The sequence below is a fragment of a genome, unplaced genomic scaffold (genome assembly GCF_019419815.1).
Source record: "Pyrus x bretschneideri cultivar Hongxiangsu unplaced genomic scaffold, Pyrus_bretschneideri_v1 Contig2, whole genome shotgun sequence".
Classification (NCBI taxonomy): Eukaryota; Viridiplantae; Streptophyta; class Magnoliopsida; order Rosales; family Rosaceae; genus Pyrus; species Pyrus x bretschneideri.
The window spans coordinates 3477032-3621210 of NW_025999501.1; the positions used below are offsets into that span (position 1 = coordinate 3477032).

The window sequence follows — 144179 nt, forward strand, 5'->3', positions numbered from 1 at the left end:
GCAATATTAAGCATAATACCTGGACATCCACAGAAAAAGTCGTCTTGGCATACAATAAGGTTCTCATTTTTAGCTAACATTTCCATCGTGTTATTTTTAGTTTACTGCTGATACAATTTTCCTTTACGTTTTCAGGAATGCGAGAAATAATTTCATAATATTTTCTTAGTTTGATTTGATATGTTGATGTATGTTGGGTGACCAATTCGGACTCAAGTTTGTAATCTCATTGTGATCTTTCTTATAGAGGGTTAGTTTTCTCTATGTATATCGAGGCTGTCTTTTTGTGCAGTTTATTTACTGAGTTTGATGACAATTTAAATGATGTATTCACATATGAATTTGTCTGCTATCATTTGGGCATAAAGTTCCACTTTTTTTGTGGCATTTGTGATATAGGAGATCGATCAGGAACATCATAATCAGTACACTGCAATATTCACCACATTGATTCTTGTTTTGTTAGTGAAATGAATAAGTCAAACAAAAACATTAGAGTTGGAAGTCCATACTCACTCCGAAACCCACTAATTGACCTTACGAATATGAAATGTTGGCTAATTCTACAGATTTCCAATATGCCTTTGGGCTTGTTGACTTCTGAGGATGTTAATCCACACATATGTTAGAAATCCACCATTTATGATAAACAAATACATGGATATCTGAAAAACTCCGAAGGAACAAACATAGATTCAACAAGTGAGCACTAATTGAAGAAGAAATTGATCCAGTTAGAGAGAATCACCATTCTTCAACCGAATTGCGGATGTCTACTCTGCTTTTTCTTCGTACTCTTTGTTTGGTTCTTAATGCAATGGCAACTTAAAAGATTATAAGGGTCAATTTGGTTACCTCTAAAGTCTTGGAAAATTTGAACGTAAACTCATTATTTCCGTAACATCACAACCATAGAAATTGAAGAGAACTACACAACCATTGGCAATATAAAGCTTTAAACTTTCTCCAACGAATGAAATCACAGGACTCGAATTTAAAGCATGGAGCTAAGGCTAAACGTACCAAAATACCCATGATCTTTCATAACACACTGCCCCTCGCCATCGACCTTCACTAACTCATCTCTCTAAAACTCCTCAAGTCCTTCCCACTGCCAAGAACCAAAGTAAATCCTTCCTCTGTCGCAACCAGCAACTTCACTTCGTCATTCCAGAACGCTGACTTCGCCCAGCAAAACCTCGCCACACCTTCACAGAACCACATCAGTAGAAGATAAGAGAACAAATAAATAAAAATCACAAACCTATAATTTAGAGCATTGAATTAGAGAAAAAGATATGAATGACATCACTTTTCGTTTTGAGCGTATGGGAGAAAAGGATGAGATTTAGGCCGAGGAGGTCAACTGATCTTTTTGATTCAAACGTGCAATTGTAGTGAGTATGAAACTGATCTCTTTTTTAGGGAAGAAACGGTTAATTAAGAGAGGTTACTGAGAAAGTGGGGGAATCATACGGTTGAAAACGAAACACCACCTTTATTTTTTTTCACTCACGTCTTTTTTTTTTTTTTTTTTTTTGGCTTTTTAAATATTTTTTTTATTTCCGATTTTTCTATTTTTTATGACAAAATTACCCTTGCAAATTTATTTCTATTATTTTCAGCTAGTTGGGAGAAAAGGATGAGATTTAGGCCGAAATGTGATAGTGTATAAAAAGTGAATAAATTTGAATCTAAAAGTGTCTAAGTACCAGAGTGCGCTACGAGTGGGAGCGAACCCATTTCACACGCGATGTCAGAGCATAAGTAAGGTACAGTAATGTGGATAAGAATCATACCCTCAAAAATATCCATCAATACTAAGATTCGCCACAGATTCTTGTCGATACAAACTCAGCAGCTAAAACCTGGAGGGCACCAAACAGAAGGTGTGAGTAAGCAATAAAACCAAGCTTCCCAAAGTTACTACCTCTCTAAAAGTAATGCCCCTAAATGTAAAACCCGTATCGTTTTCCATAAGACAGTACCACATATATACATATATTCAAACCATACTCAGAAATGACCAAAACCACGGTTTGCCATCAACTCCACCATACATTAATAAGTAGGCCAAATGAACTAAATCAATACAAAGTGATATATTAGTCAGAGTCATCTAAAATGACATGTACAACTTATCCATATCTCATCAATCATGACTAGCATATAAGTCGGAGTCACCTATAGTCACCTGTACGACTTATCCATATCTCATCAATCCTGGCTAGCATATAAGTCGGAGTCACCTATAGTGACCTGTACGACTTATCCATATCTCATTAATCCTGGCTAGCATATAGCTCAATAAGTATACCTGCACACGAGTCGGAACCACCTAAAGTGGTCTGTACGACAGGACTGGGTGTAAATAAATACGCTCGAGTGCTACGATCACGTGAAGACTGGGCGAATAATCGCGGGTCACCTACGAGTCGGAACCACCTAAAATGGTCTGTACGACAGGACTGTGCACCTACCTTGGATCCAAGGTGAGCGTAAGGTGCGGGCGGTGAACATCACGTGAAGGACTGTGCCCTGGCCACGGGCGGGAGCACTAACACCGGGGTGCAGGTTTATGAGCTATACTATATCTCAACATAACATATGCAACTCATGGCAACCAGTACGACAGTATCGAAGTTGCCTAACTCATAACTGTAGTCATGCTATAACTCAATCGATTCAATTAATACCATAAACTCACCTGAACTTACCTGGGTGTCCTGCGTTCACCTTTGCACTTGAAAGCATTCCCAATATTTATATGCAAGTAATATACATATGGATATACCATGATGCAATCTAATACTCAACGATGTCGTAGCATTTTCAATTATAAACAATACGATGTGAAGTGTACAATCAATAACGCCCTACTCCCAAACTACTTATTTTCAGGGATAATTATCCATGACAACCCAATTAACACTAATTTAACTAACTAATTCACAAAACTAAAACTTGTCTTTACCAATTTCCTTCACATTACTCAATTTCCCAAGCAAGGTTTTTGTCTCAAATATTTTATGGCTGCATCTAACGTCTCGTTAAACTGCCTACGTACCCTAAATAGGGATCAAGCCATCCGTAGTTCATATAGGTACTTCAAGCATTCACAATAATTATATGAATGTAATATACCTAATCAATTTAAAAGTGTCGATAGAACTCTCAATAATATGCACAATAAAAAGGAAAAGATCCACTCACCTGGAGTCCACGCTATACTTCTCTAGCACACGCATCGAGGCGTCCTGAATGATCGGTCTTTGTGGCCAATTATCAAATCACATCTCAAAACTCTTATATGTAGAATACGCAATTCACATAAAACACAACCTCAACGACATTCTAAAATAGTTTGATACCCATTGACCACAAGTCAACCGTCGATCAAAGATCGACGGTAGGGTTTACAACTCTGTATAACTTGACTCGGAAGATCCGCATATCATATTTTCAATCCGCAACTCCCAACGATCCACAATATGTTTCTAGAATAACATATTAAAATTTCATTACGATCCAACGGTCAGATCTCCGCCAATTGCCTAAAACAAGTGGCCGTGAACATTTATTTTACTAACTTACAAATCCAATTCAGGAAGATCCGTAAGTCGGATTCCCGATCCGTAAATTCCTATGATCTTTAAATATTACGTATTATAATGTATCCAATTTTTGTGACGATCCAACGGTCGGATCATCGATTCACATTTTTATCAAGTAACGTATCGTAACGAATTTAGGTTCCAACTATCAACCTACGTCATTCAAATGACAAAACTGAATTCAAGACATTTGACATAGCCTAAAAATAGCATTGGTGGCTCACTGGCCATGCGCCGCCGCGGGTGGCGGTCGGCCGCCCCGACTTGCCGGAAAATCCAACTATTTCCAAAAATTCTCAAACTTCACAGAAATGAAGATCTCAGTGAGTGGAGCAACTTTCATACCTGCCACGAAGTCCAAAAGTGGACGGAAGATGGTCAATTTTGCCCACGAAGCCGGCGGATGCCTAAAACTTCCCGACGTCGATTCGTCGTCTACGGTGGTCCAATGGGGTCAAGGTTGGTTGGGTTTTGCTCCTGGGATGATGGGCTACAAAGCCCAGGTGGTGGCATAGGCCATCACTTTGCCGATTTGCCGGAAAATCGAAAAGGGTGGTCGGAGCACCATTGATTTTCGTCAACTTTCGTGGCCTCAAACCGCCCCATACCATGGTTAATCAAGGTGGTTCTTGGGTGGGTTTTGTAGAGGGGAATGAGAGCTTCAAGATGGTGGTGGTGGCATCCAAAAACTCCACCGGAGTTGGCCGGAATCGGCCTTGGAAGATGGACCCTCGGTGGGTGCGGGTGGACGGAAACCACCTCCTTTTCTTCTTTCTTTTTTTTTTTTTTTTATTTCTTTCTTTCCTCCCTCCATTTCTGATTTTCGGCCTCCCCCACAAAGTGGGGATTTAATTTAAATAAACACTAAACCTTGAATAACCAATTTCGAACGTCTGTAACCATACCGTTATAATCCGGACTTGCAAACGGCTTTCGCCTATACGTTCGTACCAAAGAGTACTACGAGGATATGTTTAAAGAATAAATCCCACATCTCCCAAGTCGATGGTCAACGGAAGTCAAAGTCCTTGCCTTTAGGGCAATTTCGTAAATTCACGTTTTAAAATAAAATAAAAACGTAAAATTTTGAACGGGCGTTCGAAATTGGACGTTCGAACGGTATAGTTACGGACGTTCGAAATTGGTTATTCAAGGTTTAGTGTTAATTAAATTAAATCCTCACTTTGTGGGGTGAAGCCCAACCAGATCCTGTCTCGCCATTACCGGGTTTAGTGTTAATTAAATCAAAACCAGATCCTGTCTCGCCATTACCGGGTTTGTGGAATGGGTGTGGATTTAAGGAGTGGGGGGTGTAGAGAAGGGAAGAGGGTTGGTGCGGAGGGAAGGGAAGGTCGAGGGTTGGGGGGGGGGGGAGAAAAAGAAAAGGAAATGAAGAAGGTTCAAGTATGGGCGGGTTAGGGGAAGGTCGCGGGTTGGATGGGTGTTATTTTGGTTAAGGTTTAGGTATGGGGTTTTGAGGGGGGATAGGAAGATGGGGATGGGGTTTTCGGTGCCCAGGGGGGGGGGGCGGCGGGGTTAGGGGAAGGTCGCAGGTTGGGCAGGTGTTATTTTGGTTAAAGGTTTAGGTATGGGGTTTTGAGGGGGGATGGGAAGATGGGGATGGGGTTTCCGCGCCGGGGGGTGGGTGGGGGGGGGGGGGTGTGGTGGTGGTGGTGGGATTTGGGTTTTGTAATATTTTTTTTTTCCCCTCTTCTTCTTGTTGTTGCAGGATGTGGGTCGATGTTGGGGTTGGGGGTGGGGGGGGGCGGGAAACTGGGTTTAGGCTTTTTTTTTTTTTTTTTAATTTATTTATTCAGTTTTTTTTTTAAATTATTTTTTTTGCCACGTGGTAGACATTTGGCAGCCAACTGGCATATATATGGCAGCCACGTCAGAATTTAACGGATCAATGGATGAAAAATGTAACGGAGGTATTATTTTGAAATAAAATAGTACTTAAGGTATGAAAGTGAAATGTTTTAAAGATATTGTAAGGAATTGAAATAGATCCCAAACCTGAGATATGAAAATATAATTTACCCTATTATTTATATACATGTGCGCAGTATACATATTATCTCCTTGGTCAAATCTGATACTTAATTTTGCCTTAAACACAATTTTTTTTAGCATATTTCAATGGATTTTGGGTATTTTATGGGTATGTGGTAATCAGGCGCAAAATTGGATGGAGTTATTCGAAATAAGGGTAACGTGCATACGTTTGAATGTCAATAACTTTAGGGGTATAGTCAAATTAAGACTTAAAAGAGGAATTTGGAATCAGTGTAGTCAATTAGAACTTTTATAGAGAATTTTAAAAGATTTTAAAATTATGTTGTAGTTAAACTAAGATTTTAAAAGATTTTGAAATTAGAATTTTAATGGGTAAAAGATTTGATAGATTTGAGGGAGGGTGGTATAAATACCAAAGGCATAAGAAATCTATCCGTCCCCTTATAATTTCTTTTCACATAGGAGGAATAGTTCATACGCATAGAAGAGGAATGGTTCATATGCACAAAAGAGGAACAGTCTTCTTCCATCTGCACAAAAGAACAGAACACTTGTTCATGTTTGTAGGAACGTGTCGAGATTCAAGCTTCCGCACAAAGGTAGGTACGTTCTTCCAACATATCCAAATAGAATGCGGTTGCACCCAATCTCACGTTTTCTCTGACTGCTTTAATAAAAATGTCATGCTCCCCACACTGCACAAGCATAAATTCTCTCTTAGATCTCAACCAAGGACGCGTAACTGTGGTGCAATAATCTCGCGTCCACTCTTTCTTATAAAAAATTTCAACATCCACGCCTCAATGTTGATGTTCTCACCATGAGATGAAGTATCAACGACGGTTCATAGAGAGAGAATATGTGCCAGAGTTGTCCTGAGAAACACGAACAATTTTGTAAGTGGTGATTGTATTATCGATCGAATCTCATTCCATCCCATTATCCAATATCTCGAGAGTAGAATCTCTACCATACAAGTGACTGTTTGGGTGCGACTAATTAAAACTTGTGCACTAAGATAAGGATTGATTAACAACGTCCATGATCCATTCTAATGTTTCAAGCAAAACAACATTGAGATAACCAAACTGTATCTCATAAAATATGTTCGAACCCATAATCTTGTGTGGACAAGGTGTCCGAAAAACTAAGAACATGGATGTTGGTCTTAACTGAAGGCGCGTTTGCCCTCATTGTGTTTGATTACTTGCAACGCCATGCTTTCTAGAGGTTCAACAACACTTGATCGAGCAAAAAGCATAAGTTGAGGTCCAGCATGATGATCTGTTGTACTGTTGGCGATCTGTTGTACCGTTGGCTCTTGAGAGTTGGAGACACTTTGATCGAACAGAGTAATTTTTGCGGGAGTCTGAGAAAGATGTTTGACGAGGATATCAGTTGAACATGGTAGATCCATCAACTTTGTTTCTAACTTTCGTTTGAGTGTAAAGGAATTTCTTATCTTGAAATCATCTTTGATCCTAAGTACTAAATCAAATTATGAGCTTTTTTCACTTGGAAGCCCGTATAACATTTATACTTAAAAAGGGTATTCTCAATGTGGTTATGCTAGTTGGCGAACTCGAACCAAATAATTTTGCCCACATCAGTTTCAGCTTCAAAGGGGAGGTTTAGACTTTTCAATCTTGTGCCGTGTCTCCCAAGGTAAAAAATAGAGCTTAAGATAAAAACACAGATTCCTAATATATTGTAAGTACGAAAAATAAACAGTGCCAAAGAACAATGGAAGTAAGAACTAGGAAGCTAGACCAAATCAAGTTGCAAATAGGAAAGGACATAGGACTTGGTAATTCTTTCCTAACTGAAATTCTAAAAGAAAATAAAGAATTTTACACAATCCAAAACCTAATCGGACTAAAAATAGGTTTCCTGATCCTAGTCTGATTTTAACTAAACATACTGGTAGACGCCCTCTATATATACTCCTCAAGAGTTTGTCTCGATACAGTTAAGATTAATCTTTCTGCGGTCGAAAAAATAAATCGACATGCCGCCTTCAATTGAAGCTCTTGCAATGGCTGGTGCTGATTACCTCAAATGTGGCATTACTTTGAAGGAGCTGGACAGAAACGACTCAGAATCACCACCTAGTCATTTACTGGTCGATGCATACCAGAGCGATATGGATTTCTTTAATTTCCTAAGCCAGTCTCCATCCAATTCCCTCAGTCAGAGAGGGTGCAATGTTGAGTACTATAACGAAGAACGCAAGGATGGCGGACACCAGTTGAAGAGATTTGAAGAAGTTAAGTCAAACCATGAAAAAAGGGACGTGGATACGAGGAAAATCTAAGTGGTGTGAAAACTGACATGGTTAACATACGTAATTTAGAGTAGGTTTGTACAGTGGCCAGTCACACATGCATATAACATGTTCAAACTTCAAAGGTTCCTCGCTGAAACGATTTTCTATTGTATTTGAATGAACTTGTTTGCGTTATAAACTTTTTTTTGGTATTTATTTGCAGGATATCTGGATAACTAAAAAACTTTTAACCCAACCACCACGGGGTGATCCAGTGGTTAAGGATGAATTCAAGGCTTGGATTTCACACAGTATGTTCTATTCCTAATGTTAGTGAATCACATGATGATAGCTAGGGGAAGCTGAAATGTTTCTATGAGTCTTCTCAACCTCCGAAAAAGTAGACGTGAAAACACCACAAATTGGTCCCCTACTTAAAAAATAAAAAAAGAACGAAAAAAAAAACTATTAACCCTACCATGCAAAAGATTTTTTATTCGCTTCGTGACACATATAATACCTTTTTCGTTATTTTTAATTTAATTTTATGATACAATACAAATTCCTCATCTAGCTTTCACTACTGAAAGAGGAAAAAGAATAATTACAGGATTGATGCCGGAACACATATGCAAGAAACAAATATTTTTGAAAGTTGATCTACAATGATCAAGCCAATTTAAACCACACTCGTTCCGAAAGAAGTTCTGAATTTGAATCTCTCACGTCCTATTCAGATAGCATGGGGCTAAATGAAAAAAGAAAATTGTTGTAAAATGTTGGTGATTAGTAATATTTTTCTTACATATTAAGAGAATGTAGATAGAATGTTGTGTTCCTTTTATATGCAGATGAACTACCAAGACGCTTACATAAGTGCATGAGAGAATATGTGCCTTCTTCAATGAGCTCCAATGATATGCTTTATGGAGAAATATGGGTAAATTCTACTGATACCATTCACATTCATATCATATCATGTGTTTACTGATTAAAATGAGGTATAGGGCAACCAGGGAGAGATATTTCAATGTGACCATCACACGAGATGATATATCCACTTGTCAATATATAAATAATAGGATATGTGTGTTAAAAAGTTAATAACTTAAAAAATAAAATTTCACACTACTTGCATAAAAACACGTGATGTATCATATATGTTTCCGTCATAATGAAAAATTTTTCGCAATGAGAAGGTTATTTATCTCTCTTTTTTTCTTAAAGGAAAACGATAATGTCATTAACTTAGAAAAGGATTACAATGAGTCTTAGAGGAGGGCATCCGGGACCTCACTCCAAACCATATTACAAACCAATAGACAAAGCACACTTTTTACGTTTTTGGTTTTTACGTTTGCATTCAAATTGATCAATTCAAATTTTGCGAAAATTTGAGCCGTATTCATTTGTTCTCTACGAGCATTTAAACAAATGCAGATTTTTGCATAATATTTAAAGATACTGCGTTCGTTTTTTCTTACATCGGGGAGACTTTGTTAAGATTTTTAAATGGGTAATCTTTGTACCATAGTTCTACCCAGTCGGAGGTATTTCAAGCGGGGAAGAACTACATTGCATTTGCGGAGGAACTTGGATGTAACATCCCACATCGTCCAGGGAAGTGGATCATGTAAACCTTATATGTATATTTTCATCTCTACCTAACATGAGGCTTTCTGAAAACTCACACGAGAACTTCCTAGTGGGTCACCCATCCTGAGAATGGTCGTGCTATGGTGGAGTCGAGCCCGGGATATGATGGGGGCCCGGGCCGGGATGTGACATTGGAGATCCTCCAACCAGTTCAAGGCGGTTTTTTTTACCTTCTTTTTTGACAAGATGTTTTTGTATCTTCAACTAGCGACTTGTATTTGAATATGAGAGCATTTCATTTTAGCTTGTATTTTTGTTTAGGCAAATTCCTCGTATACACAACAAGTGTTTGTAAAATGTTTGCATAAGGTTTTTTTTTTTTCCCTTTTATGAGCCTTAAGAGGCCAGGCGTGGGTACAATCTTATTGCATGGGGTACAGTTTTCTGTTAGCATATATGGAGACTTCACATCAGCTTTTCAATGACAGACTTCATGAATAACTTGAATTGGGGGACTGAAATTTGGGAATTTCAGTTACAATGCTCTCCCATTGTTTTGCTGTGATAATCAGTGATATGAAGTATAATTTTTAAATTAAAAATTTTAATAAATAAAATAAAAAGCTGACATAGAAATATGTGAATAATAAAATGCTGATATATACAAAGCATAGAGATCTTGATTAAGAAAATGAAATTCAATAAGGTTTCGATCAAATAATTATACCAACTAAGGACCGGATACAAAGTGTCTCTTAAAAATATCTACTTAATGTATTTTTGCCCCTTGACGTTAGTTCTGTAGCATCTTTAGTTCGTAACAGATGTTCTTCAGTTCGTGAATTTGATTTTCCTAACATTATCTATTTTCGCTCCATCTCAACAACCTTGTTCTATTAGGAGATACCATCTTTGCATATTGAATTATGAAGCATTGGTTCTCTTCTTCAACTTACCTTGCCATCCAATATTACTATTGTTTCTAAATAATTTTCATCCTACGCTATTGTATTTGATCCCCAAAAGCCTCTCATTCCTCCTCCTTGGCTACTTTTCAACCTATGCATAAGTTCTCCAGCACCCATTTCTTTACACGTAACATCACATCCAAATGAAAATTGCAACCCTATCCAACCCACCAATCGGCATCACCCCCTCAAACCGACCCAAAATATATCACCCGGTCCTCAATTTAGTCACTACACAGTTCCAAAGCTAACCCAAAATGCCATGCTTCAGCATCACCCAGTCCAAAAACTCATGCCACCGGTTCACCTTTGCCCGAGCCGGCCTCCGGTCTGCAATCACCGACCTCAAAGACGGCGCCACCACCATACACTGCTGGGTCCCGCAATCCCCGAACCCTTCCAAGCCCAACCTCCTCCTCATCCACGGCTTCGGCGTCAACGCAATGTGGCAGTTCGTTGACCTCCTCCGCCATGTCACCCCTCACTACAACGTCTACGTGCCGGATCTCGTCTTCTTCGGCGACTCCTACACGACCCGGCCCGACCGGTCCGAGTGGTTCCAGGCCGAGTGCGTGATGCAGGCGATGGAGGCGCACTCGGTGCGGAGGCTGAGCCTGGTGGGGCTGAGCTACGGCGGGTTTGTGGGCTACAGCTTGGCTGCCATGTACAAGGAGGCGGTGGAGAGGGTTGTGATATGCTGCGCCGCCGTGTGCCTGGAGGAGAAGGACCTCTGGGAAGGTGCGTTTGGGATCTCGGATTTGGATGAGGCGGCCGGGATTTTGACGCCGCAGACGCCTGAGAAGCTGAAGGAGTTGGTTAGGTACACGTTTTTCAAGCCACCTCCGGTTGGGTTGCTGCCCTCTTGCTTGCTCATGGATTTCATTCAGGTAAATTGAACTTACTGATATCTTGATTTCAGTTTAATTGTTGTAAGCTTCGTTTATTAGGGAGAATTAGATTAAAATTATGGATTAACATAATAAATATTTACTCAATCAAAGCCCTCAAATGATAGTTTAAGAGGAAGAAATTAGCAGTCTAATCCTTTCAACATGAAAATCATTGTCTCCATTAATTGTCCGATATTAATGTAGGGGCAAATAAGGAAGTTAACTACCGTGACTAATTTCGCTTGTATTTAAAAAGGTAACTATATTACATGTAATAGGAACAATTGTCTTGTGATTTTTCTCTGATGGTTTGTTTGTTTGTTGTTTTTTTTTTTTTTTTTTTTGAAAAGTACGATATTATTGGAAAAGAAAAAATCGTACAAAGTATGGAGAACACAAACATTGTCGAAAATTTTAACTCAAACGAAAGGAAAAAAAGTGTAACGATTCTTGTTTCTAAAATATTTATAATACAAATAAAATAAAATAAATGGAAACTGTAAAAAGATTATTTTGCACCTTTGTTAAGTATATTTTTTTTAAAGTTAAAATGTGGAATGCAAAAGGATTTTTTTAAAGTGCTAACGAAATCTACCAAAACAAATACTTATTTTTAGGATTTGGATAGAATATAATATGGTATTCCAAATGCTGCGAAGAGTTTTCACCGTTAATTAAAAATAAAGTGATAACTTATGTTCTGGAAGTATCTAATCAACAGCTAGTTGACACGTCAAAATTTAGTCTATTAAAAAATAAATCATATCTTAAGTTCTTGGTGGGGAATGATTAGTCATATAATCCCTTGTCTTATTGAATCATTAGTCATGTGCATGACAATTGACAAATCAACAAACAACATGGTTTGGTTTGGTATAAAAAAACTCTTAAAACAATTACAAATTATTCATGCAAGTAATTGTTGCGATTACGTTTATACGAAGAGTAGTACTGCACTTATTATTCATATACATTTTTCATACCACATTTAGAGGTAGGGCCCACTAATACATGTCGATCTTTTCTCTGTCAAAAATACAATACAAATGTGGTATGAAAGATCTGATGCGTAAAATTTTTGTATTTATATACCGATAGATAAAAGCAAAAGTTCCATGATACTCTGAAGTACAAGATACTCCGAGCTTCTTAGCAAATTAAATTTTGGTTTTTGTATTTTGAGACTAAGATTTAACGATTAAAATACTCTAGAAAATTGTGGAAAATCCCTAGAAAAAGTTCTCAGTTTAAATAGGACTAAAATTTTGGTGGAATGAGCAGGCAATGTACTCCGAATTTGTGCAAGAGAAGAAAGAGTTGATCCACGCCATCCCCAAAAACCGAAAGCTTTCAGACCTCCCCAAGATTCCTCAGGTTCAAATGTTCAATCTTCTTAATTAAGAAATGTTTAAGTCAGTTCCTCAAACGCACCAGTGATTTTCAACTATTAATGCATGCAATGCCAACGGTTGAAAATCTCCCGGGCGTGTGAGCATGATTATCTTTAGCAAATCCTTTATTAAATAATACATTTCAAATTTCATTTCGTAGCCAACCCTTATAGTTTGGGGAGAACATGATCAAGTATTTCCAGTTGAATTTGCTCACAAATTAAAGAGGTCAGTTTTCTGATGCTCGAGTATTGACCAAATGCATTTGTTTACGGGCAGTTTTTAGTTTCTACTTTTCAGTTTGGTTTGGTTACTACAACAAAAAACTGAAAATCAAATTTTGGAAACTGAAAAAAAATAGTTTTTAGTTTTCGTTTTTCGTTGTTATTTTTTGAAAGGTGAAAACTGAAAAAGAAATGATTATCAAACTCACTCACTCATTCGGAATTTTGAATTCTTTGAAAAAACATAGGCACTTGGGAGAAAATGCTCAGCTTGTAGTAATCAAGGATGCAGGGCATGCATTGAACGCAGAAAAGACCAAGGAGTACCACAAGCACATCAAGTCCTTCTTACTCGATTCACTGCCCCCTCCGACAAGTTCATCTGCTAAACATCAAAACCAGCCAGACTAATTAATCATTGTAAAGAAAAATCGCGCACGTGGACGACTCTCAACTGTTGACTCTCTCATGCATCAGCGGCCTGGAGTTGCCCACTCACGCGTGGCTGATTGACGCAAGCACATTGCCGGCACATGCTTCATCCAAGCACAAGCTTGTGTTCTACCGAAGATGGAAAAGGAGATTCATTTGAAGGGTCCTAGTGAATGTAACTTTCATAGCATAAGGGGCAAATAATATGCCTACCCTGTAAACTAATTTATTCAATGAGAGATGTGTATCAAATAGATAGATTGCATGTTATAGTTAACGAACAAGCCAAAGTAGCCAAGGGTTCGATTCCCTCCAATGCACGTATACAACAAGGAACATGGGCCGAAAATCAATAGCCATGTCTCGTTCATGAAGAAAGAAACAAATCTGATAGGGAGAGCATATGTAAGTGTTCAACATTTTGGCATACAAATTCCCTCAGGATCACAAATTTAGAGTATGATTATGTTAATAGACAATACATACACTGATACAAGCCAATAGCAGTACTCACTTTCCCTGCACTACAAACTTAGTAATCTGTTGAGTCACACGGCTTATGTTGCTCCATCGCTGAAAGCCAGTCCCAAATAATTAGTCTCTCCAATCCCCATTTAGTTCTGCACATTGATTACTAATTAGGGATTGAAGGAAGCAAGCCAATGTAACAAACAAACCAGAAAAACTATGTCCGAAAATAAACGGCTCACAGTGGAAATGAACTTTTGCGAAATCAAAGTGCATTTTTTTCTGTCATAGTATTACCCGCCTTACCTCTGGATGGGGTTCTTCAACTTTAAATTGCTCACCTGACAATTCAATGAAAAAAATTCAGTAATTATGAATTAAGTGCATAAACTCAGAACAACTAACTTGATTTACTTTTCATTAATTACACAAGCAGCAACAACAAAAGATTGTTAAGACGGAGAAGAAGATCAGACGGGGAAGTATTTCTTGATGCAAACAACAAAAAAGAACGTAAAAGCAAACATTTTCATTGAGCAAAAGATAACTAACCACTACGCTATCGAAAGAATGAGAAAGAATAATGAATTTATGAAGATCTTGCCCTGTAACCCGACGACTCCAATTAAGAGGGATTATCAGGACTTGTAGAAATCATAGTGACATGACTTGAAGATAATTTGGAAAGTTGGACAAAAGATTCAAAACAATGCAGAAAGAAAGAAAATGACTCATAAAATTACCTCCCTCTGGCAGATCCGAGGTCCACACTGTGAGATTATCTTTGAGAAGCTGCATAATGAGGCTACTGTCCTTGTAGGATTCTTCGTTGAGGCTGTCAAGTTCAGCAATAGCCTCATCGAATGCCTTCTTAGCTAGATGACACGCTCTGCATGGTGCAATTTGCAAATGGAACACAAAAGTAAACACTACGTAAAATAACCAGAAGGAGGCAGCCAAGGGGGAAGAGAGAAAGGAAGATTAGGGAAACCTCTCAGGGGAGTTTAGAATTTCGTAGTAGAAAACAGAAAAGTTTAGAGCCAGGCCAAGCCTGATTGGGTGTGTTGGGGGCAACTCAGAGGCAGCAGTATCAATGGCATTCTGCAGCACATATGTAAATTTCGTTAGGATCTAGTTATTGGTACGTGAATATAACAAGACGGTGAAAAGAAAGTGAAAACATGACAGGGAAGAGGACATCCAGCAAGAAAGCAGATCAAAGCTTAACACATTGTTGAGATTTTGTGGCATCCTCCTCTAAATAATTGGTTTAAAGTTAAAATTGGTGGTGCTGCTCGTGGTTGTCCTGGTTTTGCGGGTTTTGGGGGTATTTTTCAAAATTCTGTTGGCTTTACTTTGGGTTGTTTTGCCTGGTCTTTACAATCAGCTTTTGCTTTAGAAGCTGAACTCTTTGGTGGGGTTGAAGCGGCAACTCACGCTTGGTCTTAAGGTTGATTTTATTTATGGATTGAATGTGACTCGTCATTGGATGTTCACTTTTCTTTAATTTCATTGGGGCCATGGTGTCTTAGGGTTCATTTGTTAGACTGTTCGGCTCTCTTAACTAAAGTGCGTTCTCGTTTTTGTCATATTTTAGAGGGCAATCAGGTTGCTAATTCCTTAGCTAATTATGTGGTTGATCACGTTGGCTCTCACTGGTGGGATCCTGTCCCATATTTTGCGATCCCAGTGAGATCCTGTCCCATATTTTGCGATCGCAGCTTATTCTGGGGATTTTTCAGGATTCCCTAGCTATCGTTTTTCTTGATTTGTTGGCATGGTTTCTTTTTCAGGGTTTGGTTCTTTGTCCCTCCCCTCTTTGTACCTACTTTTTGCTTCTTTAATAGTTTAATAAGCGGAGGGGGTTGATCCCCTTTATTAAAAAAAAAAAAAAAAAAAACAAAAAACAAAAGAATCAAAGCATACCACATAGGCTTTGAGCGACTGATCAGCAGCTTCTTTACGAGCATCACCTGCTTTGAATTCAGCTAGATATCGATAGTAATCTCCTTTCCTGTCACACGAAACAACAAGGATCACAACTCAAATCTCTCTCTCTCTCTCTCTCTCACATTCACTTGCCAAAGAAAAGCGAAACATGAACTTGTATTGTGACAAAGTCTGTCAAAAGGAATAGGCATTGGGGTGAAGATCCTTCGTAATCTAAATCTAATACGCACAAAAAGTCAACAAAAGTAAGAAATTCAAAACCAAATTGTAGCTCACATCTTCTGGTAAAAAACAGTGGATTCCCCTGTGGACGCAGATGGGAGGAGGTGATTATCAACAACTGTTAGTATATCATGGCAAATTTTCGCAAGCTCGTCTTCAACCCTCTTCCTGTACTCCTTTATTCTCTTCTCATTTTGTTCACTTCCCTTTGCCTCCTCCTTCTGTTCAATTGAAGACAGTATCCGCCATGACGCCCTTCTTGCCCCGATCACATTCTTATACCCAACTGACACCAAATGTCGCTCCTCCACGCTCAGTTCCACATCCAACTCGGCAACTTTCTTCATTTCTTCAACCATCTCTGAATCAAGAAAAATGAACTGTAATTAATATGTAATATGCAAGTCTAGAAAATACCCATCAACACAAAAATTATTTGCACTACTGCCACCACAGATGATTTCAAAACTCAAATCAGCAACGTTCGGGAAACACTGCTGCACAAAAGACAAGACTAATACCATATCAAAACTAACAAACAAAATTAAACAATTTCCATCAACTTTACATTCCACATACAAACCAAATAAATGGTCCCCAACTGAGTCGGAGAACGAACAGGTGATCGAGGATGGGGTATGACATGTTTCACAATCAAATAGTGTTTAACAAAACCAGTTTTGCTTGTAAACAACTGGGAATTTTGTGTCTGCTTTGGAAAACCTAATGTATAGGTATCACTTCTCCATTTGCTATCCTTTTGGGATCGAAAAACCAGGCTAAGCGATCAAGGATCAAACCGAAAACTTGAGATAATCATTACTTTAGGATGAACATGCAGTAATTAACTTGGTCTAATTAACTTAGACGAACTAGATGCTTGTTGAGTGAACTCATTTAGTATTCTTCCAAAGCCAAGAAAATATAACAAAATATAACACCACCAATCCCAAAAGTAAGAAAATGAAATGAAAAATAACATCACCACAGTACACTTGCTCAAATTTAATTATATTATATCATCTACAAAATAGATGAGACTGAGTACCAAAAATACGTCAGAAATAAGGAAATAGTAAAAAAGAAAACGAAGCGTCCATGCAAGAAGAAGAACATATACATACGTACCATCGTATCTTTCGGCTTGCTCAGCAAGCTTTGCCTGGTAAGCGTGCTTCTCTCTCTCTATCTCCATAGCCTCTCTCTCTCTCTCTCTCTCTCTCTCTCTAGAAACTCTGGTTCTGGCAACCTTGGAAAGCTACAACTATATAATATGCTCTTCTTATATATCTCTTGTCGCAACCTTCCGTCTATCTCTTTTTATCACATGACTAGTCAATAGTGCAACTGACAGACGGTTGGATCTGGTTAGCGGACAGGTTGTAGGATCAATGGTCTGAGTGAGATAGGTCTGGATTTTGTGAACCCTTCCCTTGGATCCTTGGACGGTGAGATACGGGCGGGTGGATGGAATTGGATCCGAAACGAGGATCACATGGAGCGATATGGTTGGATGCTTTATTGATCGGGACAACCACTGATATTGGAAAGGGTGAGTGGTGCACTGCAAGTGGTCTCCATTTTGAGCGACATGTTATGTCAACTCCTTTTTGTTTTCACCGAGAGAGATCTTCGAGAGTGAGGCTGCCCCACGAAGAAAATGACTTATTTTTATAATTATATGTGTTATATTATTGTGACCGTATCCTAAATTAATTATTATCATATAAAAATAGATCATTGAGTGAACTGGTGAGAACAAGTATCCCCCCCTCTTTCTCTATTGGATTGATATGGGAATTGGGTGCTTCGAAGAGAATGCTGGAAGAGGAAACATATTTGCAGATCGCGGTTGCTAAATCGTGGTTGGAGAAGGAGGCTGGGCTATGTGGTTTGCTTTGGATCTGCAGATCGCTAGGAGAAAACAGGTCTGCAACTATTTGTTTTCATAATTGCGATGATGGGATTAGCAAGGCTATGGCAGATGAAGAGAGATGAAGAGAGATGGAGAGGCGTGAAGAAGGGAAATTGATGAACTTAAGTTTTTTTTGTTTTTTTGTAATATATTAGAATTACCATGTTTATCTTGAAGTTCATCAATTTATAAAGTAAAAGATAAAAGAATTTGAAGGAGATCTAAATTTAATTATTTAGATCAGAATGTGAAATTTAGTTTTTATAATTAAATTTAAAAAAAATAAAATTTAGTCATAATCTGACACTGCACCAAACGCTTCATAATTTTAGCCAATCTAGTTTAGTCCATGAAGCTATTCCAATCTGAGCTAGTTCGGTGCAACAAATGCATCTTAATATACTTTAAAATCCGATGTAGTCAATTAGGCTTTAAAAGGGGATTTTAAAAGATTTTGAAGTCATGATACAGTCAACTTAAGATCTAAAAGTATTTTGAAGAATACATTCAAATTCAACAGTAATAAATTAAAATTTTAAAAAATCCATTTAAATCTGTAGGTATTCAAAATCTCATAGAATTTGAGAGATTTTCATTTTTATATTGGTCAAAATGCGAATTTTATTATCAATAACCAACTAAACACAGAGGTCCAAACAAGTGACACACAACAAAAACAAAAGGAACCCAAAGTTCCACAACACAGAGCCCAAAACACTAGTTGGAGCCCAAAAACTAAAACACCACAAACAAAACACGCTAGCCTTCTGCACACGCCTCCAGCGCTTACACAAAGCATCCCCGTTAGCGTAAACCAACGACCCGGACCGCCGTCAAGCATGCACCTCCCAGAAAAGAGAAGATGGTGACTCCTACATCCTGCAACAACCACTGTGCTGAACGCAACCAGAATACAAAAGAAGCTGGGGGAGAACCCACCGACGACAGTGACAAATAAGGCAAGCAAGTGGAAGGTAATGGTGTGTACACCCGAGTAAAAACTCTACACATCTTCCAAGAGAACCACAGCCAAGTACTGTGAAGAAAGGAGATTGCAGATCGGAAAAGGAGGAAGCAACGAGGAAGGATGGAGATTGCAGATCGGAAAAGGAGGAAGCAACGAGGAAGGATGGAGGCAAGTGGAAGAAATGGGAGAAACAGAGTGAGAGAGGCGGATAGGAAAGGTAGGCAGTGGAAAATTGAAGCAGAAGGAAACGAAAAGAAAGAACAAGGAAGTAAAGCAGAGGACTAACCACCGACCCTTGCCGGAGCTAGGGCCGGCGGCTGTGGAGAAAAAGCAAAGATGGAAAAACTCACACAGAGAGATGAGAAAGGCTCGGAGACAGAGAGAGCACAGATTTTCCCTCCAGAAAATCGCCCAAGAAAAGAGAACTAGGGTTTCATATTGAAGGCAAATATCCCAAATTCCCTCCATCATGTCCCAAACAGTTGTAGATCTCTCTCAATTCGACATCTCCAAAGAGCTAAGAACGCACTCACACACTCTCACTCTCGGTTTTCGCATCAATTCCGCAAATTTCAGATTTTTCGTTTTGGGTTTCTGTTTTTTTCTCAGGAAAAGGACAAGCTTGTTGCAGTAGTAATTCGATACGTGCTGTTCAAGACGCACCACATCTCGGGGTGTCCGATAAAGAGACCAATAACTATCGCCAGCGTAACCTTCCTACGTTCATCATTAATGAGGCTATACAGAAGCTCTCCGCCATTTTTGGGTACGAAATGCAGGAGCTTCAGAGGTCTCGTCCTTCTTCCGCTAATCAGGGACGCCTTTCTCAACAGAGTAATATTCTTTACTTTGGAAATTTTGATATTGAGTTGCTAATTAAGCTCAAGGTTGTAAATTTGTTTGAATTGTAGTTTTGTTGCGATTTGTTTTGGTCTGAGTATGGTAGGATCCATTTGATAACCATATGAGCTGGAATTGGCCAAACCATATATAATGGAGATTGAGATTCCTAAGTTGCAGGAAATGTAGTGTTTTTTCTTTTCAATTAAAGGTTATATGTTCCCTTTTGGAAAATGTTCAATTGTGATTTTGCACAGTGCATATCATTCATTAGAAATTTTGAGGATTTGGGTTTTGACGGTAGTTTATGAACACATTATTCAGGTGCTGTGGAGGCAAAATCCTATATCATCACGAGTAAGCTTCCTTCTGATGTGTATAAGAAGTATGTCTTGAATGACAATGATAGTACGGTTCCTCTCAATGGTTTCACTTTTGTCCTACTGAGTCTTGTACATATATCCGGCGGTAAAATGACTGAACGTATGGCTGCCTTTTGGTTTTATTTATAATTTTATGTCTACAAGCTAATCATTGTGAAAGGGAAGATGCCAGGATAGCTGGCAGAACAATTTGGGTAGGAAATAGCTTATATGTAACCCAAATTCATTGATGAATACTTTTATACACATTCGGTGATCTGCTTGCTTAATGGGCTCTTCCACATCTGGTATAATGAGATTGTGTTGCAAAGTGTATAGATCAGACATCATCACATATTGTCTTAAAAATAGCCAAAAACCAATGCAGGCAAGCATTTATTTTCTGTTACCTTGTGTCGTGTTGTGTTGTGAGAGAACCAACTCTTGCTGTCCTGGTGGAACTGCAGCGGATCTTTGGCTTAATTTGAGATGAATGGGATTGGACGAAAGCAATGAAAACCATCCAGTTCTAGGAAACATAAAGCAAGCACTGGACACACTTGTCCAGCAAAGGTTTGGCTTGTTATGGATTGTTTATTTGCAGTTCTTTTTTATCGTCATGATTGTATGTTATTGACCATCCATAGGTATCTATCTCAAGTATTGTTCTTCGTTTCAGATATTTGCAGAAAGACAAAGTAAGTGGACCTGAAGGCAATACTTTGTTTTATGAGCTTGGGGAGAGAGCTTTAGATGCACCATTTAGTGAGAGCACTAAAGCACACATATCAGAGGTATGATTTAGAGATTAATCACGTAATGATAATATAATTTATTCATGATTAGGTATTTTGAAGAGCTATAAGTTCGTCCTGTTTGGAGTGTGTATTATCCCCCCTCAACAACAAAAAAAGTATCTTTGGAAAATTACTCATGTCAAGTTGCATGGTTTTCATTCATAAGGTTGTTAGAGGTTCAAGTTTTTCATGTCTCCACTATTTAATTGGAAGTAGCTCTACACAGAAACAAAACCTGAAAGTTTGTGCAAGGTAGTGCTGTAGACAGAATAACGCAATGAACAGTGTAGACAGTTAATGCAGATTGCAAAGAAAACAACACATTAAGCTCACATTTAAGGAAGGTAGAGGAAGTACACATTGGTTTTCTATCCAGATTAAAGATAGGCTTTACTAGAGTTGACAGCGGGAAGACTAGCTGAGCCTGTGTTATAAAGGAGGAGGGGCCCTGCAGTTTAGAAGGGAGAGGAAAATTAGGAAGAAAGAGCGGGAATTGGGGAGTGGAGAAGGGAGAACTTGGATGGGGAGAGAGGGGCCCTGAACCATCCAAGTCCTTAGGTGGCTCCGCCGTTGGCACCCGTTACCAAGGCAAATGAAGAGGAAAAACAGGTTAAGGCAGGAGTAAAAGAAAAGATGCACATGATAATTTTATTGGCTTAGCTACTTAATTTCTAGCCAGTTACTGAGAACAGTAGCAAACCAAAAATTAAATGGGATTAGTGTAAATACGGATAGAGGTGAAGAGTCTAAGAATAGGTGTGAGCTAAAGAATCTAAGAATAGGTATGAGCTATACAAGCAATTCTGTTTAGGACAATGAGGAAATACTACTCTGTTTTTGGGAGTACAGAACAACAAGAAAATAAGGAACCATAAGAGGTTGCAAGAAAATGGTAGAAACTACCACCATCAAACTAGTTGGATACTATAATTACTCCTAAAACCCTAGAGACAAAGAAGCATATGTAGCTGAAACATTCTCTAAATTCATTCATGTCCTGAAAGAAAATAGTAAAAGACTAAAAGAACAAAAGACGATAAAAGCTAAAAGATATTAAAGACCATTGAAAGAATATTCTCCCGAGGGTGCTGCCACTTATTTACAACTCTTAAATTGCTTTGCTAAATTAACACGGGAGAAGCCTTGTTCAGCGGTTTTGTTGCTTTGTTGCAGAAAAGATTGCAGTTATGTTATTTGTTTTTCTTTTAGCTTTGTATAAAAGCTCAGGGTTTAGGGTTTAGGGACCTCAAGTCACGAATCCCATTAGTTTTCAACCTTCCCAAACAGAAACCCTGGCACTGTAAAAGTCTTAGTCACCGGTCCTTGCTTTGGCTTGGGGCTGTCGTCAGTCTCTCCCCCCTCCTTCTAGCGCCTCCCCCCTTCTCCTAACCTCTCCGCGTCCCTAGCCTCTCCACTCCCTGCCTCCCATCCCCCTCCTTTTCCCCCAACCACTCCTCCGCGACCCTCCCTGTCTTTTCCCCTTTCTATCTAGTCCTTGGTTCTGGGCAGCCCCTATTCTCCCCAACATTTTGTGGGCAACCAATCTTCACGGCTTTGATGCAGCGTCCACCCCAAAAATCGAGATCCACTGGCTGAGAAGGCCTATTCCCTTGATTTAGCGCAAGATCCGCGGGTTTGGGTGGGTTATTGGTTGTTGGTGGGTTGGATCTTCCCTTTGTGGCTTGATTTTCAGGGTCATGTCTAATCCGTGGCGGCACTGCCTTCCCTGACCAGATCTGTGGCGGCCTTGCCTTGCTTGGCTCACAGTTGTGGCGGATCTCACTAGAAGTGGTAAAGTTGCAGGTGGAGATGAGCCAATCATCGAAGAAGAGCCAACCGGAGGATTTCGTTTCTCGGATTATTGTAGGTTCGGTGTACGTTTGTACTGCATCTAGTGGGTGATGTCTCGCCTAGTGAGTGACGCGGCCCGCATGTGAGATGGTTTTGATGTGGCCTCGCTTGTTAGCATGGTTTGATGTTGTCTCGCTTGTGTCGCGGAGACATTTTGTGTGTTCTGTTATAAGTCTGTTCCATCTGCCGTCTTTGTGGCAGATTTGTACCAATTGTGCTTGTGCTAGTGTGTGGGCGTTTGTGGTAGCCAATTAGGGGATTGTCATTATTGCTTGTTTGTGCGAAGTGTCTCCAGATCAAATATATGGTCACTGCCCATGTGGCAACCTTTGCAACTGTTATCGTTTAGTAATGGAAAATCGGTATTGTTTCTTGTAAAAAAAAAAAAAAAAGACTCAAAAGTTTTCCCTGTTCAATCGAATTTCTTATGCTATGTTATGTACTTGTATGAATCCATTCTTGTAGATTAGATTGTCTCCGTGGATGTCGACGACTAGCGGCGGGCTGCCAACTTGGATCTGACTGTATCAAAGTTGTAGTTTGATGGTTCCATCTTGTTGCCTTATGACTTTGTCTCTAGTTATAAACTTATAAGGAAGCTTATCATGTCAATAGATGTCTTCCAATTTTTGGTCTTGCACTGTAAAAGTAAAACCTAATTTGGGTTAATGTCAACTCCCAACTATTCGCTTTATTTATAAGAGTATGGCGGCACTCATCCTTTTTTTTTTGTGTTTTTCCGTTGGTTGAAAAACAGGGGTAAAAGCAAGAGCCCAAACAAACCTACTCAATAATAAATCTAGACCGCGACATTCCAAGTCGATCTTCACGAATGAAACTAAAGACACTCGTCCTTGAAGTTGAAGGCTTGAAACCTTCATCCTCGACTCATTAAACACACATATTAGAGGTATCATTTTAGAAATCAATTACGTATGGTTTTACAATTTGTTCATGATTATTTTTTATAATTTCTTCGTGCTAACGTGCATGTTTTGTTAACGAGAAAGGCTAATAATCTTCTCAACTTCTTATGACACTTGTACTCTACTAGCACTCAAAACTAAAATTTTAAAATTTTAAAATTTCATTATTTTACTTCTTCTGTTACGTGATATGAGTAAAAACGAGAATGTCTAAATGAGAAGATAAGTCACAGTGAGATTCAAAAAGTTCTTAGATATTCATCGTTTTGTTGTCTCCACTCAATCAAGGAGACACGAATAAAGTATAATTATGTCTCTTTAGTAAACAAAGAGAGTCAAATGAGTCTTCAAACACAAATTTATTAAAAATTAAATAATTAATGTCCAACTCACAATAATAATAATAAAAGACGTTTTAAATTTATTTCCTAGCAAAAAGAAATAATAATAAAAGAAGCTTTAAGTTCGAACCTCGCTTTAAAACCAAATCTAATTCCACTAGGTAAGCAAGCAAGCAAAAAACGAACCATAATAAAAGAACACCCTCACATTCTAAAGAAATTACTTAAAACATCTACGATCCAAGGTAGTTCTCTGTTTCCAAATGCTCTCTGATTTCCACACTAGCGCGTGTTACTTGGTGCTCGCGATTGTTGACCCTTGCCGCATCTTCTTCAGCCATGGTTGCCACAAAATTGTAGTACGAAGTGTTCTTCACCTTCATGTTGGCCCTTCCCTTCTCTTCTTCAGCGTTGGTTGGCATGAAATTGTAGTAGGGAGTGTTCTTATTAGCCATGAGAGTTTAAGAGTTCTTAATCCTTCTTTCCTTGTGGATGATCGAAGCTTTGATGGTTGAAACATTAAGGTTGTGTTTCCGATTTTATAATGATCTATGCACGGTATGTAAAAATATGTGACCGTTTAGGGTAGTGGTGCGGGGTTTATATAATGATATGTACATGTTGTGTAATAAAAAAATAAAAATATATACCCGGTTGTCGTAAAACGTCATCTACAAAGAATTACTATCTGGTTAAACAGTTATTTATTTATTTATAAACATGAGTATATGTAATAATAATAAAACGTGTTTAATATGTGTAATAATAAATACAAAATAATTTACCCACAAAGAAATTTCCTTTCATACGGAAGATGCCTATGATTTTTTTTGAAAAAAAAAAATGCATGTTATTCAAAATAATGAGCTCCTCCCTTAATTTTTTTTTTATATATGATATTAATATTTATGATACTAGAAATGTAAAATTTCTATATGGAGCTCATTGCTCATCATAATTAGGGTGAGTAATAACATTATTGACATAATTAAGGTTTCAACTCGTGTCATAGGTTGTAAAATATTGTCATAATTGGTCACATATCTATCTACGTGACAGTCTATTTGAAATTAGAATTTTATTTGAATGTCTAAGATTAGGTAAGTATTTGTTTAGAAAATAGGAGTCTCAAGGTCCTATTTGTAATGAACCCTAAAAAATCTTTTTTTTATTTTTTATTTTAATACAAGTGATATTATTTTATTTTATTTACAATAGAGGGAATAAAAGAGCTTAAATCTAAAACATAGTGGGTTGAAGAGGAAGAACTCAACCACCAGAGAAGTCCACCACTTGCAAAAGGGAACTTCGTATTATAAAATAATATATATATATATATATATATATATATTATGACGTTGATTCTTAATGATCGTTCTAGATCTCACACGTCAATAACCTTTTGAATTGGCCACCTTATGTGCCTCGATAATCAATTAGTAAGTTAATATTATGCTAATTGTATATATGGGACTAAATTTGTAATCCACAATATTTAATACAACTTCAGATTTGAATGAATTTTTACAATGATTTGGGAATGAGAACCTAAAAAATAAATGGTATAGATCATGAGATTATTTTTTGAAGAGAGTACAGACAAGTAGTTAACATGTATTAAGTTACTAATTATTTAGCTCTTCAACACTCATATAAGATGAGAGTTTCTTATGGAAGTTTTAAAATAATAATATTTTACGGTACTTTTATTTGCACTCAAAAAATCTATGAACTCCAAACTTTCTATATTTAAAAAAAAAAAAAAAAAAAAAACTTAGTAATGCACAATGAAGTTTTTGAAATGTTAGTAAGAGCACCCATATTTCAAACAAAGGAGCAATATTTTAACTAAACCAATAGGTACGTCGTACTAATATGATATCAAATCAAACTCATCATCCACAAAAATCTAACACAAGACCTCATAAGTGAAGAATATTATCAGACCGTAGTAATATGCTAAAAAGAACAAAGTAGTCGCCATAATAAGCCTACCATCAAGTAACCGTACAACGTCGGAGGGAGAAGGAAATGATGAATGCAATTGTGCTCCTGCTAATTGTGGAACCTGGATTCACAGATCGCATGTGCTTTCTGAATCATTCGATGCCTTTACCAACTTATGCTGTGCAATAACTATAATTTACTACAAATCTAAAACAAAAGTTGGTCGAAAATTAACAAAATACATGTGAGGTTGGTGCCAACTTCCATCAATCTCAACACATTCATTCAAGGCCAATCCATTAGGAATGATAAGAAATTTCTAAGCTACACGATACAACGAACCCCTCTCACTACTTTTGGACAAACATCAAACGCAAGCGAGTGGCACATGAAAGGGTTACTAGTTATTCAACCTAATCAAAAATTGGATTACAAATTCATCGGTCCGAATGACAAACATATTGTACCCTGTAAAGCATATAGACAACAACAACAACAACGGAATGATGTGCTACAGCGACAAGATACGACGACATATTTTACCTCCGTTGCAAGAAAACCCTCATCAAGGGTGAGATGATTACCAAACGCTTCTAGGACAATACATTTTCTGCAGCCTCACCCTTTGTCATGGGAGCATCAAAGCCTGTTCAGATAAACTGTCTACAGCATTCAGTCACTGCTATAACCCCTGCTGGTGCTTGCATCCCCGATAGAAACTGTGGCCAGTGACTTGGAAGCCCACACCCTGGCGTTCATTGCTCCTTCCTGCAAATTACTCCTCTTGCAAGGCTCTTTTAGAGAATTAAACAACTGTACTGCCCGCTTTAGAAAGCCAAGGGTGCTCCAACAAGCTTCCCAGTCTCATGTTTTGAATATGCTGTCTCCATGCAGATTGAACAAACGAAAGCAGAGCAGGATAAAAGGAGTAGAGCAATCTCAGAAGCACAAAAGCAGAAGCCAGAGCTAAATATGTTTCTTGCCGAAGCAAATTCTCTGGAGATCTAGCCCACGAAAACGGGCAGCTTTCCTGCTCAGTGCTATCATGCTTCTCATGATTTAGTGGGTATCCAATTTTTTCCAATGACAATTGATCCAGTGATACAGTCTTGATGCCTGCACCCATTCACCACAGTCAATAACTACCCCACAGGGTTATAAGATAAATACAACAACAGTGAGAGACTAAAGAATGGCAAATCTGATATAAGAAAAACATGATTCTGGATGGTGATGCAGAATATCAGAAAAAAAGAACAAGTTGTCCTGTAGGACTAAATAGAATCGGTGGGTCACAGATAACCTTAAAACAGTTATTTCAAATAAAAAACCACTTCTCTTTAGTATACATCACTAGATAAAAGGTTTTTCTTTACTGATTCCTATTCATCATACCAAATATAAAAAATAACACATAAAGTTCAAAATATAAGCCTACAATAGGAACAAAAAGACATACCAGTAACATGACTATAGAAAGCAATAAGAGAACCAGGAGTGCGGGCGCCTTGATATCGAATGCGTGTGGTAGAATTCAAAATGAAAAGAGTAGGAAATCCATGAACTCCATATTTAGAGAGTATACTGCAAACAGTTAATCAGTTAAGTTCCAATTTCTAATAACAAAGCGTTTAGAATATGATCAATATCTGCAGATATTTACAAACCTTGGCCTGATGGCTGATTCTTCAAATGCAAAATGTGGGATTGAAGGATACAAAGAAGCCAGGATGGAAAATGTTGGTTTAAACATCCTTGAGAAAGGGCACCATGATGCATAGAAGAGCACCGCCGCATAATCATGAGTATTCTTGTGAACCATATTTAATGCCCTTTGTAAAGAAACCTCATCCCCCTTCAAAGCAGCAATACAAACAAATTAGAATAACAAATATGTAAGAGAAAAGAAATTCAACTTTCAACGCATACGTAAAAATAAAAAACATTTTTTGTCATCCCAGCACTAGTGTAATCCACGGAATTGTGATAAAAGCTGAATGTTATTGTTATCTCAATTGTGCATTGCAGATTCATCTTCAGTGCCATCTATTCCCTCTACTTTCGGAAGAAAAACGCTTCCATTACCTCACCCCTAAAAAGAGTTTTTAGGCACTAAACTAAACTGCATGTGATATTTACAGCATTCAAAGGAGAAACTGGTTGCAGGATTCTAGTCTTCAAGTGACTGCTTGAGACAAGTATTGTTCTTGTTTATCCAAACATATAAATTCGGAAAAGGGTTCGCTATCAGAGGTCACCAAAGCACTCAAAATACAAATGTAGCAAAACTCAAAAACCTAAACTGATCCTCTTGGAAAAGCTCTATGAATGAAACAATTTTGGATAGAGGCCGGCAGCTACTTTGAACATCATTGGGAAAATGGGCATTGCCCAACTAGGTCTTTCACAAGAACAATACAAATTCCTAACCTAATTGCAAGGTCAATGCATATACCGAAAACCGAATTTTTAATAAACACATAAACAAATAAAAACAGCATCTCCCTAATCTGTACCTCCAACCCAGATACTGAGATACACCACCAATGATATAATTCTAAATAAAACATAATTTCCCCGAAATAAAAATTAATAGCAATACACTAAATAGATAAACAATTGTGTACCACGATAACACCCATGGATTCAACGGATCTGGAAGCGCCGTTGACGGGGCAATTGGAATACCGGAAGCCGAAGATCGCATCGGCTGCGGACTCCGCGGGGCAAGAGGTGGGTTCGGCGGCGGAAATTAGCCGGACCCATAAAACCAATATCACGATCCCACTTTCCCAAACCCTAATCCCCATTTAAGAATCAAAACCTCTCCAAACACCAAATTAACCGAAATAAAAAAAAAAAACGAAAAACTAAAATGGGGAGCTGCTCGGCAACAGCGCGACGGCGGATGAGGAGCAAGAAGGAGGGGGCGCAGGGGAGAAAGCCTGGCGCATTTCAGCGTCGAGGCTTGTTGGTTGGGGAAGTAGATTGGATTGGATTGGATTATTAATGGTAAATTTGGGAGAAAATCGGTTGGTTTATTTGGAATTATTGCGGGGAAAGGAAGGGGAAAAAAAGGGTGGTTTTGGTTTTGGTTATGGTTATGGTTTGGGTAGTTTGGTTATGGGGTGGAGAGGAGAGGAAAAGCCGAGACGTGGAGATATCGGTGAGTTCTTTGTTTGAGTCACGCTCGTGTGCTTCTCTGTAATTGCCAACTCCTTTCTCCACTTTCTCAGGTGGATTTTTTAATTTTTTTTTTTTAAACAAACGATATTATTTACATTTAAAAAAATAAGAAAGTGGATTAAATTTCATAATGGATTAGCAATAATATAATTCGGTGTTTATTAAAAACCTCTCGATTCCTTTATTAATTTATTTACATAATGGTGTTTTAATTTAGCTTTTAGGAATAAAAAATAAAAAATGCTACTTTTTTCTGTGATGATAATGAAATGGTGTTTTAAATCTCCCTTTTTATAATTTAAAACAAAAAAGTTATTTGGTGGGTTGTTTGGGTCTGCGGGTGTATTAAGGACCATAGGTGCTCAACTTGACTCAAATAATATTATTCGTGCTTAATCTCAAAAAATACATTAACCCATGCTCAAGCTTAGCTTAAATTATTCTTTTAAGTTCGATTTTGACTCAGCTCGTTTGTAAATCAAAACTCAAAATTTCGAGTGGCTGGTCGAGCTTGTTTTCTTAAATGAGCTCGAGCTTACGTTTGTTTAATTTAATAAAAAATAGAAATTAACAAAATTAAACATGATAACAAGTCGTTGATGTTAATAATAACAAGCCTAATATGTTGTTACAATTCAACTAATTTTATTTACCAACCGAGCCAAAACAAAATAAAAAGGAGCTAAATATGAGTCGAACTCAAAGCATTCGAGCCGATTTACAGTCCTATCTAGAAGTATCTAAACTTGTTATTTGAGAACTTAAGTAAAAGGGCTTATACAGGTGCCGAGAAATATTGTGCGTTTTTACCAAGAAAAGCTATCTGATAGTTATGGAAAGATAATATTTATAGGCTTTTAACGAAATTTCTAAGCAATTTAAACAAAATAGTTTCTCCAACAAATGGAAAAAAAAAAAAAATGGTTGCTATCAAATCACTTCCCGCGGCAACATCGTTGATACCAATGTGGGTGATAATGTAGTTTCTGTTACTCTGTTCAGTGGGCTCATTACACTGGTTTATAATTGTGTGAATACAATAACAATGAGCAAGTGCTTTTAAATTATCACGTCAGCTTTTAATTGACTTCGTTTGAAAGTACTTTTCAAATAAGTAAAAGCTCTATTGGTCAAAATGTTTTGGATTCCAACAGAACTTGAAGTCCATTCTAAAAGAAGCACTTCAAGTGCTTATCCCTGATTCACTTGCAATTTAACTAAAGATTGATTACATAGCACTTTCAGTTATTTTAAAAACACTCCAAACGTATAACATCGGTTTTCTCCTAATAACATAGTCGAATACGAGGGCATGGCCGCATTGACTACTGACTAGTGCCCACCCGCTTTCCAACGCGCCCGAGTTTAAATATCTCCAGTCGTAATTTAGATTCAACTAGAGAAGAATATCGTCTCATAACAAGACCTCCATGGCATCCCATCCACCCAGAAGAATGGGCGCCACTGGAGCACTGAATTTTACAGCCACCAGGATGTACGCATGGCAGCCAACACACCAGATCCCATGAACAGGAAGACAGAAGCAAAACACAAATCTGAATATTCTTTATGGCAGGCATCCCATACCCCATATCATTTCCAACACCAGTTTTACCTTGTCAGAAAAGTTAACAGGGGTTGGAAAGTTTCAACGGTGGACGCTAAGACGAGGCTTGTTATTAACACTCTAAAAATGTCATCTTGCAATATCAACATAAACGAGAAACAACTCGATTACGGTTTTGAAAACAATTGCAATAACACGCCACAGCTTTACATAGCTTACTGCGCAGATGGCTAACAAAGGTAAACCTTTGCTAAGAGGAAAGAGAACACTTCACTGCTGCGAATGTTTTCATAATACATCCTCTAATCCATATCCCTCCATCACATGAGATTGGGGAAATAGAAAAGTAAAAGTAAAAATCCAGTAAGAGCTTAACAATGAAGAGATAAAATGTAAGGAGGGGGAAGGGAGAGATGGTGATAGCGGAAACTAGCAAACGATCACTTGTTTAATGCAAGTGATTTCCGCATTTTTTCTCCTCCTACATACCTCTCTTTACTTGTGTCCGTTGATTCTCCTTTGCTTTATTCATTCCAAAGGCCTGAAAAAGGAAAGTGTGCAGAAGGAACAAAAAAAGGGCCGAACGAAAATCATTTCGCTTGTTTAGAACCCCCCATTATACATTTCCCCCAAGTTGTACTATGAGAACAAAGTAGATCTCGAGCCTCTTTGACAAAATAGTCATGTTCTTACCAGCATAAGAATTCTTATATCTTCATTAACAAAATAAATGTTTTGTTTGCGAGGCTAATATTCGGAGCAGAAAATGTTATCCGAGTTGTTATGCACAAGTTAGTCCAAAAACCTAATTGGACATTCAGTTTCTCTCTCGTGCGGAGAATATGAAAAAAATCCTCCGCTGGAAAGGAAAGAGAGAAGGCCTAAATCAATCAGAAATATGAAACAATCATTTAGACCTAAAGGGAAGCCAAGGAAAAAAAAAAAAAAAAGTAAATGTGCTGCAGCAAGTAACCTCTGGCAAGAAATGGACATATAGCTCCATACCAGAACCAGAAATATCAGCCTCTTGCATAGGAACAATAGATCTATCAACGAGCAAAAGTGATCTTCAAAACAGTTCCAACAAAGCCTGCACGTAACTTAACACATCAGAACAATCCACAATCATTCACGACGACATTATCTTCAGTAAAAGCATAATAGTAAACAGAAGATAAATCATTCTTCAATGAAAATAGAACATATTGGGGCTTAATTCGGCATTGCAAACACATAAGACTTGAATCTGCATTGCAAACGCATAGACTTGAATCTTGAATGCCAAAACAGACAACTAAAAATAAAAGAAATTTAACCCACAAGATCGGAAATAGGACCAAATTTGTATCCTCTCTCTCCCCATTGATAAAAAAAAAAAAAAAAAAACAGAAGAAAGGGCCAAAGCAACCGTTCTGTTGTTAGATACGATAATTACCTCAACCAAGAATTCTTCTTCTTGCAAGGAGGATGAATATATAACAAGAAAACCATCACTGGGTGCAGCACTACGAATGAATAACTACAAAAAATCGCCTGAGAAATTGACCTGGCAGGTCGCACACATCAAACCAACAGAACCAGGTGGTGTTCGTTCATAGACCTCATGATGAAACTCATTTCTGCACCAGACACAGGTGTTAATCTCATGCCTGCTTGTGATATTTGGCATTGAGGGCAAAGATTCCTTTTCAAGCCAATCAGATGAACTGAAACCTTGTTCCAGCTCTCCATCATATGACAACACTTTTGATTCCTTTGTATGTGAGGTTGCTTGCACTGTCGGGATATTATAATCAAACTGACCCGGTCCCAATCCTTCCAAACCTGACATGTTGTCAAACTTTTCATTTACACTTAAAGCTCCGTTTGCACCCTGTTCATTGAAGCAAAATTTGATATAAAGTCATTTCTACTGAAAATACAACATATCAGATTCTTTGCAAAGTTTAGTAGTAAAGAAAAAGTTGAACTCATTCACTGGAGGAAGACGGATAGACTACCAAAGAAACTCACTGTATGTTATGTTTCAAAACATGTCTAAAACTGTGCTCTAAGAAAGAAAGAAAAAGTGAAACTATGCAGGCAGTGGCGCATTTAGGATTTGAATCTTGGACGGTCCCAGTGTTAAAGGTCCAAGTTTTTTAAATAGAAACAGAGCGCAAAGCACGCAAAAAAAGTTTCAGTTTATTCACTGAGGCATTTCGTCAAACATTTGATGAGCGATATCGAGAAAATTTATCGAGTGTTGTCTACGCAACCTGTCGAGTGTAGCCCGCACAACCTATTGAGATATGCCGAGCAGGTATTACATCAAACACTTGGTAGGTACAAAAGGACCCGTACAAAACATTCGGAGGGTCCTTGGAAGACCTTAACATGTATATTTTCTGAACTCAGGGTGGTCCTGGGACCACCTAGGTCCCAATGTGCATCCGCCTTTGTATGCAGGTAAAACAAAAGCTGAAAAGTATACTGCAGTCTCAAATAAATGTCCTCTACATACATCACAGTCCCTAATACATATAATCTCTATAGACAGCATACCTTATCAGACAACATATCAAAGTTCGGATAGTATCCAGATGACTGCATGAGTTCAGATGATGCATCAGCCAATCCACTCTGCTGAACATTATGCTCATCAGTTCTCCACATAAATTCAGCCATGACATCCCCAGAAGGTTGGGAATGATTTAGAAAACCCGTCATGGGCTCATTGTTCCTGGATTTTTCGGCACTCTCAGTATTAGGCTGCTCCCACACTATGCTGCTATAAACCCTGTTTAGATTATTTTCAAACCCAGAGGTTTGTTCATTACCATTTCGATGTATTAAACCATCAACAGAACCTCTAATCTGCTTATCATCCAACACTGAGCTACTGAAAATGCCAGTTACTTTATTTCCAGTGAAAAATGTTTGGCTATTCTCTGAATGAACAATGGAAGGTCCTCCTGAACTTCTTTCATGCACAGTGTTTGTTATAGAATTGGAAATTGGTCCAGCACAACTGCTGCCAAAAGAAAGCATTACCTCGTTATTCCAAGAACTTTTTGCCTCCTCCTTTTTTGATTCTTCCATTGAGCTTGAGTATGTGCTATTCACACTCTGTGCATAGCCAGAGGAGTAAATCATACCAGTTTCAGAAGAATCCCTGCCCTGTTTAACAAATGGAACAGATACATTAATTTGAAAACTCTTTTCCTGCCAGAGTTCCTCCTCTATGTAACTAGGATTCTTTGCATTACCTAAATTGATACAACTTTGTCCATCCAGACCTGGAACGCTTGAAGAGCTCCCAGTACTTATAACATGCTCATTGATTTCCATCGCAACCACATTCAGCATACCATGCTCGCTGCTTAAACTGATTGCCTTGTCCTCATTCCCAGATAGATCAGTATTATCAAACTTGGGCCTATAAGATGTGCAGAGTGACTCACTATTGTTAACATCCCTGACATCACATGTTTTCTCATCAGTAGTACTACATAAACCTCTTTCAGAGCCTCTTTTCTGCTGAGACTGTATGATAGTTGAAGGAAGAAGCGAGCAGGCTTCAGAAGTGCTTTGCTGCAAGAAATTAGTACAAACATTCTCGGGTCCAATGCAACTCACACTAATACCAGATATTGACCTGCCATTCCCACAATCATCCACATCATCAAATTTTGTATTTTCTTCTGTGCTAGTTAATTGGTTGTCATCAAAATTCTCAGACCTCCGTTCTTTTTGCATACCATTTAAAGCAGTACCAGTGTCCACTTTGGGCACATCAACTGTACTCACAGAAGCCTTATAACCATCATTTATTCCATCATTGAAGCAGTCCAAAGTATTTGTTTCACCAAAGCTGAGACCAGGACCAGTAGGCTTATCCACCAACTTATCATTTGTCAAATTAACTGCACTACCCTGCTCAGAAAATCCCAAATCCTTACCAAGTTTATTATTCTTCAAGGCTTGATCCTCACAAGACAATGAATTAAATTCATGGTTGTTTGTTCCAAAACAATTTGTTATATCATTATTCACTTTACCACAAGGAAAACCAGCACTCAATTCACATTTGGCTACCGCATCAGAAGATAGTTCCCCGTCTATTTGACCCGACTCATGAATCTTCAAAGATGTTTGCAGAATACCAGTCTTTATGGGGTCAACTTTCTTACACATACCCATTTCTTCTCCTGCTTGAAATTCCTGTGAATTTTCTGTATGAAATAAGTTTTCTTGCTTCTCATGACCAGGTGATACAAAAGTAATAGGCATTAGAGAGCGGCTAGCAAGCTCATTAGCTTTGATCTCATCTTCAAAGGTATTAGTATCCTGTTGCATACCCTGAATATATAACATGAATGAAAATAACAGAATGATAGAAAATAACAAAAAGGGTGCATAGAGTGACTTACATCTCCAGAAACCAATTTATTAGAAAGCTGAATACTGCCATCAGTATGTCCAGGAATTGACTTGTTTCCAACTCCAAAATAAGAGATCAAGTACGAAGAAACTTCCTCGCACGACACAAACTGCTGCCCATTAGGGCTGAATAATACCAAATTAGGGAAACTAGTATAAGAGCCAGGCAACCATCTAACTTAAAAATGCAAGGCCAAAATTAATAGTAGCTATCCCAAAATAGTTGATACTTTTTGCTATGGGATATTTAATGAAACAATATACAATACACCACCTGAGAAAAACAAATACAGAAAATTTGATTTACCTCCCATACCCTTCTCCCAAAAGACAAACCATGGGTATCAAAGCACCAACTTCCATAAATCAGTTTACTCAATGAAGTTATGTTCAAGAATTGAAATTTCACCAATATTTCCGATATATTGGACAAAATTTTGTACTGACTTTCCACAAAATTTCAGTGGCTTTGGTTAGATATCAATTATTTGGTGGAATATCTCCAAAATTTCATAGTTTTTTTTAATGGAAATATCAATTGAATTTTGGTGGAATTTCAAAACCAAAATTACCCACCCAGAGGCAAAGAAGAGCAGCAGTGTGGGGCAAGTTGCAGAAGAGTGCTGGTGTAAAAGGTTGGCTCAATACAAGCCAAGATGGATGTGAAGAGAGTCCAACATCGGAGAAGTACAACAATAATCTAAGGTTTAAACATATGTGTTCCACTTCTAATTGCACCGAGGCCTTTAGAGATAAAACCCCACCTGAGGTCCATTGGGCTTGATACCACCCAGGGGATTAGGCCTAGGTGGTTAAGTGGGGACAATATCGGTGCATGGCAGCCTTAGTAGTGGACACTAATGGAGCCCTTGACAATACAAAGAGCGGGCGGTCCAGAGGAGGATGAAGAAGACCCAGAGGTGTTTTGTTTTAAAATGTATAACGAACTGCCAATATCAAAATGAAAATGAATTGAAAATTGAATCATTATGGCTGGAATCAACCTCCAATGGTTGTTCAATCATACATTAATTTCAACACCCCATCCAAATTAATAGAAACAAATTTGAATCACTTTCTTGTTTTGTTTGGACAGATTTAAATCACTTAGAAATATTAGAACATTGTATATGTAATGTAGGGGATGCAATTTAAAGAGTTTTATTTACTAGTGTTTTATAGGCAGGAATTGATTTTCGCACACCTTTTTTAGCTTTTTCCACACCCCTTGTTTCAGGCCATCAAATTGAATATATCACATGAAAACAAAGGACAGGATTAACCATGGGTGCGTATGAAGCTAAAAAAGTGTGTGTTCATCATTTCCCTAGCATATGTAGTTTTAATTATTATGCTTTATTTTGTAGTTGAATTTTATGGTATTCTTTCCTTGACCGGCCGAAATTTCTTCTTTTAGGAGGATTTTATGGCAAGGTTTTAACGAGGGTGCTTTGTAGCTTTTGCACCTTTATCATTGTAACCATCATTTTATACGTTAATTAGTTTGTTTTGGAGTTTGTAGAGGCTCGCATATAATTTAAATGTTCAACAGCTCCTCTTTTTTCATTTTCTTTTTTAACCAGTATTTCAATCAATATCGATGTACCTTTCCATATATCTCTCTATTCGGGCTACCAAAATTGAAACTCATATCCTTCGTTGCGTGCGCCCTAAATTAGCAATGTGTCACATGAGTTTCTATTGAGCACCCAATTTAAACTCAAAACATTTTTATTGACAATGAGAGAACTACCTTATGTATCGTTTACAGAAGAGTCGAACTAGACCTCCATTCCTCTTGAGAGCCAGCAAAATCTTCCAATGCACCGGCAACACGTCACCAAGCTCTTCCGCAGGCACAATCTTCCTCTTCTTCCTAGCGCTAGACCACTGCCCCTCCAACCCTCCCAGAAACGCTAACAACTGCGCCTCCGTATCCATCCCCTCCGTCCTCCTCCTCAACTCCTCCCCAAACAAACCGTCCGCATTCTCCACCGCAGCTAAGTCCACAACAACTCCATGTCCGTTCACCATAACGATCTCAGCCTCCTCCACCTTCACATTTCCTTCCTTGACTTTCGCCTCCTTTACCTTCACTTTCTTCTCACGCTTAGCCACCGAAACCACTCTGTTCTCATCTTTGCGCGGCCGGCCTCGCTTCCGGCTGCCCTCACTGCTCTGAACAACAATCCCGGGCGTCGTATTGTCACCCCCACGCATCTCCATCGAAACATCAGCGTTGACACTCGGGTAAGATATAGTGGCATTGGGATATTTACGCGGACGGCCTCTCTTCCTCTTTGTACCGACATCGACCGAGAGTCCAGCAGAGAAGTTTTCCGCAGAGGGGCCGGGCGTGGCATCGTATTGGGCGAGGCGGACGGGGACAGGGACAAGTACGTCGTCGTTTTCTTTTAGGGCTTTTTCGGAGGGAAATAGCTGCTTCAAGAGAGCGATAATCTGGAGGGTTTCGGGGTCTCGGGGTTGGGAATGGGGAATCGTTTTCTGCGATTTGGGGTTTGGGACTGGGAATTGGGAGTTGCGAGGAGCGAGGCGGAGGCGGGAGTATGTCTGCTTGCGGCTGCCGGCGGATTCGTTGAAGACGGAACGGTCGATTTTGGGGATCAATACATTGTCGTCGAAGCGGCGGGTGGGGCGGGATTGGGATGAGGAGGAGGAGGAGGTGAGGGAGAGAGAGTAGAGGTCTGATTGAGAGAGCAGGCCGAGGTCAATGAGAGGGAGGGATTCAAGGTGGAGGTGGTTAGGGTTAGGGTTGCGGTGGTCGACGACGGGCGGGAAGGCCATGGCATTGAACAGTGAGGAAGATGGAGAGATTTGGGAGGAGAAGAAGAAACGAATAGCGGACCACCGTGGATGTTAAACGACTAGGCGTTTCGGGACCCGACTTTTGATTGAGTGGCGCGCAGTGTCGTTTGACTTCTATGAGAACCCAACTACATTCTGACAAGTGTGTAATTTACATTAAATTGGTTCACAACTACAAAAAAAACGTTCTGGTGCTATTATATATTGTCATGTAAAAAAAACTTACACATGACAATATACTTTTGGATCAAGATGTTAAGTTTTAAATTACTCGTTTCACGTAAATTTTTTTTTTGCATGATAGGTAAATACTAAAATCAAGGCTTTGAGTATTTGATCAAAGTTTTTGAAACATTTTGTGACATCCCACATCGCCCAGGGGAGTGATCCTTATATGTATATTCTCATCTCTACCTTGCACGAGGCCTTTTGGGAGCTCACTGGCTTCGGGTTCCGTAGGAACTCCAAAGTTAAGCGAGAAGGTGGTTAGAGCAATCCCATGATGGGTGACCCACTGGGAAGTTGCTCGTGAGTTCCCAAAAACAAAACCGTGAGGGAATGGTAAGCCCAAAGCGGACAATATCGTGCTACGGTGGTGGAGCGGGCCCGGGAAGTAATCTGCCCCGGGCCGGGATGTGACAAATTGGTATCAGAACCTAACCCTAGTCGTGTGTGTGCCGACGAGGACGTCGGGCCCCTAAGGGGGGTGGATTATGACATCCCACATCGCCCAGGGGAGTGATCTTTATATGTATATTCTCATCTCTACCTAGCACGAGGCCTTTTGGGAGCTCACTGGCTTCGGGTTCCGTAGGAACTCCGAAGGCCTTTTGGAGCTCACTGGCTTCGGGTTCCGTAGGAACTCTGAAGTTAAGCGAGAAGGTGGCTAGAGCAATCCCATGATGGGTGACCCACTGGGAAGTTGCTCGTGAGTTCCCAAAACAAAACCATGAGGGAATGGTAAGCCCAAAGCGGACAATATCGTGCTACGGTGGTGGAGCGGGCCCGGGAAGTAATCTGCCCCGGGCGGGGATGTGACAAATTGGTATCAGAACCTAACCCTGGTCGTGTGTGTGCCGACGAGGACGTCGGGCCCCTAAGGGGGGTGGATTGTGACATCCCACATCGCCCAGGGGAGTGATCTTTATATGTATATTCTCATCTCTACCTAGCACGAGCATTGGAGCTCACTGCTTCGGTTCGTAGGACTCGAGGCCTTGGAGCTCACTGGCTTCGGGTTCCGTAGGAACTCCGAAGTTAAGCGAGAAGGTGGCTAGAGCAATCCCATGATGGGTGACCCACTGGGAAGTTGCTCGTGAGTTCCCAAAAACAAAACCGTGAGAGAATGGTAAGCCCAAAGCGGACAATATCGTGCTACGGTGGTGGAGCGAGCCCGGGAAGTAATCCGCCCCAGGCCGGGATGTGACACATTTGCTAAGGGTTAGTTTAGGATTGTGGTGTTTTTTAAGGAAAAAAACTTATTAAAAAAATATGGAACATCAATTGTGTTTGGTAAAACAAAAAAAAAAAAATTTATTTAAAAACTGTTGTCAATAACAGTAGAAAATCATAGAAAAGTATAAGCATGCTAGAAAAAAAAAAATTACAAAGCATAGTAATCAGTGCCCGTTTAATGAATTTTTCAAATAACAAGTATACGCCCACATATTTTACAAAACTCAATCATTGCCCCTACGTTATTTTCTTTGACCATTATTATATCACATTAAATATTATATCATTTTTAGTCATTTAACATATTCATAACAATTTATATAAAAGTTTACCAAAACACATTTTTTTATTTTTGTTAACAACACTTTTACAAAAAAAAAATAAAATGCTTTACCAAACACTCAACAACTTTATTTTACAACCGATTACTCACACAGCACAGCAGAAGCAGTTTTTTTATTTTTTTTAAAGCATAGCAATACCAAATTAGCCCTAAATCAGTTGTTGATTTTCAAACCCAAACCACAAACCAAACTAAGAGCATCTTTAATGGACTTCTTGAATGAGCTTTTAGCAAAACCATTAGATAAGGTAGGCTTTTTCTTAATGGTTATTTAATACTCTCGCTAATGATGTAAACATTTCCATTTGAGTTTAACAAAATTACTACCATTTGGCAAAAAAAAAAAAAACTCCAAATGACCCTATCCGCCAGGCAAAATAGAAATTTCTCTGAGATATCCTATATTTAGGCAGGAGAAAAGAGCTCTTAGAGCATCTTTAAAGGAGATGTCAAATTTGAAACATCAAAATGATAGTTGATAGCTTATGTGGCAATTTGACATTTTGTACAATATTTTGCTCTACCCGATATGTTAAATAATAATGTCATTGTCATTTAATAAACATTTTATCTTTTTGTGGAGTCCAATGATTAAGGCAACCAATCAAATATTTCAAAAAACATAACAACATTTATTATATATTATATTAATCTATTAAAATATCATTTAATAAATTGGACATCTGCTGTCAAATTTGACAACAAAAGGCTTTGCCTTCAAATGACTCAGCGCCACCTAAGAAACTGAAGGCTCGATTGGAGAGAGTTTGCTGCCATTTTTTATTGTTGTATGCCTACGTGGCAATTTTGACATCTCCTTTGGAGATACTCTTAGTAGCTCTTTGTAATTTATGCTCCATTTTTAATATTATTTTAAACAAAATAATTAATTCGTATGTTTGTTCTAAAAAATTAAAATTGAATTCATTAATGATCAAAATACGAATAGAAACATTAATATTAGCAACTAATAAATTGAAAATTCAAGCGGACTCTAAGTCGTCACATTAGAAACCACATTGCTCTTTAACGATAAAAGCAACCATTAAGTACGCCGCCTTATTACAAGCTCGAGGGTAAAAATGAAATTTGGCTGACTCCAAATGAGAAGCTAAGATGGAAATATTGTGGATAGTCCCTTCCACATGCATCCCAGTGATCTTCTCTATCGTCACTATATCCAAAATCTCTTTAGCAAGTGATTCCACCTCCACATTTGTAAACCTTTGCTCTATACAAGCAATAAGTATGGCTTGAATAACCTCTGCCTCTGCCTTCATCACACTAGAGCAAAAACGAAGGCCACCAGCTCCACTACCTCCTTTTTATAATTAACTCATATTGGCTGGAGCTTCAAAAATAACCTTGAAGAGGTCTGAAAAGGTAGATAACATTGAAGAGTCTTGAGGTTACTGGCCTTTTTTACCTGGTTAATTGTTAGTTTGCATGTGCAACGCTATTTTTCTACTTTAAATTTCCCACGTGATTCTCTTCAAGATGTTTTTTTTTATAGCAAATGCATTAGTGTACTATCTATAATTTGATGTTTCTAACGGCTCTAAATTGTGTATCATTGAATGCTACGTGGTAGTCTCGGAAAATTAGTTTTTATGAATGTTAGAAAGATTGTAAAATTGGTGGATAGGATTGAAGACACTTAGAATTGTGTTAGATAGGATATCTCCTTCGCATGTAAAGATGCATCACCACACCTATACGCAACCACTGAATTGATATTAAAGACAACCCTGAAGGTACTACGATTTTGGGCAAATCCCAATGCATCTCGAGCGGATCCAACCCTCTTGATCCTCAGAATAATGCTTGCCTTGTTTGTTATGCAGATGCTAGTTACTTATCAAACCTACACAAGGCAAATCCCCAAATAGTTATGTCTTTACCATCAAAGGATATCGCAATATCTTGGAGGTCCACTATATGACCTAAGTTGTGAAATATTCGAATCGTTCCAAGGCTCACCTTACTTCACTACACCACAAGTGAGAGATGGTTAGGAGTTCTTGTTGAGCATATTCGATGTACTTGCTGTTTTCATCCATCGTTGAGTCCCAACAACGATCCATGAAGATTATGCCGCATATATCAACCCGATACATCAACAAAGTCAACGCCAAGACATATTGCGTCTACATCACATCAGCAAAGCATCAGGAGATTGAAGTCATGCAAGTTGATCCCAGACAACCTTGCCAACCTCTACATGATGTTACTGCCGAAGTCAACCTTCCAAAAGCTTGTCCGAGGAATTGGTATGCCTAACTATCATATGTAATGCTTGTAGTGTCAATTGTAGGCGACGATTGGTGACCTTTATATACCATCCCTGTGTTTTCTCTTCCTCATTGGAGGCATCTGTTGATTAGACACAATCTTGATGCTATGCATATCGAGAAGAATATATGTAACAATGTGGTGGGAACATTGCTAGATATAGAAAAGTCTAAAGATGGATTAGCTGCACGTGCAGATCTTGAAGTCTTGAACATAAGACGTAGTCAACACCTACGCAGAGAAGGAAATAGAACATTTCAACCTCCAGCATTGTTCATGTTGAAAAAAGAAGAAAAAACAGCCTTTTGCAAAGTGTTTCTACTATTCGAGTCCCCAATGGATATTCATCAAATTTGTCACGATGGGTGCACATGAATGAATAAAAAAATACATGGGTTGAAAAGTCACGATTGCCATGTTTTAATGCAGCAATTACTCCCGCTTCCAATACGTCTGATTTTTCCTAAAGCTGTTACTATGGTATTATTAGAGTTAAGTTTAATTTTCAAACAGCTGTGTAGTAAGAAGGAGTCTGAGGAAAGATTCAAGCAATTGAATTCAAGAATTGCATTGACATTATGTCAACTTGAAAAAATATTCCCTCTTGCATTTTTGATGTAATGGTGCACCTCCCAGTTCACTTGGCAGATGAAGCAGCTCTTGGAGGGCCTGTCCAATATAGATGGATGTATCCAATGGAACGGTAATTAACAAAATAATTTATATTTTTTTTACAATTGTAGTCATAACTTTAATTAGTAATTATAATAATTTGTGTTTCATTTAATAATTGTAGGTATTTGCAAACACTGAAGCGCTTTGTTCATAATAAGGGTCATCCTGAAGGTTCTATTGCTTAAGCATATTTGGTGGATGAGTGATTGTCCTTCTGTTCGATGTATCTTAGAGATGTCGAGTCTCGTCGCACCCATAAAGGCCAAAATGAAGATGGTATTGGACGTGGAGTATCTAGAGGGTTATCAAATTTTTACTCCAAAAGATATTATATGGATTCAGGAGAAAATGTGGAGCATGATCTAAATGTTCTTGATTAGTGCCATAGATACATTTTAAATAATTGTGATGAAGTTAACCCATTTAGAAGGTAAGAACATTTAATCATACGTCTTAATGTTTTATTGGTTTTCTTAACTTTGAAAAATTAATTATCTAAATTTGGACATAATTGCCCATGCAACATGAGGAATTCTTGAAAACTAAATATCATCGAGAAAGGTTAACTATGCGACAAATCAAGGAGCTAAGCAAGAAAGAATTTACAGAATGGTTCAAGCAAAATATGAGTTGATATAACAATCACATTATTTATTTATATTTTTACTTTTTATTAATAACATGTTTATAGTTATCATGTCAACTTTTATCTTCATTCTAATTACAGATGAATTCAAAATGTCATCCTAATGAGACGTTGATATCTCAAGACTTGCATTGGCTAGCTAATTATCCTAGTAGGGTTGTGAGAAGATATAATAGTCACATTGTTCATGGGTTCAGATTTCGCATAAAATATGTGGATGATAAGCATAAGAATCAAAATTGTGGTGTCTTTGTACCTGCAAATGTTCCTGGTGCAATTGGGCAAGTGAATTGCTATGGTAGAGTTGTAGATATGTTCAAGGTTAAATATTATGGTCATACTAAGGCAAGAGGTAATGGTCGAGTTGTGATGTTATTTAAGTGTGAATGGGTTAATAGTGAAAGTTAACGAGGAATGAAGACCGATCGATATGGATTTACTACGGTGAACTTCAATCGATTGGGATTTAAAGAGGATCCTTTCATATTAGCATCACAAGCATTACAAGTATTTTACGTCGAGGACACAATTGAAAAAGATTGGCACTCAGTTATTCGAATGCAATCTGTAACATCCCACATCGCCGTGGGGGCCCGGGCCGGGATGTGACACAATCGAGGGATTTGTTTGACGTATTAGAGAATGGTGATGCAATTGATGATTATGCCATACCTAATTTGGATGACCGGATACTTGACAATGAAAATTTCCTTACAAGGGTTGGCGTGGAAGAGACTCCTTTTCATGAATCATTAATGTTGCCTACTAAGTTCTTTAATTATGCCAATACTGACGACGACCAAACAGATGATGACTTGGAATAAATATATTAATTATTTTATGTATTTTAAGTATTAATTAGACTATGTTTCAATTAGTATGTGATGATATTTTATAATAAAATTATATTTCTGTTTTTCATTACGCATTTTATTCAAGTTAAATTTTATTTATTAAAATCTTAAAATATTATATGAGATAACACACAAAAAAAGAGCTGGTTATTTTTTTTTCTTTGGGTTAAACATTTTTTTTACACTAGTCTGATGTCGCTTTTAGCCGACGACATTAGTCGGATAATTTGAAATATTAGGCGGGAAATTTCCCACTTGTTTTGAGCGAGGAAATGGATGGAGAATACGTAAGTGTCAGACTTAGTGTCGGTTTTAACCGACGCTATCATCTTTTAATTCGACGCAAGTTTCATTAAACCGACATTACGTGAATTTCGAAAAGTGTGTCAGAAGTTGGTGTCGGTTAAGACCGACACCAAGATTAATTTAAACCGACGCCATGATTTTCAATAAAGTGTGTTAGAAAGTTGACTGGTTCATTTAACTTGACATGAATACCAGTAAAGTGTGTCAGGTTGGCGTCAGTTTTAACCGACGCCATGTACATTTAATTCGACACCAGTAGCTTTTAATTTGATGTCAGTCAATCAATGTCGGTTTAAAACGACACCAACTAAGTACCCATTTTTAAACCCCCTCTCTTTCCCATTTCATCCGTGCGTTCATTTCTCCCCCAATTTCAGTCTTTCTTCTTCTCCTTCCCCATTTCATATGTGCATCCCTTTCTTCCTCCTTTTCAGTTTTTCCTCTTCTCCTTCCCCATTTGCTATGGATCACCATTTTGAAGAACAACATTCTGAGGAACTCCAATTCGAAGAGGAAGAGCTTGAAGGTGGTTCATTTTTAAATTATTATGATTATTAATTTTAGTTTATGTTTTGTATTGTAACTAGTTTTATGCTTAAATTGAAAATTTATTTTTGTTTCTTGGTTTTTAATTGTTTTTTTTGTATTTATAAGGATCAACCCAACGGAAATGCGGACCCTCAATTTCAAATTGGAAAGAACAGCCTTGTTCATTTGATTCGTCTGGAAAATGCATTAGTGATAATTCTAGTGCGTTTTCGAAACATGTAGCGGCAGAGGTTAGAGATTATAGAAATATTTCGATGGTGGCATACTGGAATAAAGAAAAAACAAAGGTAAACGTTTCATGATTTATTTTATTATACCTTGAAATTTTCTAATAAATTGTTTTATTTTTCAGGAGATTGCCGAAAAAAATAAGGATAATCGGCAGTTGAAAACTATGAACCACACAACCGGTTCAAAATCTTTTGTAAGAGTTTGGGAAGAATTTGTATGGGTTGTACATTTTTAAGATTTGTAGTTAATTTTAAATTTAATATATAGTTGGTAGAAATTTTATTTTTAATATGAAGTTTGCTTAAAATTGTTTGTTTTTTCATTGACATACAGTGGGAATTAATTTTATATAATTTTTTTAATTATTATTAATTAAAAATTGACACAGATTTTTTATTTATTATTAATATATTTGGTGTCGTTTATGGACGACAACATAATAATTATTTTATGTATCGAGATGTTATGCAATGTTGGTTAAAACCGAGAGTAGTTTGAGTATTTTATTTGTTTAACTGTTATGTGATGTCGGTTAGGACCAACAGTAGGTTTTTTATTTTAATTCTTTAATTGTTGCTGGATATCGGTTAGGACCGCCATCATGTCAGAATTCAACGTCGCTTCTAACCGACGTAAGTTTAGATGTCACTTTTAACAAATGATGTTGTTCTTTTTATTTTATATTACTTTGCTTCTTGGTGGCGGATTAAGGGGACTAAACGACGTCAATACCCTTTTCATGACGCTAGCAACGGTGTTGGTTCTCCCATCCAACATTGCACTGGTGTTGGTCTTTTTGATTGAGTGCAAGCGTGCCAACTCGCGGTCTAAGACCAAGTAAGTAAAGAGAAGTTTTTGGAGATTTTGGTTGCGCTTTTAATGATCTTTTCAAATGCGCTTTTGGTTCGAGAAAGGAACCTGTCTTAGTCGTAGTTTCTCCTTCCCTTTTTTGCAAGGATTTCAGAATATGCATTAGATAAACGTTGAGATGGGTGATGTGGGTGTGAACATAATGAATGAATGGATGTGTGAAAGAAAGTTTGGGGATTGATATAGTGAGATGAAAGGTATGGGAAGTCAAATCGCATCAACGAATTAGTCGAATGGTTAGAATGTGCTTTTGTAGTATCATGGTTGACTTGGGTAGTTATGACACAATTTAGATGACAGTTATGTTACGTAGAAGGTATCAAATATGGGTCCAAACAAGAGTTTTCATTTTCACTTTTTTTATGTTTCCACTAAGGGAATGAGGAAACAAATTGTTATTAAATTTGTCATTCACGAGATTCGAATCTAAAACATCTCATTTACTAATGAAAAATCACCAGACCGTAGTATACTAATGGCATCATTATTTCTCTATCTCTCTCTCTAAATCAACAACAAATCTATATCTCAATTTATCGGTCTCAAATCACAGAAAGAGATGCAGAAGAGGGGAGGCATGGAAATTGGTGAGGTATCAACTAGCGACAACAGAGGATTTCCATTGGTCAAAATGAGAGAGTGCAACTTTGCTCATTACCTATTATTAGATTAGTTTGGTTTAACTGATTTAAAACAAGAATCTCGAAATGTAAATTAATCTAACAACAATTAATAAGTGTGAGCTAATCTCTCACTTTAGGGGATTGAGCAAAAATGCACTCAAAATGAGAACTCTAAAAATTGCTAGGTGGAATGGAATACTTTTTAGGTAAAAACATAAGCAACCACCAAAAAGTACACATCTACAATTTACAAGTCCAGTAATAAAATTTAAAGTGCAATTAGCCCTTCGGATTAGCGTAAATAGTGATGAAAAACGGACTTGTCAATGGATCAGATTTTTTGTAATTAATAGGATATAGATCGGACTTCCGATCCGATTATCCGAATAAAATATGAATTTGATAATTTAATTATAAATGGATTTGGATATAGATCGAGGTTGATCCGATTTGAATTAATATACATATTATTTGATTTTTACAATATACATTTTTTTTGCTAAATTTATTTTTCATAATATTTATATTTTTTCTGTAATGGTAGTTTAAGTTTTTTATGCAATAAAATGCGCTTATACCCTATTTTCCCATTATTCAACATGAAACTTTTACTTAAAAATAAAAAAATATAATTAAAAATTGAAGTTCCTAATGATATTTATATCTTCGTAATGATCTGATCTCATCTAATTCCAATGCTAATAAGACCTTAATTGACAAATCAGATCCTATAATTGGAATATAATACGATCATAAATTGATCCAAAATGAATCAAAACTGATCCGATCAGAATCTGACTCGATTACAAATCTATAAAAAGTGAAGTGATAATTTAGAATATAACAGGTCTAGTATTCAAATCCGTCCAATGTAACAAAAAACTTTGAAAGTGAAATAACATTCATTACCAATTTCCATGTTGGTAATTGGAAGATTTCATGCGAAACAAACAAAAAGCAAAACAAATGAAAGAAGTGGCTGGGATATATGACAAAAGAGAGTGACTCACCTGTCATCTATCTTTGAAATAATTGATCTTCCTTTTAATCCTAATCTTTTGGAGGCATCCACTTTTGCCCACCTGCTTGTTTGTGGTAGGTGTACATATTTAATTTAACGTCACTAGGCCTGATGCGATGGCCCTGGCAATCCCTACCATGAAAATGAAGGATGATTGCACGGTAACATGAGACTCCTGCATGCTGCATGTGCCTGTCATGATCATGAAAACTGAGTTTCAAGCAGCTCATATCACACTACCAAATTTAAATTCCTTATGATCTCAACCAAATTGATGAATTGCGACGACTCACGAGTCACTATTGTTACATATACAATTTCGTGGAGACTAATGTTGGGGAGAATTTTCAAATCAAATTTGCAAACTAAATGATATGTCATTAATATAAAATAAATACGTTAATCAACGATTAAGTAAAAAACAATAACATGCTAAATTCAATGCAAAGTGAATGAACGGGTGAGATTTACAAAACAGAATTTATACTTTAGTCACTTTCGTGCACTTAAAACGCAAAGTATTGTAGTCACATTTGTTATTGACGGGGGCAGTTAGTTTGTTGGGAAGATATTATGAAGAGGCTGTTAGATTTTCTGGATTTATTTGTGTGGCAGCAGAAAATGCAGGGCTATGATTTAATTCGCAGGGTGCATGCATTGGACCATAAGTAGAAGAATTCTCCAATTTAGGGGAACATTTGGTGCTTATTAGTTATTCCTATAGCCCAAATAGGAATGCCCCCAATAACTTGAGAAATGTCATTCAACTTTTGTCTTTTCTAAAAATGAGCAAATATCTTTGTCATATAAAGAAAAAATTTCCATTTGGAAGCCATATGTTTAAATAGCAAGGTAAATCCCATTCAATTTGGTGTTGATTCATTTATTAGGTTAAATTTTTCGAAGAACGATTTTGAGTTTGCAATCTCTTTCAATATAAGGTAATTCCTGGTTGTTAAGTGAACTTTACACGCATTAACAGAGTAAAAATGGATGAACTATGAACTTTACACGCATTGACAGAATAAAAACGTGTAAGCAATTGACTGTAACACAGCGTAATCTTTGAGTGGAGCAAATAATAAGGGCAATCAAGGTGGAACACGTCATAGAGTGACTTAGGTTGGTGAAACAAGGTGTCAATTGCATGCACCAGAGATGCCGGTGGTGGACGGGTGGTACGTATACGGACAGCATTGGCCATCAAATGTGATGGGACATGCCTTACATTTAAGCTGCAGCCAGCAACCTAATACGAAGACCTCTTTGACTAATTCCAACCAAATAGCTCAAGATTAATATGAATCATGGGTCCCCCTAAAGTAGTTAACAACGGTAAAATGCAAAGATCAATAATGTTCTTACATTCTCTTTACTTGTAAGTGAAAGGTTTTAAATTCAATTCTTGTCAAAAACAACTTTGAACCATATTATTGTTAGCTCATTATGAGGCTAAGTTCATCTCCTTCTCCTTAGCGTATATAATGTCGTTTGTTAAAAAAAAAAAATTGTTCTTACAAATTTGGGGACTAACTAGTGAGTATACATCGTAATAAAGAATAATAGAATTACAGAAAGAATGTTAAGGTTTACGTGACAGAACTCAAATTAGATAGTTTAAAATCTTTTATGTGTTATAAAATAGAGTAATGCTAGGGAGATTAAATTTGAAGACTAAATTTACAAATTAAATAACATGTCACCAATATGAATAAACATGTTTATCAATGCTTAAATAATAAATCAATCGTCAACTTTCATGTCCTTTAATTTTCAAAACTTTGTCTTCAAATTTAGTCTCTCTAACATTACTCTAAAAAATAATAGATATATAACTTAATTGATTATTCAGAGAATTGATCAATGCACTCAAGATTTTATGTTCATTTATCCCGTCAAGGTTTTCAGCTCATTGTGTTTTTGTCGAGTCAAATACGATCACTTGACTAGTATTAGAGCATTTAACTTTAAAACATAAAACTGTTGGAAAAATTAATTAATTAGCATTTTAGTTTATTTTCATGTTATGATGTTTTATATTATTTATTAGGATTTCGAAATTAAATAAGGATTGTGACTCCTTTCTTACTTTATAATAGATTTAGGATTTGCTTTGCTAAACTTCTAAGATTTAGGATTACTTTCTTATTCGTTTTGTATTTAGGTTTTTATAAGAATCCTAATTTGTAGTCGGTTTATTCTTCTTTTTGTTTGATAAGGCCACATCAAAATTTAAGACGTGAAAAAAAAAAGTAACTCTTTTATTATGTGAAAATTGGTAATTTCATCATTAAAAATCTATAATGCACCAGTGTGGGGATGCATCGGTGCATTGAACGCCTGGATTGCATTGTTGGATTTTGATAATCTCAATCTAACCGTTCAAACACTGATGCATTGTAGAAAAACCGTTAATTTTGTTATTATATTTTTACTGGATTGGGACTATGGTGATAATATAACACACTTCCTGGCTCCCAAAGGTGCCTAAAGGACGGACCAAATGCAACAGAGCGATGACCCGAGAGCAAATTCCCCATCGATGGGGGACAAGAGACAGCCATCTCCAGGCACATCACGACCTATAGGCAACATCTGCGAAAAAAAAAGGTAATGATAAAAACATATTTTATAGCAGGGTAGTGCTTTTTACACATCCTTTTTAACTTAATACACACCTTTCTAGTTTTGTAGCCGTTAAATTAAGCAATTAAAGTAAATTATACACAAAGTAAAAAATGGGAGTGGTGAAGTCACTACCCCTTATGATATGGTAAATTGTTTTATTCATGGTAGGTTTATTCTTGGCCCCTATATTACATTGGCAGGGTCGCATGTTACAGATAGTACCGTGTACCATGCGCGTACGTACGTCCTTTTCTTCTCCCTATTTCTGTTGCTTTCCTCTCCATCCTGTGGTTTTAACCAGGTCACAACCTGAAAACCACAAACCCCAAACCAGCATCTCTTTCTTTGGCCTCCTTAAAACCTAAATCCTTTTTTTGGGGTTCGAAGGAGGCCGAGGCGATTTCTTTCTTCCCATTCCAAACAAGGGGTTGAGGCCTCGAAGGCTCTAGCGGAGAGAACGAGAGCCAAACTCTTGAGTGGGGTGCGTGGAGAGTGGATGCACTGCTCCACCACCGCCACCCTGTCTCTCTGATGTTGGTGATGTGATCACAACCGAGAAGGCTTGAAAAAGGATAAAAGTTTTGCTTTGGTGTTGGGGGAAACAAAGCAAATCAAGCTGGCAGGTAAACAAAAAAGGAACACTAACGTATAATTCTCAATACCACGGATTGATATATTTATTCTGCCACGAATATTAGTGTCCGTACAGGATACGTATCGATCTTCACGTGGTGTTTGTTGTTTTCCGCAGTACAGTTCATGTCTTGGGTAGTATTCTGGGGATTTGAGATTGTTTCTGAGGTGGGTTCGTGTCGGTTTCTGAGGTGAGATTGTTTTGGAGTTGTGTCTAATGTGTTCGATTCGTCTTTTGTTGTTTTGTGTGACAGGGGAGGTTTCTGAGCGAACACATTATAATCTCAAAGCTTCCACAGAGAAGCTGCATCAGATACAACTCTGGCCGTCGAATCGGGCAAGTTTTCTCGAGCCGGGGCAGGCGTTGGCGATCAGGTCTCTGGTTCTCAACCCTGTTTCGGGTGGTCTCGGTCGCCGGTCTGGTGGCTTCCCGTTGATTATGGTTAATCCTTGATCCAACCATCACTGGAAGTACAGCCTCTCAGCATTCAATCAGACCTTTGGAATTGGAATGTGAGATCAATTTTGAAGAAAACAGCAGGAAAATCCACATACAAGTGTCTTCGGGTTTCGGTCTATTTTGAGGATTCGGAGGTTTTTCATATCGAAAATGGCAAAATTCAGTTGCTTTTCTTTAATTGGTAGGAGGAAGAAGAAGGTTAAGGTGAGAATCTCAAATCTTTTCGGTTACTTTCTTATAACGTGATGTGTTTGATTTGTGACTTGCGATGATCCGCTGATTTTCGATCACTTTTGTGCTCGATTTTAGGGAGATGATGAATCTACAAGAAGTGGTGAAGTGGACAAGGCAATTAGAACCCTGCAAGTCAGGCTTCAACAGCAGCCTCTGAAACCGTTGGAGATTGATGGGAAATCGAAGCCGGCAACTTTCGGAGTCCTAATACCTTATGGTGTTGAGAAGAAGTACTCTTCCCCTCCTAGTGGCAATACAAGGAGCCCGAAAAGTCCTATCAGGTGCGTTGAAGCAGCGGCTTGTGAAGGCGAATATGAGCACAAAGAGAGCCCCTTAGCCAAGGGAAGCTCCTCTAATGATCACTCTGATCTGCAACCCAATGAAGCCAATTCAGGTGACGTGACTCCATCAAGGAAGTTGGATTTATCCGAACCTGATTCGAGCTCTCGAGGGGTTCAAAGCGGGCATTTTAGTGATCCCGGGGTTGGTAAGGCCGAGTTTTGGGCATCACCAAAGCTTACCAGATCATGCTCTAATTTGGAGACTCATAAGAAAGTTGTTAAAAAGATGACCTCTAAGATGCCTGCTTCGAAGTCTCTGTCTCTCGAAGAACGGCAGGAAATGGCTGATAGTGTGAGGAAGGATGTTGATCCAGGCAGCCCTAGTTCTGTGTCAAGCCACTACAGTGCTGATAGAGTGATGCTGAAGAAGCATTCTTCAAGCCAAGTTCTGCCTTCTCGAAGTCGAAAATTGTGGTGGAAGTTGTTCCTTTGGAGCCACAGGAACCTGCACAGAACACGGGATGCAAAACCAAATACACTTAGTCCCATTTCAGCAAACAAGCAAGGAGGGTACTCTTCAGACACACTCGAACCAAATCTAGCTATGCAGTTTGGCAAGACGGAATCACCACTATCATATACTGGAGAATTGTTGGACAAGGGGAAGAACATTGTAGATGAAAACAAGAGCTGGGATGGTTTTCACATTGGTGCGTCGGCCTTATGGCCTCAGAACCAATGGGTTGCTTTCTCGACAGAAGCCTCATCATCTTCAAGAGTGCAAGACTGGGTGAAAGATCTCAGAATACAAACCTCCGTTGAAAAGAATGAAGATGACAATGAGGGAATCGTCTCCCCACGGACACCCCCCACTCCTGAGACTCCAAAGTCTCCTGTGACTCCTGCGACTGCTAGATCGAAAAGCGCCACTTACTTCAGCCGAGGCCTTGAAGAGGATACCTTACATGCTAATACTGTGATCCAGTCTCTAAATTCTTCCTCAACAGTGGCTCACATATCTGGTATGGGCATGAAAGCCATCCCCAACATTTCATGCTTCTGCAGTCTTCGATCTGTCAACTTGTCGAACAACTTCATAGGTATGCTTTCTACGGAAAAGAAATAAACTGTAAGAGTTAATACTCAAAACACACTAGTTTTTACAGCTAACTAAGTTGCTTGGCTATTTGTCCTATTTTTGCAGCCCACATTACTCCCGGGTCGCTGCCGAAGAGTCTTCACACGCTCAACTTGTCCAAAAACAAGCTCAGCGCCATTGAAGGACTAAGAGACTTAACCCGATTGCGAGTACTTGATCTAAGTTACAACCGAATATCTAGAATCGGACGTGGTAAGTTTTCAACCATCTAATTGATATCAGAACACAAGCTTTTCCCTAGTAAAGTGTATCATTCCGAATGGTCACTGACTCGGTGGATTTTCATGGTGCCAGGATTATCGAGTTGTAATGTATTGAAGGAGCTCTATCTTTCCGGGAACAAGATCAGCGATGTAGAGGGTCTGCATAGGCTACTGAAGCTGACAGTTCTGGACTTGAGCTTCAACAAGATTACAACAACAAGGGCACTGGGCCAGCTGGTGGCTAACTACAACTCACTGCAGGCTCTAAACCTATTAGGGAATACAATCCAGACCAACATCGGCGATGAGCAGCTACGCAAGACAGTTTGTAGTCTCCTCCCAAAGCTAGTGTACCTGAACAAGCAGTCCATCAAGCCACAAAGAGCAAGGGAGGTACTCACCGACAGCGTAGCCAAAGCTGCACTTGGAAACAAAGGGTGGAACCCTAGAAGAAAAGCCAGCAAGAAGCTTAGCCAAAGAAGTGCATCGTTTAAAAAAACTCATGCCTTGCCATCGAAGAAAAGCTCATCATTTCCTACCCACGGGCACAAGAGAGGTGCAAGTGTTGTATAGGGAAACATACGCAAGACGAAGAGCATGGTCAGAGCGTTATCTGAACACCACTCTTCATCCCGTTAGATGATTCTTCAAAGTTAGGGGACTCAAAAAAGTTTAGAGATAAAAATTTCGAGGCGTGTGTGCGTCCCTTGTCTGATGTCTTCAGTGTTTCTTCAGTGTCTGTAGGGCCAAGGGACGTCGTGGTTTTCATGTTTCAGTTTTCCATCGGTTAATATATGCAGGCTGCATTTTTGCCCCAACTTCCGAATCTCGTTTAGCATGAGATCAGATACGTTCCCAGGCTATATTTGAAACCAACACAGATGCAGCAACCTAAACCTCCTACGTGATACATCCAAAGCAGCTACAAAAATTTGGAAAATGATTATTCGGTAGCGGATGCCAATCTCCCGTACCTGGTAGCTGGTACATTGTCGATTCATACGTTGTTGATATTTGATATTATCGACAATGTACCAAGCAGCACGAAAAGAATTTTCGAACTTATATGATGCAAGCAAGTCGGAAAAATCCCAAACAACAAGTTTAGGGGGAGGTTTGTGTCCTATCCTCTGTTTTCAAAACTAAACAGAATAAGAAAAAAGAGAGAGAAACAGAGCAGGAGTTTGTTATTGAAAATGTGTCAAATTCCTAATCTCTTATTCATCAATTGTTCCGAACGCTGGAATGGAAGTTTTAGAACCATTCTGTTCCGGGATAGACAAGGAAATGAATTGAATTCTTAGTCCCACTCTTACATTCCGACCAACCACACAAGGCCATAATTGAGAGACAGCTCAGACTAACAGTTGGGAGATGTCCCACTAAAGAAAAATAATTGAACCAAAATTTGAAGTGGAAAAGAATTGCTGGAAAACATCATGATCATAATGCTTGCAAACCAAAACAAATCTTCGGCGTAATCTTCACACGTTTCAAATCTTTATTTGAAATCCATGTAGGATTTGACTACTCGATTGAAACAATTCATAAACACGTAATAATTTGACGTATCAGTTGGAGACACTCGGATAATTCATAAACACAACAATAACCCCCAATTACCTGAGAGTGGCATCCATGACAAGTCCCTGTTGGCTCTGTTGTTTTCAGTGTCTCTTCAAGCTCTGAAGGGAAACAAAAACCTGTTGACATGAGCGTTGTACATCAATTCTGGCTTGTCTTGGCCAAGAGATTCCAACTGCCAATCAATGGTTGATCTTAAAAGAAAATTGGAACACCGTAAAGATTTTTCAAGAACATACGGCATCTTGTATACAAAGTTATAAACAAAAGAGAACTTCTTATCTTTCAAAGTTGAAGCTCAAAAGATCACTACAGAACTTTGGAGCTCATGCTCACAAGTCATTTAGTACCTGAAATCTAGTAGCAAAGAAATTATGGCATAAATGTCGGTTCTTGAAGTAAATCCTTCTTCTGCAGCAGTACCCGAATGCCCCAGTTCACATAAGTCCCGATTGAGCTTTTCGCATGAACATTAATTTCTTAAACTCTAGCTCCAGTTGATCAACAAGACACAAAAATTCCTGCTGCGACTCAAAGCTCAGAGGCGTAATTTTCACACAGCTTCATCGCAAGAACACCAATATATATTTGTTTTTTTTTTTTTTTTTATGACAAATGATAGCATGAGTGGTTAAATTGTTAAATGTTAGGTGGGAGGGAGATCGTTGGGGATCAAACCCACACCGGATTGCATAGGCGTTATTGCTTTCCGCCACTGCGCTAAAACACTATCTGCCAAGGATACCAATATATGGATTATCAATGGGGATAAATAATCCAAATTTCCAAATAGTGCCCCAAGGTTACATCACATGATTTCTCTTATGACTTCAAAAACCTCGAAAATCCTGTCAAGGAAGGCTAGCCAAGCTATCTATGATGCATTGCCGATTTCGTTGTAGCCCAATTTTCCTTGAAGCTCAAGAAAAGAACTCAAGTTTTTCTTAAACCTCTTTATCATTTCATTGATCAACACAGCCCTGTCCCATTTCCTTCATATCAGCATGCTTATACAACTTCTCATTGAACACCACCTGGGGATCCTTCTCAATCAAAACCCCATCTAGGTCATAAGCATCTTTCAGAAAAACAACCCAATTCATCTCCGTCCCAGCAAGATAAAACGTTCTGGGCTGCTTCAAAAGCATCTGATAAGTATGCTTAGTCAAGCTAAACTCCTCCTTGAACTCCACAACATGGTGTATGGAAGCCCTCTTCTCCAATGTCAAGCTCAAAAACTCATGCAACACTCCTACCCTGTACTTCTCGGCTTCCAGAGTCCAAAGGTCCAATCTTGATCCATCCGAATATGGCGAAACCAGTGGAAGTGAGTTCAACATGTTCAATTTCCTCTCATCCTCTATCTCCAGACCCAAATCCTTCCCATGCTTCACTGGAAACCGAAAAGCCCTCTTCACTCTCTCCTCATCCACCATGAACTCCCTCTCCATCGCGCTCACCGCCATCAACGGATCCCAATTCACCAGTTCAAGCACTCTCTTCCCATCCTCCTCAACCACAATCCTGAAAAAATTAGGGTATTTCGAAACCCTGTCCCTAAAATCTTCAGGAATTCCGAAAATCGACCTGCAATGGTAGATTTTACTCAGAGGGATACGCTTGTTGGCGGACATCATGAGCAATTTACGAACGTTGTTGACTCGGTCCAACTCCATTGAGTCGATTATGACTCGCTCCTCTTCGAGCAGAGCTTCCATGAAGTCGGTGAAGCCGATCCACATTTTATTGTCATCGTGGCGGTAGGTCTGGAAGATGAGGGGGTGGCGCTGGAGGGAGCGGGCGACTTTTCGGCCGCGGGGGAAGCCGAGTTCGCGGTAGAGCTTGCCGGCGTCCTCGAGGCGGAGGACGCGGTGGGGCTGCTTGGAGAGGAAATCTTTGGATTTGGTGAGGAATCGAAAGTAGGCGTCGCGCTCGACGATGTGTTCGAAGTGGGGGATGAGGTTGGGTTGGGTCTGGACTAGCTTGGTCCGAGGGCTTTCGTCCTTCTTGCGTTTTTTTCTGAATTTTTTGGGGGTTTTGGTGATGAGGAAGGAGGTGGAGAACGGCGAGGTTTGGTGGAGGAGGAGTGAGGGCTGCGAGTGGTTAAGGTTTGGGAGGTGAGGTGAGGGTTTAGGGTTTGGGGTTTTGGAAAGGATGAGGCGCCAAAACGCCATGGAATTGGAAGCTCAACTGAGAATTTGAGACTATGGAACTTGGTTACGGTTTTTAAGTGGTAACTGCAAATTAGCATATCCATTTGTTTTCCTAAATTATAATTTACACCTATAGATTATATGCTAGTGTTATTCAACAGTCTTATTAATTTTTTGTAATTAATCTTTTTCGATTCATTTTTTATAGTCAAAAATTAAAAAGATAAATGACAAATAGAAATAAGTGGTTGAATAACACTTCTCTAAGTAATACTAAAACCTAATAATAATAAAAATATACAGTAATTTGGAATAATAGCACTTTTGCATAGACTTACATTAATTTGGAACCAGAATTAAAATAAGGAAATTTTTTTGACATGTTATATGAACTTGTTTATATTTTCAATTTGTCATATAAACTAAAATTTTAAGCAATTTGTCATACCAACTTTACAAAATCATTAATTTGTCATCTCACCCTAACTCTGTTAATTTTTTCATCTAATATAAGTCATGTGCCTCACACATGACTTGTGTTCGGGGTTATTTAGGTCATTTTAACATCTTTTCACAAATGTTTTTACTTTTCTTTAGTACAAACACTAAAAAAAAAAAAAAAAATTTAATTTAGCGCATGTGCATCTACAACTCTATTTATGGCACAAAACGTTAACCTGTTTCTCATTTATAGAGCCCGTATGAAATTATGTCTTCATGACATGCTAAAATGCAAACTCCCACTTGTGTATCATTACATATTTGGAATAACCAAAAGATAGTGTGCATTGCATGATCATTTCATTGCTATCATATAAAAAATATTGTTCCATTGCCTAATAAACCCTATAGTTTTTGTCGAATACAACTTGATAAAAGGAAAGTAAGGTATTAAAATGACCGAAATAACCCTAAACACAAGTCTCGCACATGACTTATATTGGATGGAAAACTTAAAAGAGTTAGGGAGAGATGACAAATTAATGATTTCAAAAGGTTGGTATGACAAATTGCTTAAAATTTTAGTTTACATGACAAATTGAAAAATGCATACAAGTTCATATAAAATTACAAAAATTTTTCCTTAAAATAAATAATAAATAATTTTCACTTTACTATCTTCAAGTGATGTGATAAGCTTATGACCCCACCAAAAAATTTAAATTAATCAAAAATAATTAATTATTGTTGTGGCTTATTTTAATCTGACAAGGGAAAGGGGGTCGGTGGCATAGAGAGAGATATGTTTGTAGGGTTATGTAAATGATGTGTTATTCCCCCTAGGCAGTGCCTTTATTTATAGTAATAAGGAAGGGAAGAATCATTCTCCTCTAAGGAATACAAGTCCTAATATGGAAGAATAACTAGTATCAAATCTAATTTAAGATTTACACAATTACACCTAAATACAAAGTTTATAGCACTGCCCCTTGAGTGTGTAAATACTCAAGTAGATTCGACATCATGTAGAGTTGAGGAAGTCGACTCGTCGACACTGATTTTGGGAACATGCTAGTTTTAATGTAAAGTAGGAACTTGTATATGGAACTAAGTCTCCCAAAAAACCCAACAGCTATAGTAATACTCAAGTAGGGACAAAATCCATAGTCTAAGGAAAAACAGGGAGAAATGCAAAGTTAAATGAAACGTCTACGTGGCGTCATTAGGGATATGATCAACCCAAGGTGGGTGCCTCATCAAAACCTCGTTAGGTAGCAAAAACCTGGTGGAAAAAATACTCCTAATCTTTGGGAAAAATAGAACATTAAGATTAAGCAAGTATACTTCAGGATACTCCCCCTGAGTTCGACATAATTCCAAAGAGAACTAACATTGTTACAACTCTGAAACATTGTTACAACTCTGAGTTCAACACAATTCAAAAAGTTTACTACATATTCCTTGAACAAGCTTCTGAAATGTCGCCTTCGATGGTGATTTGGTGAAGAGGTCGGCCAAATTGTCTTGTGAATGGATTTACGTGATTTCAATCTTCTGATGCTCTTGCTGTTGATATGAGAAGAAGAACTTCGGTACAATGTGCTTGATGTTGTCTCCTTTGATGTAACCCTTCTTGAGCTGTTTGATGCATGCTGCGTTATCTTCATAAATCATTGTCGAAACGTTAACGGCGGGGTAAAAATTGCATGAGCTTCAAATATGGCTCACAACTGCTCTCAACTAGAAGCATTCCTGAGTTGCTTCGTGTAAGGTGAGAATTTCAGCATGGTTAGACAAATTGGCAACTAAGGTCTATTTAGTTGACCTCCAAGAGATTGCGGTACCTCTAATGGTAAAGACATAACCCATTTGAGAACGAGCCTTGTGTGGATCAAATAAGTATCTTGCGTTGGCATAACCAACAAGGCGAGAATCAACTCGAGATAAGGGGGTGTGACATCACTCAAGGATTCATAGGGATAGAACAAACCCAGATCCATAGAACCTTTAAGCTAACAGAATATGTCTTTAACACTAGTCCAGTGTCTGCGTGTAGGTGGATTATTGTATCTTGTCAAAAGATTAACAGTGAAGGTGATGTTGGGTCTAATGCATTAAGCTAAGTACAATAAAGCACCTATCACACTTAGATAAGGAACTTCAGGCTCTAAAACCTCTTCATCATCCTCATTCGAACGGAATAGATCTCGCTTTGCATATAACGATCAAACGATCATAGGAGTACACGAAGGCTTCACTTTATCCAAGTTAAAACAGCAACACCTTCTAAGTGTAGTTCAGTTGATGTACTTAGATTCCATCAAAACGGTGTTTTATCTCGAGATCGAGACAGTATCGAGTCTTTCCTAGATCTTTCACCTCAAATTCCAACTTAAGGTGTGCAGGGCAGTTCTTTCTAGCTCTTAAGGAGTTCCAATGAGGTTTATGTCGTCGACATAAACTACAACAATTTCGCAAAACTGGAATGTGACTTCTTAATGAACACACAAGGGCATAGTTCATTGTTCACATATCCCTGACTCTTCAGATACTCACTCAAATGGTTATACCGCATTATTCCGAATTGCTTCAAACCGTAGAATGAACGCCTCAGCCGAATTAAGAGCATGTTCTGAAGTTTGGAAATATTTGATTCGGTCAATGTAAGTCCTTCGGGAACTTTCATATAAATTTTGGTATCAAGATCCTCATAGAGATACGCAGTTACTACGTCCATAACGGATGAATAAGTTTCATCATAGTCAATCCCTAGTTTTTGTGAGAAGCCTTGCATAACCAGACGAGCTTTGTAACGCACAATTTCGTTATTCTCATTACGCTTCCAAACGAAAACCCACATGTAACCAACAGGCTTTACATATGGAAGAGTATCAGTTACAGATCCAAACACCTTATGTTTCACAAGCGAATCGAGTTCGACTTCGATTGCTTGTTTTCAATTTGACCAATCAATTCTATGTCAACATTCATCAACAGAACGGGGTTCAATGTCATCGCTCAACATTATCTCAATAACTACTACATGTGTTAATGCATCATCAATAATCATCTCATTTCTACACCAAACATCATCTAAGCTAGCATAATGGACTGAAATCTCTTGATTCTTGAAAGGTGGATTCGTCTCTTCAAGGACGTTTCCGTAATCTAAATTTCCTCATGAGTTGGATAGAAGGAGTAAGGGAGAGTCGGACTCAAGGTAGGCTTAAGAGGATCCTGTGCCATGGGCTTCCTCTTCCGGGGGTGTGAATTCTTTGAATTAAGTGGTCTGCCACACTTATGTGTAGGGGCAGAGGATTGGATAGTTGCTAATGTATGTGGATCGGCCAAAGTGACGTCCCAGGCTTCCATGAGGGAAGTATGTCGTATATTTGGTACATCTAACTTTGCGGGCACATTCGCAGCTGGAATATGTGATCTTGTCACTCGTGCTAGATCGATGAAAGCATCTGGCATGCTATAAGCTACGCTCTGAAGATCTAATATATGTTGCACTTCAGTTTTAGACTGAGCGGTGCGGGGATCTAAATGAGACAAAGTGGGAGTCGTCCACGATAATTCGTGTTGTTCTTCAGGAACGTTAACATTCTTATCTCCCCTTAATGACAGAAAGATTATCTCATAGAAGTGACAATCCGCGAAATGAGCGGTAAGCAGATCGCCTATCAAAGGTTCTAAGTAATGAATGATTGAAGGAGAATCATATCCAACATAGATTATCATCCTTCGCTGAGGTTCTATTTTGGTACGTAAGGGAGGTGAAATTAGCACATAGACCACACAACCAAAAACGCGCAGATACGATATGTCAGGTTCGTATCCATAACCAATTGAAGGGCGTTATATAGTTGGGTCACAACAAGCTCAGGCAGACCAACATGGCTGCGTGCAATATTGCATGGCCCCAAGTAGCGATCGAGAGCTTAGTACGTATAACCAACAATTGAGCAATCATTTGTAAGCGCTTAATGAATGCCTCTGCCAGACCGTTATAGGTATGACCATGGGGTACTAGATGTTCAACTTCAACCCCAACCGACATGCAATAGTCATAAAAAAATTTAGATGTAAATTCTCCAGCATTATCCAATCGAATAGATTTGATTGGATAATTAGGGTGGTCAGCCTTGAGCTTGATAACTTGAACCAACAGTTTGGAGAATGTAGTGTTCCTTGTGGACAACAAGCACACGTGTGACCAAAGTGTGGAAGCATCAACCAGTATCATAAAATATCTAAATGGTCCGCAGGAATGGTGAATCGGTCCACAAATGTCCCCTTGAATCCTTTGTCGAAAAGTATGAGGATTCGAATGAATCTTGTCATAAAAAGGCTTATAATAAGTTTTCTTATGGAGCAGGTTTGACATGTGATTCCTTGAATCGAACCTAAACTTTAGGTTAGTGGGTGCCCGTGTGATGATTTGAGGATATGGCACATCGTTGTTCAGTCCAGGGTGTCCCAAACGATCATGCCAAAGTGTAATTTCGTGCACAGTCGTAGAGGTAGGGCTAGCCACATAGTGGCTTTCTATAAGGCGTATGGTCATAGTATATAGACCACTCGAGATATACTCCATCTTCTCTAGAATACACTTGTGGCCATATTCGTAGAAAGTTATGCACAAAAATTCAATTACGTTTTCTACGTAGGTTTCAACATGATAGTTATTATCTCTAATGTCCTTGAAACTCAATAATGTTCTTCCGGAACATGGAGAATAAAATGCCTCATCAATGGTCAAGATTGTACCATTGGACAACATTATACGTGCCTCACCATATCCTTTGATCAGGTTGGATAGGCTTGAGAAGGTTGTCGGAGGTGCATTCTTAGATATGAAGCTAGTGAAATAGATGCGTTCACGTAAAATGGTGTGTGTGGTTGCACTATCTGCCAAACAACTAACTTTCCCATTAGTCATACCTAGAAATAAAAATTAATTTGAATCGGCCATATGCATAAAAGTTCTTAAAATAAATATCCATTCAAAATAATTTAAGTATTCAAAGATGGTAATTAAAAACTTAATATCCAAAAACAAATCACCAACTAATAATCCAAACATAAAGGAAAATTGTTCAAACGTAAACAAAAAAATAAGAGGGGGGTTCGGCCATTATGTGGAATTCGGCCCCCAAGTTCTAAATGCAACTAAATATAGTTTATGACTAAGATTCTAATCTTCCATAGGGGTAATAGCCTCCTGAAAGTCAGAAACCTCTATCTTGGTACTCTTCAGTTTATCCACTTGCATAAAGTTTGATTCAAACTTCTTACGACGAGAATGATATTCAGCTACAACCTTCTGGGGAGCACGACAAACACAAAACCAATGGTCCTTTGAACCACAGCAATAGCATATGTCCGCATCCATGGTTTCAGGTGCTTTACCCTTATTATTGAAGTTTGGGGCCTTAGAAGAGAAGTTAAGGCGTTTATGGGCTCGATTTCCTCCCTTAGATGGGCCTTGGCTCTGTTGACCTTGACGGGGTTGCTTCTGGCCGCCCCTACCACGCCTATGTTGGCGTTTTGGGCGTTGGTTTGTACTATAATGTGTTTCAAGCACAGCAGTAGCCTCAGTAGGTCTTGATGATTTTTTATCAATAGATGATTCTGCTTTCAGCGAGAAGTAAAATAGAGATCAAATTCGAAAACTAGTGAACTTCTGAGACCTATATTGTTGCTACAAGACAATATTGGTAGCATAGAAGGTCGAATATGTCTTCTCCAGGAGATCCTCTTCGGTCAAGTTCTCGTTACAAACTTGAGAAGTGATCGGGTTCGACAAACTTCATAATTATATTCATTCACTGACTTAAAGTCTTGGAAGCACAGATGCTGCCAATCATGTCTTGCTTCAGGCAAGAAAATGTCATTTTGGTGATCAAAGCGTTCAGCCAAAGTGTTCGTGGATCTTCCTCAACATACTTGGTTTGCAATGCATCATGAATGTGTCTTCGATGAAGATCATGGTAGTGGCTTTCTCAGCTTATAAAGTGCGGGTGAAAAATTATAAAGCTCAAATTATCTAAAAAAATAAACAAGTAAATTCGGGGCCCAAAATAATAGACCAAAGCCCACGGGTGGGCTAAGCAAATATATGTCGTGAGATCCAGGCCCAAAATTGGGCTGAAGTAGGCACGAGCTGATCAGGCCAAAAAAAAAAAAAGGATTTAGGCTGCGAGCCCAGTAACAACAAACGGTTTGCAAAACATGGGTCCAAAAATAGAGGCCCGTATAGGCGATGATCAAGTGCGGTAGGGAGAAAGGTAGGGCTTTAAGCCCACACATAGATATGCTCTGGTGCTTCGCCGTGCAATGCATCAATATTCCAGCTTCGGTCTGGAATCTGGTGCGACATAGGCAGATTAACCCAGGGGAGACACAATCCAGTGCGTCGCAGGACATTGGGACACCATAGCTATGGGCTGGTGTCTCAAGCTGAGTCCAACAAAGGCTCAATTGGGCTCTGTGATGCGGGCCGAGAGAAGCAAAGCCCAAGTGACCTTGAGTCAAGTCCAAAACGGCCCAAGTAGCTAGGTTTTAGGACATGGTTCTCGGTGCAGGCCCTGGGTTTGACGGCAAGCCAAGTCCTAGTAACGGAGGAAGTACCTCGACGTCGGGGGGAAGGAAAAACGGAAACCCAAGAAATTCAAACTTGAATTTCACCTAAATTCGATGAAAATCTTCTGGAATTTCAATGATTTTGGTTCAAAATCACGACACCATAGCGGAATTTGCCTGAAAATTGCACGGCAAGGTCGTGGTCTCACTGTAAGTGAGTTAGAGTTTATGGGTTCGACGCCATAAGCGTCGGGTTTTCCAGGTGGAGCTTGATAGCTTCGTGGGTGGCTCAGGTCATGGGTTTGAAGAACCTTAGGAAATTATTTTTAATAATTTTTGCTTTTGATTTCCAGATTAATTCAATGCATATTCAATCAAATAATTCAATGCATGGACATATATTTGATGCAATTCATGGCAATATCGAATTCACATAATTCAACAATTATGGATATAATGCATACACAATTTATGTAGAATCTAAAATTCAAAAAACGTAAAGTTGGGTCATGTATTATGGTGAATGTTCATACTATCAGGACTGCAAAAATATTGAGAAAAAAATCGTTGTTTTGAAAGAACCTGATTGCGTAATGCTATTGATTAACTGGTTTGATGCAGAAAACTTCCACGTCAAATTCCTAAGCGCAGCGGTAGGAGCATGCTGATAACGTGTTGTGACTTATTTTAATCTGACAAGGGAGAAGGGGCCAACAACACTAAGAGGGAATAGAGAGAGATGTGTTTGTAGGGTTGTGTAGAGGATGTGTTATTCCCCTTACCCAATGCCTTTATTTATAGTAATAAGGGAGGGAATAATCATTCTCCTCCAAGGAATACAAGTCCTAATAGGAAAGAATAACTAATATCAAATCTAATCTACGATTTACACAATCACAGTTAAATACGAAGTTTATAATAATTACTAATAAAACATAAAAGTTGAAAAGTTAAAAGTAAAATAACATTCTCTCTTATCACTCTCATCCCCACCCATGCAACCTTCTGCATATCACCCCCACCACTGCGGGACTCTCCCCCACCCACACCAATCCGACCCACTCCAAATCCACGCTAACGCACCCCTCTATCTTTATCCCACTAGGTACTCCTCTCTCTCGTGTCCATCTACAAGTCGAACATGTCCGTGTAGTTTATCTCCGTCGCATTGTCGAAAACGCTGTCGTTTGGCTTGAACATCGTGTAGCCAAGTCTTGGGTACGAATCCGAAGCGGGTATGAATTGATTAGAAATGGGCGTTTGGTTTGGCGGTGAAATCCGAGAATTGGAATGACGACGACTTAGTAGTAGTCGGTCCGGAATTGGCTTTGGCTCGGTGGGTGCATGGTGGAGATGTTAGTGACATGAGCGCCGGAAATATGACATGCTCACTCCCCAAAAGAGACAAAGGAGGACGGGATTGTAGTGATAGTCGAAAAGTGAAGGCAAAGATTTTTCAATTTTGTAGATTTTTTTTTTTTTTTTTTTGTAATTTTTTTAGATTTATGATTTTTGTTATTGCCCATTTTTTTTTTTTTGTATGATTTTAAATTTTTTCATGGGCCAAAGGTTAGCCACGTCATCGTTTAACAGAGAATTTAATGACTAAATTAACGGAAGAATGATTTTGGGAGCAAATGGTAACTTTAGGTATGAAAGAGAGACGAAAAAAAAAAAACTGAAGTTAGCAAAGTGCACATTTCATGATACTTGAGTCGTCAAGCAAGAACACTCTAAATAATACGAGGTCATTAAGTTTCGAGACTTCTAGGTTGAAGCAAGAAATATATGGATTTCAAATTTTGGTTTCGATAAGTGTGACGATTGACATTCAAATTCGAGACCTATTCCAACATTGAAAAAAAGAGATGCCACTAAACAAAGAACTAATGCCATTTGCCACTTCATAAAGATAAATGTGAAATGTTATTATACCAAACACATGTAAATATTGTAGCCAAATTCGTGATTTGTAAGCTTTGAAATGTAATTCAATCAATTATTGAGGTTGGGGGTGCTTGACATAAAGCATTGACAAGCATGTTTTTTACACTATAACAGACTGCATTTGTTTATTCTGTAATGATCTTCACAATCTTAAATCATGTGGTTGTATAGTTACAATGCGAAATTACATGGAAGATTAAAAATATAATCCTACACTCCTCTCTCTCTCACTTTGCTCCGGACCTCAATACCATAATAATTACATGCCCTATGTCCCATGGCGGCCTTACGGCCGGCTCCACGGGTTTGTGTCGCTTTTACAAGACTCAACACTGGTTTTCTTTCGTCCCTTGTTTCTTTGGTTTCGTCTGTCCAAAAATTTTGGTTCCCTCTCCTTTCAATGGCAGAGTTTTATGATGATTGAGTAAAATATGTAAATGAATATGAATCAAGTGATATTACCACCATATATCTCAGGCTCCCTTTGAAACTGCTGTATTAGTTTGCTTGCTTCTTAAAGAAAGGCTTTTGGCATATGAGTAGTTTCTCATCGCTGTTGCTTTCGATTTCCACCACGCGTGCCTCCCATTTCAGCCCTGTCGTGAGAGCTCTTGCTGATTCGACAAGAAAAGCTTTGTCATGGATTATCACCCAACCCTGCAAACAATCACTAACATCAGGAGATATTCTAAATACTAACATAATGAAGTAAACAAAAAGCCATCCTACATAGCACCTATAAGTCGTCTATTGCGTTTTGGTGGTGGAACTGAAGTTAACGTCGTTGTTTATTTCCATAAGCCTCGACGGTATAAGACACCGTACAAAACAAGACAAAATAATGTATGCCAGTTACATCCTGACATGTAAACAGATATATACACACACACGTATAACTGATGTGTGACAGTCCTAAAAGGGGATTTCCTCTATTGAGTCTAAAATTTAGTTAACAGCCCTCCATTCTTCTGCCTGAAACTATATTGGAATAAACGGACTGGTAAACTAACCGTAGATGAAATGTGATGAGAATTATTTAATATGGGTACCTCTGGACGAAGCAATCGATCAATCTCTATGAATAGATCAAGAATGGTACATCTGCGCTGATGATCACTTTCAAGTGAAAGAAGTCCTGCTGCATGCACCATATCATAAGTTCTTGGGTATGTTGGAAAGGGTTCACACCTAGAAACAGATAAAAATTCTTGTTAAAACAAAACCCTACAAAGGAACAACGACGCAGTATTTCCTACAACTACAAATGATGATAAGAGTCCAGAGTCCAGACCATGATGTAAAACATGCTGGAGGCAAATCAACTTTTCAACCAATCAAATGCCATGACAATGCCACTTTTATGTCAAATTCAATCCATTGGGTTCTGTAATTCAACAGTTACAAATGTCGTTTCACAAACCTATAGTATAATGACATCCCTCAGTATTCACTGCTTTTTTTTCAGATAACTCCAGAGTTACAAAAGTATATTAACGCTGAATTATTTCCCCCATCAAGAATTTACCCATCAAACCTGTGTAAAGTCAGCATAATTTAAGACACTACAAGAAGTTTGAAGTCTTTTTTATGAAAGAAAATTCCTGTTTGGTTTTACACCACTGATTAACAAAGGGGAAGGATCACTAAGCTACCTACTACTAAACATGCAGGACAGAAAAATCCCTGGTTAGATGATGCAATCTAACTCTCTCCTTCGTGAATGATACATCCTATCCATGTGAAAGTATACTGGCGAGCTCATTTGAAGAAAAAAAGAATCTAGTGCTACAAGACTTCAGATCACAAGAAATTATAACTAGGCAGAGATGTTATGTTTAGCGAAAGAAATTTGGCTAAACAGTTCCAAGTTAAACATGATGCTTAACAGTAATTGCAAGGGAAAAAGATGTGAGAGAAAAAGTAGCTTTACCAATCATGCAGAACACCAACAAATCCCCTGTCAAGGATCAAGGGCAGATAATTGGGTCCATTTGTTGGGACCACATTCATGACCCATGCAGACTTTCCAGCTGCCAATAACGCAGAATTAAAACCACCAAAATGAGCATTCATGTCAAGTACGTTTCTAAGCATATTATAGGGTGGTGAAGGATCTTCATCGCCAGGTCTCTTTGGATGATCTGAGAATATCAATGGTGACAGAAGAGACCAATAATTCCGTACTGCCATTTTCCACGTCTCAGCATCCTCAGTGATTTCTTCTGGATGTAATCCTGCGTGAAAATTTCAACACACATGAACCATATGATCTTCACTAAAATAAATTAGGAGACAATAGACTAGTCAGAGGCTGAGCGATGCATTTGTTTGTTTTCTCTACAAAATAGGCTATATCAGGAACATAACAAGTACCATATATGGCAAGTTCACTCTTGTTCAGATTTGCCCTATAAGGCCACGTTTTCCTCCCTTCAATAGGAATCCATCTGCGGCTTTGAGTTCCACCAATGCAGGCTTGGAGTGGTCGATAATATGGAGATTCAACATCATGACCTTTGCTGCATATAGAGGGACCTGAACCTGGTTTCCTGAAGAAATACGTAGATTGTACTACATATCAGTTTTGGCTCTTATTCTTGTGCACTAAAGACCATACACATATGATCCCACGTTCAAAAGAAAATCCACGTTAGTTTCCTTACCGTGAACTATAACAATTCCTTTCACTAGTCTTCTTCCATACAACTGTTTCATCTTGCTGCGATAACATCTCCCAGCAGAGATTTTCTGCAAAATCATGTACAAGCTTCCACCTTTTCTGATTCACTTTGTTACGACGAAATGTTTCAGCATTGGTAATAGGTGATGTCCAGACAAAGTACCCACCAGGCTTCAAAACTCTATCAACCTCAATCAAGAGGATCCCATCTGTCGTACGAACATAATTGAACATATGATTAATATACGGTAAATCCAAAAAGTATTAGTCTTTTAGTATATTAATAGCTGAATGTGATATTTTCTGCAATCCCACTTCTCAACAAAATTGTAAATCCAAAAAGTAGTAGCCTAAATATTTCTTCTAAAGAGTAACAGTCTAATTATTTTCTGAAAACGCTTTAATAATACAGAAAGAATTGTATTCGTTGGATTCTGTACATTTTTTTATACACAATTTCTGACAGATCTTACAATCAAAATGTGCTAGGTTCCAAGATAAGTTTACACAAAACAAGAACATAATGCAGATTGAACATTTAAAATATTGGCACTTCATGGAGTACAGTTAGAAGTAGTTGGTTAGTAGCATTGGTTAAAAGGTGTGGTGTATGCAGGCACAAAAGAAAACACTTGTTAAAGAGGAGAGCGTTACCCCGTTCGTCCCAATCAATCCCACATCGCTGCACAATGCAACATATCAAAAGAGAGAGATGGATACGGCAACTGTTTCGAAATAAAAGAACCAATCATTGCAGGAAGACCCCTTTCAAGAGTCAGCTGAACTTGGCTTCCTGAAGCCTCATAGTTCGCAATGCACATAGTTAGGATCTGACTGGAAAAGAGATGTGCTCCGAAACTACCATAACCGCATCCTATATCCAAGATGGTTCTCACCTGCAGAATTAATTTTGACAGTTTCATTAACCAATTCAAACATAACAGCAGAGTTTTAAATTCAGTGCAACCACCACACATCTTGATAATATGTACATAAGACACAAGTGTGTACATACCACAGTCCATCTGGCATATAAAGCATGTTGCAGTACATTAAAGAGCAAATACACTACAATGTGATCATAATATAACAACAGTATGCTCTATTTGTCTTTGAAATAATCTGATCCGTACATAAGAATTTCTGTAATGATCAATCACGCATCAGAAACCAATGGATATGACATATGTACCCTTCTAGGTGGTATGCAGGTGTTCATGTGTACATGTAAATGGAACCAAAGCTAAAAAAGCAGCTTGGTAGGGTACCATAAGGAGTTATAAAGTATTTGCAGTCTCTTATGGAGTAAGCAATGTCAAATGTAAAAGTGCTTGAAACAGTTTGAAATGCGTATTACTGAGCTGCAGTTTTCATTGCCAAGGGCGATGTTTGACATATTAACCCACATGTCAACTACCACTAAAAAAAGGATACTGATTCATTTCTTAAACTGAATATTCTGGACTGGGGGTTAGGCTAGAACCCCTTCTTGTTCAATAAGGAGCATTAACATAAAGATGTCAACTGCTTGGCGAAAATGCTACATATATATTCCTAACAGCTTCTTGTTCAATATGATTATGTGCATTAAAATAAATATGTCAACTTGCGTGACTAAAATTCTACCCGAATATAAGTTAAATAAACTACACGAGGGGAATCAATCAAGGGAAAGGAACATGATAACGAATGTTTCCATTGTTATGTGGGGTCGGTTCCAACAACTAATACACACAAATTCCAATCCACTTACCCCAGCTTGTATGAAGTTTGATTCATTTCTCAGTCCTATCATTTCTGCAATTTGGTGCGAGTAGTCTTCAACACCATCAAACATCAAGGAGGCTGAACGGAATGAAATTTGCTCTTCTTCCAACATCATCATCCTGTCAGCACACTGGAAACTCAAAATTAAAGCAAAACCAGGACAGGTTAATAGAATTAGAGCAACATTTGCTAACAAGAGAAATCACAGCTGACCTCTTCGTCAAGCTTCCAGAAGAAAGTACCTCCTGTGCTGTTATTTTCACATTCCCCACCCAGATGACATCTCTACCAGTAGGCCACCGAAGAGGAATCTTATAATTCACAGGCGGAAGAACCTAAGCAATTTTGCCTCATCCCATTCTCACAATGCCGGTCATATTCGTTGCCATCCGTAAGACCTAAGGCAAGATTCTCCGAAACATTGAAGCATGGGACATTATTTTCGTACTCCTGAGGACAAAACTCCAAGTCTTTCAACCTTGATGAACCAAGAGAAAGCTCTCCGATATGCCACAGGTCAGAAACAAGTTGCTCTTGGAGTCGCCGGTATCCATGGTGTATGCGACCTCTTGAAGTTGTTGAGATGGAGAGTGTCCACCAAAAGGATCCGGTAAGAGCTAGAATAACAATCAAAACTAAACTTAACTTCAACAGTAGCAGCATTAACTTGTGCCGACTTCTGGGAGTACCAGCCATGAAGGGATCGGATGCAAAGCCATTTTCGGTATTTCCATGTTTGGAAGGAGAATTGTCCGGAAAAAGTACTCGAACTGGCAATCTAAAAGCAAAACTATTATTATCAGAAGAAGCTCTTCTGTCCAAATCTTCTTTATCTGTTTTATCTTTCATTTGGGAGTCCAAAAAATCATTGCTACTGCCAGAGATCCGCGGACCAGACGGACCTCGATGCAGAGGTCTGGCCATTCTTTGATTTCAAATGATGCAGACCGCGGAACAAGAATCTGTTAAAAGAATAAATAAAATTAAAATTCATACACAATCAAAAGACATCCAGGAAAGCTCCAACAAGAGAAAAACAGGCTGAGAGGTGAAAAAGGCAGAAACCCACTAATGTCCCTTAACTTAAATCCCAAGACAATTGCAAAACCACAACAATTCCTCATTCAAAAGAGTTTTCTTTTTCTGGTGAGGTCATAACTTCATTCAAAAAGTTGATTTACCTTTAGATTCTACAAAACCCAAATGTATTTTCCACCCAATAAGCTTTAAAAGAAAGGAAAGAATAAAAAGTTTTCCCTCAGAAGCATGATCATTTCGTCACTAGATCCATTAACCCAGCTGCAAGACAGACCCCATAAACGATTCAATATATTAAAGAGAAAAAGGAAAATCTTTTATCTAAGAATCAATTGGGAAGAATAAACCCAGACAAAGAGCAATTAAGATTTACAGAAATTAAGAGACAGAAAGCAGATGCATTTACATATTAACTACAGATTTGGATCACTTCCCACACCAAATAACAATAAAAAAATTAAATCACTTTCAAGTACCCAAACGAACTAATAGCAAAACAGAAGCATATTTCTACTCAAATTTCAATCCTAGAGTGTAATAAAAAGAACCAGAAGTACAAAGTAAGCAAAACCCATTTGAGATCAATCCACAGATAGCAAAACCAGTGGTTACCCAATTGTGCAGAAGGAGCCAAATGTAGCAAACGTGAGAGAAGTAGTTGCAGAGAAAAAAACAGTACCTTTTTAATTAGGGAAAGAGAAGAGAATAATGGATAAAGAGAAAGAAACAGAAAAGAAAGGCCAAGAAATTGTTGGAAGGAAATCAGTATGAATCCATGGACTAGCTCGGTCTGTTTATTGCCACAAACACTTGTGCTGCTGTGGCTCCGATTTCATCTCTCACTTGGGTCGGTCTCTCCCACTTTGCTCAAATGCTTTAGCTCACAGGAGAGGAAAGAGAAAGTAGAGAGAGAGGGAGAGGATTTTGTACCGATCCAATCGTGACAGAGTTCGTGAAAACTGAGTACTATGTAATTTGTTGGGGAAAATGCACTACTGTGGAGAGAGACTAGACTGTTAGAGAGAGGGTTGAAGCGAGAGATTAACATATATATATATATATATATGTATTTATTAGAAATTGTAAGAAGACTGTGGATTCTCTATCACTTCACAATTTAAAGTTAATTTTCATATCAAAATTATAAAACATTACGCTAAAAATAGTGGCATAGTCAGAAATTTTACTATTGGGGTCAATCTTAAATATTCATAAGCTTAAAGTGAAAAAAAAAACTAACAAAAGCTTATATAATAACACAAAGTCATAGTTTGAAAACTCATTGAAGATGATTTTAAATGTATTATGTATATTAACTTCTACATTTCTAATGTGACATGATTAGAATCGTCGATCTTTGACACAATATAGAGAAGAAAAAAAACAAAATGACAAATTTTATTCATGAGTTATATCTATCTGAAGATATAGGGTCAAAAAATCAAAGTATCATACTTTTCAATAGACCAGAAATGTCAAAACCTTAATGATTTTGATATAAAAAAAAATACAAGAAAAACTTAATACAAATAATCATATAACAAAAACTTGGAAGTGAGAAGGGTCAAGTGATCCTCCTAAGCCTTCATTAGCTCCATAACTAGGTGGCAGAGAGTTCCGCTCTTGAGAGAATCTCGTTAGTATTTTTTTGTATTAATTTGTACAAGTTTTGTATAATAAATGCTACGAGGGTCTTATGAAATTGTATTATTTATTTGCAGAAAGAACACACTATGTGTTACCATGCATGTAGGAGAAGTGCACCGCTGCTATAAATTCTAAATTCTCACTTTTTCAATGTCACAAATGTGAAAATATCAAATGCCCCAAATTCGTCCCAATTTGACATTCAATTAATTTTGGTCGACAGAAGAGCAAGATGGTCTTCCATGAAAGAGACCTTTTCCCAACTAGTTTTGAACTTTTGATCTATGAGTCGGTTTAACTACTCACACTCACAAGTCTTTATTTATGACTATAGAGGTATTTGGTGAATTTGGTATACTGAAATTTTGGGAGAGGTTTCAAGAGTTTTTTGCTTTATACAAGTGAAATTGGGAAAAAGAGCATTCGTATTAAGATTTCGAGAACATGGTGAATGGTGTTAATTATTTATGAACCATGCCTCTAATGAGTTTTTTTATTTTGTAATATCCACTCAACTAATTATATTGCCTGTCAGTTGAACTTTTTTTTTAGGAGATGGTCATCTGTTTTCTTATATCTTACGTCTTTTTCTAACGTCACAAAGGATGTTTATTTGCTTGACCATCATTTTACAAACAGCTTCAATGTAAAGATGTAAAATTGAGAATCTAAATAGACATTTCATTTTATTTTAAAACGAAAACTCGTCTTTTTTGTAATATTAAGAAATCAAACTCTAAATCTATAAAAAAAAATAAAAAAAATTTAAAAATCAATCCTCTATCTGTCTATCACTTAACTCTTTACCCTATTCTCACCAACCCTAATCCTAAGAGATTTTTCAATGAATTAATAATACAGTTAAGTACATCAAGTGTCATAATAAAAATAGTTGAAAACTTGAAGAAAAAAAAAATTTAACCACTTATATTATAAAAATTTTGTGCATCCAGCCGTGCTTCTTCTTCTTTTTTTTTTTTTTTTTTTTTTTTTTTTGGCCTTTTTTACCCTTGAAAGTCTTAGGGAATGGGCTTTTAAGGATGAGCCCCAGTCAATCTTCCAAAGAATTAAATTTAAACAAATCATTTAAAAAAAGCAATTGGGGAATTTACTTGCTGACTTCCTCTATCTATCTGTGTGCAAAGTTCATTGTTTATATGGATCCTTTTGTTTTAGGAATTTTATGGATCTACCAAAATATAAACTTTGGCTCGCGCCTCATTTGCCGGACACTTAGGCTAGCCATTCTGTATTTTGTACTAAACAATCTTATTATTTCACCCTCCCCACCGCACTTGCATCACTTCTCACTACCTCCCACTCGTTTAATAATTCAAAACTAATGAAATACTTAAATAACACATATTAAAAGTCAGCAAATATGTTAAGAATTGTTGATTTTATAAAATTATGTATCTTCGGACAAATATTTACATGTCATTGATAAGACGGGTTTTTTCTTTTGTAAATATGTATCTTACCCTAGTCGTAATTTCTGAATTTTGTGGAAAAAGGAACAGCACATCACATGTGTTATCTATAGTATGTTTATGCATTCAAAATGCTTTTGGTCGTGGACTGAAAAATTGGCTCAGTTGAAGACAGATTTTCAACTGTAATTTGTCTAGTACCATCCAAAAAAAGAGGATTATCTTCGGATCTACTTTGTGAGTATTTTAAGGATTTATAGATTCTAGTCGTTCATCGTATATCGTGCGATCAGTTTTCGTCAGGTACTATTTATGATTAATTTTAAATTAAAAAAATCAAATAACTTTTTACTGTACGATGCACGATGAATGACTAAGATGTGAGAATCTCCAGGATCTCCACAATTTGAATCCGAATAGGATTAAATTCCTATTCAAAAGCTAAAAGACATATATTGCTTTAAGATAGATTTACTAGCCACGAAGAATCATAATCACAATTGTAAAAGAATGGGATATGATAATTTTTTTTTAAAAAAATTTCACTTTTTTTTTTAATTTTTAATCATCTAATCAAATAAATTATAAACAAAAAACAGTAATAGTACTAGGTGGCAAATGAGTGAAGAAGAATACCACTAGACTGTAGTACTAAGTGACCAACGAAAACAATAGTAAAATCACGTAGAAGTGTGTGAAAAATTAAAAACGGTTTGGTTTATCATTCTTTTAAAATAAAATAGATAAGTAGACATGAATCTAACAAAGTTGGACACAATGCGATCAATGCTATGCATAAGTTCAAACTTTTATTTTTGTAATTTAGATGAATTCAACGTAATTATCTTATTATTGGTTGACAGCGAGAAAATAGATAAATTCTTACCAATATAAATAAACACAAAATAAAGTTGGAGAAAATAAATAAATAGGTGAGGGTTTGATTGACAGGGTAATGGTACACTTTTGGGGGCTTGTGAATGATTTGGGTCAGAGAATCAGGTAAATGGAATCCTCTCACCTACACAAACGGGGCAATCCTTCTGCTCTCTCTCCTCCCTCCGTAGAAGAATCCACCTTCCACTACCAAAATCTGATTCCACTCAACCACTAAGATTTCACCTCACTGACGTGGCACCCTGCAATTTGTTGCAGTCATGCACCTGATCACACTAGATTGAAAGCCCTGAAATAAATTATACCAAAGAGCTGGACTTTTTTATAATTATTCATGGATCCTTTTGACAAATATTGAAGCGCAGACGGGGGACACATGCAAATATTCGTAAGATAATATCCTGTAGGCAATTTTGGAAAGGGACTGGGCCAGTGCGGGCAGGTGGTAAGTGGGACCCAGTTGCCGCGTTTATCTGTGTCGGTGGGACGGGAGCGGTGAGGTGGCGGGTGGAGGTGGGTTGGAGAGATGGGCGCGCGTCGCAGATGATTGCAGCTCGGATTCGCAAGTGTGAACGGTAGTTGTCCGTTAGTGGTGGCGGTGGAGAGTAGACACGAGGAATTGAATAGGGTGGCTAGCTGGACTCCACGGCCCACGAGCCACGCGGTTAAAAAAGAGGTGGGGGCCAATAAACAATAAGCAGTAAATGGAAAGAAAATGAGATCCGGTGAACTAGTTCCATGGTTAGTGTTTTTAGGTTTGTTGATCCTAAAAACTATCAAGCTTACGTGGTGCGTAGATCGAATAATTAATAAGCTAATTACGTCATTCGGTTGTATGCGGGGTGTGCCAACTCGTCGGCCGAGCTCGACCGAGGAGTGAAATATGTTGATGTGGCGTTAGGCGCGCTATTGACTTCCTGATCTTGCAACAGCAACCGAGGAAGGAACACGTCTCGGCCTTTGGGTTCTAAAGCCTGAAGACAAGGCTGCTAGTTCTGCGAAGTTCAATATCAAATTCGGCTTTCAATGTGCCGAATGTAGTAATCTGTAACACCTCACTTCGCCGAGAAGGATAATGAGATGACCTCTGCCAATAAGGATTCGAAAATCCTTCTTGACCAAGACTTGAATAGATAACCAGTCGCCCTCAATGCAATACTGTTTATCCAAACTAAAGGTGCTCCACGGTCAGCTGATTCTACAGCAACAATGTTGTGTATCCAAATTGAAGATGTCACCGGTTGCTTTCACAGTGATGTTTATTCAAACTGAAGATGTGTTGGCGGAAAAAGAAAATAAAAATCTCAAGGTTGTCAAGAGGTTTCGCGTAGAGCGAGGGTTTGCGCATGACAGTTTGTGTGTTTGAGAGGCTTAGAATGATGGACCCCCTTCTTATTTATAGCAACCAATCTCGTCATGGCCGAACCATAACTATACTCGGATTAGGATTCTTTATCCTAATCTAACCAAGTCTCGGCCAATCCTACCTCCATTAGGACTCTGAACCACACTCTTTATCCGGCCACATTTACTTCTCAAATCTGAGCATCCTCATTCCATTAAGACTCCTTATTATACTAGGACTCGACTCATTCGCTCTAACCCAAATCAATCCTTCTTGCAATAGGACTCGACCAACCTAACTGGGCGGCTTATGACTACTGGACGGCCCATAGTATTTTTTGGAAGAACTTTGAACCGAACATAAACCTAAGCTCGGCCCAATAATATTATTTTGGGCCCAAACAAGATTATTATTTGATTGTATGGTAGTAGAATTTAGTTTGTAATGTTTCTCATTTTTAAAAAAAATGAAATTAAATAAATATGATATCAATCGACGTGGTGAAATTCTAGTTTTTACTAAGGTAGTATGTGTAGCTTGAGGAAACGAGTGGAGAATAACTAATATAACATGGGTACACTGCCAAAAAAGTTTTATTATGCTTTGCTTATTTACTGAATGACTAAAACGACTACTTATGACATCTTCATTAGTAGTATTTGCACACATAGTTATTGAAAGGTAAACATGTTGTTGATTTGTTAGATTTGTATTGTATGGATTTGCAGTGCTTATCATTGATGGTCAATGATCTCAGTTTTTACAGCTTCTACCCATAGTCGAGATTTTTTTTTTTTTTTTTTGTTCTACTTACAGATTTCAATGCTATATATTGTTGTATGAGTTTTGGCTTGGTCCTCCTATTTATATTTATTATTAATAAAATTTGTAAAGAGGAGATGAGTGGATATATTTCCTTCAATGAATGAGTCGTTATCTTACACACGACCATTAACTAAGAGCTAGTTTTACCTAAACTTTCTTTATTTTTATAAAAAAAAAAATGGACGTGGTGAAACATTTTTGAGTTTTTTTTACACTCCTTCTTGCAAAAGACTTACGAAACAAAATTATATCTAGCCATTTGATTGGCATTTATTTATTTATTTATTTTTTTAATTTTTAACATTGAGAGCTTCTTTGATAAGAATGTAGAGTTACTCAAGTTTTGGGAAGGGCCTAGCTAAACCTGACGAAAGTGTATTTTGGTTCCAAAAAGACTTGAAATGACTTTTGCAAGAAGAATTAGGGCTCGTTTGGAAATGTATTTTTAAAATAATTGAAAATGCTCTTAGAGAAAATGTTATTGGGTTCCAAAAGCACTATAAGTGCTTTCTACAAGAAGCACCAGTTATGTGCTTCTGCCATGAAATGAAGTACCTTAAGTGTCTTTCCAGGATTTGTTAACATTTTTACTAAGGATTGTTTCAAAAAAGATTTTCACCAAAAGTGTTTTCAGTCACATTAAAAGCACATCCAAACGAGCACTTAGTTATGAGCTTTTTGCAAGAAGCACTTCTAGTGTTTTTTTTTTATATATTTTATTTTATTTTATTTTTTAACTTGTATTTTATTGAGGATTGATTGTAAAAACACTTTAGCCAAAACGTTTTTAATTATTCTAAAAACACTTCCAACCGAAGTGGTATAATCATAGTATCACTGTCAATGTACAAATAAATCGTTTCAAACTACTCAAATGTGTCAAAAACAAGCATTATAATTTGTATCCTTCATTTATATGGTGTGATATTGACATGTAGACTGATAGCCTAGGCCCAAGTGGATACTTAGTGTCAAAAATATTATTCTTATCACATTTTTCATACAACATTGTACTTTTTTTTTTTAATAAAGATGAAACCCATATATGTTTGTGGATCCTACTTTTATCATAAATATGATACAAATGTAGAATAAAAAATATGATAACTGTAGCATTACTCGTTAATTTATTCATTTATTAGTGAACAAGGAAAAATCTTTATATAGACGGAACAAAGTATAGTTCATGATCAAGCTAGGTTAAAATTTTGGTTTCCTTTTACCATCCAATTACCAATTTAGGACAAGTATTTTCCACCATCCTGTTGGTGTAGTCATGGTTAAGTCACGTCAACATTTTATATTACTATTCATTTTTGTCTTATTATCTTTATAAAAATAAAAAAAATGTTAACGTGACTTAACCGTGACCACACAAAACAGAAAGACACAAAGAGTATCGGAAGTGGAAGGGCTGACAATCCTTGTCCACCAATTTATAATATTAACCCGCATCCACGGCACCAGTCCATTCTCGAACCCTACATATACATTGTTCCACACGTTTAGCACAGCGGATGTCATGACTCAGTAATTATGACGCAATTAAGAAAAAATGGAGAAAGTAGGAGGGTAATATGAGCTGGCCACTTTCCACCTTGGTCTCTCAATCCTTAATCGTTAAATTCCTTATGGGTCATGGCATGGCAGAAATATTGGGACCCTTGTCGTTGTCCCATTTAAAATTTTCAGAGCTGAGACTGAGAACACCATCTGCATGCTTTGCCTCCGCACCAAGATCTCAAGTCTCAACAATTTCACCCTACGAGGCTGCGCCCTGCCAAGGTGGGGTTGTTCTGTCGCCACTCAAATTCCTCATGAATTCATACCACTATTTTTTGGATATAGATATATGCCTAAATTAATTTGGGAGGTTTTCATGAATCCGGATTCGCATCTTGTTTGTGAGGATTCCAAAAATTCATGAATTGTGTTCGTTCATTATATATTGTGCGATTAGAAATTATTTTAAATATTTATATTTAAAATTAAATACAAGCATCACTTGTCAAAAACTAATCGCACGATGTACGATAAACGAATACGATTCACAAATATCCAGGATCCTCACCAAGAGGAAAGAAATTTCTGATATGATACGATTCGACATGAGGAATATTAAATTTTCTCTTTGAACATTGAAATATAATTACCATTTTGACTAACAATTAATCTCTTGTTATAAGCAAAAGTACAAGGAATGAAATTTCTTTTAGATCCCTCCTTTTTTTTTTTTTTTTGTCGAACGATAGATTTATTAGATTAGAAAATCAACGAGTTTGAACCTACACATAGTGCAAGGACAACACTTCTTTTCACCATTAGAGCGCATGAATGTTTTTTCCCTTAATTTTTTCTCCATAAATAATGAGGAGAATTCAATATAGACACTTTTTTCTTTCTCAAAAAAAAAAAAAAAAAATATATATATATATGGACACTTTTTCAATATCAATTAGATAAATATTGCCAAAATTTTAGAGTCAGTCTAGCAACTCACCATTAATCAGTATCAATCAAATAAATATTGCCAAAATTTTGGGTTTGAGGATTTGATTTGAGTTTGTGCTTGAGAGTCCTATTTAAATTCATGGTCTCAATTCGAGAACATGTTTGGATTTTTTCAATTAGCAGTCCCAATTTGAATTCAATCGAGCTCATAAAGTGTGGTAAGTTTTCATATTATGGGTCAACATACTCTTCCTCTCAAACAAGAGGAATATTTGGCTCCTCAAAAGATGAGGAGGAATTCCTCATCAAAACACTTTATGGCAGATTAAAGAACTTTATATTTGTGATCAAAATCATGCCTAATACCAAGTGTTCTGTATAAATCATTTTAGCAAAAAATCAATTAAAATTAAGATCGTTTAGTTAAATAATTGTAGCAAATAAATAGTCAGTTTGTAATACTTTTACTGATTCTGATCAATTGTTGTCATACAATTCGAATAGTATCATATTTTATTGATTTTTGCAGATATAATCATATTTAAGGATTCCGACCATAATTAGAAGAGTTTTGAAAAACCGGCTATGAAGTGTTTGGCTCCTCATCTTTAATGAGCCAATTTGAACTCCCAAAACAATGCAATTAATAGAAGACATGTCATAGAAATTTTTTCAGTGTGCTCATAATACGGAATATGTTTTTATACAAGTGGAGGAATACTCTAACCTTACTCATAGTAAAACGAATACATTGATTGTGTAATGCAAAAAAGGGACACTAACACTACCTTAACCACTTTCAATATTAAACACGCATTACACTAGTGTATAATTTTGCCAAGTAATAAATGCGTTTGAAATACAAAAGTCCCCTTCCCAGATGAATGATTACCCATTGTTTTTCTTCTTAAATGAAGATCCATCTTTTCCTACCAAAACGATAAAAAATGAAAAGAAAAAACAACCAGAAGCGTAAATCTTGTAGACTTGTATGCGTAGTGGGTCATAATATAATGGCATTCACGTACAGGTTTATGGTTAAGTACCAACCCTAAGTAGATCTTACTTATAGTGGATCTTGATCCCCGGTTTGACTCTAAGGATTTTAATTAATTAGTGTCATTGGGAAAGAATAATAATAATAATAATAATTAATTGGAAGTGTTTAGGTCAAAACGTTTCACATGAAGTCTCGGTGTGTTTCCACCTTTGCAAATCATCAACCATTTGACTTAGCATAAAAGGGAAATACCAAGAGGCTCTCTCAAAAATGAGACTTTTATGAACTCTTCGTAATTTTATGTTTTTGGTATGAGATAGTGGAGAGTTTATAAAAAATCTCACTATGAAAAAATCTGCTTAGTATTTCTCTAATCGAAAAAATAATCAGCCCCAACAGGAACATCAATGTAATTACATTAGTTGTATATAAATTAATAATGTTTGTAATGTGTTTCCATTATATATTTGTATATACAGTAATGCTAAATTTTTTTTCTTAAAAGTAAGACTCTCCATGGACCATCTCATGTTCTTTGTACAATATTTTATAATTATGAGAATTAACGTAAAACTGTGAGATGACAAAAAATCTATAATCAGTTTCTCTCTGAGAAAGTGTCCTTTACATTTCTCTTATATATTAGAGGAATGATTAATTAGTGAGGGCAGCTGCTGCTGCTGCGTACGTTGATGTCAAAGAGGCCAACGAAATAGCTTAAAACGCGTTTTTGTGGAATTTATGAGTGTTGTTTGTCATTTGTTAAAAGATAATTATTGTGTTAATAAATAATGTTAATCATGGAGGCCCTCCACTTGGGAGGCTTTTCTGGGTCTTATGATTTTATCAACCCGGATTTGGATCCTCGTTGAATCCCTTTTATGAGGATTTTAAGGATCAATGAACACGGATCGTTAATAAAAAATCGAGCAATCATAATTTTTTTATTTTTTTAATTTTTCGTGCAAAACGATGATGCTTTATTTTAAAAAATATAAAAAACATTTAATTAAGACCCTACAATTTTTTATCAACGATCCATGTTCGTTGATCCCTAGATTCCAGGAAGGGGATCTCTCCTTATCAACCCATCTGTATAGCACTCGCATGTCAGCCACGACAGCCACAGGGTTTAGTATATAATGGTATATTTTTTGTTTTGTTGGAACATATCTAAAGAAGATATCAAAATGTTCAAATCAGTAATAACGATAATAAAAGATAGCAGCAATGTTTTCCAAGCGAAAAGCCAAATCTAACATAACATGATATAGAATAACATCTTTACCTCTTACTTTCAAATTTGACAGCTGCTTCAAACGTTTTTTAATTAATTATTCAACCTTTTTTTATTAATTTTTTATTGTTTTCTTCTCTCCTCCATTTTCTCTTTCCTCCTTCCTTCGTCCGTTTTTGCATCTCAGGTTCTTTGAGCACAGTACTTTGTATCCTCATCTCAGGTTGTCATTCCTCCTTCCTTCGTCCATGTTTTTGCATTTCCAAGCCCTCATCGCATTTTCCTCTTCGGTAATCTCTGTACGGTGCTTTTCAATAAAGGGCTGCGAATCGCTGGCTGAGGCTCGAGGTAATCGCATATCTACCTCTGAGACTTGATCTTTTCCTTTCGTTTTGAGCCAGATCAGCTTGATTTTGTTGGTTGGGCCTTAATCTGGCGTTGTATTGTATTAAGGTGTAGATTTATCCACTGTGTTCAGGTGGCGTCTGTGATGGTGTTGATCTCATATTTTGGTGTAGGTGTTTTAGGGTTAGTGCTGATTTGGGGCTTGTTGTAACTTTTGTTAGATTATTTAACATCTCTTTTGTTTTGGAGATGTTCTTACGAGTTATTAATTTTTGTGTTGCCTGGTTGGAACTCCTATATATGCTCGATGATCTTTTGCGTTTTGTGACACGTATTGTTGTTATTTTGTCTAATTTTATTTATTAATAAAAAAAATAATATATCAACGATTGCCTTAATTTTATATGCGCAAACAAACACGCGACGACTATAATTTAACCTCCAAATGGCTTTGACCCCTCAACTTGTCTTTCACATGTTTCGTACAAATCCCTACACCTCACCTCACTCCGATTTCTATACTTCGATCCAAACTCCCACGACCCTCCTTCTAATAACCCCACTCCCACCACCCCAATGCAAACTTATGGGAAAATTGGTCCTTATTATATCATGTCGACTATGATATTTTTGGCAGTAATATTCGTTCGTTAGAGTATTTTTAGTCGGAATGTATAAGTTATGGGGATGTAGAACATATATACGTTTTTTGTGGTAAGAAAATTCTTTAGTATATATTCGACCGTTAGATAATAAACGTATTAAATAAATACATGTACTATAGCCAACCTTATAAATAAAATGCCAAGAAATCGCGCAAAATGCCAACCATGCATGGCAATATGGGATGTCGGCTGGATTACGTTAAACCCCACACATACAAGACCCCGCAGTGCATGTGATGTCTTTAAATAATGGCACCTTGATTTTCTATCTTGGTGATTTGGCTGAAGACATAGCCCCCATGCACTGCTTAAATTTGGTTATGCATAGTTCATGTACCATGTGACTTCTCCACATCACTTCTTGCTTGCTTCATGCATAGCAAAAAGCCCTGCAGTGACGAATGAATTTATTTAAGACACAACCACTTTTTGGTGGGTAAATTGAAGGGAACGGTGTTTAGTTAAACAAATGCTTATGTTGAATACCCAACCGAACCTTATATAAATTTTTATATGTATTTGAAATATAGTTGGCCGTTAGATATGATTGCGATTAGAACTCAACCGTTTATAAATATATGAATCTCTCCCATCCTAGAGAAATTTTTAGTTATGAAGAGAACATAGGTGGTATACCACGTGTTTTTATGTAAGTGATGAGAAATTTTATTTTTTAACTTATTAACTTTTTAACACACATATCCCATAATTTATATAACGACACGTAATGTACCATCTTGTGTGACGGTCACATTGAAAAATCTCTCGCCATCCAGAACATTCCCAGACGACCAAGCACTTTCTTGACGACTCTGACGCTCTCTCACGACTCTGATCCTCTTCCTCTGTTTCTTCTCCGACGACTCCACACCACAACACAGACCACACCACACCTCCAAATTCATCTTTACAGGCAACACTGCACCGTCAAATTCATCTCCCAGTCCCACCAAATTCATCTTCCACCCACAGCTTGCACCCAAACAGTCCCTCCCGCTCGACCCTCCACCACCCATTCCTCTATCAGATAGTCGTCGACCACCTCTCTCTTTTCGTCTGCCTACAACTCGACGAAAACCCCCTTTCGTTTCAGTCGTCGAGGTAGATCTCCATCAATTCTCAACAATATCTCGATTTGACCGTCAATGTCCATCTCTCTCCCCTCTCTATATCTCTCTGCAACTCACTCCCTCTCGCTTTCAAAATTTAGGTTTTTGATTTTCGAATTGGAGTATGAATATGAGAATTGGGGAATGACTTTCAAACCTTAGATGTAGCATAAAGTTGAGTAATAGACAAAACAAAAAAGAGTGTTTTTCCTTGGTGTACAATACAAAACATTTCTCACGACAGAAAACTGTCCAAGTGAAAAAGGAAAAGGTATACGATCGATATATCATTCTATTTAACGCAAGAAATACATAAACGACTCGTTGGATATCAATTACATATATAAAATGCAGTTTTCATAGGGAGAATGATTTTTGTATCCTTTTTTCGCACTTTTTTGTATTAATTAAATTAAACAAATTAACAACCAAAATTAAAAAGAAGGTGAAATAGTGTGTACGTAACAAGAAGAGGAGTTAAAGGCTTAAAGCTCATCTTAGTTAGTGACTACACCTGATCGTACCGTAATGTGTATATAGCATCGAATTGACAATCAAATCAAACCAAGATCCATGGGCAAAAGGACAATAAGATTAGCATCTTACTGGACGGAAAATATTGCCACCATATTATAAGCCATGCCATGCCAAGTTGCCAATACCATTTTCATTGACTAACTATATGTCAAGGAAAAAGCTATTGACTTAAAATGATATAATTGAGTAGAAAATGATACAATGCATTTTTTTTTTAACAAACAATGCGTGTTAAAACATGTTTGACATGCTAAAGATGAGCCATTTGTGTTTTATGCCAAGAAATTATTGCATATATTGCGTGACAATTGTTGTGACGCACGACGTATACCAAAGTTATAATAATTGTATATGTATTTAATTCTACAGAGCCTTGAGAAGGGATCTTCATTTTCTTCAAAAAATGAGGATTAGTTGTGGGACTCACTCTACATTGAACTTCAACGATCTGAACCGTCTATTGCACCTCATAGATCATTCTTGCAAAATGTTAGTCAAATCAAAATATATGAGGCATCTATTTGAGTTCAAAGAAATCGATGAACACTATGTTCTAAGAAACATTGAAATTTCATTTTGACAATTAGAAATGTAAATGGTTTTGAATTGAATTGAATTTTGAAAATATGATCTATGAATCGAAACTTACAAAATAAACGGTTCGGATCGTTAATGTTTGATTGAAATATTTGAGGCATCTAATTGAGTTCAAAGAAAGAAATTGACGAACACTATGTTCTAAGAAACATTGTAATTTCATTGTGACAATTAAAAATTTAAATAGTTTTGAATTGAATAATGTCACATCCCAGCTCGGGGCGGATCACTTCCCGGGCCTGCTCCACCACCGTAGCACAATATTGTCCTATTTGGGCTTACCATTCCTTCACAGTTTTGTTTTTGGGAACTCACGAGCAACTTCCTAGTGGGTCACCCATCATGGGATTGCTTTAGGCCCCTTCTTGCTTAACTTCGGAGTTCCTACGGAAGCCGAAGCCAGTGAGCTCCCAAAATGTCTCGTGCTAGGTAGGGATGAGAATATACATTTAAGGATCACTCCCCTGGGTGATGTGGGATGTCACAATCCACCCCCCTTAGGGGCCTGACGTCCTCGTTGGCACACATGCGACCAGGGTTAGGCTCTAATACCAAATTGTCACATCCCGGCCCGGGGCGGATGACTTCCCGGGCCCGCTCCACCACCGTAGCACGATATTGTCCGCTTTAGACTTACCATTCCCTCACGGTTTTGTTTTTGGGAACTCACGAGCAACTTCCCAGTGGGTCACCCATCATGGGATTGCTCTAGCCCCCTTCTCGCTTAACTTCGGAGTTCCTACGGAACTCGAAGCCAGTGAGCTCCCAAAAGGCCTCGTGCTAGGTAGGGATGAGAATATACATTTAAGGATCACTCCCTTGGGCGATGTGGGATGTCACAAATTGAATTTTTGAAAATATGATCTATGAATCGAGACTTATAAAATAAATGATTCGAATCGTTGATGTTTGATGTGGAGCGGGTCCCACAATTAATCCCTATTTTTTAAATATCCAAATTCAATATGTGGTATAAGGATTGTAATTGTATACGTGCTATTATATTAGTAAATCTAATGGAAATTTTTTGAAATGTCATATGAACTTGTACTTATTTTTCAATTTTCAACGATCCACATGAATACGTGCTCTTATATAAGAAACGAGTTGAGGTTCAGTGCCAGAAATGGAATTGTCAACGATCCACATGAATACTCTCAAGCACAAAATTTAAGAGCTTTACTAAAGAAAAGTAAAGAACTTGTAAAAAGATCTTAAATGACAGAAATAACCTAGAACACAAGTCATGTGACTCGCACATTACTTATTTTGAACGTAAAACTTAATGGAGTTAGAGTGAGATAACAAATTGATGATTTCAGAAAGTTGGTATGACATATTAATTAAAATTTTCGTTTATATGACAAATTAAAAAATGTGTACAAGTTCATATGACATTTCAAAAATTTTCCTTAAATCTAATACATGTACCTTTATTAAGTGATGCCATATGGTATATCAGATGATTTTTCTTTTATACCAACTCTACCTATATAATATTTGGGTTTGTATTTTAACTAATTACACAGGAGATGATTTGGTAAATATCGTACATTTTTCTTTAAAAAAACTAATTAAACTACCTAAAAAAAGAAGAATAGGCAACCTTTTTTTTGTTATCCTATTGAAATTGCTCCCGGAAAGCTGGACCGGCCACAAGTTCATTGATCGGGCACTGTACTAAACTACAAGTACGTAACTTATCAGTCACGTTACTCCTTTCATGGTATTTACTCTCTGCCTAGTGCTTAGTACTTATTGGCGTGCTTTAACTTGACATTGCAATTCAAAATTTCAAACCAAATATGAAGCTGCCTAGCTAGAACAAGAATATCAGAATATCTTCCCATTTCAAACTAATGTTTTCTGCATTAACTGCATAACAAGATTTCAGCTCACAAATGTCAACAATCTCTCGTGGCTCCCATTTCCTTGTTCTCACAACATGGATCAAATCTCAAATGGTATTTGATGAAACTATCTGCAAACTGCATTATTTATAATTACCCAAACAATAAGAAGTTTATTCATTTGAATCTTGTTTTGATGTTTTGATCTAAGCCACAAAAAGTTCACTTTCATTTTATGCTGGAGCAATCTAGGATCCACGTTGGAAGAAAAAAGGGCAACAATCACAGAGCAAGAGTGGTTGTTGCTGTGGTAGTTATTGCTTAAAAAGTGTAACAAAAAGTCAGAACACATTACAAAAAATCAAAAAGTTGTCATACTTTAGACTGTTTATAACGCCTTTAGAAATAGCTAGGCCAGTTACAACTAGGCTTGTTCCGTTGTTGTTGCCATTTATCTTGTATTTGTACATTACCATTAACATTGCGGTGGTTCTGTAATAAATATAAGATAGTCATGAATGTAGCTAAGTAGAAAATCTTCTTTTATATATCCAACCGTTTAGTCTAATATCTAATCACGTCGTTAGAGATAGTAACATATTTTATATAACTAATAATGTTAATGTATCTAAGTGATTACAATTAAGCAAACTGAACCAAATCAAAGAGATGTTTTTACTCTAACGTGTATTGCAATGAGCTTACGCTATCTCCAACCGAATGGACCACGTTTAGACCCTGTCCAGATTATAACCATGCAATTTTTTTTAATGAACAGTGTCCATACCATATCTATATACAATCTCCAATAGAAGGAGGCTATTTTTTAGCCCCCTCAATAATTTATTATTTAAGTTTTTTTTTTTAATTTTATCGGTTAATTGAAATTAACTACCATATTAAAATAAAGTTTCCGGACATATTTTGAGGGCCACTTGTCTCTAAATGTTGTTTTAAGTTTCATGTTATTAAACATTTTAATTTTACTTGCATGTTAACAACTTAGACATTAAAATGAGATAAGATAGTATGAAGTGTGAAAATAATGTGAGAAATGGTGTAGAAATGACTTAAGTATTTATAGGAAAAAATTAGAATTAATTAATTTTTTTTTAAATTTTGTCTTAGAAAGAGAGCTACATGACGTCAACTAGTAGCATAGCTAGCCTGAACTTTCAGGGTTGGTTGGCTGACTATGTTTGCCCAACCCTCTGCCCATTTGGCTATATTTTGTCCTAGTGGGTCCCAAATATTTTTGGCTCAACCCTCCATTGGAGATGAGTTTTGTGTAAAAATGGGTTATGTTTTGGCCTATAGCCCTTTGGCCGTCTCGGTTGGAGATGACCTTAGTTCAGTTGATTAATAAGATAATTCTTTTTTGTACCTGATGTCTCAATTTCGAATCTCCCTAGAGTTAAATTCAATTTAGTAAAAATATACTTTTGAACAAGTAGACATGTATCTGTGTGGGGATCTTCTTCCTCCTACCAACCAAACGGAGCAGTAATGCAATATCATTGGATGAGTTACTCAAACATCTCGTGCGGGGCCAAGATCCATTACTGGCAGCCTGAAAACGGAAAGTAGCAGTATCCCGTAGGAGCAAGAACATTTCAAATCATATGTAGGAATCAAAAGAAATTCTAGAGGAAAAAAAGTTTAAAAGGTTCGTGTATGCATGTTAAATATAATTCGTTACTCCATTTTTCTTAACCCCACTTTACCCATTTGATTGCCACACTCTTTTAATTTCTTGTAGGTCCATCATGCATACAGCTTGCGATCTCTAAAGATGTCCAACACATGGTCTTTAATTTTGGAATTCCTCTCTTAAATGAACAATACTTCCGTTATTTCTACGCGGAAATGAGTTCATTCTTCACTTGCAAATATTGTATATTTATCAGTACAAATTTTGTCATCGAAATCGTTCAATTTTTCTTAATATTCATTTGAACATCATCTTTACAAGAAAATCATTCTAATTGAATATTGTTTAGCCATTTAAATATATTAATAAATCAACAATTCGTTACGAATACGTTACTTATACCTGACTTCATGTACATAACTCAACAAATTGCAATGTCATACTAAGCTACAACAACTTGCACGGTTGCCCCTCATGCTTGGTTTTAGGCTTTTAACTGAAATTTTTTATTTATATACGAGCAATATTTGAGAAGAGAAAAAAAAAACGTGTAACCTCAAATTGAAATGGCAAATGCTTTTAAATTTGAACTGCAAACTCTTTACAGCTTACATTTTATGTCTTGGTAAAAACCTTTTGCCATCAGTTTGCCCCCTTCACAATTCATAACCGAGATCACTTCGAATCTGATTTATTTGTGAATACCAAGTAGTATAGAGAACTCTTTTGAGAGTATCAAAATTTGAACTATTTTAACATATGAATTATTTTAACACAATCCAATCCTATCCTTTTGACAAAAAAATAACTTGTTTGAGAAGTTGGAAATTGATGGGTCTAATAAATAGTTTAAAAGAATAATAATCGTGAATTAAGTTGAGTGGGACAGCCAACAACAAACTATGGATGCAAATCTGCAAAGAGAAGGAAGGCGCATGCAAGGAGAGGACCACTTCCACTTCCACTTGTTTAATGAGATGAATAAATCAATGATCCGCCTCTAATATTGGACTCTACTAATTAACTTCCAAAATTGACTGCCTGTGGCTGTGGGGTTTAATTTCAGGCAGCACGATTTCAAACTTAACCACTTCAAAATTTTGAATATTTGTGCACAACCGTACAACTATATCATGAATATGTATACAACATATCATATTTCTCGTCAAATATGAATTTGAATCACATTATTATTAGCCTATTATGAGGTTAAACTCATCCCCTCTTCTTTAGTGTAGATAATATCATTTGTTAAAAAAAGAAAAGTCAAATTCACATTGGAAACGTAAAACCCCTAAATTTGACAAAAACCTTGAAGCAGCAGAATTTGGTACGTTGCGTTCATGGTGAACATGTTTTTTTTGGACCATATGAAAACTTGAGATTGATTTTGGTGTGCGGTGCGTGGGGCTCGTAGTTTGTGGGGCGTGAGAGTAGTCCCGGCAAATAGGGTGCATTAAGATAACTTGTACTTTAAAATATAGGGGTGAGCAAAAATGGATAATTGGGGTGAGAGAGCTATGAGACCTACACGCCAGCCAACCGCGCCACCACCCCAATTGGTAACTACTTAGCCGAAACAATTATTTTGTAAGTGGAACCATTCAGCCTATGGGAATGATTGGTTATTGGACTCGCCAAGATTGCAGGCTATAAGCTTCGGCCCAATGCATTGAAAAGAGAGTCTTGAGTCCATAAGGTTAGTTTATGGGTCTTCTGACTCTTCTCCTTTGAAATTTCTTTCACTATTTCATTCATGATTAATATATTAGGGATTTTCTATTGGAGAGCAACTTGTATGACGCAGGATACTACCATGGCCGTGTACATGTACCATACCAGTCCTTCTCATTTTGTTGACGGATTATAGACATATTGGTATGGCGTACTTTATATAAGAATTTAATGATTCCAATCGTCTGTTTTCTTTAAGTTGTGTGACAAATGCTTTACATAGTTGCTTATCTAGGCTTGGTTGTGTGTGACAATCAATCACACAATGAGCCTATGATCTATGCTTATGAATGGATCTCATTGTTTTACACTTATCCGCTTGATGTCGATGATCAAGCTTTGATTGAGGCCCAAATTTGAAAAAAGGGTCAGCGATCAAGAAAAACATATCTGGTAGGAATAATATTCGTTGTATATTCACACGGCTACTCTATTGCCTATAATTATGCATAGATGGATACAGAGTAAGGAAACAAATAACTACTCATCAATGACAATATTCGACACTTATTTTGTGGGATTCTTTCCTTTAACACTCAAGTTGGAGTGTATGTTAATGACACCCAACTTGCTGAGCAGCACTTCAAATTGTGTTGAACTTAACGGCTTAGGGAGCAAGTCAGCTGGCTGATTTGTAGTTCGAATGTAGGCTATTTGCACTAGTCCCATTTGAATCTTCTCACATACTAAATGACAATCAATCTCTATGTGCTTTGTTTGTTCATGGAACATAGGATTTGAAGCTATATGCATGGCCACTTGGTTGTCACAAAACAATGTAACTGCTTGCACGTGAGTTACCCTCAATTCCTTCAATATATTTTTCAACCATGTAATCTTACAACAAGTAGTGGCCATAGAACGATATTCCACCTCTGCGCTTGATTGGGACACAATGCGTTGTTTCTTTGTCTTCCAAGAAATTGGTGCTTGGCCAAGTAGAATGCAAAAGCCAATTATTGATCTCATTGTATTTTTACAACACACCCAATCGGCATCACAAAATGCTCGTAGCTTTAATGAACCTACAAAGGGTAGAAGAATCCCTTGCCCGGGTGCTTGCTTAATATATTTAAGGACCTTGTGAGCAGCTTCAAGATGTGGCTGCATTGGTTTGTCCATGAATTGACTTAGCACATGGACGACGTAAACAAGGTTAGGACTTGTAATGGTGAGGTAAATCAAACGACCCACAAGTCACCATTAAGGAAATGGGTTGGTAAGCATCCCCCACTTGTCTGTGTGAGTGAAAAGTTGTGCTCAACAAGAAATCGTGAGGGTTTAGCACCCAGAAAACCTGTTTTTTTTCAAATTTCCAACGCATATTTTGTCTGACATAACGTGATTCCTTGCTTTAATCGGGCAACTTTTTCCCCAAGAAATATATGAGTTGGCCCATGTCCTTTAACTTGAAGTAATTTGCAAGAAATTGCTTGGTATCTATCTTGCAAGTTGTTTCCTGCCAATATTACATCATCAACATAAACCAATAATGCTATAAAGCTACCTACACGGTTTCAGACGAATAATGAGTGGTCGAACCATGATTGATGAAATTCGGTAGATTTGAGAGCACTAGATAACTTGATAAACCATTAACGTGAAGCCTGTTTTAAACCATAAATGAATTTGTGCAACTTGCATACTCGATTCTCCCCCTTTTGTCTGAAATCGGGAGGAATTGACACGTAAACTTCCTCATAGAGATCACCATTCAAGAACGTATTGTTAACGTCAAGTTAATGCAAATGTCATCCTTGAATCACAGCAACATTGAGAAGCACACAAACAATGGTTATTTTGGCCACCGAAGCGAAGGTTTCTTGATAATCAATGCCTTCAACTTGGTTATATGCTTTCGCAACCAATTGAGCCTTGTACTGCTTAGTAGTGCCATCGGGTGGATGGTGGAATGGAATGAGTGTGTGTGTTGGTTCAGAAGGATTAGGTGGGGTTTTATGTGAAATGGGCATGTGAGAGTTGGTTGTTGGGAATGAGTCCATATCAAAAGGAAATGTTGAAGGATTAGGATTGTGGTGAGGTTAAGATGCAGCGGATTTAGTGGTGGTTTGGCAAGGGAATTGATCCTCAAAGAAATGGACATCGCATGAAACAAAAAACTTTTGGAGTTTGAGATCGAACACACGATACCCTTTTTGGCCATGAGGATAGCCAAGAAATATGCAACGGGTCGTACGAGGATCAAATTTGGTACGTATAGTGGTATGTGTGGATGCGAACACAAATAACTGAAGAATCTTAAATGGGAATAGTTTGGCTTTTTTTGGAATAATTTTTCGAATGACGTCTTACCATGAAGAAGTGGGGTTGGTGTGCGATTAATGAGAAAGACGGATATGAGTATTGCTTCACCCAAAAAATGTTTTGGAAGACCAGCTTGAAATAGCAAAGCACAGGCAACATTGAGTAATTGTCGATGTTTGTGTTAAACAACACCATTTTGTTGCGGTGTGTTGACGTGACTAGACTGATGAAAGATCCCTTTGGTTGCATAAAAATGTTCAAGTTTGAATTCTGGGCCATTATCACTACGTACAATTTTGACTTTGGTATCGAATTGATTCTCAACCATGTGGATAATGTGACTAGAAGTTCTCGTGTTTCTGATTTGTGTTTCATCAAATAAACTCATGTGCTCCTAGTGTAATCATCATCTATTATGAGAAAAAATCTTGCACCATAAAGTGAAGGTACTTGGTAACCACCCCAAATGTCAACATGTATCAAATCAAAATATGATTCACTTAAAAGGGAACTTAGTGAAAATGGTAATCTGGTCTGTTTGGCCAAAAGGCAAATTAAGCACTTGTTTACATTACAAGATTTATTTTTGAAAAATGGAAATAACTTGGATACTTTTTTGGAAGGATGTCCAAGGCGTTGACGCCAAAGACTAAGAGCTAGTATTCGAACAAAATTACATGTTCCTTTCTTTGCTTGGTCGAGATAGTAGAGTCTCTTCCTCTTAGTTCCCGTCCCAATCATCTTCCTTAATTGTAGATCCTGTATCACACAAAATTGGTTGAGACAAATGGTGATATATAAAGAGTCATATGCTAGCTTATTGATGGAAATCAAAGTTAATCGAAAAAGTGGTACACAAAGGACATTATCAAGGATGAAATTGGGAGAGAACAATTTTTCCAACATGAGTAACCTTAGCTAACGAACCATTTAGCAATTCGACAGTATGATTTTCAACTGCCTTTGAATGGGTAAGATGGTCAGGGTTACAAACAATATGATCAGTAGCACCACTGTCCAAGATCCAAACATTTTTCTTTCCATTTTGAGTGAATGTAAAAGCTTTACCTAACAGCTCCTCATGATTGGAAGTATTATCACCATGATTAGCCATGGAAATTTTGTTCTTTCTCAATATGCTCAGAATTTGCTTGCATTGTTCTTGGGAAAAAGTAAAATTGGAAGCAATTTCTTTCCGGTCATGTACTTAAGAAGAAACCTAATTCCCTTTGGAGCGATTTTGATCTCTTTCTGCAATAGCTTCTCTCTTGTAGCAAAATTTAAATGTATGTCCTTTCCAACCACAAAAAGGTACATTTGAGATGTGCATGATAATCCTTGGTGCTGTGATTTGTTTTGGGACATTTCTCACATTTGGTGTCGCTCTTTCCTGGATTAGATTCACGTTTTGTATTCTTCATAGCAAAGACAACTACTTCTGGTTGTGACGAAGCTTTTCCATTTGAGACCTCCATTTGCTTTTCATGGCGAAGAACTAGTGAATATGCCTTGTTCACTATTGGTAAGGATCCAATAGAAGTGTGTTGCTACGGATCATAGCGTACGAGTTATTTAGACCCATGAGAAACTTCTTTGTTTTTTGGGTCTCTATGTATGAGTCGACCTCTTTTGTTGTTCCATAGCTTCACGCAGGAATCAGACAAGCACTTCACGCTCATCCCATAGACTTTTCAGTTTAGTAAAGTAGGAACTCACAGTCATGTTGCCTTGTGCGCAATTATGAATTTTGTTTTCTACATGGAAGAGTTGAACGATATTTGCATGGGAGAAATACTCCCGTAAATCAAGCCACATTTGTTGAGCGTCCTTGTAGTTGATAACATTTCCAGCGATTTCTTTTGACATCGATCCCAATAACCATGTTTTGACTAGGTTATTATAGTGATTCCATTGTTGTAGCTCTTAGATTTTGTCTTCTGGTGGCTACTTAATTGATCCATCAACAAGACCAATCTTGTTCTTGACCGTTAGAGCCATGCTCATGAATTGAACCCATGTGCTATAATTGTCTTCCACCAAGGGCTGTGGCATAAGGATTACGCTAGGCTGGTTTAAATGATGGAGGTTTAGAGTATGAATAGGATTTTCCCATTTGGGGTTTGAAGTCATGCTTGGTTTGGTTGGCTTCTCTTATGTGTTGTCTCCCATGGCTGTGCAAGCTAGGGTTTTGTTTGTGTTTTGTTGATTTTCTCATGTCAATGCTCTAGTTCCATCAAGAAAAACGTGATATGGTAGGAATAATATTCATTGTATATTCACACGGCTAGGATTATAGATTTATACATGATTTACATAGATGGGTACAAAGTAGGGAAACAAATAACTACTTATCAATTACAATATTCTGACACTTATTTTGTGGGATTCTTTCCTTTAACAGGTGAACCCAAAGCAAACCTCAGTTGGGCTCAACAAGTCACAATATTATCAAGCATACTAACTTAGAGCATCTTCAGGAAAGTACTTTAGTATTACTTTTGCTAATTTTAAAATGACACGGAGGATTTTTTTTTTGGTCCAACATAGTTGATAAACTCAGTCTTCAAATTTGAAACCTTCATTTCACTGTCATGCCCCGATCCCGACATACGTCTAGGATCAACACATGACGTCACCAAATACCCGTATCTCTAAAATACCTCACCTCTGAGATATGGGCAAAACATAACTCGAGATCCAACTGCGTAATAATTTTTTTCATATACCTTATGGTTGCATCTAACCTCCTCGTTAGACTGCCTACGTACCCTCAATAGGGATCAAGCCATTTGTAGTTCGTCATTTCATTAGACTCAAACATCCGTCACATAAATCGCTATGTCTCAACAATATATCACAATGCATACCATGCAATATGTCAAAGAACCAATGATGAAGCACAATATTCTTCTCAAGCCACATTGATCAACTAAAATAATCATAACAATAACATCCATATTCAAAGTCATTGCAATCCCGTCAATTAATCAATTCATGAATCAAAGATGCATGCTCTTAGCTTTTATTTACGTTAATCAATCAATGCGATAACTTATCATTTCACGAATTTAACTAAGGAACTCTATATAATTCCCTACTTGGATTATGAGTAATAAACATGGTAATTCTAATTTATATTCACCACGTCTATTAGTGGTAATTCCCATTTACTCGAATCTAGGGTTTTAGACTAACCTTATGGAAATGAGCAAGAGCAAGGATTCTAGACCACTCAACGGAATCCAAAATATCAAGCGGTTTCTCGTAATCTACCTGTCACATGTATAATCAATGCCTACATCATGGAAATGGTGCACATGCAAATCAGAACTCGGTTAAGCTGCGAAGCTTAGGTGAGTGACAATAATACAAGTATGTGATATTCAATAAAAACAAACCATCGATCACAATCTATAAACATCGAGTATAGAATCATGCTTTATGAAATCATAATCAAGTCGCTGAAAACTCCAAAGGAGTCACCCAGACATCCAACGGTTTTTCCCATTCAAACCACCAAGTTTCCCAAAAACCATCGTTCATATGTGCATTAAAAACTAGGGTTAGAGGGACGCAGTTTGGCCAAAGCCTACATATGTAACCAAACAGGAAATGGCCCCTTATCGCAGATTAACCAAGCAAAACCACCCCTGCAGTAACCAAGTAGGCCACTCCCTATCGTGGATTAACCAAGCAGAGTCACTCATATGCATCTGTTAGGCAGTGATCACCTATTGCGGATTAGCCAAGCATGATCACCCCTAAGTGTGTGTATGGCCATACCAAAGATATAAGGATCGCCTATCGCGGATTAACCAAGCAAGACCAAGATGACTAAGTAGCTAGTGACCCCCTATCGCGGATTAACCAAGTAGAGTCACACCTACAGAACTGTTAGGCAGTGATCACCTATTGCAGATTAACCAAGCATGATCACTCCTAAGTATTTATGGCCATAAGGATTACCTATCGCGGATTAACCAAGCACGATCCATAAATAATGTGGTCCCCTATTGCGGATTAACTAAGCAGGGTCATGGTCTCCTACTAGCCCTCAATTTAACAAACATTTCAATATGCAATTCAAATCACTTTTTCACCAATATTACCAATCCATGACTCAATTCACATTTAATAAAAATAGATCGATGGCCAATTATAAAAGAATCACATTTTAACAGAAAACACATTTATAAAACCAAGTTATATCCACAAAGGATACTAATATAAGAAAACAGGGTAATAACCATATCACATATATTGAAGTCACTCACCAAGACAAGTCCGCAAAGCCTCACTGAGTCTCTAGTAATACTAATTTTAGTAATTTAAATGGTTCAATGCCTATTGACCAAAAGTCAACTTCCGATCAACGGTGGGGTCCAAACCCTAGTAATTTAATCAGGAAGATCTGCACATCATATTTCAGATCTGTAACTTCATAAGGTCCACATTATACTCATAGAACAACATAATAAATTTTCATCGAGATTCGACGGCTGGATCTCTGCCAATTTCTAGAATTAGGTGACGGTCAACAATTAGCTTTACAAACTTAGAAATTCAATTCGGAAAAATCCGTAAGTCGGATTCTCAATCCGTCAATTTCTAATGTCCTCAAATATTATGTGCTATAATGCATTAAAGTTTGGAGACAATCCAACGGTCGGATCATCGATTCGTATAATGATCAAGTGATGTATCATAATGAAACTAGGTTCAATTAATCAAATCACATCATTCGGATATCAAATATAAAATCAGGGCATCTAATTGGACTTAGAAAGACATAGTTGGTCCACCGCCGTACACGGTGGCCGGCCGTCTCAACTTGTCGAAAAATTCAACTAACTCCAAAATTATCAAATTTTACAAGCAAGTTGATCTCAGTGAGGGGAGCAATTTTCATACTTGTGGCCAAGTCCAATTCGGCCGAGAAGTGTCTCAATTTCATCCAAACCCGCCGAAAACCTTAGAAATGGGTGTTCCTCGATTCATAGCCAAAACGAACTCCGATGCCACATCCAATGCTTGGGCCTTGCTTCAGGGGTTGAGGGGAGTCTATTGGTGGTGGTGATGGATGGTAATCATTGTCGGAATCACTGTAAAATGAGAAAACTCGCCGGAAAACCCTCGGCACTTTGTGGCTTTGACCTTTAAAAATGGAAAAGAAAAATGGAAATCTAACACTACTTAGAAATAGGACTCATCAAGAGCTTTCCATGGACACCAAGATCACCCAAAACGGAAGTCAGATGAAGGAGATAAGGCCGGGTCAAAAATGGGGGTTCGCTGGTCAAAAATGACCCATTTCGGGTCTCCTCTCCCCTCCTTTTTCCTTTCTGATTGGTTGCCCCTTCCTTTCTTGTTTTTGATTGGTCCTCCCTCCAACCTTTACTTCTAATTGGCCACAAAAACACACCTCACTGGGCTTTTTCCCTCAAAGTGGGAGTTTAAATAATTTCTAAAATCTATAGTTTAGTAACACAACTTCAAACGTCCGTAGCTATACCGTTATAATCTGGACTTGCAAAAGGCTTTCGCCTATGCGTTTGTAGTTTCGAGATCTATTCAAAAATATAAATTGTGACCTTGAAAGGTCTACGGATTTTAAATAATTAATTTCCAAACTTCAAACTTTGTAACTAGTTTAATTAAAATCTAAATTCAAACAAATTAAAATAAATTCTAGAGAAATAATATAAAATCTCAATAATATAAGTATGTAGATTATAACAGTGAAATCCGATTCCTGGATTTCACATTCACTCTCTAGATTTTGTTACTTTTTGCTAATTTTAAAGTGACACGGAGGATATTTTTGGTCCAACATAGTTGATAGACTCAGTCTTCAAATTTGAAACCTTCATTTCACTTTCTAAATCTAGAGACTCTTCAATTCACTCTTTTACTAAAATATCTCTCTCTCCTCCATCGAATGAATGAAAATATTGAAATTTTGTTTTTTAAGTGAAGATAAAATATTGAAAACGGTAGAATCTGTTGAAATGTAAAAATGTGAATTTCATTGCATCGAAACTTCATGAATTAGAATTTTCAGATTTTAGTTTTTCTTTCTTCCAATTTTCAGGTTTCATTAAAAAAAGAAGATCCAACCCAAAATTGAATCGAGCTGAAAAAATGAATCGAGAACAAACCGAACAAGAACACCGTGAAGAGAATCGAATCAAACTGAACATTGATTTCGGTTAGATTTTTCAGCTTTGACAAAATACGGAACCAAATAAAACTGAATCCACCCCTAGTCAACTATGTAACATTTTGCTCGGGTTCCAGAAACCCAAGTTTCCACCCTTCTGGCTAGAAATTATCTGCTAGAAATTATCTTTATGAATTTTTCTTCCATATGTGTTTGCACTAAATGCAAAGTGGAATATTAGTACTTAAAGTAGTAGCGTCGGTGCTTAAAGGTGTGGTGTAGTGTCGTGTTAGGGAGCGATGCACAACTCTAATGATGTAAACAAGTGCACTGCACTTTTTGTGTGGAAACGTGTTGGAGAAAAACCAGTGATCTTTAGGTAAAAGAACTTTGCAAACCCTAATTAGGTGTAGGGTCATCAATCAAATAATGAGAAGATGAGCTAGCAAAAGATCGACCGTTAAAAAGGGAAAAAGAAAGAAAAAGTCAAAGGCACAAAGAATTCAGCTTTTGAATCATGTCATGAACATGAAGGAAGCCTCAGTACTAAGAAAGAGGGTCTTCCTTTTGTGGTATATATAGGAAATATCTACATGAAACATGAGTGCATGTCTGGCATTAGTGGGAGTCTCTGAGGAATGAGGAGGAGTACTCATAGAAACGGACAATTCTGTTTCTCTTTTACTTTCTGCTGAAAAATGCAAATTAGGGTTTGTGCAAATCAGAAACTAAGGTACTCGACCACAGTGAGTGAGAGTGCAGTGCAGCTTTATATAGCCATTGATTCGTGCAGGCGACGAGGGCCGGTCACCCAAAAATATTATGAGAGAGAGAGATCTAGAGAGAGAGAGGATGGAAATCCAGCTCATTGTTGGGAAAGAATGATAGGATCCCACGTGGAGAGGACTGGCATATATATATATATATATATATTGCCAGTTCACGGACTTGTAGAGTTCTATTCATGAAAACTTGAGGTTCTGCTCATAGCTGTCTCCTCGTCCCTAACGCTGGCAACAAACTAGATTATGACTCCTTCTGCCTCTCTCTCTCTCGCTTATTGTGCGTGCGTGTGTTGCTCTGTGCTCTTTGATCCTCTCCATCAAAAAGTCTTTTGCAGACATAATGCTGTCTTTTACGTGATATACATGTATAGTTATTCACTTAATAGAGTTCATTTTGTACGAGAGATATTAGAGAAGGGAAAACTTAAACTCGGGACCTTGAGAATAAATATTTTTAACCAACTCGAGTATAAATCCCTTACATTTACTTATAATGTTATCATGATCACTTACTCTTGGTGTGTTGGTACTTCTTTGTCGAAATTGGACATAGTTTTGACATATATTTATAATTACTGTTTATATTGTAAAACTGTAAATTTGGATCATATTCATCAAGAATCAACCCAATTCATAATCTGCAATGAGTACATGGCTGCTATATTTGCTAGTCCAAACTCATACTCGGACAATAAAAACATCTTATGTTGCCAAACAATCTGACAAAAGAACAATTTGTCCATTGTTAGATTGCTTCGCAACATAAAATATTTGTATTTAAAATTATGAATTTGGGCTACTAATTAGGTTAATTCTTAAATCGATATTTTGTTCAATTTCATTGTATGGCAAGAGAACATTATCCTATCTACCATACAATCGTTGTCCTAAGCTTTTGTAAAATCTTATTTAAAGTTTAAAAAATGAAAATTGATGCAATCTTTACAAGTTTAACTTGGAACCTCTCTGCTCACTAATACATAAGTTGCTTTTTGTTTGTCACAAGTTACTTTTTCAATTATGGTTCTAAACGATTGATTACATATTTTTTCCCAAGAACGGTTATATTGACTTCAATCTGAATGTATGGTTTAGAATCATAGTGTGACAATGTAAACTTAATTCATAAGATAACATATCTGCATACCTCATAGTGAACTAATTAATCGAAGCTTTACGACGTGGAAATCAGGATCATGTAATCCCGAGTTGTAATGTCCAAGAATCCTTCAAAAGAGACTTTATGGCTCGCATGATCATTAGCTTGTGGTCAAGATAATGGTCTTCCATTTGCATATACTAATTTAATTAAGAGCTTGAACCTTTTATTTAATTAATGATTATTGACCAGGGATTGGGAATTATTCGATGCAGATGGTCATATATAATTATAAACACCTAGATTTTGATTTTCCTTGGCTGCCGCCCATCGCAATGCACATGATTTTTTATCTGAAGCCATTGGTTATGTAATCCTAGCAACTGTTTGTTTTCAGTTCTTTTTCTTGTTTGGAAGTTGGCTTTAAACAGCTTATGATTAGACAGTTAAGAACATGGAGTCATGTGGGAATATTTGATTAGCATTTAGAAGCAGTTGGTCAATCTTAAGATTTCTAAAACTAAAATTAGCTGTTATTTTGACCATAAACCAGCTAATGTAACATGAAGCAGAATAACATGTGCAGAGTAAAATAACATTGGTGATCTTCTGGAGAAAACGAATTGTCAATTTTCCACATACCAAGAATTGTGGTCCATTGCTTAAACAAATTAAAATAAATAAATAAAGAGATCGAAAGAACTAATGAAGTGGAACTAATGAAGTGTAAAACATTTGTCCATAAAATGACACGACAATGTTTGATTCGTTTTAATTTTTGTTTCTTAAATTATTACAAGATTAAGATTAATTTGCAAAAACTTTAAAAATTTAAGATTGATCAGTTCTTAATAAATTATTAAGATTAAAATTGATCAGTTCCTAATATGTTTGTAATTTAAACTAAATAACTATGATTAGCTGAGTTACAAAAAAATGAAATTAGTCAAAACCTAAAACCCTCCATATATGACAAGAAAATTAAAAACCCTACACTCTAAAGTATAAACCTTTATTAGCTATTGACACACGTTAATTCAGTCCTAATACATCATTTAGTGAACGAATTTAATTACTTGTAACTTGTAATCATACAACAAATAGTACAATATATAATACATCCACTGAATCATTTGTCGATACAAAGTGGCAACTCGAAGATGATCAAATGGTCTAATGGCCTTGCTAGCTGACCCATAATGGGTACAGATGTTGAGGGCATCTCATCTCATACCTACGCCTTGTATGAATTATGCAAACAAAAGAAGCAAACTAATTACAGGTCACAACACTTTATATATGTTTTTTCGGCCTACATTGGGCTAATTAATTTCTTTCGGCCAATAATTACGATTTTTTTTAAATATAAACGATATATTTATAGAAAAGGTAAAAGACTTGGACTAAGCCACACACTATATCTGCCAAAATAATTTTGTTCAAACTCGCTATTGACAAGAATTGAACTAAAGACCTATTACTTACAAGTAAAGAAGAAAACACATCACTAAGGACATGTTTACTTACATGGTATGAGAATATGAGAGAATGAGGGACTAAAAGGAATGTGGATGTGAAAGATCGGGTATTGGATAAACAACTCCGCTATGCTCAAGAGATACTTTCATTATTCCTGTATTCCATACCCAAAATTGATGGAATTCACATAAATACATTTCATAAGTAAACATGCCGTAAACATTCTTTATTTAACCCATAATTGAGAATCATACGCATTCATTCTCATTATCATACATGATAAGTAAACCTGCCCTAAATTACATTGCTAAGTGACAAATAATTAAGATTATCAAGAGCTAAAAAACCCAACGTGCAGAAGAACACAAAGAAGAAGTAAATTAGAGGGAAAAAAAATTGGAGTAGTGGGATTATAATGTGATTGCAGGGTGGGAGGGTTTATTAATGCAGAGACAGGGAGGACACACTCGAAAGTGCATTTGTCACGCAGAGCTGTCATTCGGTAATACAAAGCCATACCCTCCCTCCTTCCCTCCCCCTCCTAATACATAGCCAGCAAATCAGAGTTTGCAGCTGTCGGATTCTCTCTCTCTCTCTCTCTCTCTCTCTCAATCAACCAACTTCTCCATTTCAAACTACCCATCAAATATTTGACAGCAATACAACCAACAACAACTAACATTTTAAACCAATCTAAAACCCTTTTAATTTTCCATGTGTATCCAATGATTTTCTTCCTGTAAAAATAGGAAATATGGAATAATTATTTGTAGATGGAGACACATATAGAGCTAGCAGAGGAAGCAAAGAGCAAAGAAGGTCAACAAAAATTTGAGGTGGAAGAAATTTAGAGTGCTCTTCTTATCAAGATTCTTCGACTATATGAGTTCATGCAGCTGCAAAAACAAATTAAGAAATCATCATATGAAGCTGTAGATGCCATGGCGCATCCACATTATCGATCGCAGTTCGGGGACACAACGTTTACAAAAGTGTTTGTCGGAGGGCTAGCTTGGGAGACACCAACTGATGAAATGCGCAGATATTTTGAGCAGTTTGGGGAGATTCTTGAAGCTGTTATTATTGCCGACAAAAATACTGGAAAATCTAAAGGCTACGGATTTGTAAGTCTAATGTTGATACGTATGTATTGTGTTCGAAGATCGCTGCGTGTTCTTTCTTTTTGTCTTGTTTCTGAATTTCGGTTTTAACGATTATATGACTAGGTGACATTTCGTGATCCTGAATCGGCAAGGAGGGCTTGCGCTAATCCAAACCCTGTCATCGACGGAAGAAGAGCAAATTGTAACATTGCTTCATTGGGACGACCACGACCTTCTCCCCCGAGAGGTACATTGCGCATTTTGACCCTGAATTTGAGCTCATGTGTTCGATTCTCGTCTCCTTGATTATTGCTCTGCGAAAACAGAGTGATCAATGACAAGTAATATTTTTTTGCTCGATAATTGATAAAATACTTAATTTGGAGGTACATTTTTATGTGGTTCATACAGGAAGAAACCAAGGCGCCACTCCATACCAGGGAAATGCACCCCAGGCTGCACAGTCCTACGGCGGAGTGCCCCCATTACCGCCACCACTACCGCCATCGGCTCCTATAATATATCCATCGTACAGGTAATTTGTGTTGCATTTTTTTTTTTTTTTGGGATTGTGGTTAAAAGAGAAATGGTCCATGCATTGAATTAAAAAAGTGAGTAGCTAGATAGACGTGGTTGTCTGTTTTATTATTTTTTTATTTTAATGTAAGATTAAATATTACCTGGCTACAGTTGGTATCAACCTGTAAATAGCCAATATATAAATCATACAAACTTAAAGGTGCATAACGACAACCCTTCAACCCTATAACCTACTTAATTTTGTTTCAATGCATGCATCATCAACGTGCATATAGTTTATGGTACATTATTGATATTGATCAAAATTATCCACAAGTGATATTGTGAAAGAAAAAATTGATTCCGAAACTTCGAGGGTAAGGAAAAATGACTTAATTGAATTACAAATTCAGAAATTATTATTGAAAATGTAATTGTATTATTTGTGCAATTCTTTTGTTGTTGAATCTTCTGCAAAGTATTCAAACAATTTATGTTTGACTTTTAGATGGAAAAAGAAGGATAAGAGAAAAGAGTTGTGCAATGTCGTAATCATGGTGGTCCTCAGTCGATTACTTTAGTGCACAAATTTAGATACAACCTCTTTGCTGTTATGTATTTTTTTTCTTATGAACTTATATTCTATAGCAAGTAAAATTTGCAAAGATTAATGGAGAGATATTTGGGGGTGATGACACGTATGATATTGCTTAATGCTTATAGATATAGGTATATATTTTGATTTGTTCAACGTTGTCAATCTTTGTCTTGATCAGTCAACTTTAGGGTTGGTGATGCTTCCTAAGTCTTTGTGTTTTCGAACTTTGTATAGTTTTTTTATTAAAAAGAAAAAACGATTTTACAAAGTTCATTAACTTATGCGGTTAAGTGTATGTGTTTTGTATCTAAAGTCTTGAGTTTGTATATCCTTTCCTAATATCTTTAGTATCAAAAGAAATTTTGCCAACTGCAAAATGGTTGACAATTTTTTTCCAATTTTAAGATATATAGAAGTACCACAAACCAAAAATCTGTTGATATAGATTCACTTCACTAGCAAAAATAAATTAGAGATTGTATGTAGGTTAGTTCTGATCCGCTTGAATTCAACTTATTATTTCTTGTTAGTAGATTGTGTCATTTTCGAATTATATGTAACAATCATATTTAAGAACACATGTGCATACAATTAGAAAGAAGGATTTGTGGTATATGAACAGGGCGATGGGCAAAAGCAAGTTAAGTTTAGAGTGTGAAACTTTCAATGTAGAAAAAAACAGGAGGGTTTCTGGTATATGGGCACCCTATTGGCAGTCTCATTCTAAGCAAGTTTCTGCTCATCCTAACCCATCAATCTCATTGAAAATTGTTGATTTGCAGCTACCCAACCTACACTCCTGCAGATTATGGGTACCACCAAGTGAGTCTCTCTCTCTCTCTCTCTCTTTCCATATCCAAAAATTTGATCACATTGTTGAATGGTTGCAATAATATTGCAGCAGGCTATGTACAACCCACAAGTGCATCAACAACCTCAGTACTACCCTCAAGTGTATGGATCATCACCATCTTCACCAATGGGCACTCCATATTACTATCATGGCTATTCTTTTCAATCTCCAAGTCCAAGGGGAACATTTTCTACACCCCAGGCGCATCGTATGCCCGGCCCTTCGTATCTCTACTATCCTACGCACAACATGGAACCCTCGTTCTCCAGCTCCTATCCTAATCCTCCACTCCTGCAACCACCCCCCACCTCAAGGCATAATCCTCCTAATTTTACCTCTCCTTTACCTGGTAATTAACTAGTTTCTCTCGTTTTATTTATTTTTTTAATTTTTTGATATTGCATGTGAAGTGAAGATATAATCTTAAATTATATAATTGAAAATAATTATTATAACCTTGGTGATAAAATAAGTGATAGATTGTCTTATAGTTAGGATATTTCTTTTCAATTCACTGCATTCCGAGTTTGAACTCTCTCCCTTTCCTTAGTATAGATTAGTATAAATTATCATTTGTACTATAAAAACGTTGTCGATAGCTACTTTCCTATTATTGAATTTAGCAGATGCAAAGTCTGAGTCAATAGCTATTGAAGCTCCCCGTTAGCTAATCCCAAAAACTACATACATATGCATAGGAAGTTTTGTATAGGTTCCCTAGGGATTTGATTAACATGGGAGAGGACCTAGTGGGGCAAAGAGGGGAAGGGCAACCCATGTGAGTGAGCTGGCTGCTGCATGGCTTGTGTGATGACCAGACGCAGAAGGGTCAAATATTGGAAAGTCACGACAGAGAAGCATAGCAGAGTGTACATGTAAACTAACAGTGACTGCATGTGGCTTCAGCCTCAGAATCATGGTTCATTATTCTCAAGATATGTACTCAAGTGGTCGTTTAGAGATGCCCAGGCATGTTAGATACTGCCAATTAATCATGACTCAAGGAAATTAAGACGTGGTGATAGGAGGGGAAGCTAGGTTAATTTTACAAAGAAAAAAAAAAAGGGAAGTGTTATTAGCACTCTAAAAATCTCATTCTACACTTCTCACAAGTGTTTTTCTTTCCAAATATAGAAAGTTTGGAGTGTAGAATGAGATTTTTGGAGTACCAATACCAATTACAAAATAAAATCATTACAAGTATATACAATTATATATATGTTAAAGGCGGTTTCTGAGTTTTTGGTAGCTCATGGGGAAGTTACTGTATAACTTTTTCGAAGCATTGTCTTCACCTGGAAAAAAAAAAAGATTTGATTTCTTTGTATGTGCCGTTTTTGGCTAAAGCATAATAGTTTCACTAAATTAAAATGATATACGTAAAAAATAGGTAAAAACTTTCAAGAACCAAAGTCAGGGTGAGAAAATATTTGAAGGAAGGAGAGAATGAAAGAAAGGAAAAAACCACTTGCATGATTAGTTAGGAAAAAGAGTCGGTCATTTAGTGTTTGTAAGTATACAAATAAACATTTCCCCACCTACTATTGTGCCAATATATTGTTTAGTTTTCGCCTACATAGCACGCAAAAGTTTGGGTCACTAAAAAAACATTAGACTTTAACAGTATATTCAAAATTTTGAGAGATTTTTTTGGTACTTGAAACTCCAAAAAATCATATATGCACTCTAAATTCATAAAACACTAAACAGTTTGTATATAAGACCAAACCCAACCTTGTGCTAAATGCTATTTTTTAGGTTTTATTCTCTCTCTCTCTCTCCACCCCCCTCCAAAAACCCAACCTAACCCAACCCATGCTAAAGAAGTGCAGTACGTCATATTTGGAGTTTAAATAACAACATTCTAAATGTTTTTCATTTATATATTAATAATTTAATCAAACATTTTCAGTATATTTTTTTTATACATAAATATTAATATCAAGGGGACGGAGGATGGTGGAATAAATTAGTATCGAACTCGTCATATGAAATTCGAACATAAGAACTCTCACTTATCAGTTAAGAAAAATACTACTAGATCGTAGTACTAAGTGACTTTTCTCTTCGATGTTCAAAATAATCCTATATATAAATTGCTGGCCATAGAGTTGTTAAGTGTCATAACCCCACTCTTTAAAACCCTACATATATAAGCACAAATTTTCTGTCGGACGCTGTCTCATTTTGTAAGACACCCATGACATGTCGTGGTGAAATTATGGACCATTCTAGCTAATATATATACTGACATACATTGTACAATTTTTCTAATTAACACCAACCCAATTTAGGGTTTAGTTTTAGGTTATAAAGTAAGCAATTGCCATGATCTTTTTACTTAGGCTTGATCAGGTTATGTTGTCAGACTGCTAATCGACTATTACTCGTGGGTTAGATAAATTGTGTTTGCATGTGTATATACTTCTTATATATTAATATGAGGGCTTGCACTTAATTAAAATATCTCCATACACTACTGCTGTTATATTTATGTGTCAAATGTGCTCATGGGAATGTATGTATTGTTATGTTGGTTTTAGATTCTCAGAATCCGCAATATGCCTCAACCGAAACAGAAGCTGGAGTTGTTACTTCAGAAAGCACTCCAGATGCCTAAAAAGACTCGTTGACAAATACATGATCTGATGAAAAGAATTCAGTTGTATAAACTTTATGATTAAAAGTTATTATGCTCTTCATGAATTGATCCTTACGTTTCTGACATTTCTGCTGTCACTCACTCATAAAATTCTTTTTGGGTCGAAATCTGTAACATTAGGTGACTATTGCTTTAAGATTTTGTGTGCTCTGCACAGATATTGCAAGAAAGAGATGATCAACTAATCATTCACATTTTTCTATCAACTACTATTTTGATTTACTTTGTTTATGTAAAGTGTATTATTTCTCTAATAAACATATATGAGGAAATTGTTATAGTATGAGGCAGCTCGGCGACTACTCACTACCACCAAAGTTCTTGTATAAAAAGTACGGGTATTGGGTCATTCTCTATTCTTCTTGTGTAAAAGGATAAGATAAAATTTTATCCGAAGAATACTAAATTTCACTGAAGAATGCCAATATCAACTCCCAAAAAGTAAACAACAATACGAAAAATGCATAAATAATAAGCAAACTACCAATATAGTGACAACAAGCAAACAAAGAAGGGAAACTTTACCTCCTACTACAAGATTATGAAGGAAAACTAGAAACTAGTTCGAACTCTCTGAAGTTCAGTTTCTCTCAAACTATTTCTGACTTAGGCATCAAAGGCCCTTTAGCAGACACCGTCATCACTTTTCGTGGATATTTGTCAATTAGCCAACCTAATAGTGATTGTTTTGCAAGTGTGATTTTTGTCAATCTATCCTTGGCGAAAATTGGCATCTACAAATTGATGTTTTCATCAGGATATCTGAGCGAAGGAAGTTTATCCAAAAACTTTTCTTCACCCTTCTTCGTTCATTGTTCTTCGAACCCTTCGAACCATGGTGAGCACATGGAGAACTACGAGCAAGAACAACAGCTAATCCTTACAAACTGTGATGTGTTGTGACATCTTCGCAACCATCGCTCAATTTGGTGCACCACCATCAACCGTGGCCCATGTTGTCCCTTACATTCGAGGATTGGATCCTCTTTTACCACGAGACGTGATTGCTGAGACATTGTCGTGGCCCCTAATCGACGTCACCATTGCTACTAAGACCGTTGCCACACCACCACCCTATGCCACGACATCGACAACAACAATTGATAGGATTTTTACCACCTGTAAGAATAGGGATGAAAACACTTAAAAAAACAAGTAAGAGAACAAGATAATTATAGTATAAACAGTTCAAGTAAGGGTGTTCTCTACATGGATTGATATGAATAATTTGTATTTAAAACAAGTTTTTGGACAAGATTTGAAATTGCAAATTAAAATAAAAAGACATAAAATAATTGAAATTGATTTTAATGAAAACTTCGCAACAAAGAGAACATAAAATAGTTTTGGAAAATCAAATGTAAAATGCATTAGGGTTTAGCCGTCGCCATTAACAATCCTATGTAGATCTACCAATTACTTGTGAATTACACATGCAAGTTTGAAGGTTTGTAATTTGGTACTTGGTGGAATATCTTGCAAATAAAACTTTGCACAATAGACTATTCAGATGAGCTAGTCAACTAGTTACAAGTTGGCCAGTGATACAAAGTGCAGTTGCAAGAATAAAATCTAATTGACCAGTATGTTCAACTAATTAGAGTCTGCCCATATTAGTTTCACAACAACAATTCCTAAACTTGAATACATTTGCATATCAGTTCATTATGCAATTAGCAATGACAAAGCAATTATGATTTAAAGTATCCTGAATTGACTAGTCAAGCTCACCAGTCAACTAAGTACAGATTCGTTAGTTAATCAGACGCAAATCTACGAATCAAACTTGGTTCACTATAAGTTATCTTAGTCAGAACAATTCAGTTCCTTCCTCATCATAATTTTGTAACTTTGTCCAGTAACTATGTATCTTATATGTATATATGCAAGTTTGATTTGTTGGCATTTCTACTTACCCTTTTCTTGCCAATAGCAAGTAAGTTACCCTTGAAAGCCTTTTTTTTATCTTTAATTAGTGAAGTGTAAAAGGGTTGGAGAGTTAAGCTCCGAGAGGTGGAAATTTTCTAGTAGAGTTAGCTTGATTTTTCTCCAAAGAATGAGGTGGAAGTTGGTAATTAATAGAAGCTAATAATTAGGGTGAAGAGGTGGAATCCATAACATGTGTATGTTAGTCTATTCGCATGTAGGTGGCAACACTTTGAGGTATTAGACGTGTTTACTCATCAATCTATAGGAATCTTAATCATTTTGGCAATATTCTCACTACAATGCAACTCTATCGAACTTACCTTGAGATAAATCTTTACGTGGCCTTTGATGCTTGCATCCATCTTGCATGATATTCATTAACTTAACACTTGTTGTTTTTCCATTGGAACACATATCATTCTTAATGATTAGGACAACACTTGTTGCCTTGTTATTGGAACACATTTCATGGTAATGATTAGCACAATACTTGGTTTCTTTCTATTGGCACACTTGGAAGCTTTCTCCTCAAATTAGATGGGAATGAAGATGTCATGCAATCTTTATAAAGGAAGGAGCAAGAACCAATGAATGACATGGAGAAAAGAGAGAGGAAGAAGAAGAAAAAAAAGGAAGAAAAAACCACTCCAAAAAGAAAGCCATTCTCCCTTTCATATTACCTCTTATCTTTCATTTACATATTGTTAAGGCATTAAGCTATCTTTCCTTGTATTTGTAAATCCTTCATATATAGTAAAATACAATGAAAGCAAATTCTAGTGGATGTAGTCGATTTGGCGAACCACTTAAATCTTGTGTTGTTTATGCACTTACATTTTGAGATCATTTCCATGAGAAGCACTTCCACCAAACCATCGAAAATCTCCATTTATAACCCTTGAGAATTATGTACAAAAAGTGTGAGACAAATCCCAGAAAAATACATGAGACCTTACCCAACAAATCTCTCCACCAAACTCACCGTCATTTTCATCTATCAAAAGAAAGATATCCAAAAAACTAGAAATTCGTCCTGCCTATTTAACAGACCAAAACACCAACATCCATACATTATATCATATTACTTTCTCATGAGAGTTGTTTGTCTATCTCTCTACCATGATATATCCAAATTTCAGGAAAATCCAACAGTGCGACCATCCAATATGTTTGAAACACCAATTCAGTCTCTATTCCAGCAGAAAATTGGATAGCCATGTTATGAGTACCAAAACCCCATTTTTTGTATCTCCGATCGAAACACTTCCTTCACAAAATTGTTCCTTATCATCTCCTCTATAACATATCCAAAAATCACGACAATCTAATCTATGTGCTAACTTGTACCACAGTTCAAACAGCTGATGTTCAGTTGAGCTAACCTTCTTTGCCAACCTCTTTGCATGGCCAACATCTCTAATTTCTTTCACTCACTTTCAAGGAAGTTTTTAAGCAATCCAACTCCTATTTCATATGTAGAATTTCAGCTATATTAAAGAAGAGGAAGGTGAAGTGGCGAAGGAAGAAAGAGAACAAGAGGGAGGAAATGAAATTGAAACAATAAAAAAAAACTAAGGAAATGGTAACGTATTTGTTTATCATTTATGTTGATTATTACTTTTTTGTTAATGTTATGATTATATTACTATGGTTACTAACAACTTGATTAGTGTTACAGATGTTCTAGAGCATGTGATTATTGATATCCTTGTTACATGGCATTTACATAAGCATTCTTATAAAGTAAGAAAAAGAGTTAAGTTGTGTTTGAGTTATGAGGATATTCAAGAGCTGAAGTTTGCCTTGAATATAAAATAATGAACCTTGTATACATTAGGCGTCGGGGTAAGGGCTTGAGTATACAACTGATTGGTTATAAAATAATGAAGTCTTGTATATGTCAGGCGTCAAGGGAAGGGTTTGAATATCCAATTGGAGGTTGGGGGAAGTGCCTGTATAATAAAGTGGAAATTGAGAATTTAATTACAAAAATTGGGTTTAAGGGATGAACGGGAGTTAAATCATATTCTAAGGTATTCGGAGCCAAGTGGTATAAGCATGGTATGAGACGTGCAGGCTTGGATGCCTTAGGTATGTGTTAGCGGGATTAGTAGGGAGTGAGTATATTCATCCATCTCGTGTGCATATATTTCATGCATTTGAAAGAATTGTTACAATTTAATTATTATTTTGTTGGTACTTTTTGTTGTGAATTAATTTGTGCATTATAGTTATTCCGCTGTGTATTCAGTAAATTATATGTGGTGAACTCAAGTTTTATCATGTAAGATTTTGTGATGTGAATTATTGTGTTGCAGTTATTAATCACTTTTATTTTAATTTTTCCACCATATCTTGGTTGTAGAATTTATTTCTATAGCTAAGATATGGCTCACACCCTAGCTTGTGAATAGTTTTTATTCGAGGGTCGGGGCGTGACATGATTAATCTGTTTCTTCAGTCAAACAATAGAAGGAAGAAAATGACATGAATCCGAAAATGGGGCCAGTTTAAAGATTTGAAACTTGAAGTACTTGACCACCAAATTAAAACAAAACCATGAAGACAATGCTATCCTAATATGCAATGATTGGGTGATTGGTGCATGAACATGGTTTTGTAGCTAGGGTTTTAATGAAAAACACAAGAGGTAACTCAAAGCTAAAAGCACTCTTTTCATAAAATGTAAACTTCCTAGCCAAAACAAATGAGCCTATAAGATGATTCAAGCAAGCATTTTCAAAGATAGATTTATAAATATTCAAAGAAGAATATTACCCCAGAAAATATGCTTGATGCTCCTAGGGATTTGAAGTGGAGAAGAAAAAGAAAGCTCTAAAATTTTCCAATCTCAGTCCTAAAAACCAAAAGAACCCTAGCTGCCCTTTTAAAGAGATGCATAGATATTTCAGATAAAGGGAACAGGAGACACGTGTCAAAAGCCAAAGCAATAGTTTCAGATGAAGGTGAGAAAACCACACTCAGGAAAAAACTGTTAGTCAACATATATGGGTTGTCTTAAAGTGTGTGCCCATCAAACTGGAAAGTAGCGATAAGTTTTGACGAGACAGAATCACTAGGTAGAATAAACTAGAAATAAAAGTATGAAATGCATATGCATGAACAAACCTTTAATGTGAGAAGTGAAACCATCGAGTGCATATTTCCAACAATGGCAGCCCTTAGTGCAAAGTATGTTCTAAGACTAATTTGAGAATGTGTGGTACATTATTACATTATTGACAAGGAAAGCCAAACCTAAAAGTCTAGACTTCACAAGGATATGTTTTCCTAATATATATTCTCTTCGTGATGTCCAAGCAAAAATGTATATCTAGCATACAATATTTTTGTGATGTTCAGATCAAATATAAATATGCAAAACTCATTAAGTTTTGTGAAAACCTTTTGAAAAACCATGCCAACCCTTATAAGCGTGACATTCACCTTAAGTGAAACTATAATTATCAATCCCAAGAAGACCTCCTCAATTTTAGGGTGATGCTTTAACAGAAATTGCATTAAATTACTTGTCTAAATATCCTAATGGTGATCAAGCATTAAGATATATAGATAGTTTGAACACGATGATTAATAATTCAAAGCAAACATGCAAAATTTCATAAATAAATTGATAAAAGACTACATATTTATGTTAAGGCTCGTAGTCTAGTCTTAACAAAAGGAAATTAGTTACATATAATCATGACTAAAAAGCAAAATATTATTAGAAGCATGGATAAAAAAAAAAACCTTGTAAAAGTACACTTGAATCATCAAAAGCTCTCTAAGCTGAGTTCATCATAGTAGTGCGCGGAGAACCCTAGTGGTTGGCTGGGAGCTTAGAAATAACCCCTTATTCATAATCCTACCTAAATAAGGTCTTCTAAAAACTAGGAAGCAATATAACAAAAGGATAACTTAAAAATCACAATCCTAACGTAACTAGGCAATTTGCTTAGTAAGACAATTCCCATGTTTATGGACCAATCCAGCTCCAAATTAGGCCCAAAGGTCTTGTTTTAAATCTTAGGCCATCCTTTTCAACTTTATAGAAAGGTCCAACTGCAAAGGACGTCATCTTCATGCCCAAAACTCACAATTAAGCATGGAACGTCAATCTGCCAGCATTGCGGGCTATGCCTTAAATTAATTCAGCACGTTCAAACACCTTGGAACTAAATGCTGAAACTTTGACACAACACTTGACAGACTTGTGAATCTACTCCAATTGGAATTACTAAAATGTTCTACTGTTTCATCACTTTTTGCATAGAGTAAAGTCACACATCCTATATTTGAATTATAAAACAAAGTATCAAAATCTTACCAAAATAATCACCAAAAAATATTAAGAATTGGATAAAATAATAATATGAAATCAACTTATCAACAACAACTGTTGCCGGTGCGAAAACCCCTGGTTAGCTATCAGCCACAAAACAGCTAACGCTAGTTTCGCCATACGCTACCAAATGACAACAGCCTTCTCAGTTGGTTCCCTCTGAATTACATCTTAGGCCAGAGCCCAATGATTCAGAAACCCTAGCACTTATAGGCCTTAACCCAGCCTTCCTCAGCCTAACCTATAATGCACTATATGTCTTCTAGCACCTACACCTGAACAGGCCACTATACGCCCCTCAATTTGAAGGTTGTAGATTTGACTTCAACGCTTAGCCAGTAGACCATGATGCTTAATCGACTCCTCACTCAGACCAAACTAATTTGCAACTTTGATTTTGGTTCGGCAAATCAAGGGGAAAACAAACGGGAGTCGCCATTTTGTAGATGAACAGAAAAAGAAATTGTAGATGATGCATATCCTATCAATTAGCAGAGAAGGCAGTAGGAGGTAGATCATCCAACGACCATCAAAGGAACTCAGATCCTGATGAGTGCAGTGATAGAGATTTTTACCACTTGCAAAAGTAGGGATAAAAATACTTTAAATACTTGCAAGACTACAAGATAATTGTAGTATAGATGACTCTAGTAAGGTCGTTCTCCTTAGGAATTGAATGAATAATTTATGTTGAATCAAATCTTAATTAATTATTTAAAACAAAATTTGATTAAATGTTGATTTTGTGATTTAAAATAATAAAAACGAATTTATGAGAAAATAATTAAATAAGTGACAAAATAAAATAAACTAAAAGAAAACGGTTTTTGAAAATTAAATTGTAAAAGCCTAGGATTTTGCTGTCACTTTAACAATCCTATGTAGTTTTTCCAATTACTTATGAATTGCACATGCATAAATAAGGTTAGGTTTTCCTAAAGTATGCCTACTTGGACCCCTAACATAGAGCGTATATCAAACATGCAATTCGTCTGTAGTATTCAGATCAAATCTAAACATGCATGACTCATTAAGCTTTGTGGAACCTTTTGAAAAACCATACAACCCTTAAAACGTGATATTCATCCTAAGTGAAATTGCACATATTAACCACAAGAAGTCTTCGTCAATTTCAAGGACCGACCTCTGACCAAAATTGCATCAATTTACTTTTCTAAAGATCCTAATGATAGCTAAGCATTAAGACAATTAGATAGTTTAAACTGGTGATTAATAATTCAAACCTACATGCAAAATATCATAAGCAAATTGAAAAGAAACTACACATTGTTGCTAAGGCTCGTGGCCTTACCCTAGCAAAAGAGAATTAGTTACTAACAATCATAAAACAAAATATTATTAAAAATAAGGATAGAAAACACCTTGAAAATAAACTTAAATCCAAAAGCTCTCTAAAGTAATGCGTCCTTTCTTCTCCTTTTTCTCCCCCAAAACCCTAATGTTTAAAAAACCTTATTTATACTACTAAAAAATAAAACCCTACTTAGAAAAGGTCTTAGAATAATACTAGGAAACCAAATAAATTAAAATAAATTAGGAAACATAATCCTAATTTGACCAGTAAATTCGCCCAAAATCTGCACAGCCTCAAAACAACCACGTTTCTGGATCTTCAGGGCTCCAAAACAGGCCCAAAAATGGCCAGAAGTAAAACTTGAGATGTCCTGAACATAATTGCAGAAGGCCTCAAACCCAAAAGACATCATTTTGGATGCCAAAAAGCCTAAAGAAGCCTAAAACGTCAGTTTGACAGCGTTGTACACTGCTTCTTTATTTCATCGCCATAAAAAAACCGCTCCATAAAAAAATCTGAAACTTTAATGGAAACAAGTTGAGAGACATATGAACATCCTCTAATTGGAATCACTCCAAAATTCATCCGTTTCATTATGTTTTGCTCCAGAGGAAGTCAAATGTCCTACAATAAGAATATAAATCAAAGTATCAAAATTCTCACAAAATAACCACTAAATTGATCCTAAGAATAAGATAAAATATATAATACAATATTGACTCATTGTGCAGCTTCAACAATAATTTATTGCAGGCTAGGCCCACACACAAATGTTATGTTATGGAAAAGAAAAAAGGCCTAATATATGATTTTGGTAACTAGGTCTTTCGAACTCTTCGAGCTCTAGTCGAAATTGTTGGTCCATTTGTTGGTAGCGTTGATAAGCCATGATGGTAACTAGGTCTTTCGAACTCGAACAACATTTTTGAAGTCTTCGAGCTCTAGTAGAAACGAGGTAGTAATTATGCTCAAAATTATGAAATCAATAATAAAACTAGAATAACTTGCCACAATATTTCTGTTGTATGTTCTAGTAGTACTGAGGTGGAAATTAATTAAACTGAAGATATTATGTCAAATATTAGGGAAAACAAAGGTAGCTAGGATAACAACTCAACTATATAAGCTAGGTTAATTAAAACTTGCACGTAACGTAAATGATGAAATGTCTACATGCTCCTAAATAACTAGAAATTAATGATTTACCCTGCAACTCTCTCTCTCTCTCTCGTGTCTGGTGCGGGTTGACTGTTGGGTATGTAATTTGCACATACTGCATGATGATACAAATTGCCTTAGATTTTCAACCCTCTGTGGTGCAATTGTTGCTAAACTCAGATGACATGGGCCACAGAATTTAAGGTTATTTCCTTCCTTTCCCCAATGATATACAGAGTCTATTCAGCACATAGTTATGACCCCCTCAACAATGGTTCCTTTCATTCAACTGCAATATTCTCCAGCCACCCCTCTACCCTCCTCTCTCTCTCTCTCTCTCTCTCTCTCTCTTTCTCTCTCTCTCAGGTTTACAATGCATTCATTCCATGCTATGATCTCATTATAAAAACCTTGATCTTTAGTCAATTACATTGCAGCGTTCGTTCTATTACACTTTTAATAATCACTCTTATAATAAAATGGAGTCCTTTGAAATTTCTTCGAGCTCCTCCCCCTTATTTTATTCAAATCATAATTTAGAGACCCTCAATCTTTTTCCTAGTGAGATCCCAAATGCTAATCTTGAGCCTCTACCACCGATAAGCTGCCTACTTCGTTCACCTGATCAAGTGCCTAATTCCCATGTCAATAACCCTAAAGCAATATGCCATGAAGATCAGAAAGAGGATGGAGAAACTGTGGCCTTGCACATTGGTCTTCCAGATTATTCGGATGGCTCTATGAGTTATTTGACTGATCGGAAAGATGGCGAAGATAACGTGATAGCACAATATTGGATTCCAACTCCAGAACAAATACTCATTGGCTTCTCACATTTTTCTTGCCATGTCTGCTTCAAAACATTTAACCGTTACAATAATCTGCAGGTATATAACTGTTGTTTTGTTTCAATATATAATTGATCTCGTCCAAAGTTTTGGTACAATCTGACTAGAAATCATCTTTGGTACAAACTCTCTTATATGCATCTGTTCATGCGGACGCATGGTTTTTTGCATGCCAGTCAAAACCTAATTATCTCCTTTCCATACGCAGAGATTTAGTAAATCTGCTACCAAAAGTTGTTTATTTGTCTAAAAAATGGTTACATTTTCTACCACAATGGCAATCGTTTTTGAACAAATTGAAGTCCCTCCCCTACTTCTCAAATAGGTTTTGGAATCGAGCTTAATTATTTGTACTGGCCAAATTCTCTGATTTCAAAGCCAAAACCCCATTCAGCCATATTCCTTGATTTCGGAACCTAAACTCCTTTTAGCCAAATAAATAAGCTTGAGTTTCCCAACCAAAACTTCGAGTCATGTTGAAGGGACTTCAATTTTGTTCACAAAATTCGCATACGAGCACATATGTAAATATTCTTATGTCGCTACAAATATTTGATTTCCAATGTCAAGCAATTTGTGAATATTCCTATGGTAGATGCACATGTGGGGGCATGGATCACAATATCGTAGAGGGCCAGAGTCACTAAAGGGAACACAACCGCGAACCATGTTTGGCATCCCATGCTTTTGTTGTGCTGAAGGATGCAAGAACAACATCGACCACCCAAGAGCAAAACCCCTAAAAGATTTCCGGACCCTTCAAACGCACTACAAGAGGAAGCATGGAATGAAGCCCTTTATGTGTCGCAAGTGCGGCAAGTTGTTGGCGGTGAAAGGTGACTGGAGAACACATGAGAAGAATTGTGGCAAGCGCTGGCTTTGTGTTTGCGGTTCGGATTTCAAGCATAAGAGATCACTCAAAGACCATATTAAGGCATTTGGCTCTGGTCACAGTCATTTTCCACCTAATTCTTTTGATGAACTCAGGGACCTTGATGAGGACATTAGTCCTACCACTTCCTTGTTTAAAGGAATGTCAAGTGATGCAGCCTCTTGATGATCAGCTATATGTGTGTGTGTGTGTGAGTGTGTGTGTGTGGGGCTAATAATCGATGTTTGAGGCACGAAATTAAGTTTATGTACGCTCCTTTTAAACTTGATAGCAATGATTTGGGCCGAAAATGTTTATGAGTCTGATATCAATATATTATTTTCACCTTTTAGTGCAACCCAAAGATTAGTTTAAATACAAATTATACTCACAGAATATTGCCACCGCTATTGGGATTTTGACTTCAAATTAATTAACTCTTCACCTAATTTAATTACTTTTCAAACCATTTTTTACCAAGACAAACTACTACATACATTAAACACGTAAGTACTGTAAGCACAAAAAGGGTTTTTGAATTTGATGTTTCTAACAAACTAGAAGTGAAAATTGAAAAGGAAGCAAAAGTAATATGCAAGAAAACTTATTAATTATGAAGAAGATAAGTTGATGATTAACCTAAGTGAAAGATTACGAACTAAAAAGTAAAATAATGAGAAGACACTCTGAAAAATTCCAGCAATATAAAGAGTGCCCTTTATTTAAAAGGTAGATTGATACATTGTGATGAAACTGGTGATCAAGCACTCTTTGTTTGTTTTAAAAAAAATGACGAGCATTACTTTTACTCAATCCTCATTTCATGGAGCAATTAGGACCTGGTTAATGAGGTTGTCCAAATCCAGAACAGATGACCCCTTTGGACTAGTGGCCTTCTCTATCTTCTTCTTCCATCCCAACGCGTTCTTCCTCATCTCTTTGCCCTCTTCTCCCTCCATTAATCTTCTCACCAGACCTTCAATGTAATCTCTTTTCACCTCATCCTCTATCTCAATGCCGATGCCCCAGTGTTTTGCATGTGTACCTACAGTTGGTCTGCTTCTCAGCAAAGAAAGGCCAGCAGATCATCGGCACTCCGCCACACAAACTCTCAAGGGTAGAGTTCCACCCGCTGTGCGTCAAAAACCCTCCGATGGCCGAGTGGGTCAGAACTTGTTCCTGAGGGCACCAACTTGCCAACTTGCCTCTTCCCTTGGTCTCTTCCAAAAACTCCGGAGGAACCACAGCTGAGTCTCCAGCAACAAGGCCAGGCCTAATGATCCACAGAAATGTCTTGTTGCTATTTGCAACTCCCCAAGAGAACTCAACTAGCTGCTCATTTGTCATGACTGTGGTGCTTCCAAAATTCACATAAACCACCGAGTTAGGTTCTTTGGTGTCGAGCCAATCGAGACACTCTGTGTCTTCGGTCCATAGGCTTGACGCAATCACCTTCAACTCGTTGTCTGCCGGAATCTAACTGAGTAGTAGGTTTAGGGGTCCGACGAAGTAAGTTGGTGGAAACAAAGAAGAAATTGCATCCAAAGCTTCCTGCTCAAAAGACTCGAAAGTGTTCAAAACCACAGCTGAAGCTTTTTTGGTCCGTTCTGTCTCACCCACCATAAACTCCAACATGACATCATTTGGGTCTATGGTTCTAATGAAACTCAGAATGTCCTTCAAACGGATATCTTTCATGCCCGGCAACCAATCTACAACGGTGTCTAAATATCCGTTTGTGAAATGACTTTCATCTGCAAGATCAAATCAAGAAATAGTACTGGTGAGTTCAAATTCTAATTGAAAAACACTGTCAAGGTTTAATAACCATTTCAGTTTTTAGTTTGTAGTTTTCAACGAAAACATGAAACTTATGTGGTAACTGATTTCAATTTGAATAAAGTGATTATTGCAACATCAGATTGATTTAAGTAGTATACCTTTGAGAGGGGTGAGACCCTCTTCAATGAGACGGTGATATTGAGCGTAGGCCAAGAAGCCACAAGCACTTGTTGTCCAGAAAAGCACTTCAGGAATTCCCAATTCATGGGCAGCATCAAGAGTGAAGGTCGTAACACCATCAGCAATTATACAAGTCACATGTGGTGAATTGGGTGAAGAGTTGAGCTTTTTCAAAAGCTCCCTAAATGGCCCCAAGCCGGTTTTGTTAGTGGAAACGCAGAGTGATGGCACGTCCTGGGGATGAGTTGCCGGGAGGCCGTCAGGAATGGTCTCGAATCGGATGGTGGGAAGGCCGTCAAGGGAGTTGGCATCTAGGGAATTAATGAGGCGCTTGTGAATGACCTGTGTGTTGACAAATGTTATGTGGAAGCCTTTGTAGTGGAGGAGTTTAGCTAATTGCTGCATCGGGTTTATGTGACCTTGTGCTGGAAATGGTATGAAAACTCCATGTGGCTTAGTTAAACCCATTTTTTCTCTCCTATTCTGTTTCTCCAACTTTTTCTAATCAAATAAAAATCTAAGAAAATTGGGATGCTTTTGGCAATGAGACCTTTGTTCAGCCTGCGCTTTTATAGTGGAGAAAAGGTAGTCAAGTGCTAAGTGCTTTTCTACTGAACGTGGCGGGTCGGCACTTTCCGTACTCAATGCATAAGGATTTGTCTATTTGTCCCGATGTGAATTAGGGTTTTTATCACAAATGATCTATGATGAAATTGATCAAATTTATCATTTTGGTCTCTCATTTTCAAAATCAATCAATGTTGTGACATTCATTAGCACACATCAATTTGGTCATTCCAATAAGATTCCGTTAATTATTCTGTTAGTTTGTATGTGCAACCCACAAATCTAATGAAATGGTGACATGTGGATTGCACAAAATAGCAGTTTTTATCGCAAATGCTCCCTGACATTGATCCAACTCCTCATTTTCGTCCCTGAGTTTCAAAAATCGACAAATTTGGTCCCTGACTTTCAATACCACACATCAATTTAATCCTTCCGTTAAAGTGTTGTCAATATTTTTTTGTCCCACTAATCCAATCATAAGGAGTCACATGGATTAACTATAAGAAACTATTTTTTAAGGATTTAAAACTAAAAGTAAAATAAGAAACTAAAAACCAAAACTCAAAGAAAACAAAAGTCATCATTGTCTTCATCAGGGTAAGCTCAAAAAGAAAAAGAAGGCACCATGACACCATTAAAGTACTTGACTTCTTGAACTCACTCTTCATTCTCTCTAGTTAGTTATTTTCTTCAAATTTAAATTAAATTTGGATTAAATTTTTTTCCAGTTGGAGTTGTGGGATGCGAGAAAAATGTCAGCGCGGAATACTCTTCAGTTGGTTCACTCTTAAAAAAATAGTTCTGTATAGTTAATTCACATGGAGCCATATGATTGCATTAGTGAGACCACATCAGCACACAAACGAAAAATATTGATGAGATTTTAACGGAATAACTAAGTTGATGTGCGATAGTGAAAGTTAAGGACCAAATTTATTGATTTTTGAAACACAGGGACCAAAATGAGGAGTTAGATTAATGTCAGGGACCATTTGCGATAAAACCTTTATTTTGTGCAATCCACATGTCATCATTTCATTGGATGTGTGGGTCCCATATACAAACTATTAGAATAGCTGATGAACTTTTAACAGAAGGACCAAATTGATGTGAGATAGTGAATGTCATGGATGACATTGATTGATTTTGAAAGTAAGGGACTAAAATGATGAGTTCGATCAATCTCAAGGACCATTTGTGATAAAAACCTGAACTATGAGAAATGTTGAAAAATCATGCAACACAAGATATGGGATAAATGATTTACGACCATCTCCAACCGACCGGGCCAAAGGGTTATAGGTCAAAATATAGCCCATTTTAACACGAAAATTGTCTCGAACCGAAGGCTAGGTCAAAAGGCTTGCCAGCCCCACTGGGCCATATTCCAACCACAAGGCCAACGGGTTGGCCAAAAGAAACCAGCCAGCTAGCCCAATTGTAGCAGCCAAATTCATGCAACGGTAACAATGACATCAACATGACACAAGCTAGCAAAGGCTAGTTGACATTAGGTTACCGTTGGAATTTGAATTTTTTTAGACAAAATTAAAAAAAAAAAAAAATCTAATTTTGTTTCCTATACCATTTCTACACCATTTTCACATCTTTTTCCACATTCCATAACCAATTACATCTCGACACGTGACTAACAAATTAATTCAATTAACCATATTAATTCAATTCCATAACCATTTCTACACCATTTTGATAGGAGCATATTTAGGCGATTTACTTAGCTTGTTTTCGTGCATTTATGTTGTTAGTTCATAGTTGTTTGAGTAGTTTAAGCCATTTTCGTGTGTTTGTAGGTTCCCATGGCTAAGGAAGCAAAAATGTGCATTTTGGAGCATTTGGGAGCAAAATTGGACTTGGAATGGATAGCTTATGTTTGGAGCAAAAGGAATGGACGAAATTGAAGACCTAATTGAGCGAGGATTCCTAATCACAAGAGGATTCCTAATCAAAAGAGGATTCCTAATCAAATGAGGAATCCTAGTCAAAGAAGGTTTCCTACTTGAAGTAGGAAAGTTAAGCCAAGGTTTCCTATTTTGGTTTAATTTTTCCTAGTCCTTAAGGACTCCACATTTCAGCAATATCAAAGGCTCCTACCTATTCTAGGTCACAAAACAATGTCCCTTGCAACATTAAAACCCTTGCCGTGTCCCCCCTTTGTTTTTCCCTTCCTTGCCGTGCAAGGAAGGGCCTTGTTTCCTGTTTTAAATCATTTAAACACATTCCTTTTTCATACCAAGCTCAGCCATAACTCATATACCCTTTTCTATTCCAAAATTCTTGCCTAATTTCAGAAATAAAGAGCATTCCTTTTCTTATAAACCTTTGCCGCAAGTCACTTCTTTTTCCCTTCAATTTCTGATTTTGTGTTTCCTATTCTTGAAAGATTTAGAGTTAATTCCTTTCCTAAACTAAGTAATAAAACCTTAGGATTCTTTCTTCCTTATAAAACCCCAATGCCGCACCCTCATTGAACTTAATCCCCCTTCCACACAACCTGCCTTCATTCACAAACACATCCATCCCTTGCCGCAGCTTTCCATCCAAATTTCCACCATTCCCCTACTCCCAAACCTTCATCCCAACCTCCATACACCACCATCAACCCTTGCCGCACCACCATACCTTCCTAAACCCATCTAAAACCCAGAAAATCATCCACAAACCATCCTAGACCTTGTGTCGTGACTTAGCAAGGAAGAAGAGAAAGAAGACGAAGTCTTGGACGTTTATGCATTCAACTTGGAGTGTTGGAACGTTTTTAGGTGTAATCTATCTTTTGTTTTCAATGTTTAATTCTATTTTCCTTTGTTTTGTTATGAACATGAGAGGCTAAACTCGTTTTAGCCTAGGGATGCTTTAAAGCCATGATTACGTTTATAATATGAGTTGATAAATTCCAGTTGTGATTCCATAAATTGTGAATGCAATTTACTTAACCGTTTGATGGATAGCTTATTCTTGTATGTTGATTAGGGAGGCCTACTTAATTTGCATGCTTGAATTTGGTGCTAGAATATAAGGGAGTTTCACATAATCGTTTCAACCTTATATTCACAAGTAGTTAAGGTTGTTTTCACAATCATGTTAAGTAAATTCCTAGCATGCGTATCATGATGTCATAGTTACAAGTACTTTGTCAATACTTATGATTTCCATTGAACGTAATGATCTTTGATTGTATCTCTATTATGATGTCATGTAGGGGACTTTTGAAGAATGCTTTGGGTTGTCGTATGATGTCATCCAATCCACTAACTTAAGGGAAATCTGAGGGTTAATTAGTGATGTCACGGTTAATCTGGGGTGTTGAGGTTCATGGTTTATCGAAAAAGCAACTGGAAATCAATTTATGTTTGAATGTATCATGTGTGGAGAAGTATCCCTTGGCTAGTCCATCATCCATTGGTTTTTCTTGAATTCGTCCAAAAATCTGTTTTAAGTTTTAAGTTACTTGTTTTCTTTTAAATTCGCCCAAAATCAAATCCCCTTTTCTTACTTGTTCTAAATCTGTCCAAAAGTGTGTTTTAGAGTCTTTTGAGTCAAAACTAATTGTATTTTCGTCCAAATTGAGTCCTAAAGTCTGTATTGAGTCTTTTTGGTTGTTTTGAGTCATACAAGTTAGTTAAGAGTCTTTTGAGTTTATTTAAGTGTTTTAAAGCATATTTTCACATCTTTGAGTCAATTTTTATTAGGTTAGCAATCCCTCCTAATCCCCGGCCTAGAACGATCTCTACTTATATTTATACTATAATTGTCAAAAAGAGGGTTTAATTTGAGTGCTATTATATATCACATCACATTTCTCACATTCCGAAAACCTTATTTTAATATGGTAATTTAATTCAATTAACCATATTAATTCAATTAAAATAATAAATTATTAAGGGACTAAAAATAGCCTCTTTCGGTTGGAGATGAGTTTTTTGTCAAACGGGCTATATTTTGGTCTATGGCCCTTTGACTCCCTCAATTGGAGATAGTATATAAAAATGGCCTAATACTGTTCATTAAAAAATAATTTCTTGTATGGCTATAATCTGGATAGGGGCTAAATATGGCTCTTTGGGCCCCTTTCGGTTGGAGATGGCCTAAGGTGTTACACGTGAGTGGACAACATGATTAATATATCATACTATTTGATCATATTAATAAAAATAAATACACATTTAACAAACATAGATTCACATAACGACCCGGGTGGTCTTGGGACCCTCTGAGGGGCCCAAAAAAAAAAAAAAATACACACACACACACGCACGCGCACACACACACACACACATATACACATATACACATATATTGCCAAAGGTGGATCTACATAGGAACCCGGGTGGTCTTGGGACCCTCCGAAATACGGAAGAAACTCTTGTCAGGATATTTTTGGGCACCCTCCTATTGTTTGGGCATATGTTGTGGTAGTGGTTGGGAATTATTGAGTGTAGGTCGTTAGTTCAAAGGTTTGTTCTCGGAGTAGTTTTAGCACAGTTGAAATTTGGTTATCTATGGATGAGGCATGCAACGGTGTCATGGCGAGGAGGAAACGTTTGAAACCCTTTCTGTTTTCTCTCATACTTCGTCGTATTTGCTTTTATTAATGTTAAATGAAATTAGCGTTTTGGATGTTTGGTTTCTTTAAACCACGTAGAATCATTTACTTTATTAAATCTAAAAGGATAAATCCCACTTAGACCCCTTTATTTATTTAAAATTTTAAATAACCGAGAAAAATTCGAAAAGAACTCCGTTGTTTGGTAAAAAAGAAAGAACTCTTTTTACTCTATGTAGAATATATAAAACTTTCAACCTTTGTAAATAAAGACTTATACAGGCAACAAGCTGTCATGTATTATAAACTTGTACACGCATTATAAACTTGTACACTTCAAGTCCCAACCCTAACCCCAAACCCCACAACCTGTTGCAGTGCCGACTTTGGAGGAGTCTAATAGGTTCCTTTGCACAGGGCCCTAAAATTTGAGGGGTCCCCAGAATAATTTTATATTAAATGTTGTTATATAAAAAAAAAATTATATAAAAATCTAATTAACACAATAGATATAATATATATAAATAGGAGTAGGCCCACAAGGCTACTGGCTACATGCATATAATCCCACACACCCATCAATTCCGTATGAAATTATATATTTTATAAAACTATATCTCACTTTTTTCTTATTTTTCACGCTAAAGTCTACTCAGAGACTCAACAGTCTTTTTTTTCTTTGACACCTCATCCCTCCCGTTGCGTCCGAGTTCTCTCTCCACTGCTTCCCCCCCAAACACAAACCACTAAACCCTAGTTCATAATTTCATCCAATTGAATAGAAATTTTCAAATTACGAAGACAATTCAAGTGATCAAAGTGATGCAGACTTCGATTAAAGTAAGTAATTTATAAATTTAAGTATATGAAGTTGGAATTTGAAAATTTAGATATTTCTCATCTATAATGAATTTTTTTCTTTTATACTTTTCAAGGCAAAACTCATAGAAATTAATCAAGTAATCATCACAACAAAAGGGAGCAATCGCAAAAAATACTAGACGCACACGTATTGTAAAGTATCAGGTTTTATTGTTCATACTTACTATAATTTAATTGTGATCTTATTTGAGATATAAAAGATGGCACCTACTAGAAAATATCCATCTGGCTACTTGAAGCGTCAAAAAAAAAGAAGCGTTGAACAATTGACTCAATCTCAAAAAGGAGCTATTGATAGGTTTTTTTGTTAAAGAAAAAGAACCAAAAAGTTCAGTGGATAATTTAGTTAATGAACAACACATTGACAATGAGAAATTAGTTGATGATTTGGGCCATGATGAAATTGATCACATTTTTGAAGAGAATGATAATTATGAGGATGCTCCTAATGCCTTTACTGGACAACCGAGTGAGTCCATTTCCTCGAACATTTATGATCCTCAAATTTGGTATAGTCTTGATCCCAAATGGATTGATTTGTTAGCAGAAAAAGGTCCTGTAAGAGATCTATCAATTGAGAAAGGTCCTAAAGATCAGTTTAATAGGCGTTTTAATGTAGCCTTTTACACTCGATACTTGTCCAATGGAGAAAAACATGATAGAGATTGGCTAGTGTATTCAAAATTTAATCTCAAGGTTTCGAGATTAGGGATAACTTCCAGTCGACGTAGGTCACCAGAGCTCGACTGCGGGCGAGTTGGCGTTTAGTGTGACGAAGAAGACGACGCCAAAAACGACCTCGTATGCTTCTGTGTTTGGGTTTTGGACTTGGCTAAAAAACTAATCGGCTTGGCGCAAGCACGGCTTCAAGCCGTGGCTCCAGCGTTTTTCTACATTTTTTTTTCTTTTGAAGTTTTAGTTTTAGGGTTTTCATAACCCAAAGGGAATCAGGGCTTGAAGCCCAGCAAAGAATGAAGGCCCATGCGAGTAGGCTTGGTTCTAGTGCGTAGCAAGCCTAGAAGGGCTGCTTGGTTCTCTCTTTTTTATTCGGCCAGGGTTTGGAAAAAAAAAAACCAAAATTGCTTCTATTTTATTTTGATTCATTAACTCACAAATTCCTCATAGCAAAAATTGCGTAATGCATGAAAACAACAAAAGCCTTTGAATTTGTAGAAGATCCTTCTCGGAAAGCTGGAATTGCATCTTTAATGCATTGTATCACGTACAACAATGAAATGTTAAATTGAATCAATAGCATGTGGATCAATTCAATAAAATAATAAATTAGTTATAAAAAAAATGATTAAAACGTAATACTCCCCTGATTGAAGATCAAACTTTCTTTAGCGCAGCGGATAATGTGTTGTGGGCATAATTTATTGAACAATTATGGAGGCCAAAAATAGAGAGAGGGTGCGGCATAAAGAGAGAAGAGAGAGATATTTAATTGTGAGGTGTGTTCTATTTCACCCCATTGTGCCTTTATTTATAGTAGTAGGGAAGGTTAATTCCTTACCTTTTTAGGATTACAACTCTAATAGGATATTAACTACTAAAGGGAAACTTCAAAGATATCCCAAGATACACTAGGATTTATAAAATCACATTCCTAATCTAATAGGACTGCAACAATAATATTGATATGTCTATGGAAAAATTTAATGATACAAGCGTTCACAATTAAATCAGAGTTAAAATGAATAAAGGGAAGAAAACTAGATTTATTGTTGTCCTTGTGGGTGCTATATTTATTGTTGCATGGATTTTGGTAATTTGTGACTCATGAATTATACATATTTCTAAACAGTTTGTAATTGTGGAGTTGTGGTGTTTCTTTTGATACGTGTGACCTCATGTTTTGCTCTAAGGTAGTAGCTCGAAAATTGTCTCACGTTAATGTAGGCCCAAATCAAATAAACTCACATATATCAAAGCAAATGATTTTTTATTTATTTTTTGTTTTTGTGACAAGTTGTAGGGAGATGGTAGGGAAATTATATTTTTAGACCACAATTAAATCATCTTACTATTAGAGAAGTGGTTTAGATCATATTTTATAGGTCATATGTTGTGGCGGATGATGGTTCGATTCCATTTGTATTGACTTAAAGAAAGAATCCAACCTTGATTAAAAGAAAAAAAAATTAAAAAAAAAAAAAAAAGAATCCAACTATTAACCACCACATTATGTGGTCTAAAAAACATATGATCTAAATAGATGATCTTTCTAATATCACCCTTTACAAAATGTGATCTCAAATATTTTCCCAAGTTGAATCATGAGATTATAATTTATTCTGATTCGTATTCAATAATAATAGGAATGAGCTAGGAGACTTTTGTTCCTCATTTACAATTTTTCCTCTATGCTTGTCATATAACCCGCAAACTAAAGTTAGGATTCTAATAGAATGTTCTTATAGATCATTTAGAAGTATTCCACCCATCCACTGAATAATAAGACGAAATTTTATATAACAAGAAAAAAAAATACAAATTACTAGACACAAGAAAAGAGATCTTTACTTTTTGGGAAATTCCACCAAGGACCATTATGTATGAAAAATCAAAGCAATTACTCCATGCTTATTTCTCAGAGATAGATGCACACCTTGGAAACCATTTGGTCCAAATCCAAAAAAGATGAACCGTTAGGACCAGTAGTCGCCTCCTTTGCCAACTTCTTCCATTCCAAGGCTTTCTTTCTCATTTCATTGCCTTCCTCTCCCTCCATTAATTTTCTCACAAGTCTCTCTATATAATTTCTTTCAACATCACCTTCGATCTCCATGCCTATGCCCCACTCTTTGCAACTGTACCTACAATTTGTTTGTTGATCAGCATTGAAAGGCCAACAGATCATGGGCACTCCGGCACACGCACTTTCAATAGTAGAGTTCCAGCCGTTGTGCGTCAAGAACCCTCCGATAGCCGGGTGGTTCAAAACTTTTTCTTGATGGCACCAACTTGCCAGTAGACTCCTTTCTTTGGTCTCTTTTATAAAGTCAGTGGGAACCACAGATGAAACCCCACCAACAAGGTCAGGCCTAATAACCCAAAAAATGGTCTTATTACTATTTGCAAGTCCCCAAGCAAACTCAATTAGCTGCTCAGCTGTCATAACTGTGCTGCTTCCAAAGTTGATATAAAGCACAGAATCAGGTTCTTTGGAATGTCCTTCAATCGTATACCTCTCATGCCCGGTATCCAATCTATCACGGTTTCCAAATACCCATTTGTCAAATAACTAGCATCTGCAAATCAAATTATCCATCATGTGTTAAAAATATGAACTGAATCACTAGAAAGTTGTACGATATTATATGTTTTAACTAGGCTGTGTTTGCCATTTAGTAATTCTGCCTCATGCCACTGATATTCCCACAAAAAGATTACGGCCCTTGCATATATACAAATTTATTAATTTCGATCATATTCAAAAATAAAAATAGAGATAAATGATTTACCTTTAAGAGGCGTGAAACCTTTTTCAATGAGAGGGCGATACTGAAGGTAGCCCATGAAGGCACAAGCACTCGTTGTCCAGAAAGTAACTTGAGGAACTCCCAATTCTTGAGCTGCATCAAGAGTGAAGTGCATGATACCATCGGCAACTATGCAAGTAACTTTAGGAATTCCCAATTCTTGTGAAGAATTGAGCTTCGACAAAAGGTCTTTGAAGGGTGCTAAGCAGTTTTTTCTAGTGGATTGGCAGAGGGACGGCATGTGTTGGGCAGCAGAAACACTAACATCAGTTGGAGGCAGGCCATCGGGAATGGTTTCAAATCGAAAGGTGGGGAGGCCGTTGAGGGAGTTGGGACCTTGGGATTTAAGCAGGCGTTGATTGATGAACTCTGTGTTGACAAACGTTATGTGAAACCCTTTGTAGTGGAGAAGTTTTGCTAGTTTTAGCATAGGGTTTATGTGGCCTTGAGCTGGGAATGGTATGCAAACTGCATGGGGTTTCACTGAGGTCAAGGGATTGGAAGCCATTACTTAATACAGAAGTTATGACAGAGCTAAAGAAAATGGATGAACTCTTTAGGGAAGAAATTTTTTCAGGATAGCTACTTAAATTAATGGTGTAAAATAAATTACAACATGCAATTAGAATAAATTAAAAGAGAGAGGATATTCCCTTACGGATACTAGTGGTGAGTGGACCGGAGGTTATTGATGCTTAAATATGTGGATTATTCTTTCCCTGCCAATTGCTAGAAGATAATAGTTATCAAAGAATTTAGGATGAAATGCTGATTTAGTTTATGAATTATCATTTCAACGAAAATTAGATTTCTAAATTATTTTTTTGGATAAAATAAGTTCTTAAATTCATTAAAAATTGCTAATTTCATTTCTACTATGATATTCAAAGCTATTTTATCCAATTTTTTGTTAACTTAAATCACTTGACACATTTTAGAGTGAAATACCGTTATTTTCTTGCCTATAAGCCCTTAGCATTTCATATAGGTTGTGAATCTAACATCTAATTTACCCTCCAAAGTTAACTCCATACACTATTTCTTTATATAAAATTACCATTGTACCCTTCAATGTGTATCACATGCAAGTAACGTGACTCAAATAGACGGAATATTGAATATAGTAGTTTTGAGTTTAATATTAGGGATGTAATTGACAAATTTTTATAATTTAAGGACTAATTTTAAAAAAAATAATAATTTAAAAATCTAATTTTCACTCAGATGATAATTTAATAATTAAATTAGCAATCCATCCAAGAATTTATACTAGAAAGACTATAGTGGCATCCCTATCGAACCCGAACAATATAATTTACAGATATAGGAATTGGACCCTTATGAAGTTAATGGAGCACTGTGCACACAGAAAAGGATACTTGCGGACATATTGTTGAAATTTCTCATTCTTATCATTTTTTCAAAACCTATTTAAATTTCTCTTTTTGATTAGCAGGACTCATCATCAAAAGATGTTACACAAAAAATATATATATATATATATATATATTCGAAATTACATTTTTCAGCCAAGATGTATATATATTTAGATCTTGGATTAAAATTTAAAATTTATTTTTAAATTAGAAAATTTAGATTTTAACCCAAAAATGTTATAAACTTTATATTAAAGTGTGATTGTGTGAATCTTAAATTATATTTTATACTAGTTTTTCTTTCCTATTAGGACTTGTATTCCTTAAAGGAGAAAGATTCTTCCCTCCCTTATTATTATATAAAAAGAGCACTGCGTAGGGAGAATAACACATCCTCTACACAACCCTATAAACACATCTCTTTCTAATCTCTCTTTGTTGTTGTGCCTCCCTCTCTCCCTCGTCAGATAAATAAGCCCCAACAAGAAATAATTTTCTGCTCTAATCTTTCTAGGTAAAATTTTTACTCCAAGATTATTAAAGAATGAATTTAGGATAATTTTTTTTTTCTGAAAGTAACTTTTAAAAAAACTTATGTAGATTATCCTAATTTAATTTTATGATCATATAAAACTTAACAATATTTACATTCTCATAAATATTGAAAAATCGCTAAATCTATCATGAAACTCGTTGAACACTATGAAAGGATATGAAACACATGAATTTTTTTTTTTATAATTATTTTAGCAGTTAGATTAAATTTGGACCGTGAGTTATTTTTTGTTTAACTGTTGGATTTGATCATATTAGATCTTAACCGTTGGATTCAATGAATTTATAAATGCAAAACTAAAAAAAATAAACATATGGTGGGCCATCCCACTAACCAGGGGAAATTCTGGGCTAAATATGCCGCCAAAATGAGTTTTGGGTTAAAACTTATATTTAGCAAGTTGAGATAGGTTTAAAACTTAAAATTTTAGTTTTACTCCAAAGGTTGGAGTAGGTCTGAGAAAGTTTTCCGATCAAGCAAAAATATAAAATACCTATTTCAAGGCATTTTATATCTTGTATTGAAAATGCCCTAACCAAACCTCTTTTGTGCATAGACCAATCTATAAAGCATGGAAATTTGTTTCTCGCTCCTACTCAAGATTCTAAAATACGCTAGGCACTAGTCGGGCGGCGGGTTGGGGCCTAGCACCTAGGTGGCTAGGCAGAGCCTAGGCGAACTAGGCAGATTTAAGTAAATATATTGTATTTCGTGTAAATAAGTGTCTGTTTATACTTAAAATATATATAATTTCATCATAAACTAGAAAATAGAATATCATATATATTATGAAGTATTGGAACATAATGAAGACATGGGGAGGAAACATATAATGTGTGTTTATTTAAGTGTTCAGTTAGTCTCTTACAAGTTATTGGAAACAATAAAATGAAAAATGAAAGTTATCTATTTTCTATCTAAGTGAGTTGCAACCTAAACAGGTGTCTAGGTGGGTCCCGGGTTAGATGGGTGCCTAGGCGGTCTAGGCGGGTGCCTTAACAGGTCTAGGTGAGCGCCTCAGCAGGTCTAGGCGGACGTCTCGGTCTAGGCGTCATTTCTTAATTTTCAAATACCTAGGAATTAATTAGGACGGTGGCCAGCCAACTAGCCCCTAGATGGGGCCTAAACTATGTTAGGCGGGGATTTTTTGAATAATACTCCTACTACAATAAAAACAAATTGTATTGAAATAATACTTGGATTATAAACTTTCTCATGACTCTATTGCACTAGAAACTTTCTCGTGACTCTTTCTCTAAAGTTCTCCCTCCCTTCTCAAAAACCTAGATCTAAAGACCCCAGAGTCACCGGCCCTTGGCGTCAGCCCTTCTCTTTTCTCCTAGCCTTCACTCTCTCCACCCTCCTCTATGTCCTCCTCGTTCCTCTTCTTCCCCCTTTTTCTCCCCCTCTGTTCTTCCCTCCCTTTTCACGCTTCTATCCAACCCTCTTCCTCTAACGGGGCGTCTCCAATACCTCTCTCTAGTTGGATGGGGTCAAACTATTATCCTTCTATGAGGTTAATGAGCTAATTATCTTGATCTTGATCTATTGACTGTGTTGGCCATGAGGTGTTCACTATAATGGCTTGTTTGGGTGTTTATGCTGGTTTGGCGTGCAGATCTGAAACGTCATTCTCTGGTGGCTTGGACTTCCTCGCAGCTTTTGGAGTTATGGGTTCGGTGGGCATGGATTCGTGCTGGTGGCGGGCTATGACAGCGCAATATGTCGGTGGCTCTAGCGTGGGAACCAGATGCTAGGCACACTTCGATTTGCTTTTTTGCTGAAGCTTCAACCACAAGTCTTCAACGACTTCTGGTGCTAATAAATTTAATTTTATGCAGGTTATTAGGTGGGTGGTGGCAGTTGGTTATAACACTACATTGACAGTGGTTGTGATTAGGGAACCTCTGTGCCTCTCACACCTTGTCCTTGTTCTGCGACCGCTTTTGTACCCGCATCCTCTTTAAGAATGGCAATTCAACTTGTTAAACCCAATAACGGTGGATTTGATTTTGTTATGGTTTCAGTTATGGTTATACAGTCCCTGATTCATATCCATCCTAGAATCCACTTCGAAAAATATAATACACACACACACACGTGTATTCACAAGTATTAAAATTATGGAAACTTTAACGAAAAACTTTCGTTACTGTTCACTTTAACGAAAAATCACATTTTCATACTAAAAAATCAATCCTGATACTATTCATTTTACCCTTTATTTTGTCCTTATCATTAAAACTCAAGGTTTTTAAATATTTTTCATTAGTTTTCCTTAAAATTATTTGATAATTTGTTTCATCTTTCTCCCGTAGTGACTATTGTATTGCTTTTTTCATCCCTTTGCCTTTTATTTATTTATTTATTTATTTTAATTTTTTTTATCATGGGACCAATTTGCCTTAGTTTACTATTATATTTGCCTTATCATGAACGCCTTCATAAAGTATCGTTATGTTTTTGATGATTTGGATGTGGATATTTAATATAGAATTATCTATTATATTATAATGTGTAAGTGGAACGAATAATTGTTTTTCATTGACGAAGGTGGATATAACCGTTAACCGATAGTGAATCTGTTACCTGATGGGTATGATTATAGATAATCCCCGATGATTAACTTGTGGGTATGGATATTATTTTTTGTGGTTATGGGGATGGATATGACATTTCTATCCCCAAACCAAACCATTGCCATCCCTATATCCTCCTTCTTCGTGGACACATATCAACTTTAGTTTAGTTGTCTGTATTTTCTTTTCTTGGTTTTTTGTTGTACCGCCTAGATATGTAGAATTATAGTGTCACTACTGCGATTTGTTTGTGTAGCTCTAGCGATTTTTGTGGCCTCATTGTTTGCAATGGCTTGATGTGAGGCACCGGTTCTAGGTCTATTGCGTATATCGTCTTTGTGACAGATATACTCTGGAACTCTTGGTTTTAGTGGACTCTTGTGGTGACCGTATAGAAGTTTACAAGTATAAGCATTTTGTGCGAATACCTCCAAATCAAAAAATTGGTCATGAGAGAGAAATGCACCCATCTAACTTTTTATTTGGTTATTCATGGTAATGAAATACTCTATCGCTTTAAAAAATAATACTTGCATTCCCCTCTTGGGCATGAGCTAATACCCCACTTACTAATAAAGTATCTCTATGGTAGAAATTTCAAATCGGAACGGTGAAATTTCTTAATCTTTTTTTTTTTGGGACAAAAAAAAAAAAAAAAAAAAAAAGGAACAATAGAGAAAGGAATATATTTAGTTTGTTATCAAAGTTCAGAATGGTAGCCTTCTGGTCGACTGACATATGACTATATGAATATGCTTGCTAGTAATAAGGGAAAGGAGTACATTTAGTTTTAATTTTTAGCAAGGTTCTAAAAAACGTCAGGCGCTAGTAGGGCGACAGGCTGGCGCCTAGCGCCTAGGTGGCTAGACTGGATCACGGTGGGCGCCTAGGCAGATTTATGTAAATTTCTTGTATATCTTGTAAATAACTGCATATTGACACATAAAAAATTATACTCGTATGAAATTCAGGGATAAGATAATAAAAGTATGATAAAGTACAAAAAGAGTATCCAACAAGTCCAAAATTTAAAAACACATTAAGCATATATGCCATATTACTTAAGACACTTTGAATGATTATATCTGATTTTAAAAAAATAAAAGTAAAAATCCCACATAGTGGGTTGGGTGGATCATAATAAAACTACTAGGAAGCCATGCCAGGCATCCCTTAACCAAACCACGCACATTGGTATCATCCCCGAAATCCTCTCTCTTTTATTTATGATTTTATATGGGTTTGAACTTTGGAGCACTAAAACCGGTTAGAAACTATATAGCAATTGAAAGTTGAGGTCATAAATCATAAAGAGAAAATTATGAAGAGGTGCATGCATCCTTCCCCATTTCATAAAGCACCACGTGTGTGGTGTGACCCCTCCCTTCCACCCCTAGTCCTCATCACTCACATTAGCTAAGAGACTCCCAAACGAAGGAGACTATTTTGATGCCTTGAAAAATGGAAACTTTTATTCTTTTTTATTCTTTCCTTTTCTTCATCGTCTTTGTCTTCTTTCCGTTTCCTTTTCTTATTCTTTTTTTCCATTTTCCCTCCGTAAATTCTTCCTTTTTGGTTTCCTCTACTTCTGTTTTGTGCCTTAAGTTCCTATTCTTTGATGGATTCCAAAGAGAGGAAGTCGCTACAGTTAAGAAAGTCGTGGTGCATAGAGAGAGGGAGTCAAAGTGGTGAAAAAGCTTTTGCAATTTTAGGTTTCTGTTTGGAATTTCTTCCCAAGAAATCATTTCACTCCACCTAAACCACCGCCTAGATAGCCGCCTAAACCACCTAGGCCACCTAAGACGCCTAGGCAGGCACTTAACAACTCCCCGATTTTTCTTAACTATTCGAACCTAAATGCATCGGCACACCTACGCTCAGCTCCTAGGTGTTGCCTAGGCTGATTTTTAGAACACTGATTTTTAAGTATATTAACACAAAAATGCACTATTTGAAGCTATGGAGTGACTAATGGTCTCATCCCAGGAAGTTGTCACTTCCTAAAGTCAACGGCTGCAACCTGCCTCATAGGTTTCATCATTAACCAAGATCCCTGAAATTAAGGTGTAGATGACTTGTTGATATTTGGTTAAGTTTTTTGATGTGATCCCTTAATTCAAGGAAGTATGATAGCTTTAGGTTATTATCTAGTTACTAGGGTTTGCGTAATAAAGGTTTGCATGAAACTGTCTCCCTTCTTTCTCTACTTATATTGCTTTGTACATTCATACAAACCATGAAATATACATTGAATCAAACTAAAAATTTCACATAGTATTTGAATAGTGTCATCCTTGACCTATCTTTGCCCATTTCTTTTCCGCTCCAAGCTTGCCTCCAACCTTTCTCCATGGCTAAAGAAAGCTTAGTTCATCTGGATGGTGAAAGCTTTCCTGTTTTTCCTTTAAGTTTTTTAGATGCAAAGGTCAACACTAACCAGCTTTTTTGCTTAGTTTTATTGAAAGAATTCAATTACGTTCCCTAGTCTAGGACAGTTTCTCTCGCTTTAAGAGGTAAGTGGAAACTAAGGTTTATCGGGATTAACAAAGCACCAGACACTGCATTCCCAACATATGAAGCATGGTTGTGCAAAGATCAATTGGTTATGTCATTGCACCTCAATTCGATGGAGAAACATGTTGCTGAGATCTTTAGTTATTCCGAGTCTCACAGGATTTTTAGAAATCTATGAAGGAGATGTATGGGAACCAAAACAATTATGCTCTAGTTTTCAGCTAAGAAAGCCATTGCTAGTCTTCAGTAGGATGGTAAATCCTTTGTTCAGCATCTTGGTAGTTTCAAGTCTATGTTTATCTTCCTCATAACTTCACTGTTGGAGAGTCTTTAGTTGGCATACACACCACTCCCCTGGTCTTAGGCCTGCTCATAGTTGTTTGTTGTTTTACAAGTTATTCAGATTTGTGCATCTCCATCACTGACAGTGGTGCATGAATTCGGTTCCAACACTTGTGAATTGATGCATTCTTGCTTTGAATTGTTAATCATTGTGCTTAAGCTATCTAATTGACTTAGTGGCTGACCACCATTAGGGTAATTAGAATAAGTAATTTGATGCAATTTTTGTTGGAACATCACCTTGAAATTGAGTAAGGCTTCTTGTGATTAATAAATGTAAGTCCACTTAAAGTGAACATCACGCTCTTAAGGGTTGCATGGTTTTTAAAAGGTTTTTCAAAGAACTTAATGAGTTTTGCATGTTTATATTTGATCTCAACATCACAAACGGATTAAGTGTTTGATATACGCTTTTGTTTGAACTGTAGACATCAAAATTTCACATCACGAGAAGAATATGCATTAGGAAAACCTAACCTTCAAAGCATGTATGTGGAAATTCATAAGTAATTGATAGAATTGCATAGGATTATTAATGGTGACAACTAAACCCTACTCCTTTTCATAAGTGGTTTTCTTAAAAATTGTTAAATATTCTTGCTCCCGAGTTTGTTTTCTTTAAAATTAAATTGTTTATCCTTTATTTTAAATTTAACAATCTTAATCTTTTAGGTATATGGTTTCTCTTGAACATCACGAGGAAATATGCATCAGGAAAACATAACTTTCAAAGATGTATGTGGAAATTCATTAGCAATCGGTAGAATTGCATAGGATTATTAATGACGACGGCTAAACCCTACTCTTTTTCATAAGTGGTTTTCTTAATAATTGTTACATATTCTTGCTGGCGAGTTTATTTTATTGGAGATTAAATTGTTTATCTATTATTTTCATCTTTTAAATTCCACAATCTCAATCTTCTCTAAAATCCAATTTTAAATAGTTAACTAATGATTAGTCTAAAAAAATATATTCATCAAATCCCTGTGAAAAATGACCTTACATGAACAGTTTATACTACAATTACCTGTACTCTTAGGAGTAGAATGCCATATTTTGTGTGAATTTAACCCTATTTGCAAAGGTGGTAAAAATCTTACCAACAATCCTAAACAGAAAGGATCTTCTAGTATCATAAATATAATCTAATAATGATTTACATAATCACATATGTACTAGATTATGTTGACAATATATTACAGTTGTTTTAAATAAGTAACAAATAGTCAATCCAATAAGTATTTGGTTTTGTAACGTCGAAGGAAAGCAAGGGAATTCACATCAATGATAACTTTGGAGTCACCATCAACTTTCAAATTGAAAATGACTTTATTCTAGGCAACTCGTAGACTATCTGAGAATATGACCTTCAACAAGAAGAAAGTTAGAAAATCCAAGCTTTCGAGCACCAGCTGAAGCCTGAGCCACATAACGGTTGAAGAAAACATAACAATCAAAATTTAAGTTGAGAGAGTTATAAACCATCCTCAGACAGCTTCCATCATATAGCTTGAAATTGTCTCTAAGTTAGGGTCCAAAAGTTTCACTAAAAGCCCAACTACCTTTGGAAGCTCAATCATCGCACATTCTTGGCAAACCAAGCTCAAATTCATGGTAGCTAAAAGTGCATGACAAGGGGTGTATGAATTCACAATCATGCCATGCTAAAAGAAATTATAATTCATAACTCATGCTAAATGTATGCAATAACACACATATCCACCATGTGGGGCTATATAGAATCAAGCTTGAAATATTTATACATTAACATGTCATCCTATTCTTCACCCGACACACTTGAGTGGGCTCAAGCCACATACCAGGCATGTTGAGTAGATTTTTGATGTGAACGGTTACAAAAGTCTATCAGACCTACATGAAATTCAAGCTTGTGGAGATTTTGGGCTGCTTAAGAGTACCAATATCCAGCCCACAACTTTCATCTCGTGTGGGAAGGCACTGAGAGATGAAGTTCGTATCCCTTCCTTCCAAACCAACTAGAATCCTTGATATCTACTCATATGCACTAGATAAACCTTACTTGGAGCCATGCGTTGCCAGAACCTACCCTTCCCTAGCGTCGCACATCTTGTTTTGACTCGTAACAATCTTTTCATTTTCAGCTAACATAGGGAATGAAGCGAGAAATTGAAAAGGAGCGTAGTAAAAAATGGATTTCTGTTGTAAGACTTGGTGCAGGAAAGAAGGGGCTTTGGAAAAATCGGCTTCTCTAGCTTCACGAGGCCACTACCTCTCCAAAATATTACTACATAAAGTAGCTTTAACAATGGAAAATAGAATTAAAGACTTAACAAAACACGAAGATGAGAGAAAACCAAGGGATTCCTCAGCTAGGGTTTTCAAGAGTTCCTGCGCCTATAAATTGAGATCATCGATAAGCTTGGAAGGTAGAATGCAGCAAGTAGAGTGAGCTATCCCTAGGTGATGGAAAACCCCATTAGTTCTCAATCTTTAATTCTTCCTTTCCTTTGATCTTTGCCTCAAACCCAGCAACCATGGATGTTCATGTCTTGTGTGCCAAACTCATGAGCTTTTAGCTTTCACGCCACGAATCATGCATTTAGGCAAGTCATAATTTGTTGATACATTTATTCATTCATTGTCATTTGGAGTTGTTAATTTACTGAAATATCTCTTTAGACACATTTTCTTTCAAGGTTTTTCAGGGCCTAGTGCCGAAAGCAAACAATCACCATGGAGAGATAAGTGTCTCATAGCACACAGAGTCTTGCATGATTAAAAGGTCCGCAAAACTCCCTAATTAAAACGGTAGCCTTCAACTACCACATCATGGTTAGTAAGGATAAGGGTCAACCTGCAGGATGGCGAGTTGACCCGGTATATGAGGCTTCTTTTTTAATATTTTTCCTATGGAGCACTCCTTGTCCGAAATTTGGGTTAAGGAAGAAATGCGGGTTGGCTTTTTGCCAGCCTTTTTCTTGTAGGATTGGACTTTGTTCCACCATTGAGTGACCGGTCGAGGGCTTAGAATTTTGGATCTTTTCAGGGGTGAGAAATTTCCATACCATAGAATTGGAATAGGGAGGTGTCCTCCGGGAGCAAAGTTCATATGGTTGGTATTTTTTATTTTTTTTGTGGAACCTACTATTTTTTGGGACTAAAGGTAATTATGTTACCTAAGAAATGAAATGGCTAGCCCCAGTGATAGATCTAATCTCATTTTTCTCCTCATTAGGAATGAAATTTCTCACTAAGACTTCAAATATAGTTGCCTCATAGAAAATAAAGCACCTATTGTGGATGCTCTTTAGATCCTTGCTCCTAGCGACACATTTAGTCATTAGGCTCAAGTGAGAAAGAAAAGGACTCAACAGTAGATTTGTTCAAAAAAAAAAAAAAAAAAAAAAAACGCAATAGTAGTTGTAATGAATTGGCCCAGCTCAACTCGGCTTAGCAATTAAGTGTTGAGAAGCCTCAGTGCTTTGCATGTTTTACTTGATGTTTATGTTTGTTGAGTTGTTTCTTTTTCAATTATTTGAGTCCCTTGAGTCCTTGCAGTGAGTGAAGACTGAAGAAGGGGAAGGATTTGCACTGTGAAAATAATGTCGACTGAACTCGAGACTGAGAATCAAATAGTCAAAGAGAACGATGTGGGTGTGGCCATGTTACGATGTGGTTGAATCCACACTAAATGTCTGGACTCAACCAAATAACCAATTAGAACCCAACATCTAATGGTTCGGTTCCAGATATTCAAATCAAAACCAAACATGTTTCTTCAGATTGCGGTTCACTTTCTAACCGAAACATTTCAAAACCGCAAAAATTAAACCATTTGGTGTGGTCCAATTTGGGTCCATGTTTCGGTTTTGATTTTCCATTCCAAGAGCCTACCACTAATAGCAATAGTCATTCAAATCAATCACAAGGTATTTAAAAAAAAAAAAAAAAAATCAAACTCAGTTGAATTCGTTTACTAATGCAACTGCATTAATAAACAGATTATCTTCTTTCATGGTTGAATATGATTTTCAAAGAGCAATCAATCTAAGCGTTTACTAATGCAGTTGAATGCAATCATATAAACCAAGAGATTATAATTTTGTGGCACAATAATTAGCAACTTTTGCTGTTTCATGTAAAAACTGTGTTACGTGGGTTGAGGAGGCTACACCATATTTTATTTTACAATAAGCAATAGAGTGGTATTTCAAGCGATATTTCATTCAACATCATAAATAAATATAACGCGTGCCAATTGGCTACATAGCTCTAGTAACTAAAAAATTGATTTGGAGTAAATTTATAGTCAAACAAACTATAGAAAATCTATTAAGTTGAGAGTAATGATGACATGGCAAATGCATGGCCTGTATTTTTGCTAACATGGCAATCAGTTGGTGTAATGAAAAAATAGGTATTGGCGTTTGGCAATGAACCCAACCAAATCTTTAAAATATTTTCATCCTCATTTGAAGTGCTAATTTATAGTAGAATTTGATGATACGTGTAGCTGCGTTTATTTTTTTTGTTGATGTGCCCATTTAAATTTTAACAAGATGAAAAAATAATTTATAATAAAAAAATTACCTTTTTTTTTTTCCTTGCCTTCCCTATTCTTTCACTTTTCCTCTTCTCTTCGAGTCTCCCCTTCCTCCCTCTTCCCTCCTCTATCAATACCGGGACCGGCTTTCCTTTTTTTTTTTTTTTTTTTTTTTTTGTTCTTTCTTGTCTTCTCTCTTGTTCTTCCTTTCTTCCCTCTTCTTCTTCTTCTTCTCTTTCTTCTTCACCGCCCGAACTGGGCTTTTTTTTTTTTTTTTTTCTGGTTTTTTCTATAGGTCCATGGTTTTCGTGATCTTCCCTCTCTTTCCCCATCTCTTCTGCAACAGAACCAGTAAAAGAAGAAGGAGGAAGAGAAAAAAAAAAAAGAAAAAAAAAAAAAAAAAAAAAAAAAACCCCATTCGTCCTCTGCAGAAGGAAGAAGGAAGAAGAAGAAAAAAAAAAAAAAAAAAAACAAACAGCAGCAACCCAGTTCGCCCCCCTCACACCCACCCTCTCCTCTCCACACCATTCCCCCACCCCCACTCTCCCCCCCCCCCGCGCGGACCCCGTTGCCCATTTTCTCCTCGCCCAAGAATGGGTTGTTTTTCTGGGTTTTTTTTTTTTTTTTTTTTTTTTTTAGGGGTTGTAGATGGTGGGTGCGAGGTTGGGGTGCGAAGGTGGGGAGGTTGGGTGCGTGGATGTGGGGAGAAGAGGGGGTGAGGAGCAAGGAAAACAAATTAGTTTTTTTTTTTTTTTTTTTCTCTTCTGTTTTTCTGGGTTGTAGTTGCAGAAAGGGGAAGAAGATGAAGATGGGGAGAAGGGAGAGAGGGGGGGAAGGGAGAACTGACGTTGGTTTTTTTTTTTTTTTTTTAAATAATTTTTCTTTATTATTTTAATATTTAAATAATATTAAATGATTTTTTTTATTAATTTTTTAATAAAAATGGGTCCCAGATCAAGCCACGTCAGCATTTAACTGAGAATAAACGGCCAAACTAACGGAAGGTATAACATTGACACAAATTCGTAAGATGAGGTATGACATTGTCAATTTTAAAAGATGAGGTATGAAAGTGTCATTTGACCCATACTTGAGGTAGTTTTTTGTAATTAACCCTAAAAAATAAAGAGTAAATTGCATTTTACTCTCTCATGTTTGGTTGCAATTGTAACCTCATCCAATATCTTTAAAATATTTCAATCTCATATGTTTATTTAAATTTGACTGCAATTTTATATAAAAGTAAGTTAAACAGTTAATTTGACAGTTAAGTGATGACGTTGTAACTGCAAAGCTTGTATTTTTGTTGATGTGCCAGTCAAATTTGCCCACACAGATTAAAAAATAATTTATAAATAAAAAAATTGAACCTCACCCTTTCAATCCTACGCCTAACCTTCCCATTTCCCTTCCAAGCTCCTCCCTCACGATCACTATCGATAAACACCATCCCCACCCTCCTATCAATACGAGTGATCGATCTATCAATACCGGTGACCGGTGACTAGACCTAGCATTCGTGTCGTGTTTCTTGTGTTTGTGTCGTTTTCGTGTCATACCCGATAGCTTAACGGGTCGTGTCGTGTAATACCTGTTAAAGTAAACAGGTAATATGACCCGACCCGAAATCAACCCGTTAATATTATCAGGTAATATGACCTGACCCGTTACCCGTTAAGAAAATTATATTTTAAATCAATAAAAATGAAAAGAAAAACATAATTTGACCCAAAAAAAATGTAAAACATAATACTAAATTAGTATATACATACTAAATTTCGGAGTTGACCCCTTAATGAACGTTGTAAAGTTTTTCATTACGTGTGATTACATTTTTCACACTTATTATTATTAATTTTTCACTCAA

General features: G+C 36.9%; 10 protein-coding genes, 1 long non-coding RNA gene and 2 pseudogenes across 18 annotated transcripts; 6 read left to right on the forward strand and 7 right to left on the reverse strand.

The window, feature by feature from the left end:
* The first annotated feature begins 10586 nt into the window (after positions 1–10586).
* On the forward strand, positions 10587–13655 carry LOC103961847 (monoacylglycerol lipase ABHD6). 2 transcript variants are annotated; one of them, XM_048583093.1, is made up of 4 exons: positions 10602–11347; positions 12632–12724; positions 12902–12969; positions 13214–13655. In XM_048583093.1, exons 1-4 carry the CDS (start codon positions 10718–10720, stop codon positions 13374–13376), a joined length of 954 nt encoding a protein of 317 aa, XP_048439050.1. In that variant the 5' UTR covers positions 10602–10717; the 3' UTR covers positions 13377–13655. The 2 variants fall into 2 exon arrangements, with proteins under 2 accessions (XP_048439051.1, XP_048439050.1); XM_048583094.1 differs by lacking the exon at positions 12902–12969 and having other exon boundaries at positions 10587–11347.
* A 112-nt stretch (positions 13656–13767) lies between these two features.
* Positions 13768–17520, reverse strand: LOC103961852 (14-3-3 protein 7). Of its 2 annotated transcripts, none has more exons than XM_009374493.3 (7): positions 17166–17520; positions 16092–16398; positions 15792–15879; positions 14857–14966; positions 14609–14754; positions 14163–14206; positions 13768–14017 (listed from the first exon to the last, which is right to left on the reverse strand). In XM_009374493.3, the coding sequence occupies exons 1-7, from the start codon at positions 17230–17232 to the stop codon at positions 14012–14014; spliced, it is 768 nt and encodes a 255-aa protein (XP_009372768.2). In that variant the 5' UTR covers positions 17233–17520; the 3' UTR covers positions 13768–14011. The 2 variants fall into 2 exon arrangements, with proteins under 2 accessions (XP_009372768.2, XP_009372776.1); XM_009374501.3 differs by having other exon boundaries at positions 14172–14206; positions 17166–17519.
* Positions 17521–19039: 1519 nt separating this feature from the next.
* On the forward strand, positions 19040–23185 carry LOC103963039. The gene is given in 7 exon segments (XM_048583024.1): positions 19040–19114; positions 19349–19604; positions 19607–19753; positions 20084–20242; positions 20589–20694; positions 20801–20915; positions 22653–23185. Coding segments are annotated over 7 exon segments (1026 nt in total). The 3' UTR covers positions 22821–23185.
* Positions 23186–26244: 3059 nt separating this feature from the next.
* On the reverse strand, positions 26245–29006 carry LOC103961869 (5'-adenylylsulfate reductase-like 4). The gene is given in 5 exon segments (XM_009374511.3): positions 26245–26821; positions 26823–27099; positions 27443–27567; positions 27651–27838; positions 28611–29006. Coding segments are annotated over 5 exon segments (939 nt in total). The 5' UTR covers positions 28794–29006; the 3' UTR covers positions 26245–26655.
* A 2419-nt stretch (positions 29007–31425) lies between these two features.
* LOC103961877 lies at positions 31426–37963 on the reverse strand. The gene is made up of 6 exons (XM_048583025.1): positions 36912–37963; positions 36765–36828; positions 35149–35268; positions 33281–35077; positions 32172–32609; positions 31426–31826 (listed from the first exon to the last, which is right to left on the reverse strand). Exons 1-5 carry the CDS (start codon positions 37961–37963, stop codon positions 32256–32258), a joined length of 3387 nt encoding a protein of 1128 aa, XP_048438982.1. The 3' UTR covers positions 31426–31826; positions 32172–32255.
* A 12723-nt stretch (positions 37964–50686) lies between these two features.
* Positions 50687–54265, forward strand: LOC103961897. Of its 5 annotated transcripts, none has more exons than XM_048583096.1 (6): positions 50687–51100; positions 51229–51301; positions 51365–51774; positions 51880–53185; positions 53290–53436; positions 53539–54265. In XM_048583096.1, the coding sequence occupies exons 3-6, from the start codon at positions 51721–51723 to the stop codon at positions 54018–54020; spliced, it is 1989 nt and encodes a 662-aa protein (XP_048439053.1). In that variant the 5' UTR covers positions 50687–51100; positions 51229–51301; positions 51365–51720; the 3' UTR covers positions 54021–54265. The 5 variants fall into 5 exon arrangements, with proteins under 5 accessions (XP_048439053.1, XP_018506593.2, XP_048439054.1 ...); XM_018651077.2 differs by having other exon boundaries at positions 51229–51278; XM_048583097.1 differs by having other exon boundaries at positions 51234–51301.
* A 1375-nt stretch (positions 54266–55640) lies between these two features.
* Positions 55641–57302, reverse strand: LOC103961908 (protein WHAT'S THIS FACTOR 1 homolog, chloroplastic). Its single transcript, XM_009374552.3, has one exon. It carries the CDS (start codon positions 57203–57205, stop codon positions 55994–55996), a length of 1212 nt encoding a protein of 403 aa, XP_009372827.2. The 5' UTR covers positions 57206–57302; the 3' UTR covers positions 55641–55993.
* An 8877-nt stretch (positions 57303–66179) lies between these two features.
* LOC103961918 (probable pectin methyltransferase QUA2) lies at positions 66180–72658 on the reverse strand. Its single transcript, XM_009374563.2, is given in 11 exon segments — positions 66180–66817; positions 67210–67348; positions 68091–68394; positions 68534–68709; positions 68824–69049; positions 69495–69522; positions 69524–69736; positions 70594–70726; positions 70821–70942; positions 70944–71569; positions 72258–72658. Coding segments are annotated over 10 exon segments (2088 nt in total). The 5' UTR covers positions 71532–71569; positions 72258–72658; the 3' UTR covers positions 66180–66658.
* Positions 72659–82372: 9714 nt separating this feature from the next.
* Positions 82373–83220, forward strand: LOC125476962. Its single transcript, XR_007258246.1, has 2 exons — positions 82373–82825; positions 82956–83220. It is a non-coding gene; the product is annotated as an uncharacterized LOC125476962 (long non-coding RNA).
* A 20115-nt stretch (positions 83221–103335) lies between these two features.
* On the forward strand, positions 103336–108682 carry LOC103961940 (RNA-binding protein 38). 2 transcript variants are annotated; one of them, XM_009374598.3, is made up of 6 exons: positions 103336–103877; positions 103980–104103; positions 104268–104391; positions 105756–105795; positions 105878–106175; positions 108370–108682. In XM_009374598.3, the coding sequence occupies exons 1-6, from the start codon at positions 103644–103646 to the stop codon at positions 108444–108446; spliced, it is 897 nt and encodes a 298-aa protein (XP_009372873.1). In that variant the 5' UTR covers positions 103336–103643; the 3' UTR covers positions 108447–108682. The 2 variants fall into 2 exon arrangements, with proteins under 2 accessions (XP_009372873.1, XP_009372866.1); XM_009374591.3 differs by having other exon boundaries at positions 103338–103877; positions 105875–106175.
* A 9032-nt stretch (positions 108683–117714) lies between these two features.
* Positions 117715–119292, forward strand: LOC103963048 (protein TRANSPARENT TESTA 1). The gene is made up of 2 exons (XM_009375831.3): positions 117715–118122; positions 118679–119292. The coding sequence occupies exons 1-2, from the start codon at positions 117715–117717 to the stop codon at positions 119138–119140; spliced, it is 870 nt and encodes a 289-aa protein (XP_009374106.1). The 3' UTR covers positions 119141–119292.
* A 483-nt stretch (positions 119293–119775) lies between these two features.
* LOC103961955 lies at positions 119776–121384 on the reverse strand (annotated as a pseudogene).
* A 6986-nt stretch (positions 121385–128370) lies between these two features.
* Positions 128371–131071, reverse strand: LOC103961963 (annotated as a pseudogene).
* Positions 131072–144179: the final 13108 nt, after the last annotated feature.

What these genes read in the sequence shown, in the direction of transcription:
- LOC103961940 (XM_009374591.3), top strand. Translation starts at nt 103,644, where the DNA reads ATGCAGCTGCAAAAACAAATTAAGAAATCATCATATGAAGCTGTAGAT. An exon ending in AATCTAAAGGCTACGGATTT is followed by an intron (nt 103,878 to 103,979) that starts GTAAGTCTAATG and finishes TTATATGACTAG; the next exon opens with GTGACATTTCGTGATCCTGA. An exon ending in ACGACCTTCTCCCCCGAGAG is followed by an intron (nt 104,104 to 104,267) that starts GTACATTGCGCA and finishes TGGTTCATACAG; the next exon opens with GAAGAAACCAAGGCGCCACT.
- LOC103963048 (XM_009375831.3), top strand. Translation starts at nt 117,715, where the DNA reads ATGGAGTCCTTTGAAATTTCTTCGAGCTCCTCCCCCTTATTTTATTCA. An exon ending in ACCGTTACAATAATCTGCAG is followed by an intron (nt 118,123 to 118,678) that starts GTATATAACTGT and finishes TTCCTATGGTAG; the next exon opens with ATGCACATGTGGGGGCATGG.
- LOC103961897 (XM_048583096.1), top strand. Translation starts at nt 51,721, where the DNA reads ATGGCAAAATTCAGTTGCTTTTCTTTAATTGGTAGGAGGAAGAAGAAG. An exon ending in GGAGGAAGAAGAAGGTTAAG is followed by an intron (nt 51,775 to 51,879) that starts GTGAGAATCTCA and finishes GCTCGATTTTAG; the next exon opens with GGAGATGATGAATCTACAAG. An exon ending in CTTGTCGAACAACTTCATAG is followed by an intron (nt 53,186 to 53,289) that starts GTATGCTTTCTA and finishes CTATTTTTGCAG; the next exon opens with CCCACATTACTCCCGGGTCG.
- LOC103961852 (XM_009374493.3), bottom strand. Translation starts at nt 17,232, where the DNA reads ATGGAGATAGAGAGAGAGAAGCACGCTTACCAGGCAAAGCTTGCTGAG. An exon ending in GCAAGCCGAAAGATACGATG is followed by an intron (nt 16,399 to 17,165) that starts GTACGTATGTAT and finishes TTCTTGATTCAG; the next exon opens with AGATGGTTGAAGAAATGAAG. An exon ending in AGTCGCTCAAAGCCTATGTG is followed by an intron (nt 14,967 to 15,791) that starts GTATGCTTTGAT and finishes TATGTGCTGCAG; the next exon opens with AATGCCATTGATACTGCTGC.
- LOC103961877 (XM_048583025.1), bottom strand. Translation starts at nt 37,963, where the DNA reads ATGGCCTTCCCGCCCGTCGTCGACCACCGCAACCCTAACCCTAACCAC. An exon ending in TTCTGTAAACGATACATAAG is followed by an intron (nt 36,829 to 36,911) that starts GTAGTTCTCTCA and finishes TTGCTAATTTAG; the next exon opens with GGCGCACGCAACGAAGGATA. An exon ending in TTGATATGTTGTCTGATAAG is followed by an intron (nt 32,610 to 33,280) that starts GTATGCTGTCTA and finishes TTCAATGAACAG; the next exon opens with GGTGCAAACGGAGCTTTAAG.
- LOC103961847 (XM_048583093.1), top strand. Translation starts at nt 10,718, where the DNA reads ATGCCATGCTTCAGCATCACCCAGTCCAAAAACTCATGCCACCGGTTC. An exon ending in TGCTCATGGATTTCATTCAG is followed by an intron (nt 11,348 to 12,631) that starts GTAAATTGAACT and finishes TGGAATGAGCAG; the next exon opens with GCAATGTACTCCGAATTTGT. An exon ending in ACCTCCCCAAGATTCCTCAG is followed by an intron (nt 12,725 to 12,901) that starts GTTCAAATGTTC and finishes TTCATTTCGTAG; the next exon opens with CCAACCCTTATAGTTTGGGG.
- LOC103961908 (XM_009374552.3), bottom strand. Translation starts at nt 57,205, where the DNA reads ATGGCGTTTTGGCGCCTCATCCTTTCCAAAACCCCAAACCCTAAACCC.